General features: G+C 41.6%; 1 protein-coding gene and 1 long non-coding RNA gene across 3 annotated transcripts; one reads left to right on the forward strand and one right to left on the reverse strand.

Moving 5' to 3' along the window:
- Window positions 1-25,206: 25,206 nt before the first annotated feature.
- DSEL (dermatan sulfate epimerase like) lies at window positions 25,207-39,236 on the reverse strand. 2 transcript variants are annotated; one of them, XM_006260522.4, is made up of 2 exons: window positions 38,659-39,236; window positions 25,207-37,246 (listed from the first exon to the last, which is right to left on the reverse strand). In XM_006260522.4, the coding sequence occupies exon 2, from the start codon at window positions 36,274-36,276 to the stop codon at window positions 32,626-32,628; it is 3,651 nt and encodes a 1,216-aa protein (XP_006260584.1). In that variant the 5' UTR covers window positions 36,277-37,246; window positions 38,659-39,236; the 3' UTR covers window positions 25,207-32,625. The 2 variants fall into 2 exon arrangements, with proteins under 2 accessions (XP_006260584.1, XP_019346083.1); XM_019490538.2 differs by lacking the exon at window positions 38,659-39,236 and adding an exon at window positions 37,801-38,502.
- On the forward strand, window positions 39,083-114,647 carry LOC109283883 (uncharacterized). Its single transcript, XR_002091193.2, has 5 exons — window positions 39,083-39,173; window positions 105,394-105,559; window positions 106,325-106,453; window positions 106,920-110,196; window positions 114,383-114,647. It is a non-coding gene; the product is annotated as an uncharacterized LOC109283883 (long non-coding RNA).
- The last annotated feature ends 29,532 nt before the right edge of the window (window positions 114,648-144,179 follow it).

Genomic DNA, 144,179 nt, shown 5'->3' on the forward strand with positions numbered 1-144,179 from the left:
ATCAACACTTCCTCCAAATGATGGGAACAGCTATGGGCACTAAAATGGCCCCACAGTATGCCAACCTTTTTATGAGCCACCTGGAAGAAGACTTCCTTAAGAACTGCATCATCAAACCCTTGCTGTACTTACGATACATCGATGACATCTTCATCATTTGGACTGAGAACCTGCAATCTCTGATTGAGTTCCACCAGAAATTCAACAGTCACCATCCCTCCATCCGATTTTCTTTAGAATACTCCAGCACCAACATCTCCTTTTTAGACACAATGATCAGTATCCAGAAGGGTAAAATACAGACCACAGTATAAAAGAAACCCACAGACCAACATACATATCTGCACAGAACCAGCAATCACCCTAAACACACCAAAAAAGCTGTGATATACAGCCAAGCCCTCAGATACCACCGCATTTACACTGAAGAGAACACCCAGTATCGCCACCTCACCAATCTTAAAAAGGCTTTCACCCAGCAAGGACACTCCTCCAGAGAGGTAGATCACATGTTTGAAAGAGCCACCTGGATACCACGTGAAGAACTGCTGCAGTACAGAAGAAAAACACCCACAAATCGCACACCGCTGGTTATGACCTATCACCCATCCCTTGAACCTGTACGGAAAATCCTTAAAAAATTGCAACCCATATTAAAAAGAGACCCTATTCTTAAAAAGATCTTCCCAGAGCCACCCATCCTAGCCTTCAGACAAGCACCGAACCTCGCCAACCTCATCACCAGAAGCAAACTTCCTCAACCCCAGAACACACCAAAAGGATCCAGACTGTGCCAGGACAAGAAATGCAAAACCTGCCTCCACATCTCCACCACCTCCACTATTACTACACCCCACAACAGAGCCATCAGCATCCCAGGATCTCACAGCTGCACCTCCAGAAATGTAATATACCTCATCTAATGCACCAAATGCCCTGATGGCAGATATGTAGGAGAGACCAGACAACAACTGCGCACCAGAATGAACGCACACCGGAAATCCATCAAAGACAGAAACACCCAATTACCAGTGGGGGCACATTTCTCACAGGAGGGCCACTCTCTCTCCAATCTCTCAGTCCTGATCCTCAAGGGAAACTTACTCAACACTTCCCAGAGACGAGCCTATGAGCTCCATTTCATCAACCTGCTGGATACTAGAGATCAGGGACTAAACATAAACACTGGATTTTTGATACATTACAATCTGCCTGGCAAGTGACTCCCCAGCCCAGCCCAGCCCAGCCCAGCCCAGCCCAGCCCAGCCCCTGGCTTGTTTACTTTTCATTCCATCCAGGAAGAGCACACACCAACTGCTGCAGCGTCCTTAGCCTGACGAAGGGTTTTTGAACCCGAAAGCTTGCTTAATAATTGTTTTCCAACTATTTAAGTTGGTCTAATAAAAGATATCAGATTCACCCAAAGATCCTTGTCTGCCTAAAGGTTTAACCAACTTTCAAGATTACAATTAGTTGCTGTGTACACTGTGACTTTTGGCCATATTATAGTCTGGTTTCTTAAGTTATAACTTTAATCACACTGAATTTATAAGAGAGATCTTTTATTGAACCAACTATGTAGTTGAGGTACAAGCTTTTGAATGCAAGACATTCTTTCTTAGGTCTGATCACAAGGGAAAAGGCACAACATAGTAAATAACAGCAGAGGGAGGGGGTGAGAGGAATTCCCAGGGGTAGCAAACACAAAATTAGCAGAAGAAAAGATGATGATTACTGATAGCTCAGAAGGGAGGAGGGTCATTCTCACCTTTCATGTGTGGAAAGAATTAAGGAGTCAGCTAAAATATAATGTGCCATAAAACCAATATCAGTGTTTAGTCCTTGGTTCTCTGCATCCAGCTAGCTTATTAATTTTTGTTCCAAAGTTTGCCTTTTAAAGATGTTGGGTAGATGTCCATTGAGCAAGAGGACTGAGGTCAGCGAGGGAATGGCTGCTCTATGAGAAGGGGGGGAAGTGGGGTGCATGTTGTGTGTTTGTGCACATTGTATCTCCTGGAATGTGAAGTTATTTCAGTGTATTGACTAAAGTCTGAGTGCTGTTAATTAACGGGTTTCTAAAAAAGAAAAATGTAAACTGATATAGAGCTGCTTTGTTTTATTCAGAAAAGATACCATGCTAAATAATAAAAATGGCAAACTGAAAACACAAAGAAAACAAGTAGTGGGATATGGGGGTATAGTTGCATACAAATAGTTTGCTGTGTCCTCATTTGATAGCCCCTCATCAAGAGATGTAGACATCCTAGTTTTAAAGCATTTTATTTGGATTGCCTGCAACTAGTATAGCTGCCTCTGTCCTCTCTGCTCCCCCTTGCCTCCCAGCCCTTTGTTTTCACGTTCAGTAGTTCATGGAGATGCATATTTTATGCACGTAAGTAATGGAAATATGTGATGGAAAAAATGTTAAAACTAAAACTAATTTTCCAGATATTACTTTCTGCTTCTAATTGGTTGTTAAATAAACAACATATGATAGAAGAATTTTTTTCCCCAAATGTGTCTAAGCATCATTAGAACATTAAATATGATTGACTTATACAAACCAATCGTGTCATTCCATTTTATAGAGGGAATTACAACATCTAAGCTTCACAGTAGCAAAATTAGGGCTTGATTATGACTGATTACAGCATACTTTTTTCATGGTAGTATATCAAGGGTGAGGAACTTACTCCATGGTAGCCCTGAATGAGACTTATGGCAATCACTACACGCATTGGCTTAATTGTTGCATATAGCTTGTTTGAACCTAGTGTGAAAGGAGTTTGCTATGTCACTAATTTATTTTTTCTATAAACTAGTGGAAGAATGATGCTATTGGAAAGCTGGCATGAAGTTTACTTTCTATTTATTTTTATGATGCAAAATGCCCTTTTCTCCTGGCATCTGAAATACCTGGCTAGGGACCACTAGCACTGGCAACCCAGACTTTCAAAATGTTGAGACTGGTTCAGAAACAATTAAATTAAAAATACACTGTGACTTCCTACTTGTTTGCCTTCTGGTTTTTGAAACATTAGGGTACTCTCAGATCATATTTTAAACATAGTTTTTCATTACTACAATGACTAGGAACTTCCTTGGTTTTTAAATAAACTATTAAATATTTGAAGACTCATGATCAGGGATCCTGGATTTCTCTGTTTAAAAATCACAAATTCTCTGAAATAAAAAAATCCCAGATTCTCAGATTAAAAAACCCAAACTCCCGATTAAAATGAAACACCACTATATATATATATATATATATAGGTATCAATTGAACAGAAAGTTTCATTCATACATTTACAATTTTAAAGCAATTTGGATGCCTACCAGTGCCTAAATTACTATAATAAAATAAATTCTAAAACCTATATATTTTGGTATCTGATTTTGGGTTTTTTATCATGGAATAACAGAACTCTCCCGAATACAGGTCCACACTGTTACGCCTCAGCTCTGTATTCTTGGGCAACCCTGGCACAGGATGCAGTCTGTCTGACTCACAAGGACTCACCCCCCCCCTCCCTCCCTCCCTCCCCTCCTCTACCTAAATGAAACTGATTAAGATGCAGTGCGAGACCCACCTAAAACTCTCCAGATAAGGGTGATAAGAGTGAACAACTGCCCTCGGTCTCATCTGCATCTGAGATGGAACCAGATGACCATTCATTTACATGAGAGATGGAAAACAGAAAGCCTGAAGCAGAGACTGCAGCGAATTCTGGGACCAGAGAAGCAGGAGAGCACTGCATGATGGGGAATCTGTGCTTCCAATGTTAATCAACCCATGTTCACACACACCCAGCTCAGCATTTATCAGACCAGTTCTAATCTGGATTTGCTAAGGACTTTCCCCTCCCAGACACACACACACAGCTCTAAGTTTAATAGGCATCTCGGGCCGTACATTCCCCGGTCCCACTATGGGAGGCCTATTTAAACTTGATTGACTAAAACTCGGTTGCCGGGTTAGGGAATGCTGAGGCAAGAGACCGAGTCAGAGGGGGTATGGGCAACATTTGAACAATGGTTAGGGTTCATCACAGCATCCAGCCTGCTGGAGCCCTAATCCCAGGTGCTGTTGTATCTTTCCCGAGATGACTGGTGGAAGTCCTCTCCACAAAAGGTTATGAGCACCCCAATAATTGCTTTAAATCTGGAAAAGTCATGCTAAGCTGAGGCTTGTGCACAACAAGTAAAAATCCAAAATCCTGATGCTGCAAGCTATCTATTGTTCCTGAAGAAACCATGAGATATCCCATCAGGATATCTGCCATCCATAGGAATCTCAAGCTGGCTCCCAAGTATTTGGGTTACTCCCTAATCTTAAGTGTTTCCTGATTATCAATCAGTTTCCTGAGATGGTCCAAACCAGATAACCCCTTGTCAATAGAAAAGACAATGATTTACACTACTGAGGGTGCTTTGAAGCAGCTGAACTGAGGGTATAAAAATCTGTAAGTGTGTGTGCTTAAAGAAGAAAAAGAAAGAAGAAGAAGAAGCAGGAGGAAAGAAGGAAAAGGAAAGAAGAAGAAAACTCCTGTGCTGACACCATCCCCTGTCATTCTTGGGACGCTGGAAGAACAGATCATCTCTCTCTCTTCAAGGACTGTGCTACGGACTGTGCCTGTCAGCTTTGCAGCCTGTGTACCGTGGACTAGGTGAGATTCCCAGCGTTCTCTCTCGTCTGTCTAGGCATAAACTTCTGAACCTGCACTGTATTAGTTAAGCTTGAGCTAAGTTTCCCCAAATACTTAGTGAAACCAGAATATTATTGTCATTGTTTGTGTTTGTTTTTCTTTTGCATGTCTATTACTACTAGTACTATTATATATTTCATATGCTTAGCAATAAATAACTTTTATAGTCAAACTGGTAGTAATTGGGTATATTTTTCCTTCTCTGCTTCTTTTTTCCTCCTGTGCTCTGCAGCAACGCTTCTTTTACCTATGCTAAAGATCCCTGTGAAGCCTAAATTATTGTGGGGTTTGCTCATCAAGAGGCCAAAGATTGGGACGTGCTGAGTTTGAAACACATAAGGGGATCAGTTTGTACAGGCTGATTGACCCAGTTTGACTCAGACGTGCCCTTATGAACTGAATGCTGGCCCATGAGGGTGTCAGCTGGACACCCAGCCGGATTCAGAGGGATTCTGTTTACCTGTGTGCTTGTGTTTGACTGCATTTTATTGTTGCTCTTATGAACTGATTCTTGGCATATGAGGGTGTCAGCCTGTCCATGCTGATCAGCCCGGCCAGGTCAGGCGTGTCACGTTAATGTGTGTGTGTTTGTGTGTATGACTGATTTGGTGACTGGAGGAACCCAGTCCCATTGAGATTGAGTCCTGCAAGATAGCTCCACTGGGGGTGAGGGCTTGCAGAAGGGAGAAATACAGCTCCGTATAGTAACACAAGCAGCACATTGACAGAATCACCAAGACCCTAGAAACTATCCCTAATAAATGAGCACACCCCAAAGTAATGGGCAAATTTGGTAACAACACCCTTCACTCCCCAGTCACAGCACCCCTAACCCTGCCGGTGCCCTGCACTCCCCACTCAGAGCCACTCCACCCCCCAGCCCTGCCAGAGGGGGCCCCCAGCTGCCAGAGCTATGGGGCCAGGGACCTTGGTCTGCAGCCCCCTGCCCCCTGTAGCAACACCCAAACTCTGGCTGCTGCCCACAGGAGGCAGTGGCTGCTGCAGCCGAGCAGAGCATGCTACGGGCAGCACGGCCAGACTGAAGTCCATGGTGGGGGCAGATGCGGGCTGCCTGCCATAGGCTTGGGCTCTTACCTACCTGCTGCCCTCCCCACAAGGCCTCTGTGGCCAAGTGGGTAGGACCCAGTGCAGCAGGGCAGAGTGAGGCTGAGCAGGAAAGCTCATTGCCACCACTGGGAGCTCTCTGCCGCTACGGCAAAGGGTTCCCCGCCTGCTTGGCAGCAGCAAGTGGCACAACTCCATGCCACCAGCCCTGCTGCTGCCAGGCAGGCAGTGGGGCGCACTTTGCAATTGCAGTGTGAGCTTTGTAGCGGCAGCACTGACCTCCCCTGTCCCATTCTGCCTTGCTGCTCTGGATCCTGCTCATTGGGCCATGGAGGCCTCAGGGGGAGAGCAGCAGGGCAGGGAGCCCTGAGCCCACAGCAGGCAGCCTGCCTCCACACTCATCCCCACCCTATGTGCAATTCAAGGGGGAACATGCCCCCCATCCCTTTCTAGGAGTGCATGCAATGGCAGGAAATGAGCCCTCCCCACCCCACAAGACAATCTGCTTGTGACTCTGTCCTACTCCCCGCCGGGGTCCTATAGCCATGCATTCCATCCCCTAAACCCCATGCACCACCCTGCTGAGCAGCAGCCCCAGCCCCAGCCCAGCTTCAATCTCACTTCGCCCTCCACTAGACTTACCTGTGGGAGTTGCTCTCCAGGCTGTTTGGTGGCCATGTGCACACATTCACATAGCACCTGCTGCCTGACCACCCTTCTCCCACTTGCCCCAGTTCATTGTAGCCTGGAACTCTGCCAGCCTGCAGAGAGCTCTTTGCCAAAGTGGAAAATCTGAGTGTTTCTCTGTTAAAATGAAAAATCTACATTTTTCTCAGTTAAAAGGGAAAATCGGGGGGGGGGGGGGAGGAGGTCTGTTTTTCCATGGGAAATGAAAAACTCAAATCCCTGCTCATGATAGCATTGTAGGAGTTGGCAACACTGGGCACATCTACACAAGACTAACAGCCCAGTAGCCTAATAATACTGCAGAGTAGCATGTCACAGCACAAACAGTGCTAATATGCTACTGCGCAGTATCATTAGGCTACTGTGCGGTAGTGTCACTTACAAGGTATTCACCGGCGCTACTGCTCAGTAATTCCAGTTACTGTGCATTTACTTTAGTATTTCATTAAACAAGTACTAAATTAACTGTACAGTAACCACTATACATGAATGAAGATGCAGACATGCCCATTGATATTCTGGAGTGTAGCTGACCTGCAAAAGCGAAGGTCAGAAGAAGGTTTCAAGTTCACTTTTGTCCTGATCCTATTGTAGTTCTGTTCTGTGCTAGATAAACTTGAGGGCTGATCTAACTGATGTTGACTGCAAATGGCACCATTGATGGAGTAAAAGGAAAGCTTAGAAAAAAAAATGTTGAAGAGACATTTCACCCATATATTCGTTCCTTTACTTTTTGTCCTGTTCGTTCTACCATATGAGCATCATAAGAGAAGTGATGTAGGGGCTGCATGGGAAGAAAGGATCATCCTGCCCTGTAATAATCTTTTCTTTAGGATTATGTTAATCTATTTGTATATTTTAGGATCTATGTAGCATATACCACCACATGGTGTTAGGCTCATAATCCATTGGAGATGCTAAAAATGAATTAGTAAAACATTCAGCCTATGAGTTACAGGACCCTTAGTATTTTGGTGATAGGTAACAATGTTACCTGAGCTAGTATATCACTGAACAATCTTTCAATCCATCTGTTGTAATTCTGTTTCACCATTGCAAACAGATATCTGTTTCACTTTCCAGTTAAAATTCCATTTTGTACCCTTTTAGGTTAGAATTAAGTGGAATAACTAGCTGTACATTTGTTTAAACTGACATTTTTCTGGAGGCAGTTGTCATATCTCTGTCAGGGTGGCATTCAATGCTGTACTCAGTTTTGAGGAGAGTGCCTTTCATGGGGCTAAGAACAGCCACATGATGGCTTGACACCCACAGTTTGAGTGTTACAGCTTTCAAAACTGTTTTGAAAAGTCTCTCACTTAGATACTGTAATCTTCCAAGTAAATCTTCATTTTAGGAGACTTGCATATTTTAGTAGAAGAACCTAACACGCTATTGAAAAAAATAAAAATAAAAGCTTCGCCTATCACTACTGAAAGAAAGATGCAAGTGATACCCCTTGATCCGAGGAGAGATGCTGAATATGGTGAGGCATGGCAGAATGAGTTTTATTTTTTAATAATTTTGACAGATAATATCAATGTTTATTTTTAAGCATTTATTTATATTTTTATTGATTTAAATATTCAGGATTGCACAAAATTATCAGTGTGGGGGGCAGATAATTTATTGACAGTGTACTATTATTTTAGTGCAGTTTTACTGCCTGTCTTGACAAATGCAACTACTGTAGTACTGCCACCAGCTGAGTGACAGAGTTGTCATTGGTCCCAGCTCTGCTTGCCTATAGCTTCCTCGTCCACTTTGTCAATTCCTCCTCCCTTGTTCCCAGTCGCCTGTGGTTTCTGGGAGTTGCAATCCAAACTACAGTCAGCACGGTTTTGTAGGACTGCTCCCTATGGCCTTACACACTCCATCAGCCAACATTTTTATTATTTCCCCATTCTATAATTTTGTATTAACTATAGAAATATTTTTTGTTGGTCTGTAAGGTGAAATTGATGTTCATTTACTGATAAAAATCAAATCCTCACAAGCCTAAATATGATGCACTAATGCAAAACACATTAGCATTTTTAGCAATATCTCTAGAGCTTCCATTACCCAGGAAATGTTTCTATTAAAAAGGATCATGATGAGAGAAATTTTAGCAGCTACTAAACTAACTCTGAAGTAATGTTAATTTTACAAAAGTGCACCAGCTCATCTAAAAGTCAAACACATTTAACCAGTGCAAATTCCTCATGAAGACATGCCTAAACAATTTTAACCCTTTTATATATTGATTTAACTTAACAGTTTCTCACTTAAGCTATATAAAATAAGTAAGGATTAAACAGGTTAAAAAGTGTCTACAATAGGATTTTGTGCTCATATAATTATACCCATTTAAATGTAAACTTAGTAAAATGAGTGATTTTTTTTTCCACATGGCTAAAGTCAGTCAAATTCCTTTCCTTACAATAAGTGATTTTTAGGTATAAAGAGCAACCAAACTCTCTTCTCATTTACCTCTATGCAACCTCACTTAAAAATAGAGCTGTAGTGGTATAATTATTAACCAATTTTGCTCAATTTCTAGCCCACAGACTCAATCCAGCCTGTGGGACCACATCATCTAGCTTGCAGAGGTCTTCATGGGGCTGAAAAATTTGGTGGTGGGAGTGTGGTGGTAATATTAACACTGTTAGGCTAGGGACAGACATTCAAAAAGCCTGAGCCTGAATTGATTCAATCTTTACAGGTTAGTCTAACTTGCAAAGATTGAACCAATTTGGAGGTGGATAGACATTCCTTTTTCATTTTAGAAATGCAGGCACATGCCTGCACTGGTTCAGGCCTGCACTGTCTCAGGCAAGAACATGGTGGGCACTGAAGCAGCCCTCCCTTCCCTTTCACAGTACTGAGCTGAGGGGGGTGTGGCCAGGCCCCAGCAGGATGCTCTAATTATCTCCCTCCCCTTCTCCTGCAGCAGACCAGCAAGGAATGTTTATCCCCCCCTAACTCAGTGTTTATCAACCCATTAAGAAGACAAAGTCCCTCTTCAAGCTTAAACAGCTTTTCCAAGGAAGGACATTAAGCTACCTGTTGATTAGCTCCAAAAAGCCTGTCTGCCTTTGTTGTACTGACCATAGCCAGCATATAGTCTGTTAGCTAATGCTGAGGTATCTGCATAAGGCATAGGGGAGGGGGAAATAATTCCTGTTTAGCAGGGAAAAGCCGGGCAGAAACTTTGTGCCTGTAAGCCTCAGCTGGAGCTGCAGTCAGGTAGCAGAGGAGAGGGGCCAGACCTGCTGTGGAGCAAAGAGTCCTGCTCAGACCAGAGAGCATGCCAGGATGCTGGGGGAGTCTAATCTATCTTAAACCAGCAAGGGGTCTGAAACAGACATTGCATAAACTGATTTGACTCAAATCAGTTAAGTTTGACACTACATTCAATCAGGTTTATCTCAAACCAGTTTTAGCCATTTTCAAACTGGTTTATGTGAAATGAACATCTGTTCTGTTCCAGGTTGAAACCAGTTTCTGATCACTTAATCCAGTTTATGTGTAATGTCTGCCCCTAGCCTTAATGATACGGCCCCATGCACAAGATTGTGCAGGTTCATGGGGGTCACTCTACAATCAGATCTGACACACAGGGTCAGGCTGGTGCACAAGTTTGCACCCTTAGACTAACCCTCAGACGCTGACCCCATGCTGGATCCAGCCTGTGTATCAACTCTAGCCACATGATCTAGCCTGTGGACCAGCCCATGCCCCCAATCTAGCCTGCAGGGCCAGAAGGTTGAGCACCACTGGTATAAACAGAATATGCCTCATAATTAGTAACAGACACCCTGATTCTATAAGGTGTGGAGCAGCTTCAGCTCTAAATAAAGTCACAAGGTCTGTAGAAGGGATCCAGTAGGACTGGACTGATAGGTCTGAATTATATTGAGGAGATTCATTGATCTAATCACAGTGTTTACATATTGGTAATGTGATGCATCTTTTTTACCCATAATAGAACTGCTGCTTTTCCAATGTCCTTCATTCATTAAATGTTCATTAAATAACCATTTCTATAACCTAGGAATAATTTAAATTACAATATCAATAATGTTGTTGATCAAGATAACAAGCTAACTTTCTTGACTGATCTTAATGGATAAGTTGAGACTTTTCTCCACCATGATTTTCTAGTCAACAGAATATATTTTCTATCAAACTTTCCCCCCTAATTTGTGATTGAAAGAAATAAATTCTAACAACAAATTCCCATTCAAAATCTGGCTAGCAGGCTATGCCATTTCCCTTTTAAAGCAATACAACAGTGAAAATATAGTGAAATATATTAATATGACAATTACATTTATCTTTTTTGAAAAAGACACAGCGGTAATCAAAATGCCAGTAAGAGTCCATATTAGCATGAAACAACATGTATACATCTTAAAAGACAACCCAAGCCAATGAACTATAAATTTCTCCATAAGAAGTTTGTGCACCAGATCTGTTCTGCTACTAAATCATGAATTTGGTGCAATTTCTCTGGATATTTTGACAGCTTAAAATGCCAGACGAGTCTGTAATGGGGAGCTTGGCTTGGCTAAAGAAATCTATATAGTAATGGTTTCTTCAATTAAGCTAAGTTCCCCATTGCAGACTCTTCTTAGTTTCTAAGATGTTGCTTCTCATTTGTTCTTAGCAAAGCTTAGTAACACACAAGAAAAATAAATCAAAAATCATTTTTTTAAAGGATGAACATGTTTTGAACAAGCCATCAACTGGGATTCAGACTGAATTAAAATTCCAACTTTCACACAGAATTCAGCTCCAATCTTGTACCAGTCACTTAAGTAACGGAGGTAGAAAAATAGGTAAATGTGTGGATGATAAAGTTACCTTGTCTATTTTGTGTACTTATACAAGTGATTCTCAAGCAGGGTGTTGTGGTATGGGGATAAGACAGGTGTGAGGAGATAAACAGATAAAGTAAGTAGATAAATGCAGACTCAGGCTTATTCCTGCTTAGATGACCCCCTATTCCTACTGCCCAGCCCCTCTTCAAGGAGGTGAGTAATGCACTATATAAATTAGCTTTTGAAGTTGGGTGTCACTTAGTTGGTAGAAGTTAAGAAGGGGTGCCCTGAGCCCAGAAAGGCAGAGAACTACTGACTTAGTCTGCAAATTCTTTGAGCAGTTTTTATTACTATATAGATGTATAATACCTAGCCAAATAGGACATCAGTCAAATGAGAAGCTACTGTAACACAAATACTAAATACAAAAAATGAAATATTCTGAAATATTTGCAGGACAGCCCAGTTTTTGGTGTCAGTCTCAGGGTCCCTGAAGACTCCCTGAAATGAGCCTTTTATTCCATATCTAAAAAAACTGATCCTGAATCATCACTACAGGCATGCAGCCATACTGATTGAGTATCAGGAAATAGTCAGGGGCTGCCTGCTGAAACAAAAGCTGCATTAATATAGTGTTCTGCCCTCACTAATTAGGTATGTGAACACAAATAAACTAATTAGTTGAACTAAGAGCTGATTAGCCTCTGCTTGTTTTTACCTGAATGAAGCTATGCTACTTTTCATTTGGGAGGTAGCCGTGATGTAGACCGGCATGAGAACCAGAGTGGCATAAACTAACTGCTTTCTATTCTAGAGGGTCTGGCGAGCAAACAGGACCATGTCTCAGATTCTGTTCCCTGAAAGTTTGTATTTGTGTGTGTGTGCACATTTTGCATCAAACATAGTAATAAATTAGACATTAATTATATTATCACATTAAACTAAATAACATAAATGTAAATAAGGGCAATTTGCTGTTAATATTACAGATGAATGTCTAATTTTTGCATTTATGAATATTATGAAAACCACTTTTTTAACAAAATACCTTTAAGGTTGTATTAGTATATGTTTTGCATCTAATTTGCCTTGATATTGTTAAACCAATATTTTTAAAGATAATTAACTGGGTTAACTGTAATGGTTATTAAAGGTCTTGCATTATACTAGGCACCAGGGACTGTGTCTTTAGGGGGGCAGGTTTCTAGAGAGCCTGGGTAGGGTGCTATGAACCTCTTGTTGTTGATATGCACAGTCAGTTAGAACCAGGCAGAATAAAACAAATCTCCTGCAAGCATTTAAAGCACATAGAAGGCTCCCTGAACATAACACAGGCACTGCAGGTTCTCCATGCCTGACGTGACCTTATGCTAACATGTTTTTATTCATTTCACATATCAGTGGAACTGACAAGATGACTAAAATACAGCCCTCTATAGTTAAGTGTTCACCAAATTTCTGTGTTATTTAAAATTGCTGAAAGCAACAGAAGCTTTAACTGTGTAATATCTGAAAAAGAACTGTGAGCTAAGACTTCTGAAGGTATTGAGATACTTAAAGATGCACATAAGCACTCAGTGGCATTTTCAAAAGTGTCTCCATGCCCAGCTCTTAATGACACCAATGAGAAATAGGCACTTTATGAGCTTTTGAAAATCCCAGAAAGTACTTCAGGCATCCTTAGGCATCTAGACTGTTTAAAAAATCTGGCAGCATAGGAGCTATCCTATCAACTCATACAAGTTTATTTTGATGGAAAACAAACATTAAATTATTCTTTGCGGGAAAAGAATAATGTTAATTATGCTGAAGTGCTATTGAAACAACAAAACAAAAACAGAAGAAACATTAAGTGAAACTCCACAATTTACAGGGGTTTAGGTTGTTTCTACATTAAATGTATACATTTTGTGGCGCTTTACTGTGTCACAGCCAAATATCCTGAACATGTATGTCAGACAGCCATTTCAGCAATGCTTCCTTTGTCTTCAGATAAAAGGAGAATTGTATGGGGGGGGGGGGGGCGGAGAGGGGAGGCCTTCTATCCTTCAAGTTAAACAATTGATTATTTCTTTATTAGAGCTGTCACAATTTATTTCACAAGTGTAACCAAAGGAAGTTGGTGGTTGAGAACCCATCAGAAGCAAATGAAGTATAAAATAGTCTTTTGCAGCTCAGAGGAATCAAATCAATACTGAATTTGTGTCCAGGAGAAATAATTATGCCTATACATGAGCAGGCATAGGGTAGGGCAGGTTGGCACCCTATAGACTGACTAATTTAGAGAGGCATGAGCTGCTTTGGTACACCACAGCCTACTTTGTCAGATGCATCGGACTGTATCCTATGGAAGTTTATGCCTTTCCCAATGAGTCTGCCTGTAAGGTGCCACCCTGCCCTGTCTTCTGCCTACTGTTAGACTTAGATGCTTAAACCTTGGTCCATGGGCTAGATCCAACCATGGTACCATGTCATCTTGCCCACGGAGCTACCCATGGGTCCAAACATTTAGTGTGTCTGGAACCAGTGCTACTTCTCCTTGCTACCAAATTTCCCGACCCATGGGGAATCTGGTGGGCCAATTAGTGTGGCCTTATGTACTGGATCAGGGGCATAAGGCAGCATAGGGCCTAAACCTCGCTACAGGGCTGGGTGGGGGGCACAGGGCCCCAGGTCCTGATTCTGATGTTCAAGGCTGGATGGGGGTAGCTCAGGGTCTGATCCCAGTATGCAAGGTTCGGTAAGGGTCAGGGGCCAGTTCTGGCACACCAGGCTGGTGTGGGGCCTGCACCCATGTGCAGGAGCCAGTGGAGGCTATGTGGGAGCTGGACAGAGGCAGTATAGGCTCTGATCTAGCCTGTGAGCCAGCCCCATGCTACTCATCTGGCCTGTAGGGCCAAAAGGTGGAGCACTACTGCTTTAAACTAACAGGGCTAACTGCCTTGATTTACTTATTAACAGGAATGATAACCATATTGCTGTAAATCTGCACTGAGTGGTATCACTGTAAGCTAGTTACAGATTAACAGTTTCAAGAGCCTCAGGGTATGAAAAGCGCCCTGGATTTGAAAGTCAAAATTCAAGCAAATTACTTATTCATCTATTTATTCTTCCCTTAAGTATCGTATGGTAATATGAGCAAAACAATGTGCAGCTGATAAATTAAATAATAATAATAATAAAATCTTTGTGATTTGGGCAAAGTCCATAATACGGAAGAACACTAATGCATATTTCAATACACTCTTTCAAGTTTTTTGATTTTGCTGCCAATGTACCATATAGTATGTTGTATAGTTTTTTATTTTGCTGCCAGGGTTATATATAGTAGGCAACTGTCAATCCTCTGGATCATAGTGTACACATAAGAAGTGTTGTCAGATGCTTGATGAATCCACTTGTGACTGATAAGTTCAATTCAAGAGTGACACAGCTTGTTACAAGATTCCCAGTATTGGTGCTCTCCAATAATACTGTCATCTTATTTCCTTTTATGTATTTATCACAATTTTAATCTACAGCCCCCATCACATTTGAGATTGTATTTACCTGTCAATAATCAAGAATCAAGAACCAAGACCTTAGAGGAATATATTGAAACAACTTGAAACACAATCAAAACTTGGATACAATGTAACAAAATGAAAATTTCAAATAACGATTCTAACTAGACTTTATATAGATTTATAGGATGGAAATAAAGACAAAAATGCAACTGCAGGCTTCTTTAGGAAGAACAATTAAGGGTTATGGTATTAAAGCCCCTCTCATAAACAAATGTGCTAGCAATTTAAAAGTGTTATTATCTTTGGTAGTTCTGAATTTTTCTCCTGAACTAATACAAGTTATATTTTAACTTTAGATGTGCAGCATGAATTGTTTTGGATTAAGCTGATTTTAAAAACTTTACAGAACACAGATTGAAACAGATGCTATCCATGGATGTGTAAAAGACAAGGAAATTAGTTTATTTTATGAAAATTTAGGAAATAAGGAAATTTAGTCTCCCTAAAGACTAAAGGAATCTATCATACATCTTCAGGAAATGGTGTATGCTTGGGTTAAAGATCCAAAAGGTAAAATCAGATTGTGTGAATATGATAACAAGATAGATGACAGAACCACAGAAAGTGTAAATGTACATCTTAAACTCGATAAAATAAATGGCAGAGTTATATAAGTAGAGTTAATATGATTTTGAATGCAGCAGGGATGCCATTGGCAAATATGTATATTCTTGGGCATATACCGAAGAAATTCAAACTGAAACCATACCAGATTGCATTTGTACAGTGGGCCTTATTAGTGATACGTAGGATTTTATTAGTCCATTGGAACAGTAGGACACCTCCAAAGGTTGAAATGTGTGGAAAAAGTGTCATGTTCAGCAGTCTTAATTGTTTAAAAAAGTTAGGTGCTTTTTGGAAAGATTTCTAAGAATATTTTGGTAACTACCATATTAACGCAAACACAAGATAAGTATTTCTCTTAATCAACATGGGGCAAAAGCCCTTCATCTTACATTTGCATACATGGAAACGTCATTAAAGACATTGTCCATCGTTAAACTGTTGCCAAAAGTAGCATGTACTTGGTAATGAAATCCAACATGAAGTTGATTAAATGCAGTCAACATTGAACATAAAACACATGGTCCATATTGGACAAACATGCTGATGGAAACCTATATTTTTTTCTTTTTTTGCAAAAATATTTATTCTTATATATAAACCCATATACATCGATATCACAGTACTTTAACCAAATTGTCCTGTGGCTGCTATGGCTAACCTGACAGTCCTAAGCACATTGCTGTCATTACTTCATACACATTCCCATCACAATTTCCACACTGCCCACCCATGCACCCATGCTCCCATGTGCCTGTACACCTATGCATCCATCACCATCACCCTTACCCATCACAAAGATACACAATCTTTCCCTATACGCTAAACTCACCCTGACCCCACTCCCCATTTCCCCATCTTCTATGCCTGTTTTTCTTTCCCAGTTGTTTCAGTCACAGCTGTCATTATCATCACTTTCCTCTCTTTCGTGGTCTCTACTGCCTTTGTCATCATTGCCATCATCATTGTTGTCACTCTTTTGGCAAAGGTTTTTCCCCTGAAAAACCTTTGCCAAGCCATCCTCTTCCAGATGATTCTTGCTATCTCATCCCCAACATCTTCCACTTCTTTCCTGTAGTACACTTGCATCCCGTTTAGTCCCATTTTGACACAGGCATCTATTGAGAAGTCTGTGCACTTGTATATGAACAGATTCCTGGCCTTCCACAAGGCATTTCTAAAGCAGGAAATGAATTGGTCAAAGTGGGCCATCAGGGTCCCATTTTGCTTGGACAGGTGCCCAAACAGTGCCAATTATCGATCAAGATTGTGATCCCTGTCACCATCTGTGAGGAGTAAAAACACTTTCCTCCACACCCCTTTGGGAAAAGGATAGTACCAGAGGAAGTGGTCAATTATCTCTGCTTTCCATGGGCAGATATCACTGGGGCAGTATGCTTGGTTTCTCTGACCCTCTAGGCAACACCAAGAGCACATGGCGGGCTACTTGCCAGTTCACATTTCTGTGTTCTTTCTGCAGGTCCTTGTGGAAGATCCTTTGCCACACAGCCTAGCAGCCATCTTCAGGGAGTAGGTCCACAGGTGACACCAATCCCATATTCTCATCTCCTTCTGCATTTTGTGATCGTTCATTACAGTCATCAGGCCTTCTTTCTATAGCTTGTACTTGTTGTGGAACTGTTCCAGAGTGCTATAGAACCACGGTGGTTCCCAGGTAGCTCATGAATAGCAGTATGTGTACCTACAAATGCCGTATCATGTGGCTTGCAAAATAATTCATGAATCAAACTGTTTTAGGCCCTGCCCTAGCTGCCAGTTTGCAAATCTGGCTCATGTATTTGGCCCAGAGGAAAAGCAGAACATGTGGCATTCCTCAGCCCCTGTCCATTTCATCTTGTACTAGGTTTTCCTCTTCACTTTCTCCCATCTGAAGCTCCAGAAAAAAGATGTACATGGCCGTCAGGATTCTGTGGATGATTTGCTCCAAGGGGCACAAGACTGTAGCACATGGATTATTTGTTGCAGGGGAGGAATACACACACATATTGAGCAGTGCTGTGTCACCGTGGTTTGAAATGCTGTTGACTTTTCTGGGGCCCAGCCCAGTGGTAAGTCATAAGCCTTCTGGCTTTGGATTAGTATCATGCAGAATTTTTACTACATATACGTAGTTTAAAAGTGCTACTTAAAAGTGTGTTTATGAAGTACCTGTGCTAAAGTTTGCAGCAGTTTCAAAAAAGGAAAAAATGCATCAATTCTGGATGAACTAAGTCTATGGCTACTATATTTAAATTACTACAGGTATGTTTATTTCAAGGTCAGTGTTATCAAATTTGCCTCTCACTTCCATGTGTCCAAGGAGAGAAGGGTCTAACAATAAGTGTGTTGGTGGGGGGGGGGGGAGGAGGAGGAGGAGGAGGGTAAGCAAGGGAAAAAGCTGGAGGTGGGGGAGGCAGAAGGCAAGGTGGCTACCTGACCCTCCAGATTTATAATTTTCCCTGCTGTAACAATGGGAAGGGGACAAATTCAAGGCAAACCTACAATAATTAGATTCTATACCTGGAAAATAACAAATATATAGAATCTTATTATTGAAGATGGAGGCCCTTCTTCTACTGAAGGTCATCTTCTTTTTGAGTAACTATGGTAAATTCTTACTTTGTGCATACTTTTCTTTTCTTCTTATATTCTTCCCTCCCCCCACACTTTTTCTTTTACCCCTTATCACTTATGACAGACATGTACATAGTTCAGGATGACATGCGCATAGTTCAGTTGCATTCTGATTTTTGTTACACTTACAACATTTGGATAAATCAACATGTCAAGCATATATTGAACAATCAGTGTATTTTTAATTGATTTCTTTTATCTGAATCATTTGATACACATACAGATCATTTATTTAAAATATGCAATTTCCCTGAATGTAGATAATGCCTTTTTAAAGCAATCAAATGGTTCTACTTTGTGATTTATAAAATGACGACTTTTTCAAATAAAACCATTACACTAAAACATATTTAAGCCATATTCTAAGTGCTAGTTATTAATATTTGTTTTTGTTTTAGGGTATTTGGTTCCTTTATAATACAGAAGGCAACCCCCTCCTCTCCCCCCCCCCAAAAAAAAGAAAAGAAAAAAAAAACCTGAAAGAAAAGCAAATCACAAGAAAAGGTATACGATCCTGATTTTGGTAAAAAACTTGCCAACACAAAACTGAGGAGATGACTTTCCCATCCCAAATTTATTAAAGTTCTTCCAAAGGCTTATTTTAAATGATTAAATGTCTCTAGAAAGAATTGTATCAGCTTTCAATTAAAATAAATTGTGCTGGAGTTCAAAAGAAAGTGGAAAAAGTGTTTACACATGCTCCCTAGTAACATATGTTTGCCAATTGGGTAGTTTAAAACTGGAGCAAAATTTTCTGCTTGTGAAAACTGATTGTACAATGTTTGATAATGAATGTTCTGTCTAAAGACACAGGTCATTGCTACAATTGAGAAACAGTAAAGATTTAATGGTCTATAAAGAAAATTTAGTTTTTTTATATATTTGGACACGAGATATGTTGCATCATTGCACTACAAGAGATCGATGCCATAAGGCTGTTTGTATGCTAATACATGTGAAAGGGTTACTGAAACACTTCAAGCAGTTTTGGATATAAGAAATTTAAAATATATATATTTCTATTAAATGATCAGATGTATTTACTTTGAAGTTGTTTGTGAAAAATCTGTTTTTATATATATTTTTACCTTGATTTGCATTATATCAACTAAGCATGTGCAATTTATTTAATTTAATAAGTCTAAGACTGATGTGAATTAAAGGTGTTTGTAAGCAAATAGGCTGCAGTTTTCTCACTTGCTAGCAATGATCAGAAACTACCTGAACAGGCTATATTCCTATTCACTGCTGTGTTACACTTTAAGTTCTACTGCATCTGCAGAGCTACCAAAGACATTAGTACCATTTAATAAAAGGTCTTTAGTTTTGTTAGTGAATCCAGCTGAGCATTTTGTGACCTGTCAGCACACAAGAGCATTAACTTAAGGCCAAATTCTGATCTCATATTGGGGCAGAGTTTGGCGAGTAAGCCATAAGGTTATTCTCTACCCTACAACTCTGGCCTCTCTCCCCCTGCAGCAATACCTCCAATATGATGGCAAATAGCAATATGTAAAAACAAACGAAAATGATTATTACTTTAAAATGAGTTAAATTAAATACTGTCATCCATTACTTCTCACTCAGGAGAAGACAAACTACTGTATAGAATTCCCTATTCAGAATAGGTCCCCATAATCAAGCAATTTAACAATAAAGGATAACACAGCAGAAAAAAAATATTATTGTATTAAATACCTGCTTTCAATTAATCCTTAACACATTATACTATACCTTGCAAACAGAATACTCACTAAACACTCTCTGATAAAGGTAGCTTTGATGTAAAACCCTACAGGGTTGGATTCTACGTGGTAAGGTACTCTAAACAAAGGTCATAACCTAAATTCATGGGACATTTATACCAGGACATATCAAGAGTAACCCACTTGGAAATTACTTTTGATTTAATAGTTTTGATCTTTTAAAAATAATATAGTATATACTATAAAAACATGTTCATTTTAAATGCAATAAACTGTACTACAAGTCTTATGTTAGTTTCTGAGCAAGTTGAAGTATGAATCATAAATCATGTACAAAGGCAGAGTACTCATCAGTAATATTCTCCTTTCTAATATAAAGGTAAAATTTTGATATTAGTGATTACACTACCTTTTTGTAGCCCAGTAGTTGTTCTATACTGTCCCCTCTTCTGTGGTTTATAAATTTACCTGATAATCATTACTGATAGCTTTGGTTCAGCTTTAAAAAAATGGATTAATATTTTATACCCTAAAGAAATCTAATTTTCTCTGCTCCTAACTCATCATATACCAGAAAAAATCTTGCATGGTTTCAGCAATTTTTGATGCCTATAATTCCAGTTATTCTTATTAAACTATTAAGTCATTTCAAGACAGTATTTTTAATCTAAATATTTATTTATAGATTTGCTAGGAAAATGTAGCAAGGTTCATGTTTCAGGAGTAGCCATAACACCCCTTGGTGACCACATAATCCTTGCCCTGTCCCAGCCCTAGGGTGCCCTCCCCTTCTTACTCTCCTGCTATGCCTTGATGTGTTTTTTTGTTTAAAAGGGAGGTTGCCTAAGGGTCCCAGAGAAAGCCCTACTTATTCTAGCAGCCATCAGGTCCCTCCCAAACCTTGCTAGTCTCAGTTGCGATTCTCTCGGTCTAAGTGGGTCCTCCTGACCCTCTCATGCCCTCCAGGCACTTGTAGACTTAAGGGCTATTACATGACTAAAACCACCCCTTACACCATGCCTCACAGATGTTACTGTGCATTTCCTTGTTGGGGCCTCAGCCTCCTCCCCATTCTTTTCCTGGGCCCTTTAGCTCCAGTCCATGGTGCTGGACCAAGCTTCTAGCCCCTGTCTTTCTTATTTGGACCCCAGGCCCATTGCCCCTGGTATCAGTTCTTCTCAGACACTCCTACACCGTCCTTGCCCTGCTCTGGGCAATGAGCCTGCTCTGAATCTATTTGTCTGAGCCGCTGGCCCTGTGTCCACCCTGCTCTGCTGAGCCTTCTTTGGCTCTCTCTGCCTGGGTCTGCTGCCCCTGCCTGGCTTCTGCCTGAGCTAAGCTATTTTCTTTCTCTTGGCGGCCACCTGTTTTTGGGCCAAAGCCTGGTCTCTATCTTGGGCCCCAGCCCCTGGTGGGCTCTGGATATTGGGACCTCCACCAAGCCCTGATAGTCCCAAACCCAAACCTCCAGATTAAACTGTAACAAAGGAATAAGCACACTGGCTATAACGGAAACTAAACCTGTGCTGAGTCCAAACATCAACAGTAGCTTACTGTCAGAGTAAGCATACCTCTCCATGTCTCATGTTATATCCCCCGATAGCAAGCCTTCAGTGCCTTACCTTCTCCATAGGGGGTTCTAGGAGTCAGCGGACCCCTTTCTGCAGTCTGTGGCTGGGAGCTTTTTGCTCTGCAGTTTGATGGGTTAGCCTGCCTGACCTGGCTCAGGCCCTTGGCTTACATACTATCTAAACCCTGCCGCTTCCAGTGAGCTGGCATGCCAGCACAGCTGGGGTTTCATGTTAGGGCTGGAAGGTTGGTTTCCATAGCTGCTTATGACTGCTGCTTCTGCAGCAGCCCTGCTACCCAAACTAAGCTCTGTCCTACTGGCATATTTCTTTAGCTGCCTATTCCCTTGGAACCAACTCTTCCCAGAAAGAGTTCTCCTGACCAACCACAAGTGCATCCTTTCCCTCTAATTGTTTAGGCAGCAGTGTATCTTCACTGAACCCCTTCTTATGGCTAGCCCCTGTTCAGCTCTCTGGGCTCTATGTGCTGCTGTTTCTCTCATTAAAGTAATACGAGCCCAAGGCTCCCAGTTATACAAAGCAACAAGAAATAGCTTATAAAATCTACCAGTGTTGTCATAACTTGTCCCCAATGCCCTTAATATTTACCATTTGTTTAGTGCCGTAATTGTGATCAACAAAGGACAGGCAAGCAGCACACATGAACAACCATGCCCTTATCATGATATAATCATTGCCGTATGATAGTCCATACCTATGTGGCACAAAAAGCATTGACCAGGCTGTTGGCGAGCATCTACTCAATACATCTCTATCAAACCTAAACCAGCTCTGTTAAGGCTAAGCCTTGCCTGTACTGGACTGTGACTTCCTGGAATCCTGCTCCAACCTTTTCCCTTTTCTCATTTCCACTCAGTTTCCTGGCGCTAGCATAGATCACTTGTTCCTGACATCAGCCTAACTTTCCAGCTGTGGTTTTGACTTTGGCTCAGAACCCTGGCTTCCAGTCCTACAGGTCCAGAACTGGTTGCACCCCAAATCTAAAAATAATATTCCAGGAACTGAGTAAAATTGTGGCCACAAAAATAACTATGGCACCAATGAAGTGAGCCCACAAAAGGTTGTGATCTCTCTATGTATCTTATTTAGTTGGTCTTTAAAGGTGCATATCTAACCTGTTTTCCAACTGATTTCAGTAGGCCAGCATTTCATTTATGGTCCCTGCATCCAATGAGTTTACAGTATGAGGGACCAATCTCCTTTTACCCAAATTTAGGGCCTTGTTACAGTGTCAGTGCTAACTTGAGTTTGGAGCAGTGACACATTCAAGCCAGCAGTGGCCTGGAGCATGGAAAGGTAAGAATCCTTCCCACCTCCCATTCTGGGCTTCCTCCCTATTCCCAGGTCTCCCCCAGTACCTCCCACTTCACCCCCGGGCAGGGTGGACCTTACAGGTGAATGACATGGGTGATTGCCCAGTACACCATGGTCAGGAGATGCCACACGCACAGTGTGAGCAGCCCACACTGACAGCAGCGCTCTCCTCCTTTCCCACCCTGCCCCATCTGATCCCCACCCCAGGTAGGAGGAGTGGTGCCCAGCCCAGCCCATCCCCTGCCTTTGCCTCTGCCTCCACCTCCAAGAACAGGGCCAGGAGTATGTGGGCGGGGTGGTGCTTGCTCTGCTTTTCACCCCCACACCCAGATCATTGATGAAGATGTTGAAAAGCACTGGGCCAAGTACCGACACCCAGGGAACCCCACTGGCTACCTTCCACCAGGTTGAAACAAATCCATCTATTAGTAGTCTCTGGGTCTGACCCCACAGCCAGTTTCCCACCCATCTGACCATTCTCCTGATCCAGCCCAGTAGCTCCTGCTGAGGCTTTATGTCTGAAACTTTTATTAATACTACTCCATACTTAAACTCAAAGAAAGATTGCCAAAATACAAGTTTGCCCAAGGGGCCATTTTCCTTAAGTCCAGACCTGCTCCTAAAGGCTCCCCCACTGCCGCATAGGGTTCCCCCTGTTTCTTAACCGCCACCCGCCCCTGCAGCATTACTTACTTGTGGCTGCCTATCCTATCTGTCCCAGGAAAATAGGCATGGAAAGGTTAATATTAGAGGTGTGCAAATGGGACATATTTGACTTGGATTCAGATTTGGCTTGAACTGGGGACAGTGATTCGATTCCTTGAGTTGGATCACTGTCCTCGATTCGATCTGGACAAATCCAAAACTGAAGATTCAATGCTGATTCAGAGAATCAGCAATTCGACCACAGACACAGCTTTAAAAGGTTTTTTTTCTACGTACTTCAAAGTACCAGGTATGGCTCAAGAATGCTGTGATGCTGGGGTGGATGGAGCATCCCACGGGAGGCGAGGGTAGGGAGCTGCATGCTCGGCAGTGAATCTGGAAGTGGACCAGAAGTACTTCTGGTCCACTTCCAGGTCCACTAGAGAGTGCATGGGGGGCCCCCCTGCACCCCTCAGGCTTGGCAATCAGCTGCAGGGGGACCACAGTTGCTCCCTCAGACAAAGGAGCTGCCAGCTGCCAAGCCGGGGGGGGCACAGGAGGGCACCCCAGCATCCTTCCCAGAAGACCCAAAAGTGGAGTGGAAGTGCTTCTGGTCCACTTCTGGGTCTGGTGCCGAGTGCACTGGGGAACCGCCCGCACTCCTGTGGGATGCTCCATTTGTCCCACCAGCGCAGCATTCATGAACCCCCCGGTACCTTGAGGTATGTAGAAAAAACATTTAAAGCTGTGTCTATATATGGATCATCGAATCTTTCTGAATCTCTACAAATCAATTCAGAGAGTTCTGATTTGATTGGGAGGGATTAAAGGGTCTCCTGATTCAATTTGGCTTTGGAGATTTGGCCACTAAACTGGGTCAAATATCCACCAAATCAAATCAGAGATCAAAGCTTCACAGAGCCCTAGTTAACATGCCTGCCTGATCACTGCTGCCTGGCTGCTGCTCTTCTGGCCCAGACAGCAGCAACAGCTGGGTAGGCTGTTTAACCCTTCCCTGCCTAGTCCCCTCAAACAGGTAGAGTGCGCGGCTGCAAGTAGGCAGGCAGAGGAGTGTGGGGAGGGGGGCAGGTTCTAGGGAGCTGAGGAGGGCAGGGGGGCCAGTGGGCCCAGTCTGGGCCAATAGGGAAGCAGAGGCAGGTGAAGTGTTTACATTAAGGTGTAGCCTAACATGACTACACCAGCTTAGTGCATAGGCAATGTGTGAGTGCTGACAGTAGGGGAGTACAACTCCACACTGCTGCTGCTGCCCCTGCTGCGACCAGACATTAGGTTTAGCTGGGCTGCAGCCCCATACCCCATTGTTGGTGCAGAAATTGCACTGCCACTGCCACCCCCATAGCTGTTTGGCCCTGGCTCTGGCCAGGCTGCAACCCTATACCCTGCATCCTGCTGTTGGTGGAGAAATCTGTGGGGGCACAAGTGCCATCTCCCACCCCTCCCAATGCACCACCTAGTGCAACAGAAACTGAGCAGCATGGTTCAGAGAGAATCTTGCCTGGGAGTCATGTAACTTTGAGCTGCATACTGAGAGATTTAAATCAGTTTCAGGTGTTAATGTGAGACAATCCAGGACTTAAGAACTCCAGGATGCATCCCAAATTTCCATGTAACAAGACCCTTAGACATGCAAATTGAATGAAACTGAAATCAAGGAGACCTTGATTGAGCCTATAGACTGAGACTTTGATTCAAGGTAGTAGCCCCATTCATACATTTAAGTGTTGCTCTGAACTGGAGTCACAAGAGGGTCAGGCAAAAGGGAAGGTAATAGTCATAATGATAACATTGTGATTGCTTTGATTAGGTAGGTATGATTCTCGATTCTATTTTAATGAATAATGCTAAAAATTCATTTCAGTGAGTCCTTTCCAAGTCTCGTACAAATAAAATGTCACAAGTTCAAATAACAAAAATACTTCCAACTTTATTTCCAAATATGACATCAAATCAGTCACTCACACTCTACTCATCTGCCAACTTTACATCAATATTGAAGTACCACATTTTAACCTTTGATCTTAAATTGCCTACCTCTGTTTTGAACACATATAACACAGCAGTCTAGGTTACATGTTATTGTAAACCCAGAAGCAAAACTAAATGAAAACTGTCATACTGGAAACTATCTATAGCGCCTTTTCAGGAACTCTCTCTTGGGTGTCATTTGTCATAACATGACAAGACAATAAAAAAAGTCATATATGACAATAAAATAAACATGCCATAACATGACAAGACAATAAAAAAGTTTAAAAAGATTCAGTGGGCCCCATGTACGAAACGATGGAAATAGTTATTATAGGAAACTAAAATCTGTGCCTTACAACCTCCCTTTCACCTTATATTAATATTCTTAATTTTTACGGGTCTATGATCACCTACAAGAGTATTGTTGCTCTCCCAGTAGAAACTGGAAGTGTGCAAGTAGAAGAAATATGCCAGGTCTAGGAGAAAGGTCTTCCAGGTTAACACCTGGAAGATCTCTCCTGAGAGAGAAACTCTTTTGCAAGAACGAACTGGTGTTCATACTTCTGCTTGACTCCCCCATGACCTGGAGGAGTCAAGCAGCAGCACGCCCTGTGCCTTCTGCACAAGGAGGGACTCCAATCTGAGAAAGGTGGGGAGAAGGAGCATTTTTCTGCAGCTCAATTCCTCCCATGGAAGGAAGCTCGTAACCCATTCCTCAGAATTGGTTGTCCCTAATTTGGGGAACAGGTGGGAACTGCCCCACTACTTTACTCCTCCCCCTCCCCCATCTGATGCAGGGCTGCAAGCCTTTACTCTGCTGCTCCAGTCCCCATCCACATCAGTCTGAGATAGAACTGGAGCAGCTGTCAAAACTTCCCATGCACTCACCTGAGGTTCAGATGGGGGCCTTTGTCCCAATGCTTCAATCCCCTTGGGACTGGAAAGAGTGAAGCAGCAAGTGCTCCCCACATCTTCCCCAGACTGGGATCATCCCAGTCTTCCCTAGACTGGAAAAGATGGGGGAGAGGGTGGGAGAGGAGTCCATTGCAGGTTGAACGCTTGTACTGCTCCGTCTCCTAGAAAGATTTTGAACGATGAACATTTCTTAGAAACATTCTCCTCTAGAAATGGACACCTGTTCAAGTCCTATACTAGAGAGAAAGTAACAGAAAGTTAAAATTTTAAATGAGTTAAAAAAAAATCCATTATGAAAATCTGTATAGACATAGAAACTTTACATATTTTTCCACAGAAAAATATTTACCGTGATTACAGTTGCAAAGGAAAAAAAATAATTCACTATATTGGAACATATATATTATGAAATGCCACTGTTTATTAAATTGGCAGGTTTGGGTTTTGTTTGTTTGGTTTTTTTTTTGAGAATTTCAGAGTTTGCATGCAAAACTATGTGGAAAAATCCCTTATTATTTTTGCACAGCTCTCACCATAACCTTACAGAGGACATAATTAGGCCCATGTCCCTAGGACCGCTGTGCTAGACCTCTGAGTTTAAAAACATGCTTAACTTCCTGACCCTGACTCTTATTTACACTAAAGATACTTTACTGCTACCCAGAAATGTAAAGCAGTTTTAAATGGGTGGAAAAGTAACTTTTTTTTCACTTAGAGGCCTCTTTACAGAGCCAGAATGGTGCATGCAAATGAGAAATGAGCCCACCAGCTCAATTTTGCATGCTGAAAGGATAGAGGTTGAGCAGTTTCTGAGAGCACAAAATACCAAAATACTCCATGTTTGACCATCAAGGTATGATATGATGGGGGAAAGGATACTTCACTTTGTTCTAAAAGTAAGTACTTAATTGAACTGTCTTCCTTAAAGAAGCTGTTTACCTTTCTTGGGTTTCTGAAGGAATAATATAAACAATGCTCTGATTTTCTTAAAAATATGGAAACATTTTTGTTCTTTTTTAAATTGAACTATTTTGTCTTTTTAGAATGTGGGGAATTATGGGTAGTTATGAAATTGAAAAGAAAAGGAAACCTGAGAACATTCAGTTTAGTTTCCGTGGCCATCTGAATGTCAGCATTAGTGAGCAGGCCTACAGTTAGAGCTCTTTAGATAGCCTACATTGTCTGCTCAGTCTTCATGGAAGGACTGAATCTCCTTTTGGTACAGGGAGTACCAGTTCATTATTTTTTTTCCATAGGGCTACGTGTACAAATTGTGATCATATGTTTCCCATTGTGATGACGAATGCTGTAATTATAGAATACACAAATGCTTTTTACTACAGGTTTCTAAATTCCACTAACATTCCTCATCCACCTGGTTCCACTGCTTGCAGTAGCAATTCAAATAGGATTAGGTCCCGTAAGACAAGAACTTTAAGTTATAACAGACTTAGAACTGGATTAAAACTGTTGACATACACAGAAGAGGTTCCAATTACTGGTTTCCCACTGTCTCCAGTTTTACTTCCTCCTGCTCCCTCTTTCTATTTAACACATCAGCAGGAGTTTCTTCTACAGGGTCTCAGACAGATGTACATTTCTTATCAAATATTCTCCTAACCAGAGTACATATTCTGCTTAGGTTTCTATACATTCAAGATGTAAGCCTACAATTTCAGTGCAAGGGCACTAATTTTTCCCACAGCTGGGAAAAGTTCCAAGAAGTGCTTATTTACCTCATGCACCCTTAGTCACATGGACCAGGTGTCTTAATTCACAAAACATTCAAAATTTAACAGTATAGCTATTTCATTAAAAATAGCCAGAGGATTGCCATATTGTCAGATTTCAGGCCTCCCACAACTTGTTTTAGTTATAACTAACTAGCAAATAATTAGAGATAACTTTAAAGTATTGATTTCTTTAACTTAATATAATAGATTGATGTAACTTACTATTTTTCCACCTTCTTATCAGTCCCTAGGCACAATAGAATGAGTAGAAGATAAAACAACGGTCAAGGCATTCAGGCCTAATTTTGAACTACTTGAACATACAGTGTGTTAAATTCTGCTTTCATGTATACTCATGCAATTCAGATGTGCTTCAGTACAGTTTTACAAGGGCAACAACATTTGACTCAGAGTCAGAGAACACACTGAAGGCATATTTGAATTCTAGACTAAGTTGACTAAGAATGTATTTCTGTCGATAAAATTTAGGGGTGTAGGGGGTGGGAGAGGGGGGAATTGGGGGTACAACAGGGACCATTTTGTGGGGTTCACTTTTTGTTAAAAAATGTTTTCTGCTCCCCCCCCCCCCCCCAAGGGAAAGAAAACCTGTCTTTTTTCAATGGAAATAGGTAGGTCTGCATGAAAAAATTGTATATGCATTAAGGAGTTATTGTTTATTGAAAATGAAAGGTTTGAAACTGGCTGCTACTGGAAACATACAAATTACAAACTTGTTGCCAGAATCTGTCATGTATGGCATAGATATATGACATAAATGTTTGTTTCCAGTTTAATCCTATTACCTTTTTACACATATGCAACTTTTACTCAAGTCAATGGGCATTGTTTGTACAACTGGACTTCGGGAACTATGAGAGCAATCTGAAACTATGAGAGCAAACTATGGATGAAGAATACATGAATAAGCCATCTTGAATAAGAGTCCTTGAATAGATTAGCATGGATCTCTGGGGCACTGCATTTTTATTATTTTAATTTTATACAGACTAAAAGGGTAAAAATTAAATCTGCTTCTCAGGGATTTCTGTATTCTTATTTTTAAGTGCAGTGTTGAATTTATGTCTATATTACAATACAGAGCCCTTCAACTCAGATTTTGTTTTTGCTTTTGTGAGCTTAATCTAGTATTATAAAGCACTTCTACACAGTTCTCTGTGTAACAGACATATGTTCTTTTCTTCTCAGTGAGTAGAAATCCTTATCCAGGGTGTCTTTGTTAGTGGTTCTGAAGCAAATGCATAAAGTCCTCAGTTTGCTTAAAATAAATACATTATATTGTGTTATTTTAAGTTCACATAATTCATGTAATTAGAATTCTGAAGCATTGGTCCTGTTGCTTTCAAACTCATTTCTTTACCTTTCATTTAGCCTTATTTTTATGTTTGTGATCTAACCATCTCCCCAGTAATATCTAGGAATAATGGACCTGGTTTTCCATGGCCTTGCACCTTGTGGAGTCGGTGACATTCATTCAAAGGAACATAAAATGCTACCAAATCTGAAATATATAAACTGATGTCAGAAAGTGCAAGACAGTGAAGTATTAGGTTCTGAATCTTACATTTGCCAGAATAAAAGATAGTAGCAATATGTATTATAGGCCTACAGACATGAAATAACCCTGTATTTTAAAAGCCAAAGGGTTGACCTATTGATAAATGCATGGTCCTTTCCACTTCAGTTCCACAAAAAAGCTGGTAATAGTCTATTTGCAGCCTCTCATAAATAACTGTCATGAAGGGATTTAGAGACTCCTTCCCCGAACACAGAGTCACTCCTAATTCTTACCTTGAGCAGCCCTAAAATATCTGACAGAGGCCTTTTTATTTGTTCTTATTCAAGCTCATAAATCCTGAGAATGGAAAGCAAATGCTGAGACTTAGTCTGTCAAATAAAGGAAACAGCAGAAGGATCAGTGTAACCATTTTACATATGACTGATAACAGCCTAGAGAGAAACTGGCTTGAGAGAATGATGGTTAGGATCCAAAGTTTCACTGAAATGCCACTGTATATTAACTCATTTTAATATTTATTTTTATGTGACATTCTACCTAGACAGAGGTAAGACCTGGAAAAGATGGGATGATGGGGAACCTGCTGCCAGTCCCTGTTACAATCAAAGGAGAGTGACAGCAAAGTTACAGTTACCGTAACATTATCAACAGCTTTATCATGCTAGAGGCACATTTTGATATGATAATGAATGGCTGAGAAAAAAACAAAAACAAAAAAAACCCCTACTTTCATCTAGGTTAGGGAGACAGATCAAAAACATTGCAGAGGATGTAGAATTTTCTGGGGGAAAGACAAAGGTGAAAGCCATAGTATTAAATATCAGTGACAAGATTGAGATATGTAGAGAAAAGTTCACTACATCTTGGCATTGCCTAATGCTTGTCACCCAAATAAATGGTAATTACTTTACTGGCATATTTCAGTGTGATAGCACAAAACTCAGATTCCAGCTCCTACAAACAAAATGAAGCATATTTCATGACAACTTCATTTGTAATAAAAAACAGATGGTAAATGAAACAGATGTCTCTGACATCAGTTATGGTTTGATTTACACATCTGCAGACGTTTACAGTATGGATGGATTTTGAAAGAATGCTGAAGGAAGATAAATGAGGAGATTTTCAATGTTCATATACCAAATTAAAAAAAAAAAAAAGAAAAAGAAATAAGTGGTTCAAGGTAAAATAAAATTTTAAAAGAGCAGCATGAGAAAAAAGCAGCATGACAAAGGCGTTACAAAAGCAAACATTCACCTTACAAAGGGTATTTGTTTCTAAAGCAATCTTCCATAGTAATACACATTTAAAGAATAAAATCCTATTTTAAAAATAATCAGATACTGGAAATAAATTACTGAGATAAAACATCATAGTACAGGGTAAGTGCGATTCCAAGAATGTAGAAAAAGTCTCTGAAGAATGAAGACTTTAAACAAAGAGTAAATGAGATCAGCCACAGGCTGTTGCTCATATACTCTACAGAAAAATTACACATCCCTCAGTAAAATAGATCTAGAGCAGGAGGCGGCAACCTTTCAGTAAAAGCAGTGTGAATTAGGCTCAGTCTTCCTCAGGCAATAGGTGGCCATTTGATGGTGCCTTCTCACATAAACATGCTCAGCAGGCAAGATAAAGTCACCTGTCAGGTTGGATCCAGTCTGCGGCTATAGGCTGCTGACCCCTGATCTAGAGGTTTATTAGGACTCTTCTAAAATCTAGGCTCCCAACTTATGCAAACTGGATGCATCTACACATTCAATTAATGTGTTGCAATAAACTCCAAGCTGTTTTGAGCTGGAGTCAGCTGCTCGTGGGTGCCGCAGTTTGAGCCTGGGTCAGCAGCAGGCTCAGAGGCTCAGCCCCAAGGTCTGGGTGGCAGCACAAGGCAGTGGAGGGGTTAGTTGCGGCACAAGGGTGCAGAACCTGCAGAGCCATGAGGCTAGTTGTGAAGCATCCCCTGCACTTTAGCAACATTGTGCCCCAGTCAACCCCTGTCACCGTCTAAACGCGTGTTTCAGCCTAGTTAAGTACTCTGCTGTAAAATAGTACTGTCCCCAACAGTACTATCTTACGATGGAGTTATTTTATTTAGTGCACGCTAATACTGGCACATGTGTAGATGAGAACATTTTACTGTGGAGCTAATTAACAGTAAAGCACACATGTAGATACACCCATAGTAACATGTACCATTGATGATTATATTCACTATTTCCACTCAGTGGGGCGCACACACTTTTGTTACTGGCATTCGGAAATTGAGACTTTACGCCCAAGGATCAGCAACAGAGAAGACACTCAAGAGTGCAACCAACTATGAAGAATGGATGAGTTTTGGAAGAAAAAAAAGACGTTCTTGAAGCTTCTCTTAGATAAGAAGCTGGATAAAGCAGCAGCAGCAGCAGCAGCAGTGCAGATATTAGAAGCTTTCAAATCCATTTAGAATTTATCAGGCTAGAACTGCACCAGAGTTGGATAAAATCCTTTAGAAGCTTCTCAGTTGAAAATTTACTCATAGATTTATGGGGTTTTGTAGGATTCCTTTTTTGTTTCGGGTTTTTTTCTTTTTCTTTTTTTTTTTTTTTAAGGTGGTCTTTATTTTTTACCCAGTGTTTATTTTCTGCTCACAAAAAGTGCCATATAGATAGGCCTTCTCTTTCTCCAAAGAATAGCTATAACAAAGAACTCATTGTCACATAATCTTGCAAATAAGGGGATTAGGAACTAGTTTCATTGGAATGCTGACTCCTTTCTGCAATGGAAGTGATGCAGGACGGCCATAAACTTAGTCTAACTAAGTTTACGGTTAGTTTGCACCACTGAAGGAGTGAAATTCAGCCAGAATGTATCATCAAACCTGACCCAAGGTTGCTATTGGTAGCCTGGAAGTGAAAGGTTCCATATCCTATTACCAACCCCCTGAGCTATACCATTCCCAGCTAGTAATTTTATTAAGGTTCACACAGCTTTATTTGAAAGGCAGCAAAAGTAGTTACAAGTTTAAAAAAAAATCCTGCGAGAACAAGTATCTATTTTTTTAAAATAATCTCTCTCTGCATGTAACAGACTGTACACACATTTTACAAGAATAAACAAACTTCTCTAATCTTATTCACAAACTGGTGAGTTGGGGATCATTAGTGCAAATTACTGCTGGCCTGCAGCATTTAATCTGTAAACTTTGGGTATCCTAAGTGGTCCATTAGGGAACAACAGATGTCCTCAATCAGTCTAATTTCTTCAGTAGGCAAGTTTTGTTTCCAAGCATGGATACTAGTTGGTGATATTTCTCCTTCATAAGGAAGGTAGAAGAGATTGGTGGAGGTGGCAAACAATATTTGGTTTAAGCTAGCAGGAGAGAGAGGAATACCAAGAAAAGCAAAAATTGTTTCAGCTGTCTGCTGGGGAGAATTCACAATATCTTCAAACTTGACCAGCTGATAATTTGTTGACAGCAAATCTCCATTAACTCTCAGTGCTGCTGCTGTGTTTGCTATCCACAAATGAGACAGCACAGAAACTGGATTTGAATTAGAGGCTGAGAGTTCTTCCCTCAGTGATTCATATTCAAAGGTGTAGCCTGAATTTAAACTGCACTTTCCTTTACCATTTTCTACTTTAAACAGCTTGGCTAAGTGCTGGGGAATATTTTTCAAGGAGTAGAGGCTTGGCTTACTGTTGTACAACATTGAGTAGATCCATGCCCGAGGGTCCCTTACTACATACAAGGCCCTCATTGAAGGCCCTATTATTTCTTGAAAGAAAGGAAGCTTTAATGTCCAGCTCCCACTGTTGAAGCTAAGTACAGGACGTGCATTTGGATAATAGACAAGGTGTCGCCTCAGTTCCCTGATGTATTCAGCATCTTTGTCCACATTTCCTCTCATTTTGCTTTTTTGTTCTGACAAAGATTCTCTCTTTCTAGATCTTCTCTTTCTGTCTTTGCTTATGGTAGAATGCTGAGCTACTTTAGTTCTGCTGGCTTCATATAAATGAATATTTTGTAAATGTAGCCTGGTGTCTTGAACTAGAGACTGGAGCCAGCCTCGCAGGAGACGGAAGTGGCCACGTTGGACATCAGATGCCTTCCATTCACATGCGTCAACAAATGAGTCAATTTCAAATTCAGTTTCTGGGACATCAAGGTATCCTGTGGGAATCCTGATGTATATGAAATCACTGCTGTTGAAAAAGAGTTGCTTTAAAATTTCTGCTCCAGAACCCGGAAGTGAAGTAATTACAATGTCTGGCAAAACAACAGGGTTTTGTTCTGACTGTTTGGCTCTATGGGTGGTATCAGGTTCCACACTTGTCGTGTCACTATTCCATTTTGCACAGATAGGCTGAGTGCAAGTGCTCCACACATCTACCAGTTCAATAAGCCACAGGATGATAACCAGTAACAGGATCCAACGCAACATTTTGCTGAAGGAAATATAAAACCGCCACTGGAAAGCCAGTATTACCAAACTAATACCCAAAATTAACCCTGCTATCATATTCACTTTGAATCCAAATGGGAAAACTGTCCTGTCACTTGTTATATGCTTCTCGACAGCTTCAGTGCCTAGACCAAATTTGATAACTTTGCTTTCATCAGCCACCTTAGCAAAGCCACCAAATCCCAAATAATTGAACCTCGTCCTCAGATTCTGATAGTCAGTCACAACAGAAACGATATTCTCAGTGTTGTTGACATTCAGAGAAATCTGAAATCCAGATTTAGAATCATCAATAAACCTGCAATTAGAAACATTGACATAAGGTCCATAGAACAGGTAAGCAATCCTTTTTACAGTGTTTTTTATAGAAAAGGTGACATTTACGAACTGAGTCCATCGCTTCTTGAACTCGGCTGCTTGCTCTGCCTCTTGTATCCTTGCAACAGGGCTACTGCCATGATGGTCAAGCCAAAACATTTTATAATGAGCATCCCACACATCCATCATAGCTCCATTATATTTGTTCTTAAACTTGTAAGGTATATATTTAAAATCAATATCAAGATTATGAAAGAAGGCACTGACAGAGCTGATGGGAGAGTCTTCCTCCCTTTCAATATGGTCTACTACTAGCAATGTCTGAGTATTTAAAAGTAGAAGAGCGCGATATACACTTCTCAGCTTCATTTCAGAAGTGTAGGCAGATACTGCCTCACCACTCACAAACATCATTTCTCCATACTGGGATGCTGTGATAATCTCCCCACTTGCATCTCCAACCTCATCACCAGTCCATTTAAGCCACTGTCCACACTCACCGAGTTGTCCCTCCCAAGGTTGATTGCACTGGCTTGTTGGTGATGGGGCAAACACCAGCACGTTATTCAAATGACTGAACTTAGGTCCATAGAGAGCCTCTGATACAAATACCTGTCCATTAGGAGCAAAAGTAAAGGAGTTCTGATCTGGATGTTCATGCCCTGGATTGAAACTTCTCCACCCATCAATCCAGGAATATGGTTGAAAATGAACAATGTCATAGACTGCACGGCCACCAAGCTTTCCAGATTTAAAAGACACAAAGGTGTTGGTCTGAGTGTTTGGTAGCCCAGCCCCATAAGTAACAACTCCCCAGTTAGGAAACATATGCATCTTAGCAGTGCCATAGCCAGGAGGTGGCTGAGGTGTTAGTTCTGCAGCATACCATATGTATTCAGTGTGAAGAGTGCTCCATCTTTGTGCAGTAGATGGCACCATTGGGCCATCCTTGGGCCTATGCTTCCTAATCTGCTGTGCTAGCCAGTTGCCAGCTCCATTCTTCATTACAAACTTATCCAAGAAAACCAGTTGGCTTTCAGGGCCATAAAACCAGTTATAATTAGAATCTGCTATACCCACAGTCCTCTGAAAGCCTGGCAGCAGGGTGGCATAATAAAACCAAAAGTGCATTTTCAGCCAGTTGTTCTCTAGGTTATTCATACCAAAATGGCGCTGAGCCAGGAAAACATATTGGGTTATTGACTTGGCTGTATAACTACCATAAGCTACTCCTTCATCCAAAGAGCCATCTACAATATGATTGAGTAGAAACATAGTTTTCTCCATCACATCAACCACAGTATGTTTCCAAATATTTGCTTGAGATTCTTTGCCAACCCCAGTAACCAGGGCCCCTGTGAGTAATGCTAGCATATTAGTAGCTTGGTGGTTATGGAGAAGTTGCTTCCCCCAAGAATGGACCTTTGAATAATCATACATTTCCTCACTCACGGACCATATCTTCTCTAGGTATTTTTGTCTTCTAACATTACCCAGGGAGTTATATAGAAAGTCAAAAGCAGTGGCAAAACCTGTTAAGGAGTGGCCAAGTGGCACTTCATCTCCTGGAGCATTCTCAACGAGCCAGTCTTTGTAGCCAGCCATTCTATCCATATACTGTAGAGTGAAATCAAACGCAGCCTTATCTTCTGGGCACAGCAAACAGTAAAATGCTAAGGGAGGCAGATTGTTGCCATAAATCTCATTCCACTTTGCAGCAAAATCAGCATGTTTGGGTGGAGGTAGGTAGTATGATGGATTGGATAGCATAACTGTCACTGCACTTCTAATCGCTCTAAACAGATGCAAATGACTTGTACGGGACTTCTGCCTCAGTGCTGGTACATCTTCAGCATCAAAATACAGGCTTGGATGTAGAACAGGTTTTCTCAGCTTCTGGCTGGCACTGAAACCATGCAGTTTTTGCTTCTCATATTGATCCATATTTTCTGTGAAAGTCACCCAGTCAGAGAAATTGCTTACAGATTCTTCAAAAGTGGAAACAGCAAACAACACTAATGCTAGAAATAAGGTATGTCCTGTAAACACCAAAGCCATGATCCATTAGGCAGTTCTCTCTCTTCAGGCATGCATCTCTTTACAAAACACTATGCTCAGATATTAAAGGTTGACTAGGTTAGTATAAAATGAATGTTTTAAGGCATGTTTTTCCTTTAAACAAAAGAGAAGACCAAATCATGCCATAGAATTCAGTGGATGCTCAAGCCGAAGCACAGTTTTGAAAACACTAGCAGTAGTAGAAAAGTTGAATCCTAGATGTTTCTATTCTGCACAACTACAATGGCAGAAAACAACACAGGAGTTCTAAAAACACTAAAAATTCCATGTAAAACATAGGCCAAATATATATATTCAAGGGACCAAAAAACTTAATGTCTTTCTAGCTGAAAAACACTGGGAAAAAATCCTTGACTTTAAAATAATAATTGAAATCACACATTTAATGAAAAAATCTCTCTCTCTAACATTCAGGTTAAATGTCATTCCTAGAGTAGGCAAAAACTTGGACTGATGATGAAATCATAATTTTTATTCAAACTAATGGTTTATGTTTGCTGAATCTGGAAATGTACAGTGCTTTGTATAATATACCCAGATACTGAAGTTACTCTTCCCAGTCTGCCTGTTCTCTCGAGTTGTAAACAAAGTTTTATCTTCATTTTTTTCTTTGGGATAGATGAAAATGGGGGAAGATCAGCAAAAATCCTCCATTAGCCTCTCTTTCTCTCTCTTTCCTAGCAAGCAGAACAATTTATTAACTACTATTCACTTCTGTTTGTGATTTTTTTTTTAAATTAATACCCGACCAAAAAAGAAAATTATTTCATGTCTTCTTTTACTATCTTCATCACATCTTCAACCAATGTAACCCAACCTCTGTCTCAGTGTTTCAGATAATCCTTTTCTCCCCATCATGAAGTAAAACACTTGAAAGGGGCACAAAACCAAAGTTTATGCACCCAGAGAGCAGTTTCAGTTTTCAGTTCACTTTGCATGTTGATCACTTCTGTGAAAACACAAAGAAAAAATGTTTTCTGAGGCTGTATCAAACTTTTGACATAGTCTAAAAATACTGAAAATAAAATCACAAGGAATTACATCCTATTCAAACACACAGTTAAATACTATGCTATTTTACAGAAATCACAAAATTAGCTTCAGAATAAGAGTGGAACCAACTGTAAGGTAACTTGAGTTATGTCGCTTTTCTTCTCCTTTCCCCTCATAGCTGTCTTAAATTGCAAGGTCTCACAGAGTATTTGATTATCTAATTAACTTAGCCTGCTACAGCAAAGCAGACACATTTGTAAGACTTCCTTTAAAAATCACAGAATGATAGAAATTTAGGGTTGGAAGGGATCTCAGGAGGTCATCTAGTCCAACCCCCTGCTCAAAGCAGGACCATCCCCAACTACATTATCCCAGCCAAGGCTTTGTCTACCCAGGGCTTAAAACCCTCCAAGGATGGAGATTGCACCACCTCTCTGGGTAACCTGTTCCAGTGTTTTACTGCCCTCCTAGTGAGAAAGTTTTTTTTCCTAATATCTAACCTAAACTTACCTTGCTGCATCTTGAGACCATCGCTCCTTGTTCTGTCATCTGCCACCACTGAGAACAGTCTAGCTCCATCAATTCAAGTAGTTGAAAGCTGTTATTAAACCCCCCTGCCTTCTCCAGACTAAATCATCTCAGTTCCCTCAGCCCCTCCTCATAAATCATGCTCCCCAGTCAGTAGTACTGCCCTCCGAGCTAAGCTCCAGAATGTGTCTGGTTGAGCCCTCACTGAAAGGAGAAGTTAAAAACTAGTTGTATAAAATTTGACCTAGATACTTGGAAACTTTCTTTTCTATCGATCCTACATCTCACAGGTCCATGAGACCTTCTTATAAGCATGAAACTTAGTCTCCCTAAGGCTTTCTTCCTTTACTGCAGGGAGGGACAGTATGCACATCCATTCATTTTTTACAGGTTTGGTGCCCTACAGCAGTGTTTCCCAACCAGCATGCTGCGGCACAAAAGTGTGAGGTCAGAAACGAACAGGTGTGCCGCAGAATTTTGCCATAGCAATGAGCTAAAAGGGCTACAACAGGTACGAGGATGGGGAATGCCTTAACAGGTGTGCTGCGGGAAAAAAAAATATTTATCTACGTGTGCCTTGTGCCTGCCCTAGTCTCCTGTTCCTGGAGGACGTTGCTTCCTCGCCTGCAGCCACCAGGAGGCGCCAAGAGCCAATTAGTGCCCAGGTTTGCCTGTCAGGACAGCTCGAAACAAGTTTGCTTTTTGCCAACAACTGCACACTGGCTAAACTCAACATCTGGGCGCATCTGGCTCGTCTCCCCGCTTAGCCAAACAGCTTCCTCTTCCCCCCACCCCCCACAAGCTCCCGATGCGCCCCCAAGTTCACAGCCAGCCTCTTACCTTAACAAGGAGTGAGAAGCGCAGAGAAAACAACCAAAAAAACCCAACCCCTCTTGGAGAGGAAACAGCTGGCCGCGGGGCAGGCGGGCAGCTCCGTCCCGGCCACTTCTCCGCGTGGACTGCTCCGGCTTCCAGCTGTTTAGCACCGCTGCCTCCCTGGGGAGCCAATGAGGCCGGCGGCTGGCACCGCTGCCCTTTGCCTGCCTCTTTGCAGTGCTGCCCGCTCACAACTTCAGGGGGCTCAGGAAGGGAAGGGGCTGCCCATCCACACAAGCCCGAGGGCTACGTATACAGCTATAGATAGACACAGGCACACACGCACAGCTCCGTGGAGGTCCGAGCCCCCTCCTTAGGGAGAGGCAGGCGGCGGCGGCGCAGATGTTGCCCGCTGTGCCCAGCCTCCCCCGGGCTGCGCGCACATCTGGACGGAACTTCGCTCCGCGCGGACTTCCAGCTGCCGCCGCCGCTGCCCCGCCTCCCCCCCCGGCTCATCCCATCGCCGCCTCCGCGCCTCGGTGAGCAGCTCGACCGCTGGGGCTGAGGAGTTGAGGGGAGAGAGAGAGGGAGAGAGCAGGCAGCATTGCCAAGGCGGGCGGGGAGGCGGAGCGCGGGGCTGCCCCTCGTTTCGCTCCTGCTCTGAAGTGGCTGGCAATGAGCATGGGCGGGAGCAGGGAGGAATGGGGAGAGCGGGTAGTGCTGAGGGTCAGGGTGGGGATTGAAGTGGGGGGCAGAGGCAAGAAGCTTGCACATGAAGCTAGCCCCAGGCAGATGGTGCTGAGGGGGGGCTAGCAGCTCTGCTCATCCTGACTGCGGGAGTCAATGGCAGAGTTTTCTCAGGGGCTGTCTCATCCAAGCCTCAACAAGCAAGAAGGGAGCTGCAGGGTCAGGAGTGGCCCAGATCTGGCCCATTTGCTTGCAGCCCAGCCGACACGGGTGAGGCACATATATGCTTATAACGGCAGTGCCTTGCAGCCCCCGGGTCTGCATTGTAAAGCGGTTGCACTCCACCGCCTAGGAATGGGCAAGGGTGAGCAGCTGTCAGAGGGCTGCTATTAGAAGAAGCCTTGAAAATGACAGGAGTTGGCTTCTAATAGCAGCTCTGAAACTGGCCAGTTCCCCTCACTTTTGAGGCTTCTAATAGCAGGCCTCAAACTGACTATTATACGCAGCCTTGAAAATCACAGGCGCCCCTCAGCTTGTCAGCTGCTAATGTTTCTGCACTGAAAGTGTCATGCACTTCACCAGCATTGTTTTGTTAAGTTCAAGTAAGTGCATATTCTGGGTAAGTGCATAACCTCCCCCCCTCTCAAGGTTATGGTACTTAAGAGAGTGCACTTTACAGCACAGAGCATTGGATTAGGCTAAATCCTCTCTATAACCATTGCTACTGTAAAGGTTTATTTATATGATACCCTGGAATGCCTCCAAATCAGCTTGAACTCTAGGATTTTGACTCTGGGTAAACTGCTGTGATCCACTGTGTAAATAATAGAAATATAACAGTATCTGCAATTTGGTTTGCACTTCAGGTACTTGGTTATGTCATTACAATCCATGTTTACAACTGCTTGGGCTTAATACAAAGCTATTCCTTTGGGTTTAAGTACTCATTATGGAAGGAAAAAAAAGGTGGGGTGAGATCTTTTGCAATGTGTTACTAATGACTGTGTTTATAAACTGTGCCTCTGGGGATGAGTACTTCAATACAACTGAGCGTGAGTTAGCCCCTTTTCCCAAACAGACTTACTTTCCCCCCCTCCCCCCCCATAGTATCTTCAGAAATATAGTTTTCTACTTAAATATTTCTTAAGTTATCCATTAGAAGAATTCACTTAATTGCATAAACATCTTGATATGAATCTCTGAATGAATAACAGTCATAGGTACCGACACTAGTCAGTGGGCATTATATTGAACACCTTAAATTAAGTAAATTAGTGACTTTAAAAAATACATATTTAACAGGCTGGAGTTACCCTGATTTTTAAGGTACATCCTTTAAGTATGAATTTTAAAGAAAAAAATCACTAAGAGTTCATCTAGATCATGCCCTCACATCAATGAATAAAAGTTTCCATCCTTTAGAAGGGTGAAAAGCTTGGTGAAAAGCTACAATGAAGAAGAACATGTGCAGATGAAGGGAATAATAATGAAATTGGCATTAGGGTACATCATGTTAATCATTTCTGAATTAGAGGAGGTACTCAGCTACTAAGCAACAATAGCAGGGATGCCCAGCTACAAAGCAAAAATGCAGTCAGTCCAAATGACAGCAAAGAGAGCCAGTTAAGTGAACCCAATGACAGAAAGTCTGTATTAATGCAATTGGAGACACTGGCCCTGGTTTGTAAACAAATTGGTTGTAATAAAATGAACTTGAGAATGGGAGGCATAATGTCTGAAGAACACACCCAGGGCAGTTCTCTCTTTCTCTCCTTTCCCCAATATCTTGGTCTTCAGCACAAGGGCAGCAGCAAGCAACAGGTACAAGACATTTTGGAAATTGTGGTTCTCTACAGCTGCCATGGAGTTCACCACTGCTGGTGGGAGGTGGGGCAGGAGGTGAGACTTTAAACTAGAGAGCAAAGAAAATGGATGACTTTGGGGGGAAAAAAAAATTGGAGTCCAACCCCCCCATCCCCCCAGCAGAAAACTTCACTTCCACTCTACAAAACTATGATTCCCAGAACACCTTGAACTCCATGATGCACAATGCCTGAGCCAGCTGCTTCTTGCAGCCCTCCTTGCAGGCAGAACATGGGACAGGAGGGTGAGGTGCCCCCTCCTTGTTCTTTTGGCAGGGTGCTCCTCCTTGTTCTTTTGGCCTCCTCCCCCTTGGTAGTACCTGAGACACATGGCCTGCCTGTCCACCCCATGTTACACTATTGCTGTGAATGGTGCTGGCATTCAGCCTTCCTTTGATGCCACATGCTGTTATTTGAATGGTCAGTGAAAATCAAGGTCACTTTCAGAACACCTCAAAGTAATTGTTAACAAGCTAGCTTTTTTGAGACCTATATTTATAGATGAACCTTGTGTAACCGTCAATGAACTGAATTATGTTGGTACATTTTTAAATATTACTCACGATTTGCTAAGGCTAAAACCCAAGCTGCTTTGTGGCTGTCAGCAGGAAAGACGTGTTTTACAAAATATCTGCTGGGAAAATGAGGTTTGACTGAAATGGAAAAGTGACCTTGCTGTCACTTCAGTTTTTTAATGTAAGAAATAATGGGTCATTGTCAGAGATGTGCTCCGATGTACTGCTTCAGGGATAGCATCCTGCACTGATACCAAAATCAGCCATGTGAAAGATCTCAAATATGCTAGCAGTGTTATCCTGCTTGAGTACTGGCCAAGCACTAACAGATGGATGTGAAGAGTAGGATAAGAATCAGCTGAACTGCAACAGAACATTTGCCAGTGTTGAGGAAGGATTAAAAAAAAACCCCAGAAAATGTTGGTAAAATGACGAAGTTGCTGATATGGATAATGACTATTATTAATGAGTATTCTACATGGCCAGTCAATGGCAGTAGATGATATAAACAGAGCAACTAGAGACGTGGTGTGTAATACAGGACTTACGCATCATTTAGATGCCTACATCCAGAAATGCAATTTTCAACCTCTCTGCCTATGCCTATAAACACACACAAAAAAAGTGCCTGTTACTTTTGTGCCTAAATGTCATTGCCACACATTGCAGAACTGTCACCATCTTGGCAATGCTAGTGAAACACCTTTCACATGTCTAAACTTGAGGATCCTCCATCTAGGTGTTCTCTCACACATTTCCACTAACGAACCCAATCCAGATAATATTCTTTAACGCATACCTACAGCACTGAGTTCTTCCTGAAACACAGTGGCCATCATTGCTTTTCTTCCCTCAGACCCCTGGTTGAAGGAGGAGGTAGTAATGGGGTCCTTCTATTATGTTATAACTCACTATTTAGAACATGCCAGTGAGATGCAGGAGATCTGGATTTACTACCCTACCTTCATCCTGCACCAAAGGATGTGCATTGATTGCATTTTATATTTAATAGCCATTCAATAAAATAATGAAAAAGGCCTTAGAGGAGAGACCAGAACCCAGGTCTCCTCTCTTCCTAATTATGGACACCATAATTATGGGGCTGCAGTTTCACTTCCTCCTACTCCTATCTCTGTCCAGGTAAATTTTGAATGATTTTATACAAAGTGGCATAAGTTCAGCGAAAGAGGTAGAGAGTGCTTCCAATTCAAAGTAACCTATAGCCAGATGAGGGATGTGTGTGGCAGACAGCATTGGACCTTCCAAATCCTGGCTGAGCTTTCTAACATGTGAACTATATTTTAAAAGAAAAGAAGAGACCCCTGCTCCATTTTTCAAAGGAGTGGATTAGGTATTTGACACCCAGATAATATTTTGAATGGAGAATCAGTTTAACATGGGCAGCCCCCTGTAGTTCAGAGTTAGGCACTTAGAACATTTTTACATGTGCTCCAGGGTTTGGTGGTGGGGAGCGGCACTTTAATTAGCGAGACTCTGGGAGCCATTCTAATTAAAGCACTGCAGTGTCTCATGTATCAGCATCCCTGTGCTTCAAAATGGTGGCGGGGCGCTTGAACTAAAGTTCATGGACATGGAGACTGCAGGACTGTGCTAATCAGCATGCTCCAGCAGACTCAATTAATTGAGTCTGTTCTGATGCACTATCAATACAGCATGTTGGAGCAGTGTCCCAGCACATCTACAAACACCCTTAGGCTAAAAACATAAATCTGTTTGATTCATGAAAGAGTGTTTTGTGATGCATCAAATCCAGACTTTACAGACCACCAAGCTCAACGTCTTGCATTAACAACCCATAAATTATTCAAATGAACACTCAACTGGGAAAAATCATGGCTAATTTGACTTACTTGCCACTTAAGCCTAGTGGGTAAAGGGTTGGGCTATGCCTGTTTGAAGTGAGTCGTACCCCAGGCTAATCAGGGCCACATCAAACTGGTTGTCTGATGATTCCCCAAGGGGATTGTGTTTAAGACACACTCCTCTCTTTAGCATTCCCTGTGGTTTGAGCCAGCTCCCAATATAACCCTGTTGTGAGAACCTAGTACTCTTCCTGTGCATTTTATAAAGAATTTAGATGTCTAACATGGATTCCAGTCTGGGAGATAAGCGACTAAAAATTAGGTGTGTCACATAGCATAAAAATGCCTGTGGATTTAGCTCTAGTCCTCTGTATAACCAAATGGGACAGTAACAGAAGTGAATTCATTTTACTAATTATCATATGAGTTTTTGAGGAAACAAAATATGTGGCTTGTTTAATAACACTGGAGAAAACTGGATTAAAAAAGGGATAATCATACAGAATATAAAAGGCTGATGTATGAGCATTTTCTTTTTTTTTTTTTAGGGTTAATTACTAACATAATAACTCAGGGAAACTGGATTTACTGTGAGCTAACTAGAAAAGAGCAAAACAGCATATGGCAATGCTGTGTTTTGAGTAATAGAATTTGGGAGTTGAGGCCAATTAAAAAAATGCTACTGATTATTAAGAGCAATAGATTAATTTAACCGAGCTAAGTGAACTGCACATGCAATCTGGAGGAGTATCTTAATTCTTTCATTTCACAAAGGCTTCATGCCTCACACTTCTCTAGAATTACAGATTCTGTACCCCAAAATCAGGCTAATCATATGCTGAAGGCCTGACAGTGTTAGTTATATGATAGCATCAGGCATACAATTTTAAAGCCTTTCATGACTGTCATGTACACTATATGTAAGGCAAGTGAGAATGTTCATGTCTATGTCGCACAAAATTTTATCAAACACAACAGATGCCTTAGGTGGAAGTGGTACTGAGGGGGATTTTCAAAGTAGGTCAATATGGCAGAGTATAGCATTCAGAGGATCGAAAGCAGTATGCACAGCAGAAGTATCACATTTTCACCATGAAAACTTGCCATTAAATGGAAGAAAAAATAATGCCAAAAATATTGTGAACAAATAAATTTAGAAATGGATGAATAACCAGTTTCTATTTCAGTTACTTATGGATTGGTTCTTGCACGTCACATGGAAAATGATTAATTGGGCATTTAGTCATAGCATAAAAACAAAAAGGAGGAGTGATGAAAGAATAAGGCAGACAGCCAAGCACACCTACCCTCCCTTGTCCTACTACTACTCTAGCCAAACAAGCTCTTGAAAAGAATTTCCTTAGGGAAAAAAATTATCAACTCATTAGACATCAAGCTCTGGACCAGGATATAAATGAAAAAGCAGGGAGAAGAAGAGACATTCTAATACATCCCTCAATTCTGATTGAAATTAGGAGTCTTTTTACAGGCTCAAGTGAGTTTTGGATCTGTACTGAAATCCAGATTCCCAAAGGTTCACACGTACGTGGTAAATTTTCATTGGCAAATCTTACTGCAACTTTCTTAATTATTGGGCAATCATAAATCCATATTAATATGTTATGTGCACAGAAAAAAATATAATCTAGAATATTTTCTCCAAATCTTTCAATTAACAAGACACTAAATTAAATACACAAAAATTAAGGCATCTATAAATCTAAATGAAGAACATTTTCAGTGACTACCAGTAAATTATTTGTGCCTTTGCTTAGATTCATATTTAGTAGCCTTAGAAGCATAAAAAAAAAAAATGTACAACTACAGATTACAACCCATTTGGGCATTCTTGGGGTGGCAGCAGCCATATATATATATCTTCTCTCATTTTGTTTTTATAAGCCACACTAAATTTAAGACAGACTGTAAGATAGTTTGCATCATGTAGAGTTCAAACACTGAATTTGTTAGACAAAAGAATGCTGCATTTGAAAAGAAGAGGGTAAATGTGGTCAGCATGGGTTTCCATTACTTTTCTCATGACTTCGTAACATGCAAATTCTCAGGTTAAAAAAGGGGACGTTTTAGCATATAAAATATACTGCTATTACTATAATTTTATATGCTGTTTAGCCCAACTTATCCAAAGATCTCAAATGCTTCTGCAAACATGAAGGGCCATATGCTTCCAAAATTACTTATATGGAGTACTATTTTACTGTGTGAGAAATCTTAAAAGTTAAGAATTACTTGCAAAATAAAGTGCTGTTCAACATTAGTAAGGCAGCAAGAATCTGACCATAAATGCATGATACATACACAGAATTCTGGGGCAGTGTTCTGAAAAAGGATAGGTACCTAAAATATTTGAAAATCTGACACTAACTCCTACTTTATTTCATAGGGAGTTAAGTATCTTAATACTCTTGAGGATCTGGGCCATATCTGGGCCATATGGAACTAATTGTTGCATAAATTGTTGCATAAATTTTGAAAATGGTAGTTAGTTAATTATTACAAAAAGCAGTTGAAAAAGTTTAGGTAGAATGATTAAGGACTAGATCTGTGCAGAGCATTAGAAGCTACACAGGAAGGTGTGTGCTTATATCTGTCTTGTAAGTGTTATTGTGTTGGTGCTTACACTTATCTATCTGACATTTTCAGGTGTTGACAGTAATCATCTGAATTTTCATTGACTACAGTAGTATTCCAATGTAGCTGAAATCCTGGAGCCATTCCACAGCTCAGAGACAAAGCATAAGCCAAAGGTCTAGAGATCTTGAATTGGACTTTTTAAACTAAGTAGAGAAACATCTATTTTTCCAGCAGGACTCTGTCCCATAAGTATGGCCCGAGCACAGCTAAGACCCAATACTTAGCCCCTGAGACAGGAGGGCTAGCTGTAGATCACCGTTAGGTTTAAGGGCAATACAATAGCTGCAAAAATACATAGTTCAAGTATGAGGAAGACATCAAGGGTAAGCAAGAGAAAAAAGAATGAATATACAAATTTTGTCTGTTGGAGCATGATCTGTCTAAGCATCTGGCTGAGCTTAGGTGCCTAAATCTACAAGAGGAGCTCATGGCTGAGGATCTCAGAATAACAGAGGTATCTATCTCTAGATCATGGATTGGCAATTATTTAGGCCTGTAGGCCAAATAGGCAGTTTTGAGGAGCTGTCACGGGCTGGGTCAGCCCTCACCCCCACTGCACAACAGTTCACCAAACCTCCTTATGTAGGATAGGGCCACAGGCAGGTGGGCAGCAGCTTCAGCGGGACTGTCAACACACCACCTCCAAGCCACCCTTCTACCCTGAGGAGGGACTGGAACTTTTGCTTGGCTTTGGTGGTGGCATCCCAGGTGCAGAGGTGGTAGTGGTGGCATTGGCCAGGCAGAAGCTGTTGGCTAGCATGGGAAAAAAGCTAGACCCAACAGTGGGAGTGACTGCCTCCTCTTGCTGCTGCAGGGGCCTTCTCCTTGCAAGCACCTGGAGCCTGTCCCAGGGCTCTTTTCCCCATCACCACCACCAATGCACAGCTGTGGCTCCAGCCTGTCTCATGCAGGGGGTCTGGGTCCCCGCAATGCCCACTCCAGACCCACCCACCCTAGCCATGACAAGTGGCAGTGGCCAGGCAGAAGCTGAAGCTCGGTGAAGGAAAAAAAAGTGAGATCTGGAGGTGGGCACAGTCACCTCCCCATCACCACTGTTGGTTCCTTCTCTCTGCCATTGCCCAGAGTCTATGCCAGGGATGCCCTGTGGATACTTACTGCCACCCTGCCAGGTGCAGAGGCCTGGGGCAGTCTGGAGGTGGTGCTGGTGGCAGCAGAGGTGGGGAGGAGAGCCTCAGCATTGGCTCTAGGTGGCAGCAGTGAGAAGAGCCCAGCAGTGGCAAGGTGGAGGCAGCTATGCCTGCTGCTGAGTCCTGGTTTTTTCCCCATGCCAAGCAGCAGCTTCTGCCTGGCCTCTGCCACCACTGTTTATTGTAGATGGGGCAGGTGAGTCCAGGTCAGGTGTTACAGGGACTCCGACATTCCCACACAGGCTGTGCCAGCGCTGGAGCCAAGGTTATGTGCTCAACCCAGGGCTCAGGCCCTGGCCATGTGGTTCCCAGCTGCTCTTCATGGGGCCAGTGCCAGAGCCAGCAGTGGTGGTAGCTCGAAGGAGCTACCACCACCAGGACTGCAAGGAAATGGAATCTGTCCATGGAGCCACCCCATCCTTGCTGTGTGTCCGGGGGGTAGTGGGATGTGGCATGGGCCAGATGGACAAAGATGGATCCATCCTGCAAGCCATATTTTGCCTATCCCTGCTCTAGACTGTTGTCCAGAAACACAAGTTAATTTGCTTAGAAACATGTTAGCAACTCTTTCCTCCCTCCTCTTTTCCTTACTTCCTCTCCCCTGTTCCCCAATTTGCGAAGCATTGAAGTTTTATCTCACTGCAGTGGCTTTGTGCATCTGGCTGGCTTATGAAAATCTTTTTCATGGACACTTAACTACCTCCTGCACAGTAAATGCAGCTTAGGAAGCATATAGCTACTTAACTTAGTGCTGAGAATTTGACTAGGTGCCAGACTCCTAAAGGTTAGGCATTACTCCAGTCAGCCAAGCAGCACCCAAATCCACTTAAAATGTGGCCCTAAATGATATGACTACAGCCACAGAGTGGATAGGAGGCAAGACCACAATTTAGATATCCTCTTACGGTGCTTATTTTTGCTTATATTTCTGAACTGCCAGAAGCTCTGGAAGCTTCTTCTGTATTATGGCTGGTTCATTTGACAAGCAACTGAATACAAAAGAGCTGCTGATGGCCCGGAGTTAGCAGAACACTAGGTTAAGTGCCTTGAGTTTGCTCCCTCCCCTTCCCTCCCCCCCCCCCCCCCCCAAAAAAAAAAAAAAAGATTTTACTGTATATTCCATAGGTCCCAAAAATCAGTAGTCTGTCACCGAGACAAGCATATCTCTTCTGACCCAGGGAAGGTGCTTATATAAGTTACATTTTTCACAAGATAAGGCCACTGAAAGTGCTCAGCAGTGATGACACAACACAAGTTCACGCCTGCAGAGCATTTTTTAAATGGCCGATCATGCAAAAATGTAACCCTTGTTAAATTAGCTATTAGCTGAAGGCGCTCTAGAGCAGAGTGCCTATGGGAACTTCTGTTCAGGTTCCCTGAGAGGGTTAAGCAGGTGATTCTGTCTGCATCCCAAAGCACCCTTTTGGAGGGCTGCCACAGAGGAAAGTCTCCTCCCTGTGCAACAGGGGAGAGACAGGAGGGGTAGGTGGGGATGGAGGAGGTAAGGTACCCCTGCTGGGGTCTTGCAGGGAGCTGGCCTGGGCCCATGATGTGAGGGAGCTCTGTTCCCCATTTCTCCACTTCCTTCCCATTCCCCAGCCAAGCTGAGTCAGCAGCTGTATGCTGCACCTGTCAAGAGGCTTGGGTGGAGGGGTGAGGGAAGGGATCCCCCTGCCTATGCCTTGCAGGCCTCCTCACAGCTACACTGCTGAGATATTGGAGAAAGCTGCGCTGGGCCCAAGTGGGGCAGGGGGGGACATTCCCATCCCCTTTCTGAGCCTCTTAACAGCAGCAGCACACAGCTGCTGGCTTGGCCTTGCTGCGGCCATAGTCGGGGCAGGGTAGAGTGGAGCCCCACCACCTCATGGGCCAACCCCCTCCCCCAACTACCCTGGCTAGGGCATTGGGGTGGCCAGGCCTTGCCTTCTGTTATACTGAGGGAGGGGAGAGGAAACCATGAATAACCTTTGATCTGTAGCTAGGTTTTAAACTGATCAATTCTTTAGATTTTCAAGGCTGTCATTGCAAAGAAGATAGACACAATTTTTTTTTCTGCAAAAGAAATGAAATTGTGAATAGCCCTAGATGTTTTAGGGATTAAAAATCAAGAGCAAACATGACCACATAGGAAGTACACACAAGGAATCTCCAGGAATACTGACAGTTACTGGAGGTTTGTAATCTGAGGCCCCTGTCAGATGCTATTAGGGTGGCCATCATAGAGGGCATTCCAGTTTTCTGTTACTCTGTCCTCTATTGATAGAAAACCCAACCCCTTTATGTCTACCCAACGCCTTTATGTCTTCCTCTATTGATATGAAACTGGACACCTTTTATGTCCTCTATTTTTCTCTTGAAGAGAGAAATAGAGGACATAAAAGGTGTCCAGTTTCATATCAATAGAGGACAGAGGACAACCGGATTGTCCTCTATGATGGCCACCCTAGATGCTATACTTAAGACACGATTAATCAAAATATGTATAACTTCGTGACTGGTTCCCATCACACCTTAAATTGAACATGTGGCTAGCCCAATCAGCCTCCCAGCCTCTGAAGTGCATCAGAGCCCTCGATTCTGGTGATAAGAGTGCTGATCAGATGACTGGTACTTCAAGACAAGTGCACCAAACACCTGGCTTGCTACTTACCAGTACAGGGGGAGTCTGGGATCATGAACACATGTAGCAAGGCAGGAGATGTCACTGTTGGATTGTGGATCAGATTCCATTACATCTTTAGTTAAACATCTGCCAGGAGCCTGCTGGCCCCATTTCCTGAGCCCTTCTCTTTGTAAATATACACCAGTTGCCCATTAGCCCCTGTGTGCCTACCACTCACGTTACTTTACCACTGTTAGGGGCTCAATAAGGGAAAGGAGTGATAGGATCTGATGTGTGATCTGCACAACTGAGCTTCTTGCCATAAGATCGCATCACACCTTATTGCCAGTACAGGGGCAGCTCGGGATCATGATCCCAGGTTCCCCCTGCAGCAGCAACTGGGAACCTGGGTTAGCTGACAGGGTGCCAAGCCACTAGGGCACACCATGTGCCCTCCTGGCTGGGAGCCTGGTCAACTTACCTGGGCTCCCACCTGCTGGGCTGCATGGCACTCTGCTGTGGCTGGGAGTCCAGATCAGCTGCAGGCTCCCAGTCATGGGGCAGCATGGTGCTCCCCTGCAGCTGGGAGCCCCATCAGCTGATGGGGCTCCCATCCACAGGGACGCACCTGACCACACATTCAATTAATGGTGGGATAGCAACCAGTCACAACATGGTGATACATTTTTGTGGAATAACTTTGTGGCTTATTCCTTGTTTTATCACACCATTAACTGATTGGACGTGTGGCGGGGTTACGACTTAAGACATAATTAGCTGGTTAATCACATCTTAAGTATAACATGTGGCAGGGGCCTTAGTGTGACATTCTGCTGTGACTGTTACAGTGTTTTAAAAAATGTGATGCTATCCTTCACTTTAAGTCTTGTAACCAAGCCTGGTAATCTTCTTTAAAAATATGTTTTAGTTTCAGCTACACATTACTGAATTTGATGGGACAAAATTCAATGGCCTTAAAATCTATAAACACTTCTTACATCAGGTATTCTTTTATGACATGCATTTGTCCAGAAGAGCAGAACAATGCAATAACCATGTATAAAGGTAATTCAAACAGGTTTATATCATATCAGAAGATACAATTATCATGGCTATTAACACAATTGCACATATTATTAACAGTATTATTAAGAAATAATCCAGAATTCCATCTACACGAGTGATTAAAACTGTCACCTGTAACCAGACACACAGCAGCTGATAACATAAGCATGCCAACAATTAATGCATTATATAAAAGGCCCTGCTTCCTTTTTTTAAGTATTTTAAATGTCATATAGTAGATAGCCTTGGCTCATGTAAGCATCATTATTTCCTTTCATAGAAATGTTGCATTCATTTAAGTGTATTTCTAAACAACTCAGTTCAAATACAATGAAGTATTTTTGTATGAATTTTCAGTAAGGTAAAGCATTATTCTCCTTGAAAGAACTAGTCATCCATTTAAAGAGAGACAAATGCCATCATGAGTGCTTCAGATAATACTTAACATAGAGGACATATTCATTTCCAGTAAACATGCCAACCTCTGTTTATTTCATTGTCAACAAATGTATTCTCTGTTAAAAAATAGAATGTTTATAAATATTATTTCTATAGATTTAAACAGTAAAATAAAGTAATACTAAAATACAAATTCTATTAATATATATTTGCAATTTCAAATGATGATAAACATAATTTATATATATAAGCTTATTCATTATTTGTGTGTGATTGGATGGCTACACAAACACACACAAACAATGAATTAATTCTGTCAGACAATAAGAGTAATATTTTAATTTTAATCACTTCAGTCTTTACTGACAACCTTGTTTGGTTTTATGATGTGCCAGAAGGTCATCAAGTTCAAGTTATTTCAGACCAGAGATCATTAGAGCTGTACCATTGCTGCTATTAGGAGTTATATAAGAGATGGTTAAAATGTTTCTGATGGAATAGTTTTCCAGTGAAAAAGTCCTGATTTAAAAGGATCAATATGTTCTATGGGAATATGTCAATTCCAATGAAATGCTGACAGAAAACAAGCAGGTTTTCACCAACCTCACCTTCCCAGCTCCCTAGGTTTTTTGGACCTGGTCCTGCATCTGCAGCCTGGGCTTCCACTTGCATGGACTCCTTGGCAGCCTGGTTGACTTTATGGGTTCTCAGAAGCTGATAAATGGTTTTGGGGTGTGAGTAGTCTTTGCCCAGTAATTAGGACTGACATCTGGAACCACAATATGAGTTGAGGGTCAGGACCCAGGGAAAAAACCAAAGTATCAGCTACTGGACAGGAGACAGCAGCAGAAATCAGGACATAAGTCAAGAGTCAGGAGTCAATGGCTATGTGTATGCTGTTTTCTGAACAAGCCTAGGCACACCACTGAGAAACACGTCCCTCTCACTTGTGTCCTCTCTGCACATACCCAGGCCCACAAATTTGTGGATTAGATGGCTTGGAGCAGTCCTGTGACAGAGAGAAAAAGTGTGACTTTTATGGGATGTTCTGAACCATCTACTCATAAATGTGTGGGGCTGTGGCCTAAGTGTAAGTGGGTAGGGCTTATTTCTTGCTGGTGGTCCCAGGCTTACCGAAGAGGTGATATAGATATACTCAAAAGCCACAGTCAGGATGCAGTTCAAAGACCAGATGAGCTGCAGGTGAGAGCAGAAATAAGAGACTAGAAATCAGAATGGATATAGAGGAAGAAAATATGGACACGATTAGGTTTAAACACTGACAAATGGGTTTGGTATTAGACACTAGAAGGCGGCATTGGAATAATCACTAAAGGCTTGAGTGTTGACCAACCATATTCCTGCTGCCAGGTGCTGTACTAAATACTTGGATTGCTCTTCTCAGTAGCCACAGCCCTGCTGGTTGACCGGTGCTTTAGTTGCCTCAGTCAGAGACACAAAGGCTAGCTCATACAGCTAACTTTCTATTGTCTCACAGCTTGGGCAGACTGCAGCTGTCTATTAGCCCTGTGATCCTAACAGATAAACAAAGTAAAATGGTTAAGTTACTACTAAGTTAACATAGCAGCTGTTTTTAATATCCCAGATAAATGATTTTAGGAAAACACAGGAATATTATAATAACTGTTATGCTATTTAGAATAGAGTGAAACTTCTTTTTTTTGTCATTTTTCAGTCTCCTGTTTGATGTTGGTGTAAAACAATTTAACATCTTCACACTTCAAAAAAAATGAATACAAGATTTTTCCCTCCGAACTAACTAGAATAGCAGCTGGCTTTAATAATTTTAAAACACAACATAAAGATTAAATTTAAATACATAAAATGAAATGTAAAGCAAATTAAACTGAAAACTAAAATCATTCCAACTAAATTGAATGAAAAATAACATAAAATACAATTTAAATGAAACACGTCAATATTGAAACATTTTTCATCTAAATATTACATTTTCAAAACAAAACTTTTCATAATTCTTGTTCAGGAGATTTCAATATGTAACATTTTAAATCTAAGTTGTCATTTTTTTTCAAGATTTTAAAATTTCTCTGGAATTGGAATTTCAAAATTCTTCTGTTTCTGCTACAGCACAAAAACAGGCTAAGTCCATCAAGGATAGTTGTAGGTCTGGTTGTCCACGAAGAGTATTAGGACTCATTGAATAGCATTTTAAAAAGGTCAAAAGTTGGCATAAAGCACTAAAAGTACATGGTTTGTTGCATCCTCTTTTAACATGGATATAACAGGTCTACTTACCCATAGAACTAGCCTGCTGACAGGACTTAATGTCTAATCCAGCATCATTTGGAGTCAACATTAATATTTCAGTGGGCAGTGGATTAGGTCTTTGGGCAGTGAAGCTAAATATGTATATGAAACTTGTCATCATATCAGTAATACCACAATAAATTTATAGTAATGCAATATGTACTTCGAGATAATATGCATCTCAGTTCATGCAGGATAACACTCTTCCAGTTCAGATGTGGTTATATTTGGTCAAGGATAAAGACACAGCATAGTAATATTTTACCTCAATTGTACTCAATGTATTATTTTTAGTTGATGTTACACTTTTAGGAAATTTGGCATAGTGAAGTTGATCATCCTGTAAGTAGTTTATTTTTGGCTCAACATTAAAATAACATTGTGGTTTGAAAATTAATTAATGGCATGTGATAACATAACCAAAAACCTGGCTTATCCTCAACCCCAGCTTTCTTGGGGCTGTGCCAAATGCTTATTGGGTTATCTCCATCTTCAATTCTATTTAAGAGAGGGTGAGAGATGGAGATGAAAAACAACTAATTATTAAAAAAAAATAGAATTGTGGACTAGAATATATATTAAAAATCAGTTATAATCTATGGAAAGAAACACCTGAAGAACTCTAGTTGAACATGGTTAAATGCAACATACAACTGTTTTAAATATGGGACTGTTTTCCTTGGGCCTATGTAGTTGGCAAATCCACATTAGCTGTGGATTTTGTTTAATGCACAAATTAAAAAGAAAAGATAAAGTTTAGAAAACAGTTCCATCAGCATAAAGAGAGAGAACGTGAGAGAGCTTTTTTTCAAAAGGTATTTTTCAACTAGATTATTTTCCCCATGGAGTGCCACTTAGCTAAAGGGGAAGTGGGATGGCATATAATTCTTAGCTGGAACATGAGAAATAGACTGAGGTTCAAGTACTCTATAAGGAGTTTTTTAAACTACATTTACTTTTTAAATAAGCTCTTTGATCAGCAGTTCAGCTTCCCCTTTCTTCTTCAGAAGCCATGAGAAAACAGGAATTAAGCACCAGCAAAGGAAGAAAATTGACAGTGGAAACCAAGCTAAGGATTATTCTGTGATGTGAGTTTGTTTGGATTTGATAATACAGAAGCCTGGTCTTAATGGGAGTATTGCCCAGCTAAGGGCTTGCTTGGCTGCATATCATATCAACAAATTACAACTTTTAGCTAGATTCTGAAGTTTGCAACCGTAGCAAAAATGGGTCATTTTGTGTCCTTACTTGAATTGATAAAATGTCATTGATTTCAACGAGGCTTGCACAGGTCTTAAACCAGGGTGTAAAAGCATGGATTAGTCTTTTGTGTTTTATTATAGATACCCTCTTACTGCAGAAGGCTAAGATCTGCTAATCTGTTTCAACCCATTTATCTTAAAAACAACAACTCAGTTTCAGTAATATAGAACAATTTCAAATTTAGTTTCAAGTCACTCCATTTATGTACTTCCATACAGTATTAAAAAAGAGAATACTGAAGAACACCTAGTACCAAATATTTTTACATAGGAAATTTGAAAATTTTATATTGTATATATTGTGCCATATTTCTGAGGGATGGGACAATCATATCTTTTCTATTTTCTTACTTTTCTAGAATAATGTGTCCTGCATGTCCAGGATCAGAATAGAACACAAACCAAATGTGCAGCTACATAAAGGCAATATACCATTCTCATAAATGCACAGTGAGCTTTCAAAATATTTTTTTTATTTGAAAAAAAGTAAGGGTGCTATCTTTTCTGGAGAGGGGTTAGGGAGGGGGGCAATGGGGTGCTTGCTTTTTTGTTTAAGTTCTACCTTGCAAAAAATACAGCACCACCATGCATTGGATTTTGGCACTCCCATTTTCTGTACAGAACATTTCTAATCTAATTTACCAGCCCTGTTGCTATGCAGTTCCTTAGAAATTTCCCAATTGAGTTTAAAGATACCAAGCTCTTTGTTCAACCTTGTTTCAAAAACATTTGATTAGAGATGCAATGAACTGTTCTCCATAATGGTACACCCACGGGAGAAGGTACCTCAGTGTCTGCCAATTAAGTTACAGCCAAAGAAAAATAAGGACAAGGGCAGAGCACTGGCACTAACAAGCAAAAAAGAAAATGCTTAAAGACATTGTCAACAAAATGTAGTATTTTAAAATAATGTCTAGATTCTTTTTGATGTGGAAAGGCTAGTCCTTTATAAAAATCTGGGAAGCAGAAAGAAAGGACTTGGACAGGAGATAAACATAATGCTCTAACATTTTTAAGACCTTTCCCCATCAATATTAGCCAAGCTCAATGACCCAGAGGGGTGCTATCAATACTAAACAAGCTCAATGACCAATAGAAGTGCTTCAAGGCTGGGCCACTCGCCCTGTAGCATCCAGTAGAACAAAACTAGCTGGTGTTTGGACACCAGGGGGATAATGAGTTGTTGGAAGCTAAGTTAAAAGTATCCCTTTCAGGATTTTGTTGCTGCTGCTGATTTAAAATGAATTTAGTGGTTGTGAAGGTTTCAGCTCTACAAAAGTATGAACATTTTTATTGACAGAATAATGTGTCATGCACCACCTCTATCTACTGTTACATTCAGCCACCAAAACTTCTCATCCACTGCCCCACCCAAGATCAACCTAAAGTACTCCAGAAACAAAGTATCTGGGATTAGCAATGACACCACCCAATGAAGAGGGAATAGAGGAGAGAGGTAGATGTTACCTGCCAGTGTATATTTCATGGGAACTTGTAGGTCTAACTGATGCCCTTCATTTAAAGTAGCTGTAAGAAGTAGCAGAGCACTGCCTGCCTTACATACAATATAAAAATGAAGAAAGGACTAAAAAAGCTATTCTAACAGATTCATAAGTCAGCAAAACAACCACATGTCCATTTAAAAAAAGTCTTCTCATTTATTCTCCCATTAATAGTTATATAATGGCTAATTTTAGCAGTATGGCCCAATCTTCTCACTTGTCCATAAAGCACAGTGTAAACACTAGGATACATAAATAACAGTAAAAGAATAGAAAGAGCTAAAACACTGGAAATGCCAGTATAAGTTCTCATGTGATCATACTGCAGGTACTGCAAATCATTATGATATTCCACAGCCTCTTCCATCTTCTTCCAGCCAGAGGACTGTATCTCCCATCTGACTAAACTCTGAGTCTGCCAGTTATTCATCATTTGTGACTTTCAGGATGTAGCACAGAAGTTAGGAATGAAATCTAAGTTGTTAAAAAAATCAAATTGCAGTGAATCATTTACTCAGTTACACATACCCACAGTGCTCCAATTCATTTCTTATTGATTACACAATTGAGTTCTAAGACCATGAACAGATATGTGTTTTTACCAGTGGAAATCTCTCAGAAATTTCCACTTTAGAAATCTTTCCAGGAGAGGAAGCATATAGATGTTCAGCCTGCAGCTCCATTCAGTGCCTGGCTTTGCTTCACTGGCGCTGCCCAGCTTGGGAAAGAGGGTGCAGGCTTTGCTTCACTGTTCCCTTCCCCTTCTGGACCAGTCTGGGGTACATACAGCCGTTACATTTAGATCAATCTACCCAGGGTCTAAATGCTGATCTGTGCAAGTGTCCATAGAGATTAAACTGAGCAAAAAAGGTGCATCCAATTTAAGTTAGTTCAGAGGAGGTGAACTAACAGATCAGAAATATGTTAACCTAAGCTATCAAATACACCAAGAACTCAGTGCATAGATGTTCACCAGGGCACCCCTGGGGAAGACCAGGAGCAATGTATTATATATAAAATTAAATGGTTGCCAGATGGATACAGACTCCTGGAAGGTCGCTTCAGGCTCAATTCCAGGAAAAACTTTTCACAGTCAAGGTGTCCAGACTGGAATAAAGTCCCTCCAGTGTTGATGCAGTGACCTACCCTGGAAATCTTCAAAAGGATACTGGACAGTCACCTCACAGGGGTCACTTGACCCCAGTTACCTTTTCCTGCCTAGTGCAGGGGGACTGAACCTGATGATCTACAAGGTCCCATCCAGCCCCTAACAATCTATAAATCTATGAAAAATGACTGTGTTCAGAGCACAGCCCCATGGCTGAGAAAGCCCAGCCACTTGCCCCAGCCCAAGGGCTGTGGTCTTCCTCTCTCTCCCCCAACCCTAACTGGGTTTTTATCTCTACAATCCCTCCACCACCTGACAGACAAACTCCAAAAACATCACCACCCCCACCCCCTGCAGGTCTGCTAGCTCTCCTAAATCCCACCCACCCTCCTTCCCTCCCCCCCACACCAAGCAACTTACACTGGTTTCGCTGCATGGCTCCTGGTACTGGCAAGTGGTTGTACATGCTACTTCTACTCTTGGCCTACATTCAGTGAATCTCTTTTGGAACTGACTTCTGCCTGGTTAGAGTTGGTTTATTTTTCTCCTGGAACTGTCATTTTTGGTCCAGGAGAAAGAGTAAACATTTGTACAATTTTGGTTTCTACCAGGAGAATGACAGTTCTCCCAGTAGTAATTGAACTCTTGTACATAAATGATATGCTAATTCAGCAGCAGAACATCATCCTGTATGAGAGGAATATAAGAATTTAAGGTGTGTCCCAGGCCATCAAGTCCAGCTTTACAGGCAGTTGTTTACCCAAGGACTCCCCAAGGTAATAACCAGCAACTGTTATGCTTCAAAAAATATGTAGCTGTTGATCTAAAAAATGAGACTTGTGTTCATGAGACAAACAGCATTTGTGGAAATTGGTTCACTAAGATAAAACTCACTAGCACAAGAAAACAAGACTCTCATTGTCTGACCAAAATGCATTTGAATGGGTGGAACTAGGATTTTGAAAAGGGGGGTACAAATGCTATGGTACATTATCACATACAAGACAACACATATTTTTATGAAGTTAAAAAGAAACTAGAAGCTTTCCTAATAAGTAAGTGGCCTAGGCTTACATTATTCAGCTTAAGACCAGAGCAAAAACAAGTATACATTTAATAGAAAGTACATCCATTTGTTGTACCTTACATTATACATAAAAATCAACCAAATTTAGGTAAAAATAACCAAAATATGGTGTTTCATTAGTCCCCCAGTCATTATAATTAAATTGACGTCTGTTTTTTGGATTCATAAAGTAAAATCTAGCCTTCTTGAGCATCTTGACAGTGCATCTAATGCTTCACTGAAAGTTATTTCCACACCTGAGTTAATGTTTTTTAGGTAGAGTTAAAAATAGTTAGCTTGATTACCTGAACATCACACCATTAAAAAGGAGAGGGTCATTAACACCTATGGAGTGAAGAAATGAGAAGGAATCAGGTAGAGCACAATGAGCCACAAAGTCAGTTGACTCTATTACTACTATCTGAATACAAATGCTGCTGCAACTGCCTGAAATTTGGTTTAAAATTTGGGGTGGAACAGGAACCAAAGGGGGTTACAACTGCATCACTGTACCCCCTCCCTGCCTGGATCTCCTCCTCTCCATTCCTTTCAGCTATCCGCAAATACAAAACAAAGGCAAAAACAGGAACCCCTATATCTCAGGGGTGGGAAAAATATGACCCATGGAGGGACTTTTTTCAATCCCACAGCAGGTCCCTCATTTCTGCACACAGGGGCTGGAGCGGATCCATGGCCAGATTGCATTTTTAGGCATCCCAGGTGACAGTCAATCCTTCCAAATGCTGCCACTGCTGGCCGCAGCCCTGGTGTACCGGTGGGGATCTATATGCAGAGCCCCAACCCTAACCCACCCTGTGCCTGTCCCAGACTTTCCCTGGCTGGAGTGGACCAGCTCCAGACCAGCCAGGACCCATGCACACAGCCCCAACCCCAGCCCACTCTGTGCCTGTTCTGGACTGCTCACCCACACTGAACAGCAGCAGCAGTGATAGTAGCCAGGCAGAAGCTAATGCTAGGCGCAGGGAAAAAGTGACCACCTCCCCCTTGCCACTGTCAGGTGCTTCTTGCTGCAGCTGCCCAGAGCCTGTGCCTGGGCTGTCCTGAGGCTCCTCTCCACCACCATTACTGCCACATCTTGGCCACCCAGTGTGGCAGCGGTGGGAGTGGAGTGAGTAACTGAATAGTTTCCAAACCATCTTTATCTTTGACCCCTCATAATTTTATATATATATAAAATTATGGTTGCCAGATAGTATATAATATATATATAAAATTATGGTTGCCAGATAGTATCTGTTGGTGTTTTTTAAAATGCATACTAGTCCTTTGAAGATAGTACCTAAATCACTTCTTCATCCGTCCTACTTAATAGTGATGAACTAAATAAGGTACAAAGAGTTTTACTTCTATGTGGGTACATCTTCATGAGATGTTCACCAAAGAAGTGCCTTATTAGGTCCACAGTAAAATCTCAATGTCTACATGTGTGGCCCCATTAGCCAACAGAAAGCTAATTAACTCTGCCACAGATTAGTACTTGTAAACACAAATACTATCTTGAGGCAGTGTTCTTCAATGCACAGCAATGCATATGTAGATGCTGACAGGGCTGGCTGGGACATGAGGGTGCTTCAGTACAGGGGCTGCCCAACCAGCCCCTTTGCAGCACATTGATTTATGTCAGAGCAGCCTTGGGCTGGCAAGCTGACTCCCCGGGCCCCCTGCTAGCCAGGTCTGCTCCAACCCAGTTCAATCTGCTGTGGGCACATATGAAGATGTGGCACCCTGAAGCAATAAACTCCAGTATGGTATGTGCCAGAGTTTATTTCTCCATGCTAATAGAACATGTAGATGCACCCTGTCAGAAGTTCAAATACAATTTCTTTTTTCAAGCTTAGAAGCCAAACAAAACAGGAAAAATGTATGGGGAAATCTTGTAAGAATATCTAGCATCCGAGCTCAAGGAAAAAGACAGAGAACATGGATCAACTCGTTTTTTCTAGGCAATTTTTTTTCTTTTTACTTTTTCTCACCTAGTGGCAAAAAGTAAACATTTATTTTTACATTCTGTAAGCTGTACATTGGTGTTATACACCACAAAAGTAGCAAGACTGTTATATATATTTACAACGTAAAGGGTGCATCTACATATACATTTAAGCATTAAATTTAATGTGTATTAGCTTAATGTGCATTAAGTTTTGGCAGGTGTCTACATGTGCTAGGACTTGGGACTAACTTTGGGTCAGTCCAGACCTGACATATGCCGCTGTGGGGGGAGCTCCAGCCTCTGGCCACATGTCTGCCAGCACTGGGCAGCTATGCTGAAGCCAGAGCCAGCTTCCAGCACTTTGAGCCACTACACCATACTATTTCTGATCCTCCTGGTGTTTCAGGAACACCTGCACTCCTAGTTTGGGACTGTGAGCTACAACAGCATGAGGCAGGGGCGCAAACCTGGGCTGCCCTACAACCTCAACTGGCACAGGGAGGGCTACCTGTGGCAGAACTACATGTCCTTCCCCCCACTGCTGAGGAGGACATCACTGCTTGCATTGCCACCTTCCTCACGGTGTGAGAGGCCCGTGCCCACCCAGCTCTGGGGACATGGGCTGCTTAATAAACTTTTGAACTGTGTCCTGCTTGTCTTCATGCTGTGGGTGTGGAGGGGGAACCTGATGCCACGGGGAGTATAGGCAGGCCAGGCAGGGAGTGAAGGCAGGGACTGGGAGGCCTCCTTCCCAGTGCAGTGCAGGGCTTAACCACATGTGTAGGGCTGGCAAGGCTCGTAGCTCAGCGTGGGACTCCCTGCCAGCGATGGCATCCGGCTGTGCCCAAGGTCCTTGGCCCATGGTGTGTGGTGGGCTAGCACCCAGCCAGGGTCCCCACCCCCAGGAGGAGATGGTGATGCTGGTGGCCAGTAGTGGCATGGCCAGCTGCTCCTCATAGCAGGGTGTGGGGCTGGGCTGAGAATGAGACAGCCACTGAGCAGGGCTCCCTGAGCTGCTGGTGGATGCAGCAGCAGGGCAGGAGGGTGGGATGGGGCACTGAAGGCCCGAGGTCTCATCTTCTGGTGAGGTGTCAACGGAGGCATCAGGGCAGGGTGCAGGTGAGGGCAGGCTTCCTCTACTGGTGACATTTGCAGGGATGTGACCTGGTTTCCAGGGTGCCAAATTGTGGAGTAGTTGCCACATGAAGGGCATGGTCTTTTGGGGATGACTGGACCGACAATTGTACTCAGTCATAGCCAGCCACTGTGTCTGCAAGACCCTGACCTTCATGCAGCATTGCCACATCATTCAGGAGTGGCCTTGCACAAGCATCCCACCTGACAGGGCCTCATACATGTGTGTGTTCGAGCGCCCACAGCACTCAAACTGCCTCAGCATGGTGACCCTGTCCCAGAGTACCACAAAGTCATGCACGTCTTCCTGGGTTCAGTTGGAGGCCCTGGTGTTCAGGACAGGTGGGTGCACACAGACAGTGATGGGATCACCTCAACAGGGAGGAAGTGATAGACATACTTCCTGTGCCAGCTCTCTGGGCCCTGCCATAGCTGTCCTTGTTTTGCTGACTCTGGACAGCTGCACCCTGGACAGGGGCATGGCCAAGGATTAGGAACCACATGGAAGAGGTGCTTCACCACAGTGCCTGCAAAGAAACAGAGCTGGGGGTCAGCAGCAGCAGCAGGGAGCAGATGCTGGCCTTGCGGCCCCAAGGAGTAAGATCTGCAACCCTGGGGAGAATGTGCATTAAATGCACACATGTAGACGCACCCGTAACATTCCTACCTAATGTTCTACACTGAAGATGCAAAAATGCATTTGCTACAATATTTAAGAGATCAAGGAGCCACATTAGAGGCCACAGTGCAAAACTCAGAAGCAAATCAAATAATCATAAAATTAAAAGTATTTAAGAAGTTTCTTCTCTTTCTCCTATGCCTGTTGGATGTTGCAGCTGTTATATTTTTTCCTACCCACAGGTACACCCTAGGTACAAAGGATGTTTTTGCATTATATTGGTTTGGGGGGGGGGGGCATTATTTGAGGGTTTTTTTTACCATTTTCCCCAAAAAGTGTCAGGAGGAGGAAGAGGAGGAGAAGGAATAGGTGGAAGAAGACCATGAATTTCCCTGCCCGTCATGCATTCTATACATACAAAAAAAATAAGATAATCCACAAATATACTGGCGGAAACTCTGAAATGGTTATGAAGGAAATGAGTTAAGGCTGAGAAATTATTCTAAGGAATGTACTAGACATTTTATGAAAAAGAAGCTCTTAGTTAAAACTGATTATGATACATTTTATATGCAAGTAAAATGTCACATTGATTTTTACATATTGATAGATAACTGTTTAAAATGTGGTCCAGCTGTTTAACTGAAATTTTTAGAGGCTACCTAAACATACAGTAGACAGCCAACTAACATTAAAACAAAGGCCAAAAAGCTATATTTTTTCTGCATCATAAAACTAAGGATTTAGTTATAGATTTGTATTAGAGAGCTGGGTAGGTCAGCAGACTGATAATAAGTCATAGAACTGTGAGTCAAATCTAGCTTACAGATGCACTTTTCAATATCCCACTAAAGGATCTCGCCTAAATCTCATTAACAGTTGTACAAGTTACTCCCTAGTCAGTTTTAAAATCCCTTAACATTGTTTTTTCTGTAATAGGTTTAATCATGACAGTAGACAGATTGGACCATTAGACAGTAGACAGACTGGGCCTGAGCAAACACACATGTAACAACCCTTGCCATTCACAGTCACACAACTAGGTAAGGGTCAAAGCAACAAATTTCATCAGAAAATATTAATAAATATATAAATATTTAATAGTAAATAGTATTGTCTATGATTAGCTTCTGAAAGGAAGGATATTGTACAATACCTTGTGACCAGCCAGCTCTGGGCCATCATCAAGCATTTCTTGGTCTATTATGCATTTACAAGTTACAATTTAAAACCTCCAGCTTTTTATGCCTCACATCACTGTAGAATCTGAGTGATGTATTGTACTCACAGTTACAACAGGATTTTGGAAATCAGTGTGTAATTATTATTCTCTGATAATTCAGCTCTAATCATTACCCTTCATGTACAGTCAACAGTTTACAAATATTTGAAATGTACAATACATGAAAAGCTTTCTATTATTTATTAGTTTGTTGTTGTTGTTGCCGCCTACTGTAGCTGAATAAAATAAAACTGCATCTCACTGACAAATAATACATTACTTTTCTCCAATTCTAAAGCAAGCTGAAAAGGCTGATTAGATTCTTCTTTTTTTGAGACCCAATATAATTCAGGATTTGCACATCATATTAGTACACTAATTAAGCAATAATGATCAAAGCCCATGACACTTCCTAAAGATTAATGACCATTTGGGAGAGTTGATGGCCCAAGGCTTTTCCATAGGCCATTTACTCCAGCTGGTTATTAATTTACTAGGAAATGTTCCTGATCCAAGGTTGTTATCAATAGCCCATTTGGACAAAAATAAATACTACTACTAATAAACCCACCTTGTTATGATTTTCCCCATTGTAGAGGTCCACCTCCAGAATACACCCCACTATCTCTTTTTTATGGTGCTGTTGCTATGACAGTCACATTTAATACAATAAAAAAGTGATTATGTAGAAATGGCATCCTTTGTTAAGCCTAAGACTATCCCAACCCCATAATTGGTACAATAAAAGATATCACCCACAAAAAAATCTTGTCTCATATTTCCTGGACAATCATGGCTACACAATAGCACTTAAACACTACCCCATCTTTTATCAAATTGCTCTGTCTATATTTGCACAAAAAACATAAGATTGCACATAGCTATTTTTTTTCCTGTTAGTATGACAGAGTCCATGCAGCTTTGGAAAAACAAGATGGATTCTAATCTACTTTTTAGATCAGGCAGGAGCTAAGATCTAATTGCAGAATTGTTAGAAATGAAAATAAGTTTTGAACTAGGAAGATTACAGATATATTTTCAGAAACTAGGCTGAACCTACAGAATAGGTAACTGAAATAAAAATGTAACAAATTAAAAAAGAGATCAAATTTATAACTCAGTGGGCATGTCTACACATGCACATTTACTTCGCAGAACCAAAATTGCTGCACAGTAAGGGCACACATCTACATGTGCATGCCCATACTGCACAGTAAATATGTTGACTCACATCGATTTGAGTATAAATGTAATACCTGCATCATGCAGGTATCAAATTTACGTCCAATTAGTTACTGAGCAATAATGCACATGTAGACGCCTTATTGAGCAGTAACACTGTGTGTTACTAACTTTAGTCCCAAGTCAGACCATACACAGTGTTAATTTGCTTTATCGCCTGCACATGTAGACACAGGCCTATTCCTGCTTGCTGTGCAGCAAATTTAAGCCGGAATAAATGCACGTGTAGATACGTGCAGTGACAGTTTTCATCCCATCAGGAAAGCCAAGTGATGGTGTATGAAAACTAGGGGTTTTCGGGCACATGCTCCAGAGCCCATTCCTTAATATGAATGATCTCACCTCTTAAAGAAACAATCTCTGAACTTCCTTTGTCATGAAATGTTATTATGAAAATTGTGTCAAAGCTGAAACCATGGGCTGAAAGTATTTGCAAAACTTATGTCCTTTTGGACCCTTGATTACTTCTGAATGTCCAGGTTGTAGTAGTGGTAAAAAATGCTTTTTCTTCCAGATGTGAAATTCACAAAGCCTTCAGAACAATGCTTCCAAATTATTTCACTGCAGTAAACTTTATACCTGAGTTTGGTAGTTCTAGATATGACTATATATTTCCTTACTGGCTTTTTCTAAACCAAGAATATATGATACCTATTCTCTGAAGATTGTACTGACTTCCAGCTAATTTCTATTTGCAAATCAACATGTTGGTTCTCATTTATAGTGCCCATGTGGTTTGCTTCTTGGCAACCTTTCCCTTTTCCTCCAGTTTTGGAGACCACACTGACTCCAAGACTGGTAAAGAAATGCAGGATCCTTTGATTTCAGGTTGTTGGTTAGTGTTCATCTAGGCCAATAGTGACCCAAATTAATCACCATGAGAAACTAAATAATAAATCTATGTTCTATGAGAAATTAAATCATAAATCATCACAGTTTTCTTGCTGCATTTTTTTGGTGCTCAGGACATATCAAAGGAATTTAGAAATCTGTTTCTGTCTTATCAGATCCAAACAAAGATGCTTTTTCTACTTAATTATATTAGTACACTTTCCTTGCTATTTGTCTTTTCATCATGGCAGGTCAACTGTAGTGCTCATTTACTCGTTTGGTTATAATTATATGATTCTAGCATTGTTAACATTGATAGAAACAGGGGGTGAACCTCCAAGAATTCAAGTTTTGTTTGAGTTGCAGCTTGGAAGCTGGAATGCCTCTCAGACTTCTGTGAATCTTTGACAGGATCATAAGTAATCTTGAGCACTCAGTTCCTGTCCTTAAATAGATGTTTTTTCCCATGTAACTGATGTTTCTTGTTTATACTTGGGAAGTGCAGCTCCCTACTGTCACTGAGAATGCTTTGCAGGAAGTGTTCTGAGTTAATCCCCAGACCAAACTGAAGTTCACTGTTGCTCCCAGGGGGAGGGGAATCTATCTGCTGGCTGGCAGTTTACAGCCAGTTTTCCCTAGCAATGGCCCCTCCTCTCTCCCAGCCAGTCTGTGTTTCAGAATGGGAAGAGGGAAAGGGAGGAGAAGTAGCTCATTCTAGGGGTTCCCCTGCTGGTGCTGGAGGGTGGGGTGGGTGAATTGGAGCCTTCCCACTTCAGGGGGCCTGCATTACACCCACCCTACCCTCCAGCAGGGGCTGAAAAACTCGCAGACCGAGCTCCCTTTCCTCCTTCCCATTTTGAAAACAGTGACAGGCTGGGAGGCAGTGAAGACAGAAATTACTGAAGATGCTCTGTTTTGAAACATCTTCATCTGAACCTTATGCAATGAGGGTTCAGATTCTTGCCCGATCAGCCATTTTTTTAAGCAGTATGCAGCCATGCCCTTGTGTTTGGTCATGTCTGTAGGCTACTTTCTGTGGCCAGATCAGGTGAAAATTGTTACTTCCATCTACACCCTATTTGCTAGCTCTACTTTTGATGTAAAGGCAACTCAGCTCCAACCTTGGAATTGAAAAAGATGGGCAAATCCAGTGAACCATCTAAGACATTGTTTTCCGGGCCCAGCCTATTTTCTTCTCTCCTATATTTCCAGAAGATAGGGCAGGGGTCTGTACCTTACATTCTGATGAAAAAAGGTAAGAGGAAAAGCTTGAACACCTTGTGTTTCTTTCCGAGACAGCTGCTAGACCCCATTTCCATGCACAGGAAATAACATTTTTGTCCAGATTGCCCTTCTCCCTTAGGGTAATTTGAAGACAGTTAGATATATCAAAAGGGGAGATTTTTCTTTTCATTTTTCTTCAATATTACCATATTATATTTTATTTAAGGATTTTAACTCACTCTTCATTAGAAAAAAAAGTTACCTCACCCTCTCTCCTTGAAATTTCTCAGTAAGTTTTACTTTGTCCCAAAGTAAAGGATCTCCATTAAAAAGTTACGTGAACAGAAATAACATAGAAAACTAAAATCTTTCAAGTAAAAGATTAAAAAAAAATAACTAAATCATATTTAACTTCATAGCTCTATCCCTTTGGCATTCATTGCATTACATCTCCTGACTTTCATTTAGAATATATACAAAAAATAGGTTAAACATCATTACATAGGTTGCAAAATTAAATAGTTAAATATATTTTACTATGTTTTATAATAAAATATAATGCCAGTTACTGCACAGTCATTTAGTACTGCTTAAGCAAGTACTAAATGACTGTGCAGTAACAACTGTGCAGTCAGCCACTCTAGTAAATGCTGCCACTAAGCAGTACTGAGCTGTTGGGTCACCATGGTTTGAAATGTTGTTGACTCTGCTGGAGCCAAGCACAGTGGTAAATTATGAGCCTTTTGGCTCTGGATTAATATAATGCATAATGGGCACATCTACATATATTGGTGATGCAAAGGGGGTGCATGCAGGTGCATGTGAACCCCCTGAGCTTGGTGGTGCACCCCCTGCAGAAAGGTGCCACTGACACTGCCAGCAATGCCTGTGGACAGTTGCCAATCACCACCCCTTCTCTCCGCTCACTGCCAACACTGCTGGCAGCATCTGTGAGTGGTCCCCAATCGCCACTGGCCGCTGCCAACAATGCCGGTGGCATCTGTGGGTGGTTGCTGACTGCTGGTCAGCACTCACCATTCCCGGCCTCCCCACCACTGCTGACAGCACTGTGGCAGCCTGCGGGAGATCACCACTCACCACCACCAGGCTCCTGCTGCTGACAACACCACCGGTGCCTGCAGAAGCTTGCCATACCCTCCCAGCCTCCAGGGGTATGTGGCATTCATGTCTACATATGCCACTGTGGTGGGGCAGCAATAAATTCAGGAGCTTTTGCTTATTGCTCCACAGTTTATTGCTCCCTGGAAACTCTTGGGTGCACAGTTTGCAGCAGCCCTGGCAGGCAGGTGGCCCAGCAGGTCAGCCTGCCAACCTGGGACTGCTCCAGCCAGACTCAATGTGCTGTGGACGGGCTGGCTGGGTCACAAGGGTGCTCGAATGCAGGGCACTTAAGCACCCTCATGCCCCAGCCAGCTCAGTTAGTATCTCACACACACACACACACAGTCTCCTACCTGAAGGCAAGAACAAAACAAATTACATCAGCTGCAAGTCAGGACTCAAGAATCAGAATTTGTAAGTTTACTAAAACTTCAATATTTCATGGCTTTCCATGGCAATCCCTTTTAAAGAATAAATGGAATTGCACTATTTGGGGGATGCTGGGAAAAGAGATTTGTAGCTGCTTCCTCACTCAAATCATTTCAAATAGCAAAGCTTTCAGAGGTGCTATACAAAAGATACAGGGTTCAGACAATCCTGTGTGTTGGCTTTGGGAAAAAGCCAAAATAATGACATAGGCACTGCATTAACGAAAGTTCTGTACTGTATTGGATATATGCTTCTCAACTAACCAGCAGTACAAGATTATTTACAATATAGACATACTGTGTGTTCATGGAGGGTTATAGCAATTTATTTTTCTTCCTTCTTGACCACAACTAACTGTAAGATGCAACTCACTGCTTGTATTGATTTCAGTAGGAACTGTGAGGTTTCAGGCCTCTGAAAAATCAGGCTGTTTATTTTGGTGCCTTAACATGTGCCAAACTATAGGCCCCCATACTGAAGCATTTGGATCAGTTTAATTTTTTGTGTTTGTGCATGTGTCTCCAGCATTTAAGACTCACAAGTGAGATGTTACTTAGACTCTCAGGCCAAAATTCCAAAGCTATTAAGGCATTGCTACACTCATTCTTGTAAGTAACTTGATGAAGTACTATTTTAGGTAGGTTTTACGTCCTCAGAAGCCTATGTCTCACTGAAAGTCTATGGGAAAGACACTTATGGCTAGCTTCACAAAGAAACTCAATGCTAAACCCCAGAGTAGGTACACCTAATTTGACATAACTGTAAAGTTCTGCCCAAGAGGTAGATTCCACATTCCTTAGTTGTTTACCTAGGCTCCCATTCATATACAATATATGACATTATACGTATACTAATTAGAATATATATTTGTAATTCTGTTTTCCATTATCTTTTCTAGTCGAGCCGCTGGTGTAGTAACTGCCTAAGAAATAAATGCATTCAGGAAAAGTAGGAATCTCATAATAGGAATCACAAGAGGCAACAGCATAGGCAAAAAAGTCACCTAAAACTGCCAGTTGGAATCGTTCTGTAGAGGGATGTATCTTAAATATTGTCTTTCTTTGCGTCTGAGACACCTTATTCTGGGATGGAAGATGGCATTTCCTTCCACATAAATCATCTATTGAAGTTAAGAGCCTCAGGCCTTTCTTACAAGGTCCAAGAAAGGGGTTAGTCCATTCTTCTAAATGTTTGTATTGGTGTCTTTAATTTTATCAGTAGTTCACTAGTTAGAAGCATTCAGCCAAAAGGCTGGCAACCTGGGTCAGTGAAATTCTCATTATTAGTCCTTAAATGTCACTCACTTTGCAATTCTTACTATTACATTTTACACCGTTTCTAATGCTCCATTCTTCAAGTTTGTGTAAATCTTCCTGTATAACATACCAGTCCTGCCCCATCTTGGCAATATTTCCTCATTTTGTGTCACCCACAAATGACATAAGAGCACAACTTCCTTCACCAGTCCTCAGTAGATTAAATCGGATGGCCACAAGATCCTGAAAAATATCACTAGCAACTTCTTTCTAGTATGAGAACTCAACATAACTCTTTGTAATTTCCCTTTTATCAAATTCCATATTTATCCTATGATTATAGCATTTGTCTTTATTTTCTAGGTTGTCGAATAATTTTCTGCAAGGCACAGAATCAAATGTTTTGCTTAGATCTAGACTGACTAGGTCCATTGTATTACCTGTTGTCCAAGAAGTCATGCTAACCTGTCACAGAAGGATATTAGATTGATCAGACATGATTTTCGTTAGATAAAGTCATGCTGTGCTTTGTCCCATTTTCTGTTTACCACCATATCCTTGATTATTGTTTCAGTATTTCAGTCTCTATTTTAAGACCTAGAATTGCCTAGGTCATTTGTATTCCTTTTTTTTTTAAACAAATAGGCACTATTTCTGCTATTCTTCAGGTTGCCAGATTCATTGGAGATGTGTGCTAAAGGACTTGCTATTTTGTGTATCAGTGTGCTTACATGGAGATTGTTTATCTCTTCCTCCCTGCCACTTCTAAGTCTTTTGAAGTTTTCATAGTAATCCATCTGAGCTCTGCAATCTGAGGTAAACTTTTACCTCCTCATTGCTGTTTGATACTCTATGAGCATCCACAATTAGATCTTCATCCTTACTGAATATTGTAGTAGAGTGTTTATTCAGGACTTGGTTCAAACATAGTATATCCTTACTCTACTCTCTCTTGTAATTGCTCACCTCCTATTTCTATTTATATGACTGAAGAATCATTTGCTATGTTTTCACTTCCTTCAAAAGACATGCATAAAAACATTACATTTAGACCAATAAAATTGAGCTTACTGTGGTAAAAACCTCTAGCTGTCCAAGCATGCATGTTGTTTAGTTTGGCTTGAACATGTCACATATGGTGCAACATTAACCATATCAAACCTTCCCTCTTCTCCAGAGCAGACCTGAGGTGCCTAGCACAGGGCCTTAGGCATTTAGCATCACATCAGTCAACTACTGTGAAAATAAAGCTGGCCTAGTCATACTATCCCAGTATCTCCTCAAGGCCATCTGTTGCTGAGAAGAACTAACGACCAATCTTTCTCTTGGAAGTTGGAACAACACTTACCTGCTCAATCCCATCTCCCTGTCCACTGCAGTGAGAACTGCAGGCCTCTCCCTCCAAACTCCAGCAAGGGTTATAGACCCCCTGATCCCCTCAGTCCTGACCTCCTCTGCAACCTGCTGCCAGTTGCTCCCTGGATGGACCTTAATTACAAGGTAAGTCCAAGCACTTCTGATATATGTACATGACCCCCAAACTCTGCATCTCCCTCTGTTTCCCATTAAAAATATACTCAAAGCGAGTGTTTTTAAATCAGCAGGAAAAGACTAAGTAAAGACAGGCATTGGATTTGTGTGTGCCATGCTGTACCACACCATGAGGATGGGTGACAGACAGGAAATACAAATCAGGAACATGTGAAAACACAGTGATAGGAACCATTGGCATTGTATTACATCAGAGACCAGAAAGGTTTCCTCCATCCCTCTTTCCCTCATCCATGGAGATGGACACTTCTGAGAAAGGATTCCTGCACAAGAAAGCTCATGCAGCTGACCACTTCTAACGTGAAGTTCATTCCCAGGTTGAGGTCTGTGAGTGGGCATGCTTACCTGCTGCTCTTTGTCCTACTGGAATTGTAGGGACCTCTACCAACGTCTTCCTTCCATCTCTCCTGCCATGTCTTTGAGGTCAAGTTATTCTTTGGGAGTATAGATGGTATCTCAGGTGATTGTACAGAAGAGGTTGGTCTTCCACAGGGCTCCACCATTCCTACACCCTGCCCCTTTCTTCTTGGGTGATGAGTCATCTCTTCCTGTTGGCACTGAGTGTATGTCACCAGTTCTTGGTTCATTTGCAGCCCAGTTTGGTCATGGGCTTTGCAAATGGTGGATGGCTGTATCCTCTGGATGGGTTGTTCCTCCTTGAGTGTTTCACCCAGCTTGCAGTAACCTTCCCGCTCTCCGGGATCTGGGAAGATGGGGTTTCTGCCTGCCAATCCTAAGGATCATGTTTGATGCCTCACTGGGTCTCAGGTGTTGACTCTCTAGCTTCATTAATTAGAACTCAGGTTTGCAGGGGAACTGGCTTCCCCCTGCTATATATCCCTAGCCTGGAATTACAGAATAACACAACAACAAAAAATTTAGTCTGTCCTGGACTCCAGCTTTACTGTCCATAGCGGCTCTGAGCTTGTGGGCTCTTTTTATTCAATTTCTCTGGACAAATCTCTCCTTTACCTGGGTTCTTGGGGCCCTCTGAGGTTCTCTGCCTCCAATATCCACTCTTGTCCTCTTTCCTGAGGGTCTAGCCTTTGTTCCCTGGGGTACTCTTTTCCCAGTGTCCCTGTCTCCCTATCCAGTAGGGCCACCTGTAAGCACTCCGCCATCTGGTTTCACTTATCTGAATAGTTGACTGGGTTGGCTCCTCTCTTGGGGTTGCAGTCTGCCTGGCATCCCTTAAGGGTTCAGCTGACTGGTTCCTGGCTGTGTCAGGGTCCTTCTCCCAATCTTGCTGCAATGTCTCCTCCTCCTTCCACACTGAATGCCGAGACATCCTTGGTATTCCCCCTTTAAACTTCCTGGCCATTTCCCTTGGCCAATCAGCACAAGTCCTCAAGGCACGTGCTACCTGGGCCAGGTGTGCATCCCCTACTCCCTTCCCCAGAGTTCCTTTCAGTGCCCTGAGGAAGCACCATTCATTCAGGACGCCGACTGGTGCGTCCCCCTTGCCTGTTTCCCCAGCAGTCTGGTCTCTCCAACCTCTGCTACGCAGGTTTCCTCTGCTGCAGTTCCCTCAGAGAACTGGGACAGTGCCGCTTATTTGGTTTCTGCCGGGTGAGTCCCATGCATCCCAGCAACTTTCCCCAGCATGCCGGGTGGCGTGGTGTTCCTGGCCCTGGCTGGGTAAGTTTCTTGTTTGTGGTTTGCTGCCAGTGGGTCAGGATGGCATCATTCATCTAAACTATGCTGGGAATGATTTTGCCTGGCCTGGACCCTCCTGCAGTGGTCTGATAGGGCCACTTCCCAGCCCCTGCTACAAGGTCCCAGAAGAGTTTTCAGTAGGCACTTGACAAATCTAGTTCATGATCCCACTGCAGAGTCTGTGGCTTTGATTCAATTCCATGTCTCACAGCAGAAGCAGTCAAACACTCAAGACCCCATGCAGTCCTGTCCTTTCCCAGAAAGAGTATCCCCCCACACTCACACACACATTCTCCCCTCCATTCCCTGAGGGAACACATACTAACCTGGTCCCTATCAGTTCATCACCACCAGCTGCTGCATCTGGGCACGTTGGTGGTAGCACAGTTTGCAGGAAGCTCACAGAGCCTCCAGAATGGGAAGGTGTGAGGCTCAGAGCTGGAAAGATCTTTCTCCTTTCCTCCTGTAATGGGGGGGGGGGGTGGCTTCTTGGAGCTGATTTTCCTGTGGCCCACCGACCTGTTTCTGGGGTAGCTACCCACCTGCTCGCCCACCATGCCTTGATTAATTAATTGATGTTAATTAAGCAGGAGGCTGCCCATTTCTTGCCCCGATGCCAAGGGGTGTTATCTGCGGCTCTGTTCCTCCCCTACACCGCGGTCCAAGCCTTGTAGATGACATCCAGCTGTTGTCAATATTACCGGCCCTACACTGGGCCCCAGAATCCTGCTATTTGAACCCCACCTGGATCCCTCCATTCAAGTGGCCTATGCCGCCTTCATTCCAGGCTGCATAGCTCCCTGAGCTGCTTCCCCCTTACAGGTGTTTTCCCCCCAGGACCTTTGGCTCTACTGGCCCTGGCCCACCTTCTGGCCAGTCAGAACCCCAAGCCTTCAGCTCTGGGCATCCCTCGTGGTGGGCCCCTGGCCCTTTGACCCTTCTGGTCCTGGACCCAGCATGGACCAGTCAGGGGATGTCAAGACAGGTGGGAGTCTATGGACCCACTCTCTTGCAGGGTCCACCTTCCAGACCCTACAAGGGGGTAACCCACCCAGTTGTGGGAGCTAGGGTTAAGGCATCCCAACCTGCCTTTCACTGGGGTGGTAACTGGCCTGGCATTTCCTGGGGGCTCCCGCGCCACTGAGAGCCCCACCAGGCCACCCACTCCCAGCAGGTGCAGTTTTAGGTCATGCCCAGGACCAGGAGCCTCCTGACCATCCCCTACAGCTCCTCCCTTACCTCCAGATGATACCTGCAGCCAGGCAATGTTGTTACCTGGCTTTCCAGCAGCAAAATGCCCTGTTTATATGGGCAGCCCTGAATCCAAAATGGCTGCCCTAATCAGGTACCTGCTGGCTGCTGTCTTCTGGCCCTTAAAATGGCAGGAACAAACAGTGCCCTGCCACACCCCCCAGTCTGTAAGCAGAGGAACCAAAGACAAAAACTGAGGGCAATGGGCAGCAAGGCTGTACTCAAGCAGTGTTATGTAGGCAGAAAAATCACTCAGTCAGGTCCTCAGATAGCAAGCTCTGAGTCATTAGAAAATACAATGGATATGATGTCTATAGGTGCCTAAATAGGAGAAGTTGTCTGCAATCTGTCCTGTTCTTTTATGATATTTGGCCCCATTGACATCCTCTCCCTTTTTTTTCCCCAAGGCATATATATCCATCATGATAGTTCAGTCACTGTGGCCTCCCTGCTAAGACTGCCAGCAACTTTCCACAAACTGGCAAGTGTGACCGGTATGATGCTAACTATTGTGATGGAGTATATGTCATGCAGACCATCATGTAAAATAGTACAATCTGTTATATTATTGCTGTAACATAAACCAGCTAAATTTGATGTCAAATAAAAAGGAGAAGGAAACATGCCAACCCTTTTTAAAACAGTGCAAGTTGTAACAGGTGGAAAGGGCATTCAAACACATAGAGGCATTCATTATTAATATATAACAGCAGAAAATGGTCATAATGTATATGACTAATAGCAAGACAGGCAAGGGATCTTTTTTATCCAAATTCTATTGAGAATAACATCAATCAATTTGGTAGTTGAGTGTTTTTTTCTAACAATGCATTAAGCTATAAGTAACTCCTCCTTTTCTCTCCATTTTGAGAAAACTCCACTGTATAACAATTGAAAAAATTATTTCCCAGGCCTACTTTTGTTCACTTTATGATGAATCTTGTGCATCCAACCCAGTTGCAGTTAATGGATATTTTCCCTCAAAGCCTTACAGTGTCTGTTTTGTCCACTCAGCCTACTTAAAAAAAGGAAAGAAAAGACAGAAACACAGCAAAATAAAAAGGAAAAAATAACATTCAAGGGATCCTTCACTGCTTTTGTTATTCTCAAAATGAAAGTTTATAATACAGAAATACTCTAAAACCCCTGCTTTTGTTCTTGAAATGCTCAACAGATGCCTCAATTGCCTGGCTAACAAATCCTGAACTTATTGTTACATTTTGTGATACTGCTATTATTTAAAAATATGGTACTTGTGCCTTAGGATAAGGACCCTTACCCTTTTTGAAGTGGCATGAAATTCAGTGCTCAGTCATCGGGAGTGCTGCAAAGCACAGTGACTGTACATACTGCTACTGCTCCACAACGAGGGGGTGGGGGGGTGCTGATATCCCAGCATGCTTTGCAAGGGTCCTCCATCTCCAGAGGTTCCCAAGAATAGCAAATGCAGAGGAAAGTGTTGATTCGCTGGCCTTGGAAACCACACCCACACAGGGAAGGGAGAAGGAAGTGAGGACCAAAGCCATCTTGGATGCTGGAAGACTAAGGTACATTCTGTAGCATGATACATAATTGTACAGGTGTTACACATGGTGCTAGAAATCTTTGCACAACTGAAAAGTTGTAATCCATGTTTTTTCCCTTCAACAAGCTAAGTGAATGGGTGGACATTTTCTTTTTGCCATGCTAAAAGGGTACATATAACACTGAAAATATAATGTCTCTCCATGGCCTTAGGCCATCTCCTTGCAATGTTTGAAAACCTGTTTGCAAAACACTGCTAACTGGCATTTCTTCAGTGCATGTTAATGATGCCTATTGGCATTTAGATTGGAGATTAGAGTGAAACTCTTTGCAATGCTCTTTGTTTTACCATCTTTTGTTTTAAACTTGTCACCTGGGCATAACTGAAGAGGGCAGTCTGTCAAAGATTAGTCCTGTTCAGTAAGTAATGTATTTTAACTTCACATTCTCTCCTGCAATATAAATAATACATCAAAAGGAGTCTTTTTGTTACTGTTTTGCCTTTTGATTTTTCTTGTCAAAGACTAATATTAAAGAACATTTTATTTGGCTGTACTGGTAAGATATATATATATATAAAAGAACGCACAGGGAAGGAAAAAATACTCTTGAAAAACAATACTCCTTCTAGTGTGTTGAACACAGTTCAAAAGAACCAGATGATCCTCTAATCTGCCAAGATGGGTCCTTCCAACTGTATTTCAGTTATGATACTAAGATTATATAGGGAATCTAGTATATACAGTAAAAAAATTTACTTCTATTCCTTCCCTGATTTTCTGGGATCAACAAGCTAATCCTGAATCAACTATGTAAGTCCTAACAGAAACATTAGAGTTTTTCTGAACATCTTAAATTAGTCTGCAGACTTTAAATTAACTTCCTGAAAAATGTAATGCCATGTGAATAACACTTCAGTGTAAAGAAAGGAACAAATTTAAAAATCATTTTTTGCTTGTGTGTGTGTGTCTGTGTGTGTGTGTGCGTGCGCACATGCATATACATATGCATGTGTTGGCACACACTTTCTTTCTTCTTCTCCTGCCCCTGTAGTCACAAAAGCGTCATCAAACCCTCAGAAAACCTTTGTAGGATGAAAGAGGAGCCTCTCCTTGAGCCACGGTTATATAACTAGTCTTCTTGGAGAGGTGTAATTAAAGTTTATTCAATAATTTGTGTCTGCAAGAAAGACCCCAGTTACCACAGGAAAATGAAAATGAAATCTATATAAAGTGAAAAGAATAATTGGCTAAGATTCATGAAATGTAAAATATATTTTAGGAAGTCACAATAGATTAGTATAATGGGAAATCACAGTGTGTCAGCACTGATCTAACATCTCTTTGGAAATATGTAAGAATATAATATTCAGAGGCTTCCCATCCTTTGAAGCTTTTTACTCTTACAGTATGCAGTTATAATTAAAAGGAAATATAAAGAAATACTAAAAGGTTTATCCAAGTTCAGTATAATATGCTTGCTATTGTACCAAGGGGATAGGGAAACAGAGCAAATAAGAAAATCTGATCTTTTTAAAAATTCAGGTTGGGTTTTTGTAAACTAAAAAAAAGACCATTTTGAATAGTATTGTTCATATCAGATCAGGCACTGGAGGGTGAGATGGGGATGAGCATGGGGCTGGAAAGAGAATTCAATTTATAATTTTGGTGATAATCATCCTAAGACACCACAAGTCAAGAATTATCAACCTCAGTGCCCTGGCCAGGCTCCATTTTGAGTCACTTTAATCTACTGTTCAGAAGTCTAAGTGAAATAATAGATTTAATTTGGGTTTTTTTGTCCTACTCCTAAAAATCCCATTTAACATTCCCAGTACAAAATTACTTCTGCATTAAACCCTGCAGGTCAGCAAGATTTAGAACCTAACAGCAGTGATGTAAATCCAGAGTAATTCTCACTCACTTCTGTGGAGCTGTTTTACATTTACATCAAAGTAGGCACACAAATCAGAACTACTGGCTACAAAAAGACATAGCATCTCATTTAGAGCAATACACGTAAGTGATTATTAATTATTAATTAATTATGATATCACGTAAGTGATATTATTATTTCACTCATTTAAAAGAAGTGTGAAATATTAAATGAATTCAAAGGTCCTGTTGGGTTTTACACCCTTTTGGTCTTGTGTAGTTACAACCCTTTGGTCACCTGTTTCTGTAGCCAACAGCATATAGAGAAGTATTGTAGCCAGCATGTTCAGCTAATTCCCCAGCCCAAACAAATAGAGGCCCATATATAACTGAGTCAACTGGCAACAGCCTTTGGCATGAGTAAAAAGCAGAGCTTGACCTCACACCTCCAGAATCCATAGCAAAATGCCTTGGTCACTCTACCACCATGCCCCACTGTTGTTATATACATACATCACAGTCTATTTTTTCCTGCTGGAAGTACCATATTTACTGAATATAAAACTACCCTGAATATAATAAGATGACCCCCCAGTAATTGGATTCTATGTTTGGAAAATGTATAAATTTATTATAATTTTTCAGGTATGTAATCAAATTATTGGAGGTTTGCCTTGAATTTGTCCCCGTCCATCTGCTACAGCCAGAAAAATAAATCTGTGAGGATCAAACGACTCCCTTGCCCTCTGCTTCCCCACAACTTTTTCCCCCTGCAGCCCCTCCCCCCCTTCCTTATTGTCAGACCCTGCTTTCTCAAAGCACATGCAAGTGAGGAGCAAATCTGAAAACACTGGACGCGTCTACATGAGATGTTTACTGTGACTAATTAACTGCACAGTAACATCTCAGCATCTACATGTGGGGCCTTATTAGGGCTCACAAAACTAATACACTCCACAGCAGGGTAGTGTTTATAAATATGAAACCACTACCTTGCTACAGAGTTTTTTTATGCATAGCAGTGCATGTGTAAATGCTGACTGAGTGGCTGGGATACAGGGTGTTTCAGTGCTGGGGCTGCCTGCCAGCTAGCCTTGTACTGAAGAACACTTGTGCCCTAGCCAGCCGCTCCACAGCACATTGAGCTGGGTCACAGTGGCCTGGGCCTGCTTCAGCCAGGCTCAATGTGCTGTAGTCCAGGCCAGGCACATGTGCAGACATGTGTGGGAGCATCCCAGGAGAAATAAATCATGGAGCAATAAGTTTGACAGTATAGATGTGCCCACTGACCTTGAAATAAACATACCTGTAGTATTTTGCACATAAGCAAATTACAGGTGCCCAAGATTTAGGTAATCCAGAATTGATGCAGTTTAGCTTTTTTGGAAACTGCTGCAAGTTTTAGCATAGGAATTCCATAAACACACTTTTAAGCAGTGCTTTTTTTACCTACTTACATATTATACAAACTAAGCATGACATTAGTCCACACCCAAAAGGGTCATGCTTTACCACTGGACTGGGCCCTAGCACAGTCAACAGCATTTAAACCTTTGGAGACCCAACAGTTCATCACTGCTCAGTATATGGGTATATTCTAGATAACATCTACCCCCCCAACAAAGGATCCATGTGCTAGTTAGAACAGCAGGTTCTAGTCATGCGTGGGGTGGGCTTTCTTGTCATGAGTCCTGGGATCCTCCAAAATTAATATGAAAATGAGGTGCAGGGCAACTTGGTCTGGCTCCATCAGGAGGTCATGAGGCACTGGTCATGAGGAGGTCATGGAGGTCAGAGTGGCACTAATCTTATGTGACCAGCTGAGAGAGAGGGTGACAGTGGGATTCTGGGTGAACTAGTGAAGAAACAGGAAAAACTGGAAATTAAAAACTAAGGTACAGCTCAGTTGTGGGAGTAAAGAGGAAGTTGAAATGTATGCAGTGTAGTGGCTCACCATGACTTTAAAAAGACTTGGCACGGAGAAGGGCTGAGCAGAATGGGCACTACCATATATCTTATGCAGATATGCTGCATTAACTTATTATTGTGGTAGGTCCCATCAGCATGTTTGCCCACTATGGGTCATGTGTTTTATAGTCATGGCCAGTGTTGGCTGCATTTAATCAACTTCATAGTTGGTTTTCATTACTAGCACATGCTGCTTTTGGCAGAAGCTTAATGATAGATAGTGTATTTAATGAAGTTTCTTGGTTTGCAAATATAAGATGAGGAGCCTTGTCTTGCAGTAAGGTATTTCTACCTGAGATTCAAATAGACAAGCAAAGATAAAAAAAGGAAAAAATTATTTGTGTGTCTCAGCCTTTACATTAATCTTACTACAAGCCACTTTCTCCCAACAAGTCTCACCACACTACTTGTTTGAATACTAAATTATAATGAAAATGAACATATGATCAGAGAAGGAGAAAAACAGAATGAAAAATTAAGCATAGAAGGCATAATATAGTATTTACATGAAAAGATAAAAAGTATAGCTGGTTTGGAATTTTCCATCATCATAATATTTTGACAGAAAATGCAACTTCCATAGTTGGGGTTTTTTTGTGATTTTGTTGAAAAAATTCAGTTTTCAAAATAATATATATATAATTTTACCCAATCTGAGCTGACTCAGAGCGCTTCATCTTTTGAATTTACCTGAATGTGTTGTTTTTCATCAGTCCAACAAAATGTTAAAACATTACAGTGCATTATCTTATGGCAAGTACAGTAATCCTGATACCCATTTTTTCCTGACACCTAAGTTCCCCAGATAACTACATCTTCTTAATGCAATGTGATTTCCCAGTGGCTAACCTGCATGGGACAACTTAGGAAGTAGTGACATGAGTCTCAGTGCACTGTGAGGGATATTGTCGGGCCTGGCTCAGAAGGATATAAGACTACTAAATTACAACTTCCAGTAATTAACATGCTGCTGTGGGTAAATGCAGTTCAATAAAACAAAATTAAATATTTTGATGTAAGGATGTCTCTTTAGTATAAAACTAATTTATAAATGGAAATCAATCAGCTTCAGGATAGCAAAGAGTTAAGAGAGCATTTAGGAACTGATAAATGAACCTCAAACTGTAAAGAGCTTGTGGGGTTTTTTGGCACTGAAACAATGGATTACATAGACAAAGAACTGTCCTACCAGCTGCCTGCACATATGGCTCAGTTTTACAGAGATTCTGAATTGTTTTACAAAGATACCAAAATCTTGACTACTTGGAATTTAATGACTAAAAATTTGTAACACATTTATCAGAGTCCAGCTGCCTTCACTCTTTCTGCTCCCTAAACTTGGTAATCTGGTCCTCAAATATATCTACAGTTCAAGAGCAAGAATCAGCAATTGTTTTGGTTTTGGGAACTTTTCCTGTGGATCACATGATACCTGCCTTCCCTAAAGACAGACATTATTTAATAATGAACAAACAGTAAGGTTTTCAGTACAGAGAATTTGGACAAACAGAGGAGCACAAATCCAAAATGTAAAAGAGTTCCTTGAAGAGAAGAAAGGTTGGTATGGTAGTAATCAAAAAAATTTTATTAGGTAGGTGGGGTTGGTCTGTCCTTCCATGCTGCTTTTTAATACCGTCAATACTTGAAGAAACCAAACAACATTTTTGTGGTTTGCTTGAGCAGAAATGCAACTGGAAAATGATCTCAAATGGAGCAAAAGAGGCAGTCCAATAGAGCTGGAAACACAGTAATCTCTCTTTCTCACTACATACACAGTTAAGTAAAACGTTTCTAAAGTAATGTGCCCACTGGTAAAAAGGTCATTGCTTTATTTCCAAGTAAATCTGGAAATTTAGCTTTTTTCCTATTTAAAGTTATTCCTATGGGTTTTCAGCCCCAACAAATAAAATTCTGAAAGAAAAGAGCTCTGTCATGATATAGATCTCAGTTCAAGTCCTACACCATAATCAAGACCTATATTTTCTATCTTACAAGGAGTAAAAGACCTATCACTAAATTTAAAGTGCCCTTTAGTGACAGAAGAGCTTTTTAAGAGGAAAAGGTCAACCTCCCTTCTCCTAGCACTAATGAGCTCACATTACTACCATCTCACAGGCTTCAATTTAACAATGAAGTGAAGGGGTCCCTGTCTACTACTGAGCTCTAAGAAAAACAAGTTGAGAAAAACATGTACAAAAACACTACAAAATAAAGAACTAAATCCTGTGCTACCTGTGACTCCAAGAGCTGCTCATGTTATTTATCAGACTGTTCATTTGTGGTTTTTTGAAATATCACTCACTGGAAAATGGTGGTCACAGACACAAACTGATTCTGGGGATAGCTCTGTTCACCCCATTGAGGGAAGTATTTGCTCTGCATCATTATGAATACAGACTAAACGCAGTTAGTAGGAAAAGCTAGGAAAGGAGTAGACAACAAGTTAGGGGCAGGCAGAAGTGCTGAAGCAGACATAAAGGTTGAGGAAGACCTGACACTGAAGAAAAAGGAATTAATATTAACACATTGCTTCAAAGTAACTCACCCAGGGAACCTTCAAAAAGTTGTTTTCCTGTACTGTGGTTTTATAGTGCATTGACTTGCTGCTAAGCACACCATTCATTTAGTGGCTGGGACTACTGCCCTTTTTCTGTGGAAATATGTAGATTCCCATGAGAAGCCCACACTCAAGCCTTGGGCTGCTACTGCTTAGACTGAGCTTTGATTAAATAAGTAAAAAAAGAAGAATTCACTTTCTTTTCTATTATTATTTTCCTTTGTCATCAACTTGTGCTTAATATATCATAAAGGTATAAAACTATCCCTTAAAATTAATGACCACTATAGTCACAACTTAATGGGCTTTGTTTCTGTGCCATAATACATTTTAAAAGGAGTAAATGGAATGGAAATATTTTCTTTATCAATATCCAGCTGCAGGGCTGGAAAGCAAAATACTAAATGTCCCTTATCCGCTCTGACTCATGAATGAGGTATGGGGGGGGAAGGGTGGAGTGTGCTGTAGGCAGTTTTAAAAATGGTATGCTAACAACAACATACCATCAGCTAAGCTAATATTGCCATTATTTTCTCGTTAAGGATCTTACCTTTCTGAAATGCCTCACCCCTAGAGAATGCATCTAATGCTAGCTTTTTTAGTCAGCATTTAACTGTTTTATTCAACAATTTTAGCAGGAAGAAAAGAATATATTTTTGGCAGGCTTCTTTGAGTGTTAAGAATTCTAGACAACAGCAGGATTTGATGCTATTATACAAACTAAGACATTTTATATTTCATTGGACTAAAACAATTTACAGATGACTAAAATGGCTCATGTTTGTAGACTGCTAAACCATGAGAGCTGGGGGTTGTCCTTGGTCTCCAAGACTGTCTGTATTAATACACATGCTCACACATACATATTCATATACAAAAAATGGAGAAACCATATAAAAAAGCTAATTCCTATTCCAAAATAACAATAGCTGAAGGGAAAATCAAAGAAACTGATTAGGGGAAAACCTAATTCAAATGTAATTTTTTTTTTAATAATATTTTTTGTACTTGGTATTCCATTTGGTCTGTTACCTGAATTAAAGGGTATAATAGAGTGTAATGGGTAGTAGTGATATAGTTAAGGCTGAGATGACCCTTATCCCATATCCCTGTTTCAACATGTTTCAAAACATTAAGTACCCATGCTTGATCTAAGGCTTTCTGCATTCTCTTTTATCTCTGGCTCTAAAGGAGGGTTTAACTGACTGACTGACTGACTGACTGACTGACTGACTAGCTAGCTGACTAACTAACCAACCAACCGAGCAACTCAAATTGCTTGTGAATTATCTAAACAAATCAAACACAAAAGATGAAAATATATGTTTAGAATATGAGAGTTTTATTTGCTTTATTCCTTAAATATGATACAAGCATTCTCAGACTTATGACACAGTTGGTTCCTGAAAACAGCGTCTTAAGTCGAAACCTTGTAACTCATAACCGATTTTCCCATAGGAAACAATATTATAAATGGGGGATTGGTTCCTAAACCAAGGCCCAATACCCTATTTTCACCAAAAATAACCCAGAATTTTGTATTCAATCAATTATAGATGAGTAATATAGCTACAATATGAGTAAGGTAGTATTTATCTTGTAAATAGCAATCATACTGATTTGGAAGGACTTCTTTGAGGAGACTTTGCTGAACTTTTTGAAGGCTCTTGGTTGGACCTGTTGAAGGGTTCTTGGCTGGAGTCTTCTCAGGAGTCTTGTCTGCTTTCTTAAAGAAAGCATCTAAGGAAGTTTGGACAGATGCTCTCCAGGGAGATGGATGATGCAGTGAACTTGTTCACTGGTGTGGTGTGGTGTCAGATTAAGCATTGTAAAGTCAAAACTGATGTCAGAAAGTTGAAACAGGGTGTCAATTTATAAATGTTGTAAGTGTGAAATGTTGTAACTTGAAATGTTGTAAGTTGAGGACTGCCTGTACTGTATTTAAATATAGTGAATTCCTTGGGACTTAATCTTTAGGTCTTTGTTGCCTTGCTTTGTGTTATAATCTTGCAAAAATTACACTACACATTATGTTCTGGATGCCATAATGTCCACTGGATCACATCTTACAAAAATTTTAACAAGCAGAAATGGGTTCCGAATTGCAAAATGCTGTTTCCCAAAATACGCCTAAACTCCATGAACAAAGCAGCAGAGCACACCAGGTAAAGCAACCCAAATCCATTGAATCTTAAATTCAAATCTCAATTTACTTTGGTTTGGCACATATTAGTTTACCTGGCTTTGATAGCCAGCTTAAAAAAAAAATTGTGGTAGCTATGATAGAGCATATGGAGTAGTTTAACATAGCATATTGTGAATGAAAAAAAAATAATCTCCCTTTAAAGGCCGTCCAGTGCAAATTCCAAACCAAAGATGTCAACATAAGTAACATTAACTTTGAGAAAAAAAAGAAAGAAATACAGGATGACAATCTTTGAACATTCTGAAGTTAAAACCCTAGAAACTGCTGCACTGTTGTACCATCTCCAATACAAAACCCTATTTAGTATTTGTGTTAATTACCACATAGAAGCTGCATCAATTACTGAGACCCCACTGTGATAAGTGCAATACAAATACATGGAAAGAAACACTCCTTCTCCAATTGCTTCACAATCTAAATAAACAGTCAACTGAGAGCAAGAACTGTTAATAAAGGAAGCTGACATTTTACATTCAACTCTTTAATACAAATGGCTTTGGACAAAAAAATGAATATTTCTGTACTAAATCTTTTACATGCTTATTTATTTATTTTGGGGTTTTAAAAAATGTTTCATTTTTGTAGATGCAAACAAAAACATTTGGTTGGTAACTTTTTTCAGTTATTGGGAACAATTTCACTTTAAAATGTTTTGTTGCTAAAACATTTGTGAAGATATCAGTAAAAGACATTGGTTGATAAAAATGGGAAGAATGGCTTCAGTTTTTTAGTTTCTGCAACAAAACCTCAACTACTTTTACAAAGAAAATGTAGATAAAATTTAAAATTTTGTAATAAATTTTTATCAATATAATTTATGAACGTGTGTGTGTGTGCATATGTATGTGTGCACACATACACAAACAGATAATGTTTCCTAAACTGTTCTAATTAACTCATTTTACAGATTAGGAATTGAAGCAGAAAAGATTACGAGAAAAATTCTGTTTTTTCTTCAAAGATGTGTATAATTACTTGTAGGCATTACATTTAGGTCAACCTATGTAGGGTTAGGTTGATCTAAGTACTGAACATTTAGGGCATAGGCACAAAGTCCGTGGGTGCTCTGGGGCTCAAATGCCCACCAAAAAATATTAGTGGGTGCTCAACACCCAGGAGCCACTGCCAGGACAGCCACAACAAAAAAGGTGTGCTTTACTGGAAGCAGCAGCACGTTATTTCAACCTGACTTTGCAGCATCTATAAAGATCAGGTGCTTTCAGGAGGGCTCTTCGGATCTTTTAGCTAAATCTGATTCAATCAACTATTATATAAAATATCCAAAGCAGCCCCACTGAAGTGCCTGGTCCTTACAGATGCTGCAGAGCTGGGCTGAAGTGATGCAGAGCCTCTTCTGGGCATGCACAGGGCTCAGTGTGAGACTCACCAAGTTTAAAGTGAATCCCCCTTTTTTTTTTAATGTCTTCAAGCACACACTGGCAAATACCAAAGTTGGCACCTATGATTTGGGGATCTTATATCAGGCAAAAAATGACTGGTCTGATCCAGCTTAGTTCACCTGGAGAGATGCATTAAGTTTGATTGGGCACTGGTTAGCCCAATCAGCTGAATGTATGCACACATTCAGAGCACAGCCCTGGGGTTGTGAAAGTCTACCCACTCACTCCCACCCCAGGGCTCAACTTCTCCTACCTCTCCCCACCCTAACCAAGATATTTTGGCTCTCTGATCCTCCCCACCCTTGGATGGGGACAACTCCCTCCCTCATCTCTGTGGACCCACTGACCATCCCTGAAGACCTCCCCCCTGTCCCATCAAAACCTCCCCTGGAGTTGCCAACCCCTACCCTCACTGTGGATGCATGAACTCCCCCCACCCCCTCCCAGTTCTACCTGCCTCTCCCCACACGCAAACTGACTTAGATTGTGTTCTCAGCATGGCTTCCAGCACCAGCAAAATTGGGGTATAAGTGGGAATCTGATCTACAAACATAAGGCTTCAAGCTGCATGATCATAGATGGGGTCTCACAAACATGTGCACGTGCTCTAAGTGACAGACAATTTTCAGGCATCCAAGTTACCAAGTGGCATCCTATTTTCCACTGCACAAAGACCTAAATTGCATATATACTTGTAAATGCCTTACATTGCTAAAGCTCTGCCCTATATAACTAAATATGTCCCTGTTGGGCATGATGCAGTGCTGGGACAGAGGCATTTGAGGTGCCATTGAGATTCAGGCCCACAAGGGATGCACAGAACAGAATAAACCTTGAAATTCCAGTGCTGTATGCTGGGTTTGCATTAAAATTGCAAATAGAATTACAGCACAGAATGAAAAATTATACAGAAATAATAGATGTAAATGTTAATATGTAGTGATACAGTGCCATATACACTTAAGAATGCTGTCAAAATGAAACAACAGTTATCATGATTACTACAAAAAAAAAACAAACATCAAGCCCACCATCTTCACTCACACACAAAAACTATTAGGAATGAATGACAAAGTTTGTACTCAATAAGACTGACATAGATGTAAGTACAGAAAAAGGGCTAAGCACAAACCAATTTTCATCAAGGTAACCAAGGGTGGTGATTTAATATACATCAGCTACTCTGTGGTAATTGCCAGCATGTATGCTCTTATCCTAGGGTAGAGATGAGTTCAATTTCAGTTACTGCAGGTTAAGAATGTACAGATAGATGCAGGCGACTGGTGAGGGGTGCGGTATGGCAGAGGGCACATGCCCCCTCCCCCCCCCCCGAGATTGACCCCTGAAAATGGGGCATTTTTTTTGCCACATGGGCTGGTGGCATGTTGAGTGGGGGGCACAGAAGTAAAGAAGTGGATATGGGGCTTTTGGCCCAACCCTGGGCCCACCCACAAATTGTGCCTCCCCAGACTCAGGAGGCACCAGTCACCTCTGCAAGTAGGCACAATGGAGTAACTGCCTCACTGTAAATCCCCACTTTCCTTTACTTCAAAACAATTGATTAATCATTATATAATTGATATTTATGTATTTAATTGTTGAAAAAAAAGATTTATAGTTGGGCATACCTTAATTAAGTATATTCTTGTTCTACATATTTTTGAGAGCTTTTGGCAGTAGCTTCTGCTATGAGTGTGGTTTTCCTTTGCTGAAGCCTCAGGTTTAGGACAAAAGGGCAAGATAAACATGCAGCCATGCAAAAAATGCCTCTGATTTATGCTTTGGCAGTTGTTGCAGACATGTGGTGTCCTGGTTATAGGATATCTGATCCCACAATAGGCTGTTATCTGGTTCCAAACTATTTGCCCCTTGAGCTGGTAACCAAAAACTATTCATTGGTAATTTAAGTTTTTAGAAAGTGTTTTGTCCTAAGAAAGGAGGGAATAAAAAAAAAAAGTATTTGGTGATCTGAAATTATGTTACATTTTGTTGTGGAAATACAAAAATGTGACTACTGTTTATATTAATTTTCACTAGTGTGCAGCAATAAACCTGCCAAGAATCATGCCACATATAATCAGAAATTGTCAGGGCTCCTCGAGCCTGCGGTTCCAGAGCAGCCCACCATGCAGACTGCCTAGGGGACAAGGTTTTCAGACTCTAGACTGCCTTCTTTCCAGGGCTACCTAACTGTAAAGACCACCAACTTCCCAGGCTGCAGGAGGGCAGCTCAGGGAGTCAACTGGTTTTGTAATGTAGAAGCTTTGGGGTTTACTAGACCTGTAGTAGTTTGCATGGTGCAGCTGTCTCAGAGAAACACATCCTAAAAGCCCGAATTCCCTTGCAAACATTATAGCAAGCTCTAGGAAACCCATATGCAGGGTTCCATTGGACACTACCTGGAGGTCATTGCAAATCAGAGCACTTCCCTTCCCTGCAAAAAAAAAAATCAGTTCTAGGAATTAACATTTCCATCGAAACATGTCTTGTCAGAAAATGTCAGACTCTCTCCCTTTGGAACCTCCTCTCTAACACTAAAAATATCTATGGTTTGAACTTATGTTTACCACAAGTTGACTAATGCTATTTTGTGCCTTATCTTTATTCAAAGTGATTCCTAAGGCTAATTTCTATTTTTAATGAATACTTATTTAATTGATACCAATTTTGATTTCTCCCTTTGTGAATAAAACACTTGCCTATGTATCCTTCTTCTTTCTCAATCTGAAAGACTCAGAACTTCAGATTTCCCTGAAATACGTTCCAGTTGGTATTACCAGGTGGTTAACTTTAACATTCTTTCAAGATCTTTTTAACATATGACCAAATTTTCAATCTTGTTAAGACAAGCTGTACTGCTTATAGCATGTGTTATATTCTGTGAGGAGACAGTGATTCTTGGAGAAAGAGTTGTATGAGAAACCAGTTTTCTCTTTGCTTTGGTCTTTGATTATTGTAATTCAAGAGGCAGAGTTCTTATCTGGAATCAGCTGTTGGTGTCAGACTGAAAGAAAGAATTTAAAGCATCCTGTCTGATCATTTCATTTTAGGTCTTTTGGAGATGCACTAATAAAACAAGCTAAAGTTAAAATACCTCTTAAGAGTAATTTATGAATCCCCCCATGTATCTTAATTTAGAGTTAATTCATAAAACTACTGATAGCAAATTACAGGAAAGGATAAAGCATGTATATATTTTTAAGAGAAATAGGCAGTTGGAAGTCTAAAGTCTGCCCTTTTTATGGAGAAGACTTTAGAATTACTCCAAACTGAATGGAGTAACTCCATTTACCCCTAGAAAATGAAGATAGATTACAGTATAATAGAATGCACCTGCATTGTGCAAATGCCATTAGAGATACATAAGCTAGCTCATTTAAAGCTAGTTTGAGTACCAGAAAAAGGTATGGCTCTATTAGTGCAGTTCTCTACCCAAGCTAATTCACTGTGCTGAGAACCTCATTTAGAGCTTATTAAGGTAACTCCATAGCATCTAATGTATTTAGCAATGTTTTATTTAATATCATAAGGATAGTGATTGACCATGAAACAGTCAGCCCCATCCCTTTTTTAAATAAGTTTAAAATAAGTATATATTATTATTTTACTAAATAATATTATTAGGAGTGATAAGGGTCTTACATGCTCTCAATCCCATGATATACTGTCTACTTGGTTCCCCACACTTGCTCATGAAACCAGGAAAGATAAGATAGGATTGAGACATGAGCTGCTGGAAAGTGCATCTCAAGAACTGAAGGGATAGAAAAGGGGTAAAATAAATATATGAATATATATTTATAGAGGAACTATATATATATAGAGAGAGATATATATATAGAGATATATATATATATTTCTCCTATAAGTTTATTCTTAAGCCAGTTCCTTTGATTACTAAAGAATAGCCCAGATTCTATTGTTATCCTATTCCCTCCTTTTTGTCTCAAATGGCTACTCAGCTAAGTGAAAACCCAAATGGGAACTAAAAGAGCAGAGAGAGCAGACAAGGACTTAACCTTTGTACACAGCAATTCGGACCGCTCCAGGAGCTCTTAACCCTTGGATTGTCTGCAAATCAGAGACAACCTGAGCAGGGTGTGGGACCCAGGGCAAATCAGTCTGTGCAGGGTCCTGCCCCTGGACACAAGGAAGCTGGTGGTGGATTTGGCAGCCAAGGGGGAGGGAGAGGGTTGCCAAGTGGCCGGATATGAAGCCGGTGACAGTGCGGACTTGCCATGGCCACTCCGCTCAGTTCCACAGGGCCCCCCAAAGTGTGGGGCTTGGGGTGGTCTCCCTGATTCCCTGCCCCCCCTCCCCCACCAGGGACAGCTCTGTTGCACATTTACACCTGACACTAGTTTTAAGCACTCATTATGACACACAGTTACACTACTCCAGGGCAAGATAAATCTCTGATGCATGTTACCCAGCTCATTTTACACTAAGGCAGAGATCGGCAAAATACAGGCTGCAGGTTGGACCAGTCCAGAAGGTGATTTCATCCAGCCTGCAGGCAGGTACCCACCAATTCATTGCATTTGGCTCAGCCCATAGCTGCCTCTGCTGCACTCTGCATGAGGCTTAGCTCTGCCCACTCCTGCTGAGGCATCACACTGCACTCCCACCCGCATGTGTGGGCATGCCACAGCCCCAGCCCCAACCCCAGCCTTGCCCAGCACACAGCTGCTGCCCCTCCTGCAGCCACCCAGGGAACTGCTTGGCTCCTTTAGCCTCCAGTGGCTCCTCTTCCTGTCCTTGTTGCAGCATTCTGGGCAGCTGGTAGGGAAATGGGGCAGAGAGAGGAAGGTGCACTTGAGCTGCAGTGAGGAGCATGGGGACAGGACCAGTGGGAGCATGGGCCTGTGCCCAGAGGGATTGTGGGGCCTGGATCACTCCAGTTCCATCACACCAGGCTCCCCATGGCTCATGTGTAGCTCCTGGGACTCTTGTGTCACTGGGGAGAGGCCCTATGCAATGAAATCAGCAGCCTGCCCTGCTCCCTGCTGCCATATGAAGCCCAGCTGCCTTGGCCCCACTTCCTGCTTCCTGGCATAGTCCTGGGAGCCATGTGTGGTGGCAGGGAGTCAGGCCAGGCCACCAGCTTCATCACGCATGGTTCTCAGCCCCCCCTGCAGTGCACAGCTCTGGCTGGGTACAAAAGCTGCAAATGAGCCACAGGGAGCCCCACACAATGAAACCAAGCCAACCTGGCTCTGCTCCCTCCCAGCAAATGCAGATCTTGGAACTGGCTGGAGCCCCGCACCACCAGGGGGCTCTGCCTGCACAGCCCATGAGTTCCCTGAGGACCTACCACCTGGTGATGCTGCTGGCAGCAGGAGCTATGCACCATGGGGGGATGTGTGGGGGACCCCCATACGCACACCCCAGCACACCCACATACATATACACACACACACCTTCCCCAACACTCTGCCCACACACCCTTCCACAAATACCACACCCAAACACACCCCCTCACACCCCCATACACACCCCATGCCCTCCCATACACAGAGCCACACACCCCAAAATCTCCACAAATCCCACCCACCCACATCCCTCATACACACACCCACCACCCTACACCCCCCCCCCCAAACAATATACAAAAGTAAGAGTTTATTTTGAGCTATGATATGCAGGCACCTCAATGTACAATACACAAACACATCAGGACAAAAATATTTTTGAAATAAAATATTTTATAGTAGATGCTTGGTTTTTAGTATATCATTTGGAGGTTTTTTCTGGTTCCAAGATGCCAAACCACCTCCCAAAAGGGGTACTTCCAGGGGCAAAGGGAGGGACTTCTGGTGGAAAAGCTCAGGGGTTAGGGGTGGGACTTATGGTGTCAAGATGGCAATGAAGGGGAAGGGCACCTGTCAATGGGTGGGACTATCTTGCTGCCCTTGACAACTCACTGAAACTCAGTAAGCAGCCCTCCAGCTAAAATAATTTCTTATGCCTGTACCATGTTGTGGCCAATCTAGACTACACCTTAGTGTAAACACCTCACCTTCCTTGCTGGCCTGGATCAAGCCCACTGCTCCCCCTGCCCTCCCCAGTAACCCAGATCCCCACTCACTGCCCCCTGCCCTTTCTCCTCTGCTAGCTTGTGGCTTCCCACACTGTCTGTCCCATGGAGCAGGCAGGGAAGGGTTAACCTGCCTGGCTGGTTGCTGCCACCACTGCTGCTTTATGAGTCTAGCCACAAGTAAGCAGGAGAGAAAAAGCAGAGGGCAGTGAGCAGGGGAAAGGGGAACCCCAAAGGCAGAGGTGAACCAGGGGAGCCCTGGAAAAAAGGTGAGATTTATACCTTTCAGTCCTCCAGGCTACTGCTGGCATGAAGTATGACTGCTCCAAACTTGAGCTAGTACTAACACCAATCAACATTTGTGCGACTCTCAATGTAAGGTGTAACAAGGCCCTTAAATATCAGAAAAGTTGATAAATTAGTATTAATAGTTACACCCTTTCCGTAAACCAGGTCAGGAGGAGTATAGAATGAGATCAACTGTACAAAGTTTTTGGTCCCTTTTCTCCTCAAAGCTTCCTGGGCAGGCCTCATTTTTTTAAAATTTGTTTTAGCTCTGGGGAGTTTTGAACTAGGTTCAAATATAATCTTTGTGTTAAAATAATGATTTGCTTTACTTTGACATACATTGACCAAGCTGTTTTAAGGAACATTTGAGACCACTACATGAAATATTCGAATGCAGTGTGCAGGTGACATATTTAAAGTGTATATGGAAAAGTTATTTTATTTCCTGCTTGAAGTGGGATTTTTCCTTTTATGATTGTTTTTGTTGCTTATGAAGTATTCTGTGATATGTCAGGAGGAACATTCTAGTCAGGACTGGCTGAAACTTTGTTAGTGTATGCCACGTGTCAGCCTATTTTTACAGCATTTTAAATTCTTTGCAGATTTCACAATACATTTCAGTTTAATAATTCCCAAAGGAGTTTACAGATGGTTAAAAAGTTTGGTTCTTATTTAGGCACTTTCACTAACTTAAAAGGATTATGTAAAATAAAATATGTTTCCAATAATACATTCCAAAGCCTTTGTGTTGAGCAAGAAAAGAGCAAGTCTGCTACAAAGCGGCACTCCCTTAATAGTGGTGGAAAAATGTTATGAAATAATGCAATGTTTTCACTTAAAAACTTCTGGGGAGGTGAGAACAGTTCACAAATGCCTAAGACATTTAGGTTTTGATTGTTGAAATTTGTAAACGTTGGGGGCATTTAGAAACCAGTTGCTTTGAGTAATAAAGCTCCTTCCTTTTTTTTGAAAAAGCAAGTAGACCAGGAGGCATAACAACGCACCTAATCCACTATTGTCGATTTCAGTTGAGATGTTGTTACAGGATCACATCTACCAAAGGCTACAATTTTAATATCCTGGGGAAAATATTTTTTTCCATTTCCTCAGACCTGCTACAGTATTATGTATTACTAACTGTTTCTTCCAGGTTGTTAAAATGCCCCTACCCGATGCTCTTAAAGCACATACAGTCTAAACCATAAAACGTGTGAAATTTCATGAAGATTGGCATATACGAACTCTTTTCACACCACCAATCTCATTCAAATTGATAACTTTTCCCTTTACAGTGCTAATACAGACTCCTCAGGCAGCATCTGGAAATGAAGATAGAGGCTTGCAGTGTACTCTGAACATCAACAGATTAAAGCTCTGTTAAGCCAACAGGGTAGAGGTGAAACAAATTCCAGAGCTGGTAACTCCAATTGAAAGCATCCTGCCACTAACCCTCTGTGGTTAAAACTGAGAGCTGAGACTGAGTGCCTAAACCCTGATCTTAACCACCATGTTATCACTCAGTGACAGAGGCAAACAGCTTACCTTGGAGATTAACTGTACCTGCTATACTATTGGTCGCAGGCTGGAATTTGAAGCTGTGAAGTAAAACATACTGATCTGTAGTAGGTGGTTAAAAATATGCATTGAAAAATGTATGCCCAGTTCAGCTTTCTTCACTGAGTTAGATGTGATTACCAACATGCATAATAGGATGCACTGTAGAATAAGAAGTTGCACTGAAGGGAGACTGAGATGCACTGTTTTAAGACAAAGGGTTAAACTCTGATTTCTGTTACACTTTCCATTGAGAAAGGGCCTATGCAACATTGTTCACCTTAGAAGCTGAATTCTGGGAGCTACTCACTGGACACGTCTACATGTGCCCCTGACATGTTCAATAACCACTGTTATTGTGCAGTCTCAGTGGCATGTGGGTCATTTTGTTGGGACCCAAAGGCCTTCAGGCTTGGGTTTGACCTTTGCGGTTAGCTCAAGCTGTGTGCTTAGCTTGAATTGTGGTTGAGACATGCACCCAGTGAAAGGAGCAGACGGAAAAATATTGTGCCTGACTTAAAACAAATTGGGAAGTTGGCTAACTAAATTGAATAAATAGAGTCTGGGCAAAAGAGGAACAGTTGGAGAAAAACCTACCCCTACCTAAGTATGAAAAGATTACCTCAGAATATAAAACTCCAGTTAAAGGTAACCATATTTTGCAAACAGAAGCAAGATTATTAATATGCATGAGGAGGAAGGCTTAAGTTAATTTTATGCATTAAGAAATGCAAGCTGTATGGCATATAAAAAGAGATGAGGGAGTGTACCCGTCAGAACACTCCTGACAACAGCCTGAAGAGATCCTGTCACCAATCTAAGATCCTGCCTCAACATCAGATGTGGGAACTAGGAGCCTCAGACAAGACTTTGCGACATGATCAACCGGTGAAGTTGCATTTGCAACATTATTGGGTGGTGAGCATCTGCTCTAACTAGCTACAAACCTAAAATTTTAAACTGCTAATGCTGCTTCAATTCTAATTAGAGTTGTATACGTTAGGGTCCAATAAACTTGCTTTTAGTTTAGGACAACCATGTTTTAGTCCACCTTGCCTGATATAAGACACATTATAGTGTCATAGGATCTTAGCTGGGTCCACCCCAGAGCACAGTAGCACTGAGAATCACAGTTACTGTGAAGTAGTTACTGCAAAGTAGCTCACTGCTACTGTACAGTAGCACTAGCATCACAGTTTGTGTCTGCCGATGCTACGTCATCGTACCAATAAGTTAAATCACCTTAGCTTGTCGCTATGGCAATGTAGCGTCTCGTGCAGATGTACCCACTGAGCATAAATGAGAGCAAATCTTGTCCCAGTGGGTGAGTCTACGCAAGTAAATTAATTCACTGCAATAAATTCCAGTGCTTATCACACCAGGATTTATTGCTCCTGGCTGCTGCATTTACATTTGTGCCTGAGATCATAGCACTTTAAATTGAATTGGAGCAACCCCAGTTGGCGGGGGACCAGGAGGAGTCAGCTTGCTAGCCCAGGGCTGCTCTCCCCAACTTGGCCTCCTGTGGAGGGGCTGAATGGAACACAATAGTGCTTCAGTGGGCTAGATGGCAGGCAGCCCCCAAACTGAAGTGCATTCATTCCCCAGCCAACTGGGGCAGCATCTACACACATGCTGCTGTGGAGTAAAAAACTCCACAGCATGGAGTTTTCTAGCAACATGGCTAGAAAATGATATTTAGAGATTTGCTTTTGGGAATTGACTTGCAGATAAAGTAGATATTGCATTAGAACAATAGCCCAAGGGAATTGCAAGGGTTAATTCATTTCTAAAAGCCTGTTTGTGACAGTTTCCTTCAAGGCCTACTGTGTCTGAAGCTATCAGACACAGAGGCTGGGAAATTGAAGACATGTACCACACAGGTCCATAACATAAGATAAGGTGGCATTAGGTCACAGTGCCCAACTGCAGCAGAGCAGGATTTCCTGATCTGGAGGACAGACCAAATTAATACACCAGTAAGTGACCAAATTAAGATGTGTGCATGAGATGGGTTTGGGAAACAAAGGGATATGTTGACAGAATATGAAGAGGCAAGGAAACTTACCTGCCCCACCAAATCAGGCAGCAACAATGGACTGGCAGCCACCATGGGAGCCCCATTTTGTAAGCAGCTGCTCTGTCTGGATTGGCCCTCACTGCAGCTGTTCCGGTATTTCTGGTGCACCACCAAAACCGGAAAGGGAAAAGAAAAGAGTCAGAGGAGGAATACAGTATCTGGGTCATAAATCCAGTACCAACACTAACCTTCTGAGGAGTAAATTAGTTTACTCCAGTCTAATAAGGGTGCACATGTAGATATGCAAGGTTTACTGTGCAGCTAATTAGTCAACTGCACAGTAAATGTCTTGTGTAGACAGTGAATGAAAACTAGTTTAAAAATTAATGTAAATGGATGAAAGTGCAAATATCATGCAACTTTCAGAGTGTAATTTACTGCCCTTCAGACCCTTACGTGATGGAAGTTATTTACTGCTTTCTTCGTGAGATGTTAGTGCAATCATACAGTCACTTTCCTTTTTCTTCCCCTGTATTGTTTATGATGCTGACTATTATTATACTTTTTCAAAATATATTAAGTTCTGCTCAAGTTCAATAGATGAAAAACAGATTAAAAGCAGCTGAATCACTGTAGATAAAATATTATAGAAATAAAATATTATAGAAACTAGAAATAACAATGGGCTATCAACTTTTAGGGCAAGTTTTATTTTAATGAGCATTAGCATGTCTAAGTCATGACTGTTTCAAAACAGGATATAAAATCAAAATACTGATACAGCCTAACAATAACAGTTCCTGGAAGAATAACTGTAATAAACCACTCTATATTTTGGTGTGGTCTGAAACTCCCACTGCAGAAAATAAACTAACAGGCAAAAATATACCACAGAAACATACATACAAGAAAAGCAAAATCCCTAAAGCACATATTTTTTAAAAGGGTGATGACTCTTTCATTCCCTTCTACTTAATGCCATCTTTATTATTTTCAGTGGTAATTTAATTTCTGGTTCTTAAGTATAAAAAAGAAAGAAGAAGTATCTCTATCCTTATTTCAATATAGGATTATTCTCATTTTACATATTGGTCTCTATACTCTAAGACCTGTGTGTGTGTGTGTGTGTGTGTGTGTGTGTGTGTGTGTGCATGTGTGTGTGAGAGAGAACGAGATAAATAGAGAGAGAGAATGTGCACATGAAAGAGATGGTAGGGGTGAGTGTGAGCAAGCAAGCATGAGTGTCTGAGCCAGAGTGAGAGTTAGAGTGAAAGTAAGAGTGAAAGTGTGTGTGTGTGTGTAATCAGGTGACTCCCAGTCTATTTGACTTCATCCAGTGGAGTTTAGATGAATAGACAGAGAAACTACATTTAAGTTATTGGTATGTTGTGGAACAGCCCTCTTGGGAAGGTTAATTGCCCCATTTGTTTTCTCATTACATTATTACATTGACTTCTGTTCTCATGGGCAATAACATGACAGAAGTTGACTTTGATTTCAGACTCAGTTAAGGTTAACCGCAAGAGAAGTCTTAAACTACTAGGAGTGACTGTGCCAAACAAAGGGATTTTTGTGTGTAAATGCAGAGTGCTTTACTGTTATTATCATCAAACCTGTCTTATTTCTCTACTGAGCAGAGACCCAAAGACAACCTTATTTTCTATAGACGACAAGGCACAGCAGTGGAATAGACCCAGATATCAGCTACTGGGCACCAAGGACAGAGCCTCAACCATGGAGCTTTTTTGCCAGTGGAGATGTAGCTGAGCTTTAGGTGTAAGAGCCACCTTTAATATGTGTTTTCCTTCATAACAAATACTAATGAGCAAGAATCCTGGTTTTCGCTCTTTAAAAGTCCAAAATTCTCTGATTAAATCCCCCCAAATTTGTGGTTTTCTGTGATTAAAATGAATGGATACTACATATATAGGTATCAGATGAACACAACGTTTTATTGATATATTTACAATTTTAAAACAATGAGGGAGCCTACCAGTGTCTCAATCATTATAATAAAATACATTTTAAATACCTATATATTTTGGTGTTTGATTTTTGGTTTTTTTTATCACAGAAAATCTGGGTTCTCCCTGCTCCCTTTGCTCATCAGGACACAGGTCCAGCTGCAGCTGTTCCCACAGCTGCTTTGTGGTGCTGAGCAGCACTTATATGCTGGTGCTCTGCCCCTGCCCATGCTGTTACCCCTCACTCCCAACCCATAGCCATCCTAGCCCTGCCTGCCCCTCTCTTACTCCCTCCTGGCAGCAGTTCCACCCCTGCACCAGGCCGCAGATCCAGCTGTGGCTGTCGTGCCTGCTGTTTTGTGGCCCTGAGCAGTTTCAGCCTCTACTGTTCTACTTCCTGTACCTGTGCCTAGGTCCCAGCAGTCCCCATGCCCTTCCCAGGAAACCCTGGACTGGGGCTCACAGAGTGGGCTGGGCCTGCCTTTGGCTGGGCAAGCCGCTTCCCTTCCAAGCCAGTTTCCCCCTGCACAGACTGCTTTAGTGAGCCAGGGGGGCTCCAGGCCCAGCCCTGGAGGCTGCTTCTACCTGGGGCATGCCCCCCCACCACCATTTCTCTCTCTCTTACACATACACTCCCCTCCCTGCTGCTGCCTCCAGCCCATCACACACACACACACACACACACACACACACACACACACACACACACACACACACACACACACACACACACCCTGCTGCCACCTCGCCCCCAGCCCATCACAACCCCCATGAGTGGTTTCCAGGACCAGGAATTCCCCTGGGGTGGGCAAGGCTGTCAAGGTCTGCGCCCAGGCAGGGCAGCACATGGGCTAGCCATGCCAATCCTCCTCTCCCTTTCTCTCCCCTACCATGCAACAGATCCCCAGCCACCGTCCCCAGTGCTAGCCCCAGCAAAGCTTCCAGCAGCCACCACAGACACAGGCCAGCAGGATATGGTACAGTGGAGTGATAAGCACCAGGGCAGTGGCCACTGGCACAGCAGATGAACAATGCTCCCCTCCCAGGGCCCTGGCCCTGGGCACTGCTCCAGATGGGCAGCACCCCCAGCCCCAGCCCGCAAACCTTCCCTGAGGGTACCTGGCCTAGTGGGCAAGGGTGCAGCACATGCTTCCTCCTTCCATACCTCCCTCCCACACTGAGCTGCTGCCATTGTTGCCCCAACTGGAAAGTACCCCCAGCTCCAGCCCCAGCCCCAGCCTGAGCCCAACTGGAAAGAGCCACAGCAGGATGCCTGCACTCACCCCAGCCTCAGCACACACCACAGGACAGGGTGATTACCACCCACACACTCATGCCCTGCTCCTTGCCCACCCTGCCAGCTGTTCCAGTGGGCCCCAACCCCCCTGGCAGCATAATCCGTACCCAAACCACAGCCCTTCTGGAGGGAGTCCCCAGCTGCCCCCTGCCCCAAAAGTCCTACTTACCCAAAGTCCACAGGAGGGAAAGTGAGTCTAAGCCATCCCTGGCTGACTCAGATTATCAGGCCCTGCCTCTACCCACTTCAGACAGGGTTTAGCATTTTCTTCCTTTTTGCAAGTAGCTCTTGCAGGCTGGAACTCTGCCAGCCTTCAGAGAGCTATCTGCAAAAGGGGAAACCAGTGTTTTCCTACTTCAAAGGGGAAAATCCATGTTTTTCTTCTTAAAAAGGAAAATCAGCATTTTCCCATGGTAAACAGAAAACTTGGATCTCTGCTAATGAGACATTCACAGGCAAAATGTGAATCAATATATAACATTAGACTGCTTGGGTTGATATGAAAAGGGAAGTAAACCTCTGTAACCTAAGCCTTATGTTTTTTAATTCTGTCTGGAGTTTAGAGTTCATGGTGATAGATGCTCAATAGATTAGACCTCTTAACTTCTTAACCACCTACCAGGTCACAGTTCAATGAGGCTATTTTGCAAGTGTAGGATGATTAAACATCATGTTATTCACACCAGGGTCACCATGAACATTAGTACAAAAGTAACTAATAGATCAAAATAAAAAAAAACAAACCTGATGAATGGAGGAACAAATGGCACGTGAGATATATTCCCAAAAGGTCCACTGAAAAATCCCCAGAAGTAAATATACCCAAGCCAGGTCATGAGGAAATTGCACAAGGGAAGAATTGGGGCCAGCACAGTCATATTAAGGGGGAAAGGATCTGAAATATTTGAGGACAGTGAAGTTCTTAAGAAGACCAAATGTGTCATAAATGACAAATATAGAGGAAATATCTGATGAGAGAGTGTAACCATGTCAGAGATCAGCAGTCCTTGTGGATATGATAATAAGACAGTCAAAATGAAATTTGGGAGCCAAAATTACTTTTCCTTCAGAAAAATCCAGGGTAAAAGAAGGAGAGTGAAACACCAGTGACAATGTTTTAGCAGAATTTCTTCCACATCATTCAATTTCTTGGGATGATGGGGTTACTCCACAGTGGAAAGAGTTCAAATTCTACAGCCAAACCCTAGATTGCAGAAGTCAACAAGGCAACTAGGACTAAGTACAAGCAACACTCCTCACAACAAGAGCATCAGAATCCACAGACTATTACATGTTTATCCCAGAATATTGTATACCTCATTCAATACACCAAAAGTCCCCATGGAAACTTTGTGGGTGACGCCAGATCAAAACTGTGCACCAGAACGAATAACCAGTGAAAAAAGATAAAGAATAGGGATACTAGAACACAGGTATGACAACATTTTTCACAGAAGAATCACTCCCTGTCTCACCTCACAGTTCTAGCGCTCAAAGGAGACCTCCACAACACCTTTACAAGAGGAGTGTGGGAACAGAAATTCATCAGCCTCTTGCAGCTGTGGAAAGCATTGATTCACTGGTATGAAATGGAGACCATAAGACCCATGTATTTTATATATTGAGACAAAATAATCTAAGTAGTGTGCTTCTTTAATATTATTAAAGAGAATAAAAACAAAACAAAACAAAAAAAAATCCCACAGTCCCTTAATATAATTTAAGTATTTTCAGAATTCCTAAAAAGGAAATTGATTGACTGCTCAGGGAACAAGTCCCATATGGAAAATGTATAGCAGGCTGTGGGCTAATAAACTTTACTTGTAGCATTGCAGGCAAGCTAAATACGACCTCAGCTACCTTAACACTAATGCCCAGAGATGGCAGGGGCCACTGGAAACAACATTTGGATATTAAAAACCAAGGACTTAATATAGACAATGACTTCATGGTTCATTATAATCTTTCTGTTACTTCACAGGTGATAATTACCCTACTTAACAAGCCTTTGTTTCATTTGCTATTGAATACAGTTGTGTATGCTTTTATCTCAAAGGTCTGAGGAAGGGTACTGTGATACCCTCATGCTTGCCTATGTCATGACAGCAACATCTCAAGACTGCTATGACTCTGAAGTGATGCTTCTTCCTAATTTATAACCAAATCACTAGATATAGTGACTTGCTGTAGCTCAAAAAAGGGAATTTCAGCCACAAAAGTGTTCTTGTTGGAAAAATAGAATGTCAGGTGAAATCTCCATAGGGTAGTGGGGAACAAGGCCATGCTCAGCCAGCACCAAAGTAATACAGTGCTTCTCTCACTTTCCCTACCATCCAATCCCAGCCACTTCCAGTAGTGGATCCCAGTGCCATAAAACAGTCTGTGAAGTCTTTGGAAATGAGGACAGTAGTAAAGGCAAATGATCCATCTCCCCCAAAACTTGTGCCTGCGAGTGAATCCACATGTAAATCATGGGGACTTGAGAGAGAGTGAGCAAAACTGAGCAAATCTGGCTATTCCCAAATGTGGGTAGTGTGCTAGGGAAGAACATATTATTTTTTTGTTGTTTTGACTCTTGTACCTAGTTTTGACTCATGTACTTAAGCAGCTTTGTAAATGCATCAGGAACTGACTGAATAGACAGGGTCTCTAGTCATAGTAATAGAATTTTTTTGATCCCAGTCTACCCGCTTAATAGATAACATACTAAATAACACCATGCTGAGTCCCCAGAGTGCTAACGCTGAAAGTAAACTTCGACTAAAGGGAAATCTATTAGAGGTCTAGTGGAGTCCCAGCATGTCAAAAATTGATAAGCTGCTTGCCTTGGATTTCCTAAGTAAAAGATTACTGTTAGAATGAAACACACACCAAGACTCAAGCTCAAGGCTCTTGGGAATATAACTCTGTGCTGTGCATGGATTTTCATTGTATGAATACTTTGAAGCAGGGGTGTCAAAGATACTGTTCACAGGCCAGATGTGGCCTGCAGAACCCTATCATCCAACCCCCACATGCTGCCTGAGGGTCCCAGAGTTAACCTGCAGGCAGCATATGGGACACACAGGACAGCCCTATATACCACACACAGTACCTGCTCTGGTCTCTCTAGGAACCATAATGTATATGGGGCCTGCCCTGCTCCAGCATGCATCTGCTCCATGCTGCATCCATTGGCATGTCCCAGACAGGCCACCATGTGCAATAAGCCTGTGTGAAGCAGCTAGTATTGGCTTCGAATTCAGCCAATTTGGAGGAAAAGTGATTCAATTCGGTGATTCGAATCGCTGTCCCAATTCGATTTGGCTGATTCAGATTCAGAGATTCGGCACCGATTCAGAGATTCATAGACTGTAATGGGGAATCACTAAAATACCTATAACTTTGTCATTTTCTTACAGATTTGAATGAAAACAGTATGAATGGTAGCTCCTTCTGAGGGCATGACACCTGCTAAGTTTCAAGGAGACTGGTGCAGGGGTTTCTGTGAAAGTGCAACTCAAACTGTTGCAAGCAAAACTCGTATCACTTGTATGTGTTAAGGCAGAGCAGGATGAAAACAGTAGGGATGGTCCCTGCTGATGGTAGGGAGCTCAGTAAAAGATCACAGTCACTGGCCAACTACAGATGTTAATATCAGAGCAGTCTTTCCCCACTCTAATCCTTTTCCATATATGGAAGATCACCCCATGCCCGTCCCTCTTCTCAGTTTCTGTTTGCTGCAAGCCTTCCAAATCTCTGAGTTGATTTGGAGGCTTCCGATTTGATTTGGACCTGTTAATGGGTTTCCTGATTTAATTCGGATTTGGAGATTCAGACACCGAATCAGTCCACATCTTCTCCAAATCAAATAGGCTACCAGAGCGTCACACAGCTATAATGTGCAGCATAGCCCTGGAGCGATCAGTGCATGCAGTATGGTCACTGTGTGCAGGACACCACCACAGAAGCTGCCACGTCCAACGTGGCTCTGGAGCAGCCAGAGCATGACTGTGCCACACACAGCCTCAGCAACTATTGTTCCAGGACATGTCCTGGATCTGGCATGTGGATCCAAATGGAACCTAATCCATAGGGTTGGATTAATTTGATGCCTCTGCTTTAAAGTATTCATTTTCTTTTTGTACTGATCTTCATTCAGAAGAGGTCTGTGAAACAATCTAAAGCATCAGTACAATTTTTTTTTTACTTTCAATGGTTATAATAAAGTAAATTAGGTAATACAGGCTAGAATTTATTGAAGCATCCAATTTTCAAGATTCTCCAGAGTTTTCACCAAAAAGGTGATCACTAGGGAAAAGAGTTGAAAATAAGAAGTGTGGTCTGAAGGGGTTATCCAAAGAGTAGGAATGTAGAAGCCTTGAAGAAAAACTTGCCTTCAGAAATCAGAGAAGAAAATTGTACCTTTTTCTTCAGCTTCCCCATGTGTAAAATAAAAATGTTGGATGGGCTCTTGGGAGCACTCTAATTAAAATGCTCACAACATCTCGCATATCCGGAGTCCCTCACTTCAGGGTGGCAGGGGCACTTTAACTAAAGTTTGTTTGACTAGTTTTAGTTAAAGTACCCCCACCACCATTTTGAAATGTGAGAATGCTGAATATGTGATGCCAAGACTTCTAGAGTTTTCTAATTAATCCAAACAATTAATTGAGTCTGCTCTAACACCTTTGAATTAGAATGTGTCAGAACAGGCTTCAGGTGCATGTATAGGTGCCCTTAATGCTTAAGTACTTAAAGGCTATTGTAAAGATTACTTTATTTTAAAACATTTAGTGACCAATTAAGAGCTGGGATTTTCAAGATTAGATCTTTTCAAACTGGATATCAGGTAAACCTAAGAAAGTAAAATTAACTGACATGCCAGTGATAGGAAACAGGTACTTACTGTTTTTACAATAAATTCTTGTTGGCACAAATGGGGAGTAGTTGCCCAGCTTCATTGACATCATTGAACAACTATGCCTAGACAGTGTGTGGGCCTTTCAGGCTGTTTCCCATTTCTAGCAACATGGTTATAAACAACATTTATCTGAGAATGCCAAAGTGGTTTGAAAACCTGTCAATTTTATTTTATCTTTTAAGTTGACAAAAACAAAATTTCAAACAAGTTCCTTTTCAACAGCGTGTCATTTTTTTTTTTTTTAAGATCTGATGTGTGTATGTGTAACACAGTAGATGCTGATGTTTAGGCACATCATTCTTTCAGTAGGCTAAAACACGAATGTTTCTTTCCTACCCTTTCCTTTGGGGAAAGGACAGTTACCATTGTCCATTACATCTTTGGTTTCACTGTTGTTGCTCACATTAATGTAAGTCCCTTTGAAAGACTTGAAGAAAAGTATGCAATATTGGCCAAAATATATGGCAAACCATGGCTGAAGTATTGTCAGAGGTACAGAGCAAATATGCCTTAAATAGAGAGAGACTTTTTTTAACCCTTTCAGTTACAGAAGTCTTTAAACCTCAATCCTGCAAACACCTATGGATGTGCATTAGCATTCCTAAGTCAGACCCAGACATGCAGGTAAGTGCAATTTGTGGCATTGCAAACCTGTTTACGGCACCACAAACCATATAACCGGCATGTTAAAATGCTCCTCACACTGCAAATTTGCAGTGAGGATGTAAAATTTACTACTGGGAAATCCCTTGCCTGTGGGGGCACAACCCTACTGATATCAAGGGGATCACCTACCAGCCTAAATTATTTGCTGGATTTTTTTTTAATGAAAAATTGTTTTAAACCAGAAAAAAATGAGTTTTTTTTTTTCTGGAGAATCAATTGCTCTTAACCACTTGGAAGCATATGGTTTCTTCTAAAAATTACATTGTAAGTTAGTGGGATTCAGCTTCATTCAAAGAATCATTGGTAAAGTGTCACTCTTCAAGTGCTCTTTTCTCTCTAGACTCTTGTACAGAGAAAAAGCAGCCTATCCCTGTCACTCCTCTGACTTCATCTCCTTCTGATTGTTGGTATACAATAGTCAAAACTCTATTACTATTTAAAAGATAATTGACTAAATTAAGACAACATGGCCTGCATTATAGTTGTTCGATAAATTAGTTTAGAGAAAATAAAGAGTAAATGAATTAAACAGTAGTAGTAGGAGAGTCTAGTGATAAATACAAATTTGGATAAAACAACAATTAATAGGAAAACTGCCTACAATCAAATGATAGGCAGAACAATAACATTGATGTTAGTATCAAATAAGAGTTGAACAGTCTAAAGCTCTACAGTGGCAAATTTTCATTTGCAATGAAGCTGTATAAAGCACTGAAGTTATTTTAAAGTTATTTTATATTGCCAGGCATTTCCTAAAAAGGTCGAAAAGGACAAAGTATAAAATACTGCACTATTTCTAAGATGATGATGGAGGCCAGATACAGAAGTTACACTTATTGTGTGGTAGAGGTAGCAGCTGAAACTCCTTAGACAATTTGAGATTCTGGAGGTAATCTGAGCAGTGGAGCCCAAGTGAAGAGGAAGCAGGGGCCCAAGAGTTCTGAAATGACAGGGAGAAGCATGTACTGCAAACTGCACCCTTGTATGTCCATTACTTCTTCCATCCATTTATCCATCCATCCCCTTGCAGCCACTCATGCAGTCATGGACACTGAGACCCCATGGACACTACCACAAACCATGGAGGAACCCAGCCTGTCTGCCACCATCAGCCAGGCTGAAGACAAAAGTGGCAGTTTGGGGAAATAAAGGATCTCATCACCTGGATTGAGGAGGACATCTAGTGCCAGCTCCAGGTAGGGGATCAAATCAAAGATGCCTTCAAGCATGTCACCCAACAGATATAGGTGATGGGGGCAAAACAGAGACTGGGTGCAGTGTCTTGCCAAGACCACATTGATGAGGAAGCAATGTTACTATGTGCTTGACACTACAAAGTGGTCTGTGGGCTGGAGGCAGAGCTTGCTGTTCTAAAAGGACCTGCCCTGCTTCCTCACCAAGAATATGGCAGAAGCCTCCCCAGCCATAGGACCCAGGGGAATAAATAATTCACAGGTACTCTGTCAGAGGATGAGGTGCAGGGAGGCCCTGTGAAGCAGTTCCCCACACAAGTCACTTCACTGGAAAAACCTGCAGGACCAGTCCTCCTGGCATTTCTGCCACTCCTTCTGGCATTTCTCTAGATGAGTCAGGCTATGTGTGAGGATGCTGTGTAACCCATGATGGTAAGGTTCACCCCAGCTCTACACAACTGTGATGGGGACCCAGGTCTCAGAGGAAACATGGGCCCCACCCCACCATGGGGAGGGGCGAGGAGGAAGGGGCAGAAGGGAAGCTGAGACTAACAAAGGCCACCCACTGTAATCATAGCTGGTGGGGGGGATGCTGAGGCTTGGGGGGGGGGGGGTGAATCACCTGCTTTCCCCTCACCCCTGCCCTCCCCTGCTAAAGCCTAGATCCTAGCCAAGTCACCAACCCCTCCCCCATCTTGTACTTAAGAGAGTATGTTCCATTCAATGGGATCATAAATCTGCCTAATTGACACTTGCCTCTTCTGTTAGGATCATGCTGTGCTTCGTGGGAAACTGGAGCCTAAAGACAGATACCTCAAGAACTAGGATGTAAACAGCTCCCCTTCCCCTGAAAGTACTCAAGGAAATGCATCAATATTGAGCTCATCAGGCAAAAAGGTAAACAGCAGCTTTGGCAGAAGTAACCCTCAGGTCAGGGACAGGAGATATGATACAGCTATGCCTGACAACCACTGCAGTTGTGGTGCCAAAAGAATGACAAAAAAATGTCATTGCCAAAAAAACCCAGACCTCCTTCCCTCCCACTCCTGGAAAGGGACACATGTGATGGAAGGATTTTCGTGGAGGAACCATTATCCCATTGCCAGGGTGACCTCTTGGGTTCCACACCTAGACACAAGGGCAAGTGGCTCAACAGCATATTTTCCCCTCCCCTGTGATCCTATCCATGGGTGCAGTCCAATGGGTGCTGGCTGATTCCAATTCTTATGATGCAGGCATTCACTGAATTGATCCCTCAATGCAAACCCCAACCCCCCTTCCACAATTTCAGGCCCATTCCAGCCCCAGACCTGTCCCTCCCCACACTTTTGCAACCTAACCAACCAATCCCTCCTTTCCCCAGACTCAACATCTATGCACAGAAGAACAGCTCATGGCAGCTGGCATGGTGGGTCAAAGATAGGCAACCAAATACCTGCTAAGTGAATGAAAGATTTGCGTATAAGGTGCCAGAACAATAAAGAAGAGATGTTACAGGCTGTGGTAGCATCCTCTAAGCTCAGTGCCTGCTGTTAGGGGATGCAAAACCAGCACAAGGAATGAATCGGGATGTATATGCTTCCACCTGGGCTGCTGTGTTTCATGACTTGGGACTCCAGATTTCCATCCACTGTTTGGAGGAGACACCCCACAGCACAGTGGAGTGGAGAGAGTGTGAATGTAAGAAGTTAATGAACACAGTCCTGGACCACTGGGAGTATGTCCTGGCTCCCAAGTAATTCTAGCCCAGTCCTCCAGGGGCAGAGGAGCACTAGGAACAGGTAGGAAAGCATGTCTCACCAGCCTGCCAGACCAGTTTCTGACACCAGTGCCCATTGGCCCCAGCTCATCCATCCCCTCCTAGGAGGCCCAAAGGGGGCCCCCTTCCAGGAGGCCCATGACCACTCTCCATGGCCTCACTCCTGGCCTGAGTCCTTCTATGGGAAGTGGCACAGCCTTGGAAGAGACGGGCAGCTCCCAGCTTGGTCTGGCTGCCTGATACGAGCCCCAGGCATTGGTGTGGGTCCCAGGTCTGTGGTTACCAAGGGTCCAGGAGATCCCTTTGGGAGGGCCACCAGATTGATAGCACCTTCTGTGGTGATGCCACCCAACCCACAGCCTTGCCCCCACCTCCCACCTAGCAGCTGCCCCCCAGCCTGCAGCTCTCTCAAACAGCCATTGGGTCTGGGATCATGCAGCTGTCCAGCTCCTACATGGAGAAGTCCCTGGTCTTGACTCCAGACCCCTGAAAGTAGCATGCCAAGTCAAAAGCACCTACCCTGTACCTCCCTTCCAAAGTATCATGTTTGTTGAGTTCAGGCCCTGTAGTGTTCCCTCTGACCATAAACACTCTTTCAGGTTCTGTCATCCCATTCTCAACCCCACCTCCCCGCTCAACCTCTGTCAAAGTTTTGCTGTTTTGTGTCAGTTGGTCAGAGGGACCAAGCTAGGACATGGTCAATGTTCAACAGGTTTGCTGTACTGAACACAGTTAAAGTTTGGCAACTGCAACATTGTGAACAGAGGCATATCTCTTCCTCACTGCATTCCCCTGCACCCTAGTGTGTGCCTCTGAGGGGTGAAGAGGGAGAGGGAAAGGGGAAGGATGCCCATGCAGTCTGGGCTGTGGGCAGTGGTTCCCATGATCAGGGCCAGATGAGCCTGGAGCTGGAGACCCATGATCTGGTGACAGGGCATGGGCATCGAAAGTTCTCCATCTCTACTCATCTGGGGAGGATTCTTGGTCCACACAGGTGAAGAGCTATTTGGACAGGGTTTCATTGATCTGAACAATCTGGGGCCACACAGATTAGTGGAGGCCTTGCCCTCTCCCCCATCTCCACACTGCATGTGTTCACAGTGATAAGCCTAATCCATAATTGAAGTGCATCATCTGGTGGTCTAGCTGCCCCTGATAGGGCTTCATGAACCAGGGCAGGAGGGGATAGACTGGGCCTCTGATAAGGGTTGGGAGGGGGAATGCTGATATTGCTAATGATGAAATCGGGGACCCCGAGAGTGTAGCACCCACTCTCCATCACCCCAGGGAAGAGGGAGGTGTGCAAGATGCAGGCATTGTCCTCATTGACCGCATGAAAGTTGGTAGCCCAGTAATGAGCTGGATGCCTGCATGGTGTGTGTGTAGGTGAACACCTCACATATACAAACACACACAGAACCCAGGCATCTGAGACAAGTGACCCAGGTCACCTGCCATGTCTAAGATAGTGCAGCTATACAAGACACTTTGTAGTGCATTAGACTAATCTACATTCTTGATTTGAAAAATTAATTTCTATCTTGCCTAAAGGAGCACCAATAATTCCTGTGTTTGACATGGTTTAATTAATTATGTTACAGAATACATTTCATCAACCATTTTATACCAAATTGTTCAGTATATTCCATTGTTATTCAGAGAATAATTATTAGATTAGAACTAACTGCCTTTTAGAAGTGCTCTTAATAGTTTCAATTTCCCTGTTTCCCAGCAACAATTTGTTTTCTCATTACACTTCTTTCAGTCAAGGATTTTGGGGAAAGAAAATGATGGGCATCTGTTGTGTTCTAACCAATTTAATCATATTATGAAGTTTGATCATTAGGCACATTTTTTTTGTAATTAATTTGTGGTCTCTTTCTAACCAAATATGATTTTCTTATTATTCAAGAAGGTATAAATATTATTTTGCATGTGCACAGTAAAGCATTGCTGTCTACATGTATGCAACAATTGTCATACCATATATTACTGTAATGTGCCATTTTTAGTACTTGTAACTAATTATGCATGAGATAATTAATTAATGTACCATACCACATGTGCAGATGCTGACCAGGAGCAAACTGCTTCCAGTCTCAACAGGGCACCACAGAGGGTGGGAGAGGTGTCCTGGCTCGGTGGGACACTGCCTGCCAGCCACATGGAGATTGGGATCCATTTCAATCTCCATGTGGCTGGGAGGGCTGCCCCAACTGCCAGGAAGCTACCCACCCTGCTGGGACAGCTTCTGCCATCCTTTTGGGGACAGCCCAGTCTTCTTCCAGCCAGGTCAGAACTGCCCTTCAAGCAGGAGCTCCTCCTTGTAAATTTTTTATACTTGTATTTTTCAAAATGTTTTAACTTTTTTTTATTGTAGTCTATCAGAAGTCTCAAGCAGACTGGTTTTCCAAGCATCTCATTAGTTGTTGGTTTTTCTGACAAGGGATGTCAGTATGTATTTTTGTTGCTGTTTTAGTTTGTTTTCATTGTGACCATTTTGCTTGTTTTTAAAATATTAGAAGCTCCAGCCCTGACAACTGTACATTAGGTCAGAAATAGCCTGAAGAGGTTTGACTTTTCAATATATAGTACTTCCTTAATCTTTCCTGGCCCAAGCCAGCCTCCCACAGAACTGTTATCACATGCATACCAGCCAAAATTATTAAAGTTTAAATATATATTTTATTTACATGCTATTGACTGCAGACTGTTATGAATGAGAAGTGAGAGTTGAGAAACATGTGAAATATGTGTATGAACACTTTCCATCTCCATTTTCTTTTATTTTTTTTCTGATTTCTGACCTCACAAAAGACAGCCTACCTATCTGCAATCAGCACTGAGCAAGGAGGAAAAATAGCAAGAGAAAGCCAAAGCTGTAAGTCAATACTAAGAGTTCTCACTATCAGTTCTTAGAGTACATTTGGTGAGTCTGTTTGCCAGTTTTATGACATGCATGACTGAGCCAAGACTTACAGGCTGGTGCCTCAGAGACTGTAGAATGAATGGCAACATAAGATGAAGAGAAGAAAAAAATTACAAAAAAAGACCATTTGATATTCTCTCCAACTCTTTCTTTTGTACCAACTTAGCCACTATGACACTAGCACCATCCCTCTCTGTTTCTTATCAAGTGAAGTTACTTTCAACTTTGACTAGGTTTGGTAAGTGTCTGTAAATTTATTAGCAGTGCATAAAAAATAGGCTAAATAATGTCTGTCCACAAAGTCTGTAAAAAATAGTTGAGTCATCTCTAAAAAAACTAAGCAATGGGAGTTTTATTGAAGATACCTCCTTGGAGAGAAACTGGACACAAGTTTGATGGACAGAGAGTGCACAGGATGGTCACCTGGTGTCTGAGCAGGAGCACAATACCCTATAGGTAGCATTCTCTCAGAGCCATGTAGCCCATGGGAGCCTCCATAACCTCCTCCTCTACACTAGCCATGTGTTGCTATATGCTGTTGCTTACCTGCAATGTTTTTGGGTTACAGGTAGGCAGATATTAGTTCTTATTTGATGGTTTAAAAGAAGATGGTGGAGCAGAGCCTGTGTGGTAAGGCTGGGGAGGGATGGCATGATACGGGGAGTCATTGGGGTCTATCAAGGTCTGGGAACGAGTAGGGGGGTCCCTTGGGTGGGGGAAGTATGGCATAAAACCATTGCTGCTATCAAACAGGTTTGCTAATCCAAGACTTTTTTTTATCATTATCTAAAAAAATTTACAGACAATATTTTTTTTAATATGGTTGGTATTAAGCCCCTAAATATGTACCTTACACTTGCCCAAGACCTTGCAGAAGGGTTCCATTTACATTACATAAAACATATATCAGTATAAATAGGTCAGTAAGAAGTTTGGTTGTCAGTAAAATGTTTGCAGACTGTCAGTAAAAAAAATATATTGGGTTGACAACTTTGACTTTGACTCATCTCTCTAGGCCCACACACTTAGGGGAGGACTAATCTTTGCTTCTTTTTCATGAAAAAAAATCTCTGTTAACCAGTCTTTCATTTCTGGAAGCACAGATAAAGTCTGGGTTATGCCCTCATTATTTCAGGTCATGACTGCTTTAACTTCTTCCTCTATTCTTGACAAATCCAAATAAATGGAAGCACAGCTAGAGTGAAAACAATTACACTATGCAACAAACCTTATAATTTAACTAGAACTTAATATTCTGGTAAAATAAAACAAAATAATAACCATCATATCAATAAACATGTAGTTGCAATTGAAGCTTACCATCGCCACTCTCAAAGGAAACTGAAGAGCAGACATCAATTAGAAAGGATGATGAAGAGTTGATCACCAATTTCTCTTTTAGGTCAAGTGTCAGGTCAAATCTTTTCTTTCTCTTTCTCTCTCCCCATTAGTTTCTTGTGTTCTGAGAGACTTTCATGCTCAGGAATTTTATTTCTTCAATACAGGTGAAAAAACAGGTCATTGTAATATAGAACAGACAACAAATAAAATGACTACAGATTAAGTTTTCTTCTGAGTCCCAACACCAAGGTCAATGGGTTTGTTGTGACAACAAAGAAGAATTCTCTTCTGCGTATCCACTTGTCAGGGTCCATTTGATTTTGAAGATGATGTATTGCTGACAATGGCTGCTGTGTTACTCCATACAAAACTATTTGTTTATTAGTGGACACACTACAAGGCTATTATTATCAGTTACACAAAGCCTATGGTATACACAACTTCTTAACTCAAGTCTTTTTTTGCTTTCTATATAGTACTATTGCAACCATAAGTTAAAGGCAGTAAAAAGAAAAAAAAGAAAAGAAAAATGTTTGTTCAAAAACTGAACCATTTTTAATACCTCTTTCATTTCCTTCCATTGCCTACAACATTGAACCCCCCCCCAAGGATTGGAGTATAATAATAATAATAATAATAATAATTTTACATTTTACTTTATTTTATAATAACAGATGCCAAACTTCTAGTGGGCATTTAAAAAAAATAAAAAACTCCCCATTAAAAACAATGCAGATAGTTTTTCATTTAAAGACTGATGATATAACATGCCCCAATAATTAGAAATGATCAAAAATGGGAATGGTATTTTTCCCCTAGGATTGGATGAGCAATTGTAAACTAACTACCACCTAATGTCTCAGAACCTTTTCTTCACTCTGGCCAATAAACTCATCAAATCTGAAGACGGCATGTCACCTATGGCATGGACCTCCCACGAGTGAAGCAGACAATATGCTGCACAAGAACTGTGGCTCAGGAACTTCATCCCCAACACCAGCATCCACCCTTCAAGATGACAGCTGCCACACAGTGCCTGGACTGTTCTTAACCATCTCAGAACAGGTGTTGGGCAGTTTAAGGCAAGCATGCACTCTAGGGGCCTCTCCAACGATGCTGGCTGCAGATGTGGTACTCAAGCTCAGATGTCCAACCATATCATGTCTGAATGCCCTTACAGCCCTGTTTTGGATACCCAAGGTCTTATTAACATTGACCTTTCTACCTTTTCCTGGCTTTCTGGTCCTCATGTTTCCAACATGAGAGTGTGGCAACATTCATTTCATCACCAGTTGCATTCATTTCAACTGTCAGGAAAGCAATAACTTCAGACTCAGTACCTCAAGCAACATTTTGTAATTTTTATCCCATAAGTATGGTAGTCAGTCATCCTTTTCTATGCATCTGTCATTAGCTCATTTTATTAAGAAAATTATTCAAATGTAAATGGTGAGCTCAATTTTGAGTTCTATTTTGGGGATTTTGGAGAAGCTGTTTCACAACTGACGGGTGAATTCCATATTCAAAGTACATCTTGTGTACATGACACCTGCTTTCTCAGAAATGTGCAAAAAGTTTTTATTTAGTTCTCTTGGAAATAAACTTATTATGAATCAATATGACAATATGTGTTGTGTATAGACAGAAGGTTTCAGACAATCAATACTTCTTGGTAAATCTCTCAATTGTAGGACACCTAAAAGTGTTTGGTTATGAAAGATGAAGCGTACTACATAAATTCCAATATGAACTGTTGTGCATGTTCCTTAGAATGCATTCACACTTCCCTGATGAACATAAAAATCATTCCCAGATTAATATGCATAATATATTTTTAAAAGCCCAAGATTCATTTTCACTGAAGAATCTAGTTAGACCTGTAGTTTTTAACCTGTGGTCCATGGACCCCTGGGAGCCTGCAGACTTTGTCTAAATGGTCCAAAAGAGATGATTATGATCAATCAAAAGTATGTGAATATCCACACTTACAATTTAAAGGGATTTGCACCTCCATTCAGAGTTTCCAAATGGGTCTATGCCTCCATTCAAAAAATTTTAGGAAGTCTACAAATGAAAAAAGGTTGAATACCACTGAGTTAGACAATAATTTTCCCTGTAATGTAGGCAAAAGAGCTTTCAAGATATGCTTCTGCTCTTGTTTAATAATACAAATAAAAAAAGTTGAGTGACTTCTATTACTACTTATGTAGATAGATTTTTATCTAGACACTTCTATACAAATAGGGCCTACTTAAGCCACCTTGCATTCATGTATATATGTAGACATGTAATATTAAATGCATTCAATTACTTAAATAGAAAAAGCTAAATAGTAACTTGGAAAAAACCTTACATGTTTAAATAGGAACTGTTATATATGAGCAAAGATATAATATGGTATCAGTTTGCTTGACAAATAATTTCTAAGAGGTCTTTTCCTTCTATTCCAGCCTCTAGTGGTTAGGTAAGAGGGTTGTTTTTTTTCCTGATAACCTTCTCCGCAGTTTTACATTGATATTGTTTTGTTTGTGGTGCTACAGTCAGTTAACATGGAAATTAATCCAGTTTTTTTCTTCTTAGATCTTCAGGCATGAACTATGCCCTTCCTGGTTATGGCAACAGATTAGATATTGGGCACTTGCATGTTTTGTCTTGGAATGCATGAACCATCCTTTGTGGGCCAGAAACTATTTGTATAAAAAGAGAATAAGGATGTGGAAGATTAAGGGTGAAATGCATGTGTCCACTTCAAGATCTACATTCTGTTGCCATTTGTATTCTCTTTTCCAAAATGCAGGAAGTCCTTCAGGTTGCCTTCAGTGCATGGAGCCCAAGGGAAAATAGGAGACAAGATGGGACCCTAGTGCTGGCACAAGGACTGTGCACTTCTTCAAGCATGACTCTATACCAAAGGAGATTTCCTGAAATTACTGAATAAGTTGTTCTGTACTTGATTCAAACCATGGACTTGATTCTGGATCTTCCAGGTCATTTTGGAATAGGGAGCACATGTGCTTGCTCGCTCTCGTTCTCTCATTTTTCAGTAAATAAAATAAAATACAATAAAATCATTGTAAAATCATTTTTGTCTTGATGGAGGCCATAGAAATCTATAAAATTTTCACAGGAAGGGGAAACATTTTAATAGAAATATCCTTGATAGTTACAAAAACACCAACAAAACAAATGTTATGTACTTATTTCCCCCCCCCCCCCCCCACACACACACACTTTTTTAGGTACAGATATGTAACATTTGCATTTAAGCATTATATCTCTCTAGATATAGAAAGTAGATGCAATTCTGAAGTAAGTAAATGCAGACATGTTTCTAATTTAAAAGGTGCAATTGTGGTGAGAGATATAGAGCAAATTATGTGAGCTGCCCAGCTAGAAAATTATTTCAGTAGGTTTAAACAATTCAGGATAGGAATAAGGTTTAAAATGTCTTAAATAGTAAAACTGATTGCTAAAGGCATATGGGAATAAAAAGAAAGGGGTGGGGGAATCCCATGTTTTAAGATAGGATCTTACCTAAACAAGAGAGATGAAAGGTGTAAAAAATTATTCTATTAACACTGCAGTAAAATGTTCTTGTTCTCATTTAAGAGTAGTTTGTAACAAATGAATGCAATGATTCTTAAACTCTGAAGAAAATGGAAAACTTCTCTCTCATATAACTCTACAAACCACTTGAGTTTGAATCAATCTTGTAATGTTAATGGTAGAGAAGGGCTTGGAACTTGTTCTTAAAGCTGTTCTTAGATAATAGGAAATTAAGGTAGAAGAAGAATTTTGCTTAACATGTTAAAGACTTTAAGATAAAGAATTTCTTTACTGAAGGGAGTGAATGTCAGGAACCCTAGTAAAAATGTTATACTATAGTCAAAAAACAAAATGAAAACAAAAGTGCCTTGTTATCGTTTCTATTTTTGTTATGAACAAAAAAAAAATGAAAGAAGCAATGGCAAGGGTGAAAGGAACAGGGGCTTTATGATATTCTCTCTCCTCTCTGGGAGTCCTCTTTCTGTCTCTCCTTCATTGTCAGGACTCTGTGAATCTGGGGGTACATGCTAAAGTAAGAAACAACAAACAGATGGATCAACTACATGGCACCTTCATGCTGAATAATTTTACCTCTCTTTGCTTCCCTAAGCATCATGGAAACCTTTTTGCAGTGTGTGGGATTAGCATCAATATAAGGAACACTATTGTTGGGGTCAACGATTTGCAGCCCCATTGTTGCCTATGCTCTCAAAGAAGAAAGTTCATCTAGGAATGTTCTTTTGTTTGTTTGCACAATTAGGGTGATGCCAGATCTTCAACTTAACACTTACTAAATGCAGTTAAAATGCAAGAAGACATACATTCAGGCAGTTTAGTGTATATTAAGTATCCTCATGGCTTTGCAAAGTTGTGTCTTTTCATGCAATGTTTGTGTCCTAACCCATACTAACTTTAATGCATCACAACTTTCCAATCATTTGCAACTGTTGCAAGTGAACCTGTGACAAGGCCCTTAACTATGCTAATTAAAGCACCTGCAGCTTCTCATGTATTTCAAAATGGTGGTGGGGGCTCTTTAACTAAAACTTATCGAATGAGTTTTAGTTAAAGTGTCCCCACAGCCATTTTGAAGTGTGGGGATGCTGATGTACAAGACCTGGATGCTGCTTGCAGGACACTAATTAGCATGCTTCAGCAGACTCAATTAACTGAGTCTGCTATGATGTGCTGTAATTAAAGCACATCAGAGCAGCCTCCCTGCATGTCTATAGACACCCATAAGTAAGAGGAGGGAGGAATCTCTTTCAATTTTTTACCCACTTCAGTAGAATCCTCTGTCTGGAGAGCTCTAGAGGTTTGCAGTTTTGTGGGAGATGGGATTAAGTTAACTGCCCTGCCTCTGATAGGGAAAACATCTAGATAATATTATTACCTGATAGGTTTTACGAAGGAGCAAGGGCAAGAAAAGTTCTTCCCTGTGACATTCCTTTTGCTTCACAAAATGAATAGAAGCAGCTGCTACAGGTACGCAAACTCCAGAGTATTCAAACTTGAAAGAGTCCCCAGCTGGGCTGGGAGACCAGTGGAAGAGCATAATTGATGCATAAATTAAACCAGAATTGGGTCTAAATGAACTTATCATGATTCTCTGAAAAAAAAAATATTGATATCAAAATATACTGGCACTCTCTATTTATTTTCACCTCTCTCCTTACTACAAGCATGTTTCATCATCCTGAGCAATTGATCTCCTGGACTGCATGATCCTGTAAACAAACAAACAAAATTTCCTTAGCATAGCAGTATGTCGCTCTAGGTACAGAAGCATTTTCATACATCTAATTTGAAAAATGGCATTTTAGGTATAAGAGACATTTCCTAAAACAGTTAGACAATATATGAAAAAAACAGGACTCTCATCAGAACTGATAACCTAAGAAATCACTGATACGCATTTTTTCTTTTGTAATTTTTCTACCAATATCATTCTTTTTATCACATATGTTGTATATATAGGGCTATACACTGGAGTTCTTATTGAAACATACAGCCACATTTAGCAAATTTAAGTTAGGATTTCATAATTACAATTGCACAGCTTCATAAAAAAATAATTTGGTAAAAAAATAAATGTCATAGATTTCATAGACTTCATAGATTTCATAGACATTAGGGCTGGAAGGGACCTCGGAAGATCATCGAGTCCAGCCCCCCGCCCAAAGGGCAGGACGTCAGCTGGGGTCATAGGATCCCAGCAAGATAAGCATCCAGTTTCATCTTGAAGGTGTTCAATGAAGGCGCTTGGACAACCTCCGGCGGCAGGCTGTTCCAGACCTTGGGGGCTCGGACAGTAAAGAAATTCTTCCTTATGTCCAGCCTGAAACGATCTTGTAGTAGTTTGTGACCATTCGTCCTCGTCATCCCTTGGGGCGCTCTGGTGAACAAACGTTCCCCTAGATACTGGTGATCACCCCTGATAAACTTGTAGGTGGCCATCAGATCACCCCTGAGCCTGCGCTTTTCCAGGCTAAAGAGCCCCAGGGCTCTCAGCCTGTCATCGTAGGGTCTGCTTCCCTGACCCCTGATCATGCGCGTGGCTCTTCTCTGGACTCTCTCAAGCTTCTCCACATCCTTTTTGAATTGTGGAGCCCAAAACTGGACGCAGTACTCCAGCTGCGGCCTCACTAAGGCCGAGTACAGGGGGAAAATGACGTCCCGGGATTTGCTTGAGAAGCATCTATGGATGCAAGCCAGCATTTTGGTCGCTTTACTAGCCGCAGCATTGCATTGCAGGCTCATGTTCATCTTGTGGTCAATGATGACCCCCAAGTCTCTTTCTTCCATAGTGCTAACCAACATAGCACTGCCGAGCCTATAAGGATGCTGCGGGTTTTTCTTCCCAAGGTGGAGAACCTTGCATTTATCGGCGTTGAACACCATCAGATTCTCATCCGCCCACTTGCTGAGCCTGTCCAGGTCAGCCTGGATCACCCGCCTGTCTTCTGGCGTGGATGCTTTGCCCCAAAGTTTGGTGTCATCGGCGAACTTGGCCAGTCCGCTTCTGACTCCAGTGTCCACATCGTTAATGAAGATGTTGAACAGTATGGGTCCAAGGACAGAGCCCTGGGGGACCCCACTGGTCACAGGACACCACGATGAGTGACTTCCATCAATTACTACCCTCTGGGTCCGACCCTGGAGCCAATTTTCCAGCCAGTGGATCGTGGGGGACCCAAGGCGACAATTGGCCAGTTTCTCCAAGAGACGATCATGGGACACCAGATCGAAGGCTTTTTTGAAGTCAAGATATATGACATCAATCTCATCTCCCTTGTCCAGGTGATAGGTCACCTGGTCGTAGAAGGAAATGAGATTGGTCAAGCAAGACCTACCCGCAACAAACCCGTGCTAGCTATCCCTTAAGATGTTGGCGTCGGCCAGTCCATTAAGGATGGCCTCCTTAATAAACTTTTCTAAGATCTTCCCTGGGATAGAAGTCAGGCTGATGGGCCTATAGTTAGCCGGATCCACTTTCCTCCCTTTCTTGAAGATAGGCACCACGTTGGCCTTCTTCCAGTCTTTGGGCACTACACCAGAGCGCCAAGAGTTTTCAAAGATCCGCGCTAGAGGCTGGGCTATGATGCTCGCCAGCTCCTTGAGTACCCTGGGGTGAAGATTGTCAGGGCCGGCTGACTTGAAGGTATCCAGCTTCTCAAGATGTTCCTTCACAAAGTCAGCATTAATGGAGGGCAGGGGATCACCCTCACCCGGACTTCCCGGCCCTGTAGCAGGCACGGGCGTCCCATGGGGCTGATGAAAGACCGACGTAAAGTACCTATTTAATAGGTTGGCTTTTTCCTGGGCGTCAGTTGTCAGTTGCCCCATCTGGTTCAGCAGGGGTCCAACGTTGCCCCTGCTTTTCCTCCGCTTCCCCACATATCTGAAAAAGGACTTTTTATTGTCCTTGATGCTCAAAGCTAGCTGGAGTTCAGTTGCAGCCTTGGCTTTCCTGGTCTGCTCCCTACAGGACCGGACCAGTGCAGAATAATCCTCCTTGGAGGTGACTCCCATCCTCCATCCTTTGTAGGCCTTTCTTTTTAGCCTCAGGAGGTCTGCTAGGTCCCTGGAGAGCCAGGGGGGCTGCTGTGCCCTCTTGCTGCCTTTCCTCCGAGATGGAATACACTTAGTTTGTTCATTGAGGATCGCTCCCTTGAGGAGCAACCACTCTTCTTGAACTCCCCTCTCCCTGCGGTCACAGTCCCTTAGGGCCTCACTGACAAGCCTCCTGAGCTTGTCAAAGTCGGCTTTCCTGAAGTCAAGGACTTGCGTGTTGCTGACCGACTTGCTAGCTTTTCGGCGGATGGTGAAGGTGATCAGCTCGTGGTCGCTGTCACCCAGCTTCCCATCGATCACTAGGTCACCAACTAGGTCCTCCCCAGTAGCCAGCACCAGGTCGAGCAGCACTTTGCCTCTCATTGGCCCATAGACTTCTTGAGTCAGGTAGAGGTCATCCACGCACGAGAGGAAGCTCTGCGACCACTCAGATTTTGCTGAGCGATCCTCCCACGAGATGTCTGGGTAATTGAAGTCACCCATGACAACCATGGTCCTGGAGCAAGCTGCCTCAGCCAGTTCCTGGGCAAACTCCTGGTCTAGCTCAGGACTTTGGGTGGGAGGTCTGTAATAGACTCCCACCATTGTGTCCCCTGTGCCGTGTTCCCCACAGATTTTAACACAGAGGGTCTCCAGCCGTCCACCCTGGTCGCCAATATCGGCTTGCAGGGACGCGTAGCTTTCCTTAACATAGAGAGCTACACCCCCGCCCCTTTTCTCTACACGATCCCTCCTGTACAGGGTATAGCCATCTATCCCCGTGGTCCAGTCATGGGTGGAGTCCCACCAGGTGTCCGTGATCCCTATGACATCGTAATTGTTTGCACTGAGCAGGAGGATGAGCTCCTCCTGCTTATTCCCCAAGCTCCTGGCATTTGTGTACAGGCAGGCAAGTGCCCCCTGGGGGGCTCCTTCCTTGCCCACAGATTTTACCAGGGCTGGGGCTGGGGTGGGCTCCCTTGAGTGCCGTGATCTGCTGGCTTTGCAAGATTTGCTCAGCGGGCCAGCAGTGGCGGTCGTGCCCCCGTCCCCCAGCGGGCTTAGTTTAAAGCCCGGTGGAGCAGGTCAGCCAGTCTGGCTGAGAAGAGCCTCCTCCCTAGGGGAGAGAGGTGGAGACCATCTCTTCCCAGCAGCTCGCTGCCTCTCTCGCCAAAGAGCAGGCTGTGGTCATGAAAGCCAAAGCCTTCCTGACAACACCAGCGCCGCAGTCTTTGGTTGACCACATAGATCCTCCTGTCCCTTCTCAGCCCATAGCCTGAGACTGGGAGGATCGATGAGAACACCACCTGTGCCCCCAGACCCTTAAGCCCCGCTCCCAAATCCCTGTAGCGCCTCATGACCTGGCTGGGAGTGCTCCGAGCCGTGTCATTGGTGCCCACATGAATAAGGAGCATGGGATAGCGGTCTGTGGGTTTGAGGAGCTTGGGGATCCTCTCCGCAATGTCCCGGATGCGGGCCCCTGGGAAGCAGCAGACTTGCCGGGCTAAGGGGTCAGGGTGGCAGATTGCCCCCTCCGTCCCCCTCAGGAGGGAGTCTCCCACAAGAAACACCTTACTTTTTGTCTTGGGGAGAGCAGGGGCGGGAGTTGCAGTTGGGCCCATGTTGCCTGTGGGGGCCGGCAACTCAGCAGTCTCTGCTGGGGCAGCAAGAGGTGCATACCTGTTGCTCAGTTGTGGCGGGGGTGGGGCCTTGGTGCGGCGGGCCTTAGGGCCCTTGATCACCTTGGCCCATGCCCCTGGCTGGACACAGCAGGAGGTCCCAGAGTCCTCCTCTGGCCTGGAGGGAGACTGTGATCTACCCTCTGCCTCCCGGGGGAGAAGGGCCTGGCAGTAGGAGTCTATCTCCTGCTCGCAGTCCCTGATGGCCCGCAGTCTGTGGACTGTGGCCTGGAGCTCCTCCAGCTGGCGTGCCAGAGACCCCAAAAGGGAGCAGACCCCGCAAGAGGAGGTCGCCATGCTCCCAGGCCTCAGAGCCTGAAAAAGGGACAGGCAGCCCCCGCAGCCGAGAGCCAGGGGCTCCGTCTGCATGGAGCCCGGAACCAGGGGCTCCGTCTGGGTGGCCGTCTCTGAGGTGCCAGAGGGGGGGCCGCGGAGCCCGAGGGGACCCTCGGGGTGCAGCGCGTGCCCATCCGTGTCATGCCTCTGGTAGGCTGGCTACAGCTGGGACTGTCTACCCTGGGGGGTGAGCAGGCAGGGTCTGGCGCCCTCCCGCACGCCCTCCCGTGCGAACTCCGCGCTAATTCACGCGCCGGCAGAGAAGCGCGCCTGTTTGTGCAGCCTGTTTGTGCGGCTCCGGTCACGTGGCTCTCTGGGGGGCTGGGCCAAGTAGGGGCCTGGGCGGGGCTTGACCCGGCCCGGCTCCACTCAGCTGCCGCCTCCCACACACACACTAAAGGGTTAGCCCCTTCTCTCCACGGGCCCCGCTTACCCCGGCTGCGCTGGGGGTCAGCGGGGGGCTCCGCGGCTGCTGGAGGGTTTCTGGGGGGCTTCGGGGGAGTGGGGGCACAGCGAGCTTTCACCCGTGCGTCTCTCGCTGCTCCCGCGTCTAACTGGGCTTTTTCCCGGTTGGCGGGCCCTTTTAAACTGCGCACATGCGCAGTGGGCCTGCCGTCGAGGAAGCTGCTCTTAAGGCAAATACGGGGGCCCTGCCCGGGATGTCTTACAAACTGAAAAAGATAAATGCTTTTATTTGAAAACTAGATACGATCAAAACTGCCATCTTTATAGAAAACAGAAAAGAGCATCGTTACACTATTTTTTAAAAAGCCATTAACAGAGTAATTAATCTGTGACTCCCTATTCCCTATCTGCCTTACGAGAGAAACTAATAGGAGACATAGGCTCCCTCTACACATGCAGGTAAAGGCACAGTGGGATCTAATGCACAATGCCCACAATTGCATCCCCGGCCATGCCATGCGTCCATGGCAAAGGTGTAATTGTGGGATTATTAATCGCATCCCATCACACCTTATTGCTGGATGGGGGAAGGGGAGGCAATCTCAGGCTCCCCCTTCACCAGCAAGAAGCAAGCTCCTGTGGCTGGGAGCCTCATGAACCCCAAATGAGAGCCAACCAACCATGCAGTTGCCTAAAGCACCCCTGGGGTATGGGGAATTGCTGTTGCAGTGATCTCCTGCCCAGTGGTTTCATACACACCTGGGTTGGTGAGATTACCACATGGGTGATCATCCCATCCACAGGGGATTGCCAGGAGGCACAGTGTGGACACAGTGTCTGCAGCTGAGGGACTCTGGATCCCAAGCAGTTGCAGCATTTACAGCCCTAGCTGGGCAAGATGCAACCCTGTAGCCAAGAGCCCTGTCAGCTGACAGGACTCCCAGTCACAAGGGAGAGCGTGCTACATGTGCAAATGAAAGCTCGATAGCAACTATCTATAAAGTTAGTACACATTTTCAAGGTATAACATTATAGCTGGTTGCAGCTTTTTATTGTGCGATAAGTACTTTGCATATGCAGCTAGTCTCAAGGTAATTGTGCAATTAACCGGTTAATTGTGTGATACCTGCAACATGCAGAGGGGACCATATTGACAACAGTGCCATGAACTGTAGCCACATAGGGCATTTTTACACATGGATGCGTCACAGCACCGGACACTTTGAAAAGCACCCAGCGCTGCAATGCAAATTGTTGTATAAGTGGCAAAATATGTGTCAGCACTGAGAAAATGGTGGCAGCGCACTTTTGAACTAAAACACCTTGGAGGTGCTTTAGTTCAAGAGTGCATTGCCACCATTTTCTGCACACTGATGCACATTTCGTCACTTATACAACTTGCACGTGTCAAAATCTGTGTTGCTGGAAAAAAGTTGTGTGTATAAATGTCCCTAGATATCATTTGGGTGTAGGTCTGCCAGATACTCAAATGGCATACTTTTATCTGTCAAAGGTTTAATTTAAAGATTTATCCGCTTTTCTTGTTTTGGTAATACCTGGAGCTAATGCAAAATAAAGAGGGGGAAAAAAGGCTTATTTTTGCTTTGTTCTGCAGGTTATAATAGCAATGACAACAACAAAAACAATCATGAATAGATGTCCAGAAGAAAAACAATTATGCCTTTCCCTCCTGTTAGTTCAGCTGCTAATATATTTTTTACCTCATCAAAGCATCACACACACACAATTTATTTGGGCTCAAATGTAATGAAGGCAGGTTATATCATTGTCTGCACATTATTTAATTCTTGCTACTGAGGAAGAGGTTGCTTGTTCCTGAGATGCAGTCCCTCTTTGTTCTCATTGGGTGGTACAGTCCTGCACTATTCTCAACATAGATCGGGCTCTGAATTTACCACAGATTGGTGTTAAATATTTTATTTGTAGCCCTGTGGTTTTAGTTTTTGTTTGCTACTTACACCTTACAATTCTTCATTCTGCAGTCAGGAAAAGAGTGAACCTGAACAAAGACTACTGTGGGGTGATGCTATGAATTCTGATGTCTGATATTGTTACTTGCATCTCTTGCAGCACTGATACTATGACTAATTTCCCCCAGTTTATGTAATGAAATGTAATGATCTGCCCTGCTGGTGCCTCCATGAAATCAATAACAGCATCAGCAGATAATCTAAAGTTAATAGATGGCCCAGTCTAGTTGCACACCGCAGATGAACTATAGGAGTTGAGCGTTTTGGGACACCATCCAAATCACTGGACTCTACAATGTGAAATAATACACAATTGACTGTGAAACTCTTTCTTAGATTGAAATGAGCCCATAACCAGGTGGCAAACTCATTTCAAAACTATGCACAAGGGGGTGGAAATGGACTGGTTAAATAACACTGTACAATACACAGCAAAAAGTTGAAAATTAGCAAAGGACACAGAGTTAGTTTTTCAATCATAACTGAAGTGGCCACCTACTAAATAGCTGTAAGAATTCTGATGTGGCATGTCATTAATAAAAAACGGGAGGAAATAAAATGGATTAGATGTCAATCTATGAACCCCATAAAGCTTTTCCTGGCATAGATTTATATCACAGCACAATCGTATGGTCACAGAAACACCAATATTGCAGATTCAAATTCCTTGAAATGTACTCATCCACAGGTAAGCTAAAGAAAGTAGGCTATAGGCTGCCCCATGCTATATTCTGCTTTCTGAAGATGGTCATGGGTGGTGTAAAGTGCAAAGGGAGTCAGAAAAGATAGTTCTTTTCTCAGCAGTTTATTCCTTGGAGGATGCAAGATAGGGAAAGGATGCCCTGGGTAAATACAGTTTCTACAAGGCAGAGACAATGTTACCCACTACACTCTTCAGCAACCCACCCAATATCCAAGAAGCATCACAGCTACTTTCTCCATACTCCGTTGCTGATGTTGGTCCTCAGAGCTCTCAAGTATCAGAGTGTATTCCTGCATATATACTGTAAATTCACCTAATTCTTCAGCATATTGAAATACAAATATAGGAGCCCATTCAATGTTTTGAGCTCAATCGCCTCAGAAAAAAGGACCGTTCATAAATATATCTATCTTGACTTGAATGTAACTGTCTTAACCAATCTATCAACCTCTCATCAACCTTTTAGAGAAAAAAAAAATGCTCAGGCTCTAAGGGGAAAAATATTTCTTAAATTGAATACTCTGAACAAAGAATACCCTGCGAGAAGTTTGCTAGCATTTCCACTGAGAAAACCACAGTTCAAGTAGCCCATTGATCTCAACCACAGTACCAGTCTGAGGGAAGATGCAGGGGTTATATCTTAGCATGAATAAAGCAAAAGGGAATGGTATAAGGAGTCAAGATAATTCAGGAAAAATAAGGTATCCGTAGAAGCAAGCTGATCAATCACCTGCCCTCCTTCCCCCCAGTGATTTAACTAATACACACAGAATTTATTCAAAACGAAAAACAGGATTTTGCTCTTCCATTCAATAAAAGCAGATCTAGTATAATATTAATAGCTGCATTACTTTTTTTTTTTTTTTTTTTTTCAGAAGGGGGAAAGGTAAATGAGATAGCAAATTGAAAACTTCTATATTTCTGGGGGTTTTTTTCCTCTCTTAACTAGTTGAATAATTTTCAGACAGTTAGACTACTCATGACCATGGAGTGTAACTGGTGACATGGTATATTTTTTGTTTTTGGGTTAGGTGATGTAATAGTGACTACTTAATGATATAACATAACTAATAATGAAACACTTAGCAACTGTCAAACAGCTAGCCTTTGAAACAAAATCTGGAAACTCTTACAACTGAATATTTTCATGAATATGAGACATTGTAAAAAGATTTTGGACACAACGTGTACAGTAATCTTGAGTCACATATGAGTATCTTATTTACTGATAATGAATATTTAAATTTTAGTTTTTTATGACGTCTGTTTACAATCTTTTGATTTTTTACCTGTTAGTTGGACTAAGCTGTTAACTTCATACCACCAAGCATCTTTTGGATATCATGTAAAATATCTATATTTTATAGCTCTAACACATAGCTATGTGGTACAAAGCATTCATAAGAAATATATCTATGATCATCATATCCAAAGATATAAGAATACCCAAACTTAAAAGATTATAAATGTTGGCTTGTGATCAATAAGATGGTATTATGCAAATTAACAAAAAGTAACCAATACCGCAAATTGCTATTTATTTACAACATCATCATTCCATCCATTATAGGAAGCTATCTGTAACCACCTTGAAATTAGACTTCAATTTAAAAAAATGCAACTCCAGGTTTTCATTTTTAAGAGGTGCCATTGATCATTTTTTCTTATAGAGATGTACTCTGATCAGGATTTTTATATGGAGTTCATAAATTGTTAATCCTTAAACTCCAACGGATCTATCAAAAAGATGAGACACCACAGGGAAACAATGAATAAGTACTAAACAGTTGAAATGGAAGGAATTTCCTCCGTTTTATAATAAACTGTCTTTGGAGGCAAGTTGTCAGCTGGTGCAAATTGTCACTATTCAATTGAAGTTGATAGCTTGTACCAACTGAAAGCTCACCAAATGGAATTATAACAATTTACAGCATCTAAAAATCTGCCCCATGATGTTTAAAATTGTTAGCTCTTAGGGAATAATTTCTGGCCCCACTCAAGTTAAGATACAATCAATTTTCTTTCTTTCTCTCTCTCATTCCCTTTTTCTCTCTTTCCACACACACATACACACCCACACCCACAACCATACACTTTACCATTATGCCATAGTCTATGCTTTCTCATATAGAAACTGTTTCGCTTTTTTTCCCCCCAAGTTGCTTCAAGTTTATGATTAATGAAAGGAAGACGTTTAATCATGTTAACAAGTATAATCTCTCTTTGTATAAGTTATACTTTTTTCCTCTGTTAGACACAGTACAGTACTAAATGTGTCACTGTAAATGGAAACGTCAGTATAGAATGCTTTACACTTCTAAGTATTTCATTGTATGAATATTTGTGGCTTAAACTGAAGATGACACAATTTTCACAGTTGTAAGATGCATCATGGGTCAAAGTATTCATCAGCCCATATATTTTCTTTGATTAGATTTATAGATGGCAGAATCCTAGGGTAGCATCCAACAGAGGGTAGGATTCAAATGTCCCTCAAACAGAGTTTAGATGCCTATGTTCCACAGACAAATTAAAAATGGCCCTGCCCCTGTAGCTGCAATGCTCATTATGTGTTTAAATTTATCAAGCAATTTCATTCTAGATTGCAGAACTTGCTAGGAGTACATGCAGACATTACCATTTAGAGCCACACTAGGAACATGGTATAAGTAATTTGGGGTGAGGGAAGGTGTGGATGAGATCTGGGGGGGTTGGAAAGTCTGGTGCAGGAGGGATGGTGGGATATGGAAGGGGGTCTAGGAGGTCTCCAGACTGGGGGAGGAGGGTTGGTGGATCTGTGTTGGGAGTTGCTCATCTGGAGGGGGACCTCCCAGCCCCCACTTTGCAATTGTGATCATGGAGCAGAGGCTGGGGAGATTGTTGCCAGCTGCAGCTCCACAATCATGAGGTGGATCTAAATGCCCATCTGTACAGATGTTAGAAGGGTTTAAATCAGGTCCGGTCAGGGTAGGGGAATAGGTTGGAAGAGCGCAGGCCTAGGGCTGAATGCCTAACATGTTTGATAAATCAGGATAACCCGTTTCTGATCTAAGTTAGTTCACCTACTCAGGTTCATCTCCTCAGGTGAACTTAGATCAGGCCCACCATTTTTGGCCTGAATTAAACCCTTCTAACATCTGTACAGATGGGCATTTAGATCCACCTTACAATTGTGGAGTTGTGGCTGGACACAATCTCCCCAGCCTCTGCTCCATAATCATGATTGGGGAGTAGGGGCTGGGAGGTGGCATGGGGAAAGTACCAAAGACCAGGAGTGTTTCAACAGCTGTCTAGCTGTCCATCAGGCATCTCCAATCACTTGCAATTCATAACACCCTTATTCACTTGTGAGATACCTGCTTATTAAACTTTTGTTTAAAAGTTACCTCTAACCCTAGTGGTTACCTCTAACCATGGATATCTGGTGCCTCTTGAGTCAGGGGACACCAGTCAGTGACCGGGGGGTACAGGTCCCCTGTGGCCGATCACACTCACCATTAAAGCAGCTGCACCACTTGAGGAAGTCCACTGTCACTTCCAAAAGTGGCATGAACACTTTTGCTGGTGGCCCCACTCCCTGGCTGGCACTCACAGGTGGGACACTGGTGCTCCTGCCTGCCCGTCGGCTAAACAGGGAGTGTGGCCTGGCAGGGGGTGCACTGGCACTCTCAAGGGGTGCACATGCATCCCCGTGCACCCCCTGCGCATCACCCCTGCCTCTAACCACCTCCTGGCTTTCTGAATTATACTTTGGATTGCCATTCCAAATTCTCAATATGGAGAAGACTATGTGCTTAATAATGAATTATATTTAGATGTTTCTGAAGTCTCCCCATTGACTCCATACAGAATTACCCTCCGAAGAAGTGTTCTAATACTTACATGCTGCAACTCCAAAGTGTAATTGCCTGCTGAACTACTTTGAAACACGCTTAGAATAAATACTTCAGGAGTTATTATTCATACAATTTACTAATGTCTTCTTCAAAATGAGAATACAGTTTTCACGTTTAAATGATGTTGAATTATCATTATATTTCCCTGCAAAAATTCAGTGAGTTTTGATGTTCAATAATACCAAATACTAGGGATAAGCGGGTATGATAGGTAAAATGTCCCCTTTATTATTCAAACACTTATTATTGTAAAGAATATTATAGGTGAAGCTGTGCCAAAGGTGGAAAAAAAAGAAAAGAAAATGACTCCAACAATCCTAGAAAGCAATAAGCTCTTTGTAATGCTGTACCATTAGGTCCGTTACTCAAAAAAAAAAAAAAAGAAAAAGAAAAAGAAATAGAGTGGTTCAGAGATCTTAACCTCCATCAATTCTATATTACAACATATGATCTTTCAAAAATTGAATAAAAACATGTGTTTTATAAGTTAAATTATTTTCATTGTTCCAATTTTCTCTCAAGTGTACATCAAGTCCTCATGCATTGGATCCATCTTATAATGGGTAGAGTATTCTAAAATATTTTGCTTCAATTGCATTAAAACATCTAATTAAACTTTACATGTTTCATTTCAATCTTTGCATTTTCCTTTTATGATACAATATATTTAAGTCAAACATCTTGATATTGTTTTGAGTTTTACTACAGTATAAAAGCTGAAATGATAAAATTAAAAATGGAACATTCCAAATTTATCAGAAACAAAATGTCACAATAATTCCCTACTGAAAATGCTAAGAAAAACAGAGATATGGTCATCTGAAATATTTCAGCTTTATTAAATCAGATCTCTTTCTCAGGAGTCATGCCTTGCAACACTTTGGGAATATTTAAATAGATATGGACAAATAATTCTAGGATTGGATGCATAGAATTCTGAGTCAAAAGTCATAGCAGAAATGCCCTGAATTTTTAGATCATGGCTTTAAAAAATTCCATATTAAAAATAAATTTCTACTGAAAACAGGTTTGTCCTTTCAAAGAAGAAAGAAGATAATTCAGTGAAATCCAGTCCCATAGGGTTCATTTTCCACTTTCTGTAATTGCTCTTAACTGACTGAAGTGGCAATCCAAGTCAAAATCTGTCTTCATAAAGGAGGATGACATATGCAATTTTGGAACTAGTAGTGGTTGATAACGGACTACTGCAGTACAAAGAATGGGACTTAACTCTAAATATATAACATTACTCAACTACAGATGCACCACTATTTGTGAGCAGATCTTCTAACAAATCAGTGGGACAATTGATGTAATTAAATTACTGAAGTACACAGACATTATTTGCCAATTTGAGCCCATATGCCCACATTTTTCTAGACAGATCACCGTGAAACTTAAAACCTCTTCAGAAGCTATTTGAATATATGTCTTACCTTGTTATGAAGGAGTCTTCCATCAGCTAAGGGCTACCTTTTTTTTTTGTTTTGTTTTTACAGGCATCTGTGTGAGTCTCTTTTCAACCTTGAAAAATACTTACCACATAAATTTACTTGCCTCTTGTAATATCTATTACTGTATAGAAGAGAGTAAGTAAGATTTATCACAAAATAAATAAATAAATAAATAAATAAATAAAGTAAAATAAGAAAGAGAGACATTTAATGAAATGGCAATTATAAATGGAGCACATTTTTTTGCAGTTTTCCAGAATAGGGTATTTAAATTCAAGAAACCTCAGTTCAGTTTTACCGATAATTTTTTAGCATCACATTAGAAAAACATTTTAAAATATTTTAAAGCAATGCCTGTTCTCATATAACATTGTGACCCCCACAAAAAGGGCTTAAATTTTGTATTGCTTTGTGGATGAGTTGCAAGAAATGATTGCATTCTAAGCAATTTTTAAACAGGTATCAGATGACATGTAAAAAAAACAAAGCAAAAGCCTTTAATCATAAATGGAAAAACAGGATTCTACTATTACATCGTTATATCAGTGGATATGTTTCTCAAAACTGATATCCTTTAAAATGTACTCCATCTAATTTCTGAGAAAAAGTATGTCTACATGACACAACACTAAAAATGTCTTAACACACACACACACGTGTGTGTGTATATATATATATATATATATACACATACACACACATACACAAACACACACACACACACACACACATATATATATATATATATATATATATATATATATATATATATATATATACACACACACATACACACACAATGCCTTAATTGTTTATTATGTGCTATATTTGGAAAATAGATACTATTTCCACATCATCCTTGCATTGCATAATGATAATTGTCTTAAATAGCTACACTACAAAACAAACTACCAAAATACTGAGCGCTTGAAAAATAAATATCAAATGGCAAGAAATGAAATGGGAAAGTGTGATTATAAGGTTCAATATTTGGTTATACTGAATTTCATCTGCATACTAACTGGGGGTCTAAAATACCTTATAGCAATGTGATTTTCTATGTAGAAATACCCAGAAAATTATAAGCAATAATAAAACAAAATATGTTTCACACATGAAAACATCAAACTTAGGATCACAGGACATCTTAGTGAAAGAGCTGGTTGGAAATCATCTAATGAAACAGGTTTATATAAAAAATAATTGCTGGTTCATTAAAACCACGTTTTCTGCAGAAATGTATCTGTTTTTTGATGAAGTTTCAATAAAACAAAGAAAAGCTTCTTTCCCAGAACTTGTGATGAGACGTTAGACTGACGTTGTCTAACATTAATCTCAACTATACAGATGGTCCAGTAAAAGATATTACCAAAAAATCTCTTGCATCTCTCAGTATTTCCTGGACCATTATGGCTACAAAAATTAATCCTTCCTACAATAAAACCCCAATAGAATCCTGTCAGGGTTTTTTCTAAGGGAAATTTGCGTGGTTTCATAAGGGCTCACCTCTAATGTTGTTTGGGACCCCAAGACTTCCAGGCACTTTAACACTTAGCTTGGAGGCTGGAAGCCCAGGTAACTGCCTGAGCATGAGGTTCTACCAAGGCTAATGGATCCTGCTGAGAATCCTGTTCAGAACTAGTTTGGCCATAGTTTGGAACTAGACGGTACTGTGTGGACATTCAGGGCTCTGAAACTGTCTTCAAAGAAGCCTTAAAATGGGGGAAAGAGATTACTAGCAAGACATACAAGCCTGCTTGTAGGAAACAGTTCATTAGACAAGCCAAATATTTATTTGCATTATTTATAATGTGTAAGCCTAAAAACAATTTCTATTTTTTTTTCTTATTTTCTCTAGACTGCTGCAGATTTTACTTTTGGGTTAAGCTGATAAGTGACAAAACATGCTCTTACCATTTTTCTTGCATATAACATGAATTCCAATTTCCAGCAGCTGTTTTTTGGGGTGAAAAGATGGTGTTGTATGCAAGAAAATATGGTATCTAATTTGTGATAGCACCGGGGAAAATAAATATCCATTACTAGAGTACAAACATGTACTCCAAGAAAGTGCAGCATTTGGAGGAGCAAGGCAAGGAAGTACTTGGAAAATTTACAGGTGCAAAAAAAAGAGACATAAAGTGAGTGTAGGCATCTGCCAGGGAAGGCAGTTACTGAACAGTTTTCACCTACATCTTGTTTTAAGTGCCCATACTGTTTTGGATAAAAAAAAAAAAAAAAAAGCATCATGAAGGTTTTTCAGGGCATCTCAGCTTCCTGCACCAAAATTATGACACTTCAAACCATAAGATGTTTTCAACAAAATATTTGGGGCTCACAAATTTTTCTGATAAAATACAAATTTCAAACCAACTTTATCCTTAAGAACATGTCCACCATTTGTGACAGTGTTCCACCGTTTGGACAGGTGATTATAAAACTTCGGCTGCTACTTTGTTACTATGTCCTGTCATTGTTTCATGGTGATGCCAGGCAATAACCATTTGCAGATAACTAATTTTTGCACATACTGTCACCATTTCCACAGAGTTCAGTTGTTGAAGTGCATGAACTGTGTATTTTCACACATTAAGGTCCCTGGATTGCTCTAAAGCTTACGTGTAACTCTGAATTTCCTGGGTTAATAATAATTGTAGTAACAGTAATAATATTAATAACTGAAATTATTACTCAACCTTATTTCCATCAATGTGGATTTAAAAAAAAAAAAGTTAGGAAGCTATAGAAACAGGTGCAACAAAACATTAATATACTCACTTTTCATCTCTAAAGAATAAAGTTCAAATCCTAAATTAGGTCACAAGAGAAAATGTGTTGCTTGGCCTTATCTCAGTCATGGTTTGCACCCATTGCAAAAATTTCCACACACTTTGCCACAAATCAGCACAACTGTCAGCTTCTGATCAGGGCTAGACTGATGAGGGTACTGGAGGTCAAGACATGGGAGAGCCATGTGAAAAAGCTTACGTAGCACTTAGACCAATGCTATTTAGCACTTTCAATAAGCACAAAAACTCACTTTCTGATTTTGCCTCAAAAGCTGAAGTAATGCTGACATTAAAACAAAGAGGAAAAGCTGGTCAAAAAAAAGTGGTAGTCTATTTGTCTCTGCTGACATGAGCTTCTCAGCAATTTCAGCCATTAATGTTTAAACCAATTTACAAGAGTTGTGGACAACTAAAAGCAACTAGTTTCTTAACAATGTAATCAGGGAAGTCAAGAGTTCATTTCTGTCTAGCCACATCTCCTTATTAACAAGTTCCCTGATGACTGCTGTAATAGTGAAATCAAGAAAATAATGAGTTTTTTAGATGTGGAGGTTGATGCTCTAATACATGCACACATCTTGGAGACAATCAAGAGATTGAATATCTATTTTTATTAACTAAGTAGAACCTCTGAACTCTAATTTTACTATATGGCATGCAAATTGCATTACAATGAACAATGCTGTATACAAAGTATTTTACAGTGAAGTAGAGTCACTGATGCTACTGGGGAGGTTTTACTTAAAAGTTTGCCCATGCTGCACAAGGCACATTTCTAGACACACGGTACAACTTCTTAAATAGGGCATGGGGGCATGTCTCAATAGCAGTGGTGAACAAAAGCAGCATACTCTGGTATATGTTTAAACTTTGTGACTGATAGTACACAGAACTATCACCAAATGTTCTTTATATTGCCCACTGGCTGCCTCCAGCTATTTGTCTGATTGCTTGCCACTTGTCTTCTGGTTACATAATTGCCTCTGGAATTAATTAATTGATTTATTGATGACTTTTAAAATAATTTTATTAGCTTTCATCTTGGTTAATTGATTCACTGCTTCAGTTGATTATCCATTTATTGATTTAATTTGTTTAGCTAATTTTTATCTTTAAAATTTACCTGCTTAATTCCATTCTAGTGCCTGCATATTTTGCTTGCATTGAATTTCATTACCTCATTGACTCTTCACCTCTGTGATTTTCCCTCTCAATTAATTGTCTGTTTACTCAGTTAATTACATGATTTATTCACCTCTAATTAATTGATTACCATCTAACCTCTTGATTGCCTGATGACTGAGTTGCCAATGCATTTGGTGACACTGGTAATATTCTGACAATACTTGCCCCTGATTCACTACACTTTTCCTTCCTCTCTCTCTCTCCATCACTCACCTCTTCCAATCCATACTATTATTTTCTCTCTCATTTAGCACCTCATTGGACCTTCCACACTGGGCCAGATCTCCTATTCACCAAAATGGCCATTTGCTTAATTTTACTTTCACTCACACTTCTCACATCTACTAAGGAGAAAGCAGGGCAGGGTGATCTCAAATGATGTCTTTCTCAAATGATCTGCCCAAAACAATCCAAATCAAATCAGAAGGCTCTGAAACATCTCCAAAATGAAATGAGGCATCCAAAATGTTTCAGAAATGTTTCAGAAAATTTCCAAGTTTCGGAGCTGGGCTTGCAGGCAAACAGCTGTACCCTGCTGCCCTGTCATGCAACTTGGCTCCACAGGGAGCAGAGATTCATGCTGCAGGTCTCTTCACCACTGCTGCCCACCCTGCACTGCCCTGGTGATGTGGGGCTTCATGGGGTGGGCAGTGGTGGCAAGGAAACCCTGGCATGGATCTCTGCTCCCTGTGGAGCCAAGTCGTGCAGAAGGGCAGTGCTGGTCCCTGCCACACAACTTGGCTCTGCAGGGAGCAGGGATCCTCACCGGGGTCTCCTTGACATGGATGCCCACCCTGTACAGCCCCACATTGTGGGCAAAGCTGAATCTCCAAAACAGATTTAGCAGAAATGAAACAGGACAGCGATCCGAAACACCGAAATGAATCACTGTCCTCCGAAATGGCCAAATCCAAAACCAAATTGAAACACAGCTGTTCTCAACAGCCCTAATATCCAGATGTTAGCTCTGCCCCTTCATCAACACAGCATGCCACATCATCACTGCATCAAACATGGATTTTAATATTCATGGTTCATTCACCTGCTTCTCTACCAATGTCATATACACCATCGCCTGCTTATGGTGTCCTTCTGCTGTCTATGCTGGATAGACAGGGTGATCCCTATATGAAAGAATGAATGGACACTGATTTAACATCAAGCCCAAAAAGACACAAAAGCTTCTGACAGAACACTTTAACCTCCCTGGACATTTCACTGATCTCAGAGTACCTGTTCTTTAACAACAACATTGTTACTACTAACTTTAACATGAAACTAAAGAACAAGAAATCTTCCACAGACTGGATTTTTTAAAGTATGGTCTCAACAGAGACTCTGGATTCTTATCCCATTTTCTGGACTAGCTTTTATAACCCTTATGTCCCTCCATGTATTAACTGCTTTATTTATCCCTTTTATTTTTTCCACCTTTGCCTCTCTCAGCAGTGTCCTCTCCCTGAATCCCTATCCTTTGTATTTAAATTACTTTATTTCTCTGTATTTATTACCACTGTCCCCCCACAGGGAACTTCTATATCTTCATAAAGTCCAGCTTTATGCCTTAATTCTGGCAATATCCACTTCTATTGCTCCTGTTTCTTTATGCTTACCACCATTGATCAGGCATGATAGATCTCTTCCATTACAAATTCACATTCTATGAATTCATTTCTGCTAGATCCTTATCAGACTCTTTTACACTCATTGAATTTCATTCCCACAATTCTGCTCTCAAACAACCTTTGATACTGTTCCAGAGACATGTTCTAGTATTATTTTCTACTCCCCTTACCAGGAGCATGACAGCCTCAACATAAAGACCAACAAGGCACACTAAAATCTGTCCCCTCTCATCTTTCCTATTTACGCTGTTATTGATGTTGGTGAATGTCATTTTCTCTGTTCTCTTCTGCACTTTTATTAGTTCTAATGATTCCATCTGTCCCAATCCCTTGAAATTTATTTAAAAATTGACTCTCAGCAATATCAAATTAATCTCCCTTCAATCCAGGCTTGATTCCCTGTGGTGTGGCTTCTATACTTACTCCACTGACGCTTTCTTTTTCCAGGTCTAATGACTATGGTGCTAACTAGATAGGTAGGAACACACTTTCACCCCTCTACTTTTTACATGAATTCACTTCCTTTGTGATAACTTGTCCATTCTGGGCATTTATATCTCATCCTCCCACTTCTTGTTATTCATTTATAATCCCTTTTATTGGTCTCCCTCCCCCCACTCCCATGTCCATAGAGTCAGAAGGAGCTTCATGTTAGATCCCATCCTTTTATCCCTTTACATGATTTCTCTGGATGTCATATATACAGTAGGTTCAACTATCACCTGTATCCTGGTAACATAACAATTTCTCTATCATGCCTTGAGCTGTCCCCCTTGGTTCAGTCCTGCACTTTGGCCTATCTCTCTAACATCTCCTTCTAGAAATCTTAACCTAAAGTTAACACAACAAACAACTTCCTCATCTTTCCTCTCATGTCCTTCCACATCTTCTGATGAAAACACTATCTTTCTATCATCCATTGAAGAAAATATTATCTTTCCATCCTTAAAAACAAATTTAGGTTGTGGTAGGGGGTGGGGGAAAATCATCTTTACTCCTTACCTTCAAGTTGTCTTCCATACTTGGGCTGTGCCCAAGACTTGTCATTTCTTCATCCAAAATATTTAGAAAAGTAAACCTTTCCTTTCTATAGCTACAGCTGAGTCTCTCTGCCCCACATCAGCTACCTGATTGCTGCAATTTCTTGTCTTCTCTCTCTGACATTAACCAGTTATATATCCTTTCCTTCTAGTATATTCAAAATCATAGAAAATAAGGTTGGAAGAAACCTCAAGATGTCTTCTTCTCCAACCTCCAGCTCAGTACAAGATTGTCCTTATCTAAGCTATTCCAGACAACATTGGGAACTTGCAAAGTAATTTAAAATGTGTGGAAGAATGTCTCATCCAAACACTTCAGATGAATCCAATTTATTTTGGGGTTCTGTTTATTAGGGTTGGGCAACAGTAAGTGGTCTCTTATTCTGTCTGAACCGGTTTTCATATCCCTAGACATAACTAGAATCTGGGTACAGGAGATTAAGAAGGACTAGATAACATTAAAAGACCAGAGAAGAATCTCACTGGGTCATGTGGAAGAGAAATTAAAGTGGATTAGATAGATAGATGTATGAAGAAGAGACCCCCCAAATACACACGTAAGGCACTTAAGTTTGAGTTGCATTTTCATTCTTTCATAGTTCATCTAACATTACTGTAATGAGTTGGCTGATGTCTGATGACATTTAGCTCTTGCACTGCAATACTAGACAAGAGCTGGTATATTTTCCAGGTTCCAAATTTTACTACTGTTGAATTAAAACCTAATGATTTGTTTTAAAGAAATATTGTGAGACGTACTGTCTAAGCATTAGTTTCAAATCGAGTCATGCCAGCTGCCAATATGATTTTTATCTTCCTGAAAAAAATGCTATTGACAAACCCTATCCAAGTAATACATTTTTGGCGATAGGGAAGGTTAGCACAGATCTGTAGCTATAACTGTCCTTTAACATGTTCTGATTGATGCATACAAGGTTGGCTTTATAACATTTTGGTAATGTTAATTTTGTCAGGCATTTTTCTCTGTTTTTGCCCAAAACTATGAAAACATAGGCAAACTCAGTAGTACTTTTAAATAGGTGACTATAACTGAAGATTGTAGATATGTTGGCTTCTGCAGCTTTGAGATAAAGGAACAAAATCAAAAGATTACAAAAAACCTAACATGATTAAGCTAGAAGTTATATACATGTGTATAAATATATACAGTGCAGCTCATCCTGAATAATCCCAGTGCATTTAACAGACAAGTTCCTAATTTGTCCATTGTTGAAATGTAATCATGTCTTAGTTGTAACCTAACACTTTAAAGCATAGAATCAACATCACACAACTCTTTAGGTAAGGAAACAGCACAGACGTAATATAAACTTAAAACAGGTGGAGAAACGTAACCAAGTGGAGTTAAGCTAGTGTGCCAGGGCTAATGCCCCTATCCTTAAGGAAAATGTGATGAGATTGTTAATCAGTTGTAGTAATTAACTTCTTAATTTTACATCTCATTTGAAAGATTCATTCAGGTCCATATGCTTGGAAAGCTAGAATTTTGAGGAGAATTTGTAAGTAGCTGGTATGCGTCTCTCTTGCCACTGAATTTCTAATGTCAGTGCCAGATCAACAGAATAAATTTGACTAGACTAAAGATTGGTCATTTTGTTCATCTTCAGATGGGATTATTTGAGAGCAAGATTTTTATAACCTTCATTCTCTGTTCTTTCAGAGAAAGTAAAGTGGTTTCTCTGTCCATCTCTTATCCTTTAAAGAAGTTGCACTTTAATTTATAGAAAAGGTTTTGCAGGTAAAATACTTTGTTGTCTCATCCTGAACGATTCTATATATGATGGTGGCTTAGAAAAGACATCAGAACATTAATGATATTGGATATTTTAAGCAATATGATTACGTTACAATAGAAACGTACAAAAGATGTCCACTGGGTTTAACTGTGCAGTTTCCAAAATAATAGAGGTATGGCATTTCAAGTCACTTTAGTCAAATACCATCTAAAACACTTAGTCTTACAGCCTGAGCTGATGAAGACTCCCACCCTCAAACTTCCTCAGTTGCCCTATGCCATATTTCAGCCATTTTTCCCATTAGTTTGATATGCCTATGCATAACTATTATTATTATGAAAGTGTATATTAAAGATGTCTACCCATTGTATATATTTTCATAATAATTAAACATGTAGCAAGACAAAGCAAATATTTGCATACAATTTCATTAATGCCATGTTGTTTAACAATGATCAAATATGCTTGTCACCAAAAAGTTGCATCACATCTGTACGTCCATTTTTATTTTATTTATTTCCCATGGAAGTTCTACTTCATTTTCAGGAATAATAAAAAAAAATCAGGGAAATGTAATAATTTACATTTATGGTGCCACAATACTAGAATAACTTTTGATCTATTGCTTAGTAAAATGCAGACCAGAGTATAATCACCAACAATAAGTCATTGGCATAGACTAGCACCACTGATAGGTCAGAATATTATGAAAATGAGGACTGAATGCCCTAAACAGAATGGTAATGTCCAGTAAGAATAAAATGTATCATGAAATATTTTCCTTCACACCAAAAAACCTCAGAAGACAAAAATATGCATTTTTTAATTTGGCAACTGGAGTATACGTTCTGAGTTAATACTAGTTAATCAGATTTAATTGTCTTTCTTTTAAAACCTATATAAAACAAATGCTTCAGTATTTCCAAGGTTAAATATTAGATAATACCAGGGACGGGCAGCATGACAAATAAAAACGTGCATTTTGCCATACAGTTTGCATTTCCTAATACATTATTCCACAAAATATTTTTTGGTAAGTAAGAAAAATTAAGTGATTAAGTTATTTTTAATGTATCAATTTATACATGAACTGGTTCACTAAAATGATTTTTAATCCTTGAAGCCTGCAGAATTTTTCCTCAGTTTACAACTATTCATAGCTATCCAGACAGAATAAATTCAGAGGGGCTGCACTTCACTATCTAAACAGTAAGACTGACCCAAATAGGAAGTGTCTCTGGAAAGGCACTGTCTTGTTTTTCATGTACCAGTATTCCAATAGGCTTACGTGAGCCATGACTGGAAGATCTAGCCATTACTTTAGTATAAGTGATAAATAAAATACCTCCAAAATGTGTGGGGAAACAGTAAGCCTTGACTTGGATTATATAGTTGGGGCAGGGGGTTGGACTAGATGACCTCCTGAGGTACCTGACAACCGTAATTTTCTAGGATGCTATGATTTTATGAAAATGACAACAAATTGTAAAATAAATAAATAAATAAAACTCCCTAAGTACATTTTCACAAAGAATATTGTTTAATCTGTTCCATTCCAGTTAATCCCTTAGTATAAGGAACATGCCTCTGAATAGTGTTGAAATCTTAACAGGACAAAAAGAAAATCCCCAGGATTTCTTCACAACCACTTAGAGATTGCTAAATAGCTGGGATCTACAGTGAACATCAGTACAAGTACATATGGGGCTTTGGTTCTTTGGAGATAGCGGAAAATGTTGTCAAAATAGGAGATGGAAATTGCCAGCGGAATTTTCAGTACATAAAGGCCTGCGATAAAAACAAAATAGTATTGTCACCTTATAACAGCTTTAATCAAGCAAAGCAGTTTGTCATAATGAATATGTATGAGGATGCTGATGAACATGCATGATTGATATCTATGATTCAAAAGGTGGAAAAGCTTATCTATATGCAGATTTAGTAGCTAATAGGAAACCATTCTTTTTTTTCCCCTCTTTTGGCAAAGTTTCTGAACCACTAAATGTCTAAACTTAGATCTTTCCTGCAATAACAGTTTTGTGCTCTTAAAAACTTTACTACATATGTTCTCTTTAGGCCTGTGGAACACTTTCTTTTAATGATACCAGGGGATCTGATTCCCAGTCTGAACAAATGTACCTCCTGCCATGCCACACGTGCATGGCAAATGGTACAAATTTGGGATCAGGTCCCAATTTCACCTTTCCTACTTGCACCTGATTGAATGTAGTATCAGACTTAACTGATTTGGCTCAAACTGATTTATGTAATGTCTGTCCCAGACCCTTTGCTGGTTTAAGATAAACCAGACACCCCAAGAATCCTGGCATGCTCTCTGGGCTGGGCGGGTGCAGGCTGCTCCCCTCCTCCCCTCACCACTCCTTGCTAAGCAGGAATTCCCCCCTCCCCTCTGCCTTGCTGAGGAGGTATCTGTATATTAGCTTACAGACCATATGCTTGCTATGCTCTATGCTGAATCAACAGGTAGAATCAACAGCTAGAATAAACAAGTAGCTGGTAATGTCCTTCTGTTGTTTTCTTAATTAGGTGAGAAACACTAGGGCTGAGTGAAACTTCAGTAGCTGATTTGATTCAGAGAAGATATGGCCTAATTCAGGGACCCAATCTCCAAATCCAAATTGAATTGGGAGACCAATTAAAAGCTCCAAATTGATTTGAAGCATCTGAATCAATTTGGAAAAGTTTTGGCCACTTCAGAGATTCAGTCATAGACTAATCAGGCAGCTAACAGCTGCCTCCGGCTGGTAAGTCAGTTGGGGTTGGGGGAGGGATGGATTGGGACTGGGACAAACTGTCCAGCTGGGGTGGGGAGAGTGTGTTCACTTTAAAAAATACATTAAAAAATCCCTGTACTCACCAGCTCTGGCAGCAATGATTGAGCCCTCTGGGCACTCCTGGAAGAGGTGCCCCCCCCCCCCATGCAGCATGGGGCAGTGTGGGCAGCAGGGCTTGCTCCCCCACTTGGCACCCACATGGCAGCTGTCGCATCATGCAGGTGCAGCGCATCTCAGCAGGGCACCGCGTGCTATCTAGGAGCTGGGGTGGCTCCACGTGTCAGCCAGAACCCAGCAGCACTCAGCCCCAGCAGCCCTAGCTCCCAGGCAGTGTGGTGGGTGCCCTGCTGAGCTGCACTGTACCTGCACCATGGGGCAGCTGCCATGAGGGTGCCGGGGGTGGGGGCATCAGCTGAATTGGCTTCAGACGATTTGGCTCCAATTTGGAGAGAATTGGTGATTTGGATCAGCAGAGGAGAGGCAGGCACAGCCAGAAGAGCTGTGGGAGAACCTGCAGCCACCTGGCTGTGCCTACCTCTCCCCTGCCAATCCGAATCACCAAATCTCTCCAAATCAGCACTGAATCTTCCAAAGCTAATTCAGCTGAATTGATTCAGAACAGTGATTCAAACCTCCTAATTGAATCGCTGTCCTCTGTATCAGCTGAATCTGAATTGAATACTTCCCTATTTGCGCAGGTCTAATAAACACTGTTGTCAATTCCCTGCTGGGCTCATCACAGAGTCCTGCCAGAGCCTGTCCATGCCCCCCTCAGCTCCATGCTGTGGAAGGAAGGGAGGGCTGCTCTAGCACCCCTCACCCCCAGCTTCTACCTTGAGCCACTTCAGGCATGTGCCTGCATTTCTGGGATGTCTGTCCAGTTGCAAAACTGATTTAGCCTAGCCAGGTTAGACTAACCTGTGAAGATTGAATCAATTCAGGCTCAGGCTTTTTTAATGTCTGTCCCTAGCCTAAGTGTACAGAGTTGTGTAGGACTTTAAATCATGGGCATGGGATTTAAAGTCTACAGTGGGGGTAGGGAGCCTTTGCCTCCCTCCCTCTTCCCCCACTTTCAGTGGGAGCCTCATTGCTACACAGACCAGGTAGAGACATTACACACAAACTGGTGTATGTGCCCAAAACCCAGACTACACCTGTATCAGAACAGAAGCTCAGCACACATAGACTGGTTTTAAAATGGCAGAACCCAGTCTAAGATAGACCTAGATTGATATTTAATCAAACTTAATCAATTTAGGTTAGACTGGTGCATCAGACTTCTGTACCACAATCCCTATCAATTTATGTTAAGTCATTGTCCACTAGCATCCCAGGTGTCTTTGTGGCTCCCCACTAGCCTCTCCTCACAGGGAGGAATGCTAGCACTCTTCCCACACTCAGCTGCTCTGGTACAACACACACAGGGCCCCACCCACTGTCTCCCTCAAGCCAAGTCAACACACATTTGCTCTGAAGCCCTGCCAGCTACAGCCACGTAGCTTGGGATGGGGAACAGAGGCTTCTGCCACACAGACCCGCCAGTCAATCAGGGGTGGCCTGGCCACTTGACTACACCTGGCTATCTCCAGAATCCTGGGGAGCCCAAAGGGCCTGCTGGCAGGTGTGTGGGAAGAGTCACACCCTGCTGGCCTTGGCCAGTGCAGGCACCTCTCCAATAAAGGGTGAGTGCATGTTCCATTTGCTCCCAAACTAACTTAGGCTGCTTGCAAAAACCTACGTAGTTTTGATCAATTTTGCTTTGGGGTTTTGAATGTATGTACGTAGCACCCCCCCACCCCCCAACCACACACACACACACACATGCATTCATATGTGTGTGTGTGTGTGCACACTTGAATATATCAGCTGAACTCAGCCAAGCTACAGGAAATGAACTTGAGAATTCAATTCCAAAATTTCTTTTATGAGCTAGAGGGTGTCTACATGAGACACTATGTTGCCATAGCAATGAGCTACATCACCATAACTCATTGATATGGCAACATAGCATCAGCAAGTATGAACTGTGATATTGATGCTACTGTGCAGTAGCATGGGAAAAATTATGCACAGCCTCAGGACTGTACAGTAATGCTGGTACTGTGCAATCATTTAGTACTTGCTTAAGCACTGTGGAGTAACAACTGCACAGTCCAGCACATGTGTAGAAGCACTTAAAGTGAACAGAAATAAATTGACTGCACTCTGAAGTTAAGCAACTTAGCATCTTTGCATAGACTTTTGTTGTACAGATGCCTGATGACTTAAAAACAAACAAACAGAAAAACAAATCTGGTCCTAGAATATCACTTTGTCTTTTGCTCAAGTGCTTTAGGTCCTTGATATGAATCATTAGTATGATTTTTTTACCTGTTTTTAGTCAACTCTATCCCTATCACAGAGCGCTGGTGTAGTTATTACATTGCGGGCTGTTTAATGATGTGACCAGAAAAATGTGATTTTAAAAGTACTCTAATAAATACAGTATTATTTAGCTGAATAAAACACCATGCAGAACTAATCAGTGATGCCTATTTATTCCATTATTCTGAATAAATCTATGTAACTATTCAGATGCAAGGAAACAAAGGAATTTATAATAGAAAAAACAATAAAGTAAGGAATATCACAATTCATTTACAAAGCTCTTAAAGACTCAGTTATATTATTTTTCTCCTTAAATTTGTACATACAAAAACTAGTGGTTATGACTTAATTTCCAGCATGCCAAGAACTGAATGCCACTTCAAAATGATGGCAGGGGTATATTTATTTAAATACAGCTTTTTGAGATTTAAGCTTGGTTAGCTCATTTTAGGCAGAAGGCAGGGTAGATTTATACATTTAGGCTTGGGACAGACGTTACACATAAATTGGTATAAGTGATTGGAAACTGGATTAAACCTGCAACAGAACAGAAGTTCAGTGCACACAGAGCAGTTTCAAAATGACCAATACCAGTTTTAGATAGACCTAGATGGATAAAATGTCAGAAGTAACTGATTTAAGTTAAACTGGCCTATCAAATTTCTTTCCCAAATCCCCTCCCAAAACAAGTTAGGTCTCAGTCTCAGGATGCATTGTACTCCCCACTGCCCTCACCCCACAACAGGTCAGGTGGGCTAGCCTCCACCCCAGCTTTTCTGCTCCAGCTGAGCTGGGAGCCCCCACCCATGGCTGTCACAGAGCTAAAGCAGCCTCTCCAGCCCTGCCTGCAACAACATGAGGGCAGATAAGTGGTGAACAGACCCCAACCCAGCTGAGGTCTGCACAGTGTGGGAAAGGGGCCAGGTTGTGAAGGAAATCCCCCAGAGATGGGGGCTTTCCACACCATGCAGTG

The sequence above is a fragment of the Alligator mississippiensis genome, chromosome 3 (assembly GCF_030867095.1).
Source record: "Alligator mississippiensis isolate rAllMis1 chromosome 3, rAllMis1, whole genome shotgun sequence".
Lineage (NCBI taxonomy): Eukaryota > Metazoa > Chordata > Crocodylia > Alligatoridae > Alligator > Alligator mississippiensis.

Bases quoted from the DNA above. Each gene is read 5' to 3' on its own strand.
- DSEL (XM_006260522.4), bottom strand. From the start codon at position 36,276: ATGGCTTTGGTGTTTACAGGACATACCTTATTTCTAGCATTAGTGTTG.